Genomic DNA, 140,125 nt, shown 5'->3' on the forward strand with positions numbered 1-140,125 from the left:
TGGGTCCCTCGGCTTCCTGCCTCGGAAGCGCAGCAGCAGGCATCGTGGGAAGGTGAAGAGCTTCCCTAAGGATGACCCGTCCAAGCCGGTCCACCTCACAGCCTTCCTGGGATACAAGGCTGGCATGACTACACACTTCTAAACAACCAGAACTCACAATAACTCACCCACTCACTATCACAAGGACAGCATGGAGGGGATGGTTATAACCCATCATGAGAACTCTGCTCCCATGATCCAATCACCTCCTACCAGGCCCCACCTCCAACATCGGGGATTACAATTCAACATGAGATTTGGACAGGGACAAAGATCCAAATCATATCAGATATATAAGCAAAAATTTAAAATAGTGGTCATTTCTGGACAGTATGATTTTTGTACAGATATTTTCTTCTTTTTGCAAATCTGTATTTTCTTAATTTTCTATCATTCACATGGCTATTTCTGTAATAGAAAAAATAATTTTGAACATTAAACAAAATACCTGTTTTTATTACGAGAAAGCATAGGAATGGAATTTGCAACACGCTCGACACATGCAAAATATCCAATGTGAGATTATGCAAGGGAGAGAATGCATGGAATCTGGAATGGTGCATCGATTTGAAATTAGAGTTGGAAAGGAAGTCATTAATCCATTTGCACAGCTGAGAGACTGAGGCCTAGAAAGGAGAGTGGTTCAGATGAGCCAGCCAGGCCTTGACCTTGAGACAACCAGACTCTGAAGATTTTTCCATGACCCAGGCTTTGATTGTTTTTGGTTTTTGTGGCCCTTCCCTCTAAGTTCTATCACCTTACGAAATCAGTTGGGCTTAAGTGTCAGTACCAGGATTGTTCAAATAAGCAATATGCACCATAGGGGGAAAATATTGATCTGAAAGCATGAAGGTTGTTTGTCTAGTTTCACACAGCCAACCAAATTAACAAGACAGAATGACTCAGAATGTCAACTGAACCAGGGAGGTGTTGCCTTGGAGGACAAGGAAAAGGTGATCTGTGAAACCAGCCACAGGTACCATAAGCCAAGAGGACAGAAATCTCTCACAATTTCTGCAAATCTAGTTCCTTCTACACAGCATGAAAGATAGACATGACTTTGATGCTACATGGAAACCTAAAACTTTGTCACTGAGGCACAAAAGATATTCATTTTCTGGTGGCAAAAAATTTATCACCACAAAAAAATTTGTCTCAGTGAGGAGATAGTTAAGAAAAAAAATACTCTTCTCCTCCCCTGGCCATGTCAATCTTATTAGTGACAAATTACCCTCTCCCACACACTGTCCTTTTGTTTTCTAATTATGACTCCTGCTGTCAGAATGGAGAATCAGCCACACTGGCTCCTGCCTCAGTGGATGCTCAGACACATGCAGATTCCTCTATGCCCTTGTAAAATATTCTGCACAAAAGAAATAATTCTAAATCCTACCATTTTTTTTGCACAATCCTCTTAGAGCCTTGAGGGGCAGTAAAAAAGAAAAAGGGAATTGTTGGTAGATTTGTTGAGACTTTGAGACTGTCCTTCAGTGAGTAGAGGCAAAATAAAGCCTTTTTTCAGACGTATAAAAGCTAAAAGAATTCATCACCAGCAGACCTGTGCTACAAGAAATGTTAAAGAAAATCCTTCATGCAGAAGGAAAATGATAGCAGATGAAAACCTGGATCTACACAAAGGAATGGAGAGCACCAGACGTGATAACCATGTGGGTAAATATACAGGCACTTTTCTTATTATCTGAAACTCTTTAAAAGACAATTGACTGCTTAAAGAAAAATAACAACAATGTATTATGGCGTTTATAATGTATGTAGAAGTAAAATGTATGGCCACAATAGTGCAAAGGCCAGGAAAGGAAAAATAGAAATATAGTGTTATAAGCAACTTATACCATATGTGAAGTGATATAATAACACTTGAAGGTTGACCATGATAAACTAAAGTGCATATTAACCCTAAAGCAACTATTAAAATAACTGAACAAAAAGTTTCACTACTAAGCTAATAAAGCAAATGAGACAACATGGATCATTAAAAAAATACTCAATCCAGGCTGGGCGCGGTGGCTCATGCCTGTAATCCCAGGACTTTGGGAGGCCGACGCAGGTGGATCACGAGGTCAGGAGATCAAGACCATCCTGGCTAACGCGGTGAAACCGCATCTCTATTAACAATACAAAAAATTAGCCAGGCGTAGTAGCGGGTGCCTGTAGTCCCAGCTACTCAGGAGGCTGAAGCAGGAGAATGGCGTGAACCCGGCAGACAGAGGTTGCAGTGAGCTGAGATTGCACCACTGCACTCCAGCCTGGGCGACAGAGCGAGACTCTGTCTCAAAAAAAAAAAGAATATTCAATCCAAAAGAAAGGTAGAAAAGAAGAAAAAAAAAACAAACAACAGATGAGAATAATAAAAGACTAATAGCAAGATGGTAGATTTAAACCTAACCATATCTATAATGGTATCAAAAATTAGTCATCCAAACATCACAATTAAAAGACAGAGATTGACTGTCAGATTGGATAAAAACAAAACAAATAGACCCAACTCTATACTACCTATAAGAAACTCACTTTAAATATAAACACACTAAAAGGTTAAAAGTAAAAGGATGAGAAAAAATATACCACACTAACACTAATTAAAACAAAGTAGGAGTGGTTATATTAAAAATCAGACAAAGTAGATTTCAGAGCAAAGAATAACAAAGAGATAGCAAAGGTCATTTTTAATGGAAAGGTATTAATTCATCAAGAGAACATAATGATCCTAAATGTTTACGCATCCACTAACAAAACCTCAAAATATAGAGGGAAAAATTGTCAGAACTGCATAAAGAAACAGACAGTTTCACAATTCTAGTTGTAGATTTTAATGTCCCCTTTTCAGTAATTGACAGAACAAGTAGATGTGAAATCATTAATAATACTTGAAGAACACTATCAGCCAACCTAATCGACCCATATAGAGCACTTCACCCAACAACAGCAGAATATTCTTTTTCAAGTGCACTTGAAACAATCACCAAAATAGAACATATTCTGGGCCATAAAACAAGTCTTACTAATCCGTGTCATACACAGCATTTTCACTGACCACAATAGAATTAAGTTGAACATCAATAACACAAAGATATCTGGAAAATCGTCAAGTACAGTCATTCCTTGGTATCTGTGGGGGATTGATTCCAGGACCTCCCACAGATACCAAAACCTGCAGATGTTTAAGTCTCTGATATAAAATGGCATAGTATTTTCATATAACTTATGCACATTCTCCTGTACACTTTAAATCATCTCTAGATTACATGTCATACCTAATAAATACAGTGTAAATTCTATGTAAATTATTGTTATTCTGTATTGTTTAGGAAATAATGACAAGAAAAACTAAGTCAATACATGTTCAGTACAGATGCGATTTTTTTAAAAATATTTTCAAGCCAATCTATGATTCAACCAATCTATAATTGGTTGAATCCATGGGTGTAAACCCACAGATACACAGGCTAACTGTATTTGGAAACTAAACACTCTTCTAATGCTCCACGGGGCAAAGGAGCAATCAAAATAAAAATGAGAAAATATTTTAAACTGAGTAAAAATGAAAACACATCAAAATTTATAGAATGCTGCTAGAGCAGCACTTAGGGAGAAATTTATGGCATTACGGAATAAGAAATGTCTCAAGTCAATTATTTCAGCTTTCAGCTTTAGAAACTAGCTAAAGAAGAATAAATGAATCCAAATTTAAGCAGAAAATAGTGAAAATAAAAACAATCATAGCAGAAATTAAAGAAATAGAAATCAGTAGAAAAAACTAATAAAACCAAAAACTGTTTTTTTGACAAGATTAGCTGATGAAATTTTAGCCAGTCTGACCAGGAACAAAAAAGAGAAGAAAAAATTACTAATGTCAGGAATAAGAGAGGTGATATCACTACAAATTCTATAGATATTAAAGGGATAACTAGTGGACATTATTACATTTTATGCCAACAAAATCAACAACTTGGATGAAATTCGACAAATTACCAAAGCTTACTTAAAAAGAAGTAAATAACCCAAATAGCACTTTGACTATTGAATAAATTCAAATTTTTGTTTAAAACTTTCCCAGTAGAAAACACCAGGCCCAGATGGCTTCACTGGTAAATCCTACCCAAATATTTCAGAAAGAAATAATACCAAATTTTTCCAGAAAATAGAAGAGGTGGGAGTGTTTCTCCACATATTCAATAAACCAGCACAATCTTGATAATAAAACTAGATTACTACAAGACAGGAAAACTATAGAACAACATGATCATAAATGCTTACATAATCATAAATGCAAAATTTCTTTAAAATTTTTTAGCAAATCAAATCTAATAACAAATATAAAGGATTTTCTCCTTGGAATAACAGATTGGTTTAATTTTTGAAAATCACTACAGTTCATTATATTAACAGACAAAAAAATTTTAAAAAACATATGATCATCTTAATAGACACATAAAAACCATTTGGCCAAATGAAGCATCCATTTCTGAAGATGTGTAGTGAATGAATAAATAAAAGAGCCGATCATGTAAAAGAAAAAAAGAAAAACAAAGACACTCAGCAAACTAGGAATACAAGGAAACTTGCTCAATATAATAAGGATCATTGTCCAAAAACTTTTGCTAATAGCATATTTAATGGTAAAATACTAAATTTTTCCATCCTTAGTTCAGAAGCAAGTCAGAGAAGCTCACTCTCACCACTTCAATTCACCATTGAACTGGAAGTTCTAGGCAGTGCAATAAGGCAAGAAAAAGAAATAAAAGGAACTATTGAAAGAGAAAGCATAAAACTGTTTTTATTCATGGACATATTGCCCATATAGAAAATTCTATGTAATCTGCAAAAAAAAAATTGATTAAAACTAAATAAGTGAGTATGGCAAGGTTGCAGAATATAAGATCAATATAAAAATCAGTTATATTTCTATAGACTGGAAACAAACAACCAGAAATTGAAATAAAAATTGTTTATGTAGCATTAAAAAATAAGAAACATTTAGGGGAATAAATCTAACTAAAGATGTGGAAGACCTGAGTACAGAAAACTACAAAATGTTGCTGAGAAAAACTAAGAAAGATCTAAGTTAATGAAGGTTTTCATAATCATAAAACAGAAGATTCACAATTTTAAGATACCACATCTCTTCTAATTGATCTATAGCTGCAACATAATCTCAATCAAAATCCAAGCAAGCCTTTTTGTAGAAAGCCAACGTTAAATTTTGTATGGAAATGCAAATAACCCAGAATAGCCAAAACAACTTTTAAAAAGAAGGACATAGTAGGGTGACTAACACTGACTGACTTCAAGACTTATTACAAAACTACTGTAATCAAAAAAGTATGGTATTGGTGCTAAAATAGACAACTAGATCAAAGTTCAGAAATCAACTCACATAGATATGGTCAATTGATTTTCAACACAAATATTAAGACAATTTAGTGAAGGAAAGACAGTCTTTTCAATAAATAGTGCTAGAACAACTAAACAATTTTATGCCAAAAAAGAACTTCAATCCATACCTCACACTATATACAAAAATTAACTCAAAATGAATGATAAAACTAAATGTAAAAAATTAAACTATAAAACTTCTAGAAGAAAACATAGAAGAAAATCTTTGTAACCTAGGGTTAAGCAAATATTTCCTAGCTACAACACTAGAAGCACAATTCTTAAAGGAAAAAAACTATAATTGACCTCATCAAAACTATGAACTTCTGTTCTTCAAAAGACACTTTGGAAACTTAAAAGGCAAACCACAAAATGAGAGAATGTATTAGCAAATTGCATATCTAATAAAGAACCATAACCAGAATACATAAAGAAATCTCAAAAGAGTAATTTTTAAAACAAAGTTAAAAAGAAATGTTGTTAAGGATGTGGAGAAATTGAAACACTTATGTACTGTTGGTGGGAGTGTAAAATGGTGTAGTCGCTGCAAAAATAGTATGTCACTCCTTCAAAAAATAAAAAATTAGAATTACCCTGTGATATGGTTTGGATTTGTGTCCCCGCCCAAATCTCATGTCAAATTGTAATCCTCAGTGTTGGAGGAGGGGTCTGGTGGGAGGTGACTGGATCATAGGGGCAAACTTCTCCCTTGCTGTTCTCATGATAGTGAGTGAGTTCGCATGCTATCCGGTTGTTTAAAGGTGTGTAGCACCTCCCCCCTCACTTTCTTCCTCCTGCTTCGGCCATGTAAGATATGCCTCCTTCCAGCCAGGTGAGGTGGCTCACGCCTGTAATTCCAGCACTTTGGGAGGCCAAGGAGGGTGGATCACGAAGTCAGGAGATCAAGACCATCCTGGCTAACACGGTGAAACCCCATCTCTACTAAGAATACAAAAACTTAGCTGGGCATGGTGGCACACGCCTGTAGTCCCAACTACTCGGGAGGCTGAGGCAGGAGAATCACTTGAACCCAGGAGGCAGAGGTTGCAGTGAGCCGAGATTGGCACCACTACACTCCAGCCTGGGTGACAGAGTGAGACTGTCTAAAAAAAAAAAAAAAAGATATGCCATCCTTGCCTCCTTCCTCTTCACCTTCCACCATGATTGTTAAGTTTCCTGAGGCCTCCCCAGCCACGCTTCCTGTACAGCCTGTGGAACTGTGAGCCAATTAAACCTCTTTTCTTTATAAATTACTCAGTCTCAGGTAGTTCTTTATGATAATGCCAGAACAGACCAATACACCATGTGATTCAGCAGTTCCACTTCTGGCTATACTACTGTCTGAGTGTGTGTGTCCCCTCAAAATGTATACGCTGAAACCTAATCTCCAATGTGATGGTACTAAGAGGTGGGGCTTTTGGGAGGTGATTAGGTCAAGAGGGCTCCACTCTAATGAATGGGATTAGTGCCCTCATAAAAGAGACTAAAGGAGCTTTTTTATCCCTTCCACCCTGTGAAGATACAGCTAGAAAATGCCATCTATCAGGAAGAGGCCCTCACCAGAAACTGAATCTGCTGGTACCTTGATATTGGACTTCCCAGCCTCCAGAATTGTGAAAAATAAATTCCTATGGCTTATAAATTACCCACTCCAAAGCAGCCCAAATGAACTAAGACAGGGTATAGATCCAAAAGAATTAAAAACACTTTCTTGAAGAGATATTTGTACAGCTATGTTCAGTATTTTTGTACAGCAGCATTATTCATGATAGCTAAAGCATGGAAGCAGCACAAGTGTCCACTAATAGACGAATGGATAAACAAAATGAGGTCTATCCATACAATGTGATATTATTCGCATTACAGAGGAGAGAAATTCTGACATATGTTACAACATGGATGAACCGTGAGGACATTATGCTGAGTGAAATAATCCAGTCACAAAAGGACAAATGCTGTCCAGACTTGGTGGCTTACATCTGTAATCCCAGCACTTTGGGAGGCCAAGGTAGACAGATCACCTGAGGTCAGGAGTTCAAGACCAGCCTGGCCAACATGATGAAACCCCATCTCTACTAAAAATACAAAAATTAGCCAGGCTTGGTGGTGTATGCCTATAATCCCAGTTACTTGGGAGGCTGAGGCACGAGAATTGCTTGAACCTGGGAGCCAGAGATTGCAGTGAGCTGAGATTGTGCCACTGCACTCAAGCCTGGAGGACAGAGCAAGACTCTGTCTCAAAAAGAAAAAAAAAAGGACAAATGCCGTATGATTTCACTTACGTGAGGTATCGGCAGTAGTCAAATTTATAGAACCAGAAAGTAGAATGGAGGTTGCCAGGGTTGGGGGAAGGGGAATGGGGAGTTAGTGTTTACTGGGGACAGAGTTTCCAATGAAGAGTCCTGGGGGCAGATGGTGGAGATGCTTGCACAGGATTATGGATGTATTTAATGCCATTAACAGCATGCTGAGAAATGGTTAAGATGATAAATTATATGTTAGGTATATGTTAACACAATGAAAAAAACAAAACACATGCATGGGCCAGGCACAGCGTCTCATGCCTATAATCACAGCACTCTGGGAGGCCAAGGCAGGCAGATCACTTGAGGTTAGGAGTTCAAGACCAGCCTGGTCAATATGATGAAACCCCGTCTCTACTAAAAATACAAAAATTAGACGGGTGTGGTGGCAGGCGCCTGTAATCCCAGCTACTTAGGAGGCTGAGGCACGAGAATCTCTTGAACTCAGGAGGTGGAGGCTGCAGTGAGTCCAGATCTCACCACTGCACTCCAGCCTGGGTGACAGAGTGGGGCTCTGTTTCAAAAAAAAAAGAAAAAAAAAGTATAAATGAACCTTCATGTACTTGTCCCAGGGAAAGGCCCTCCAATTCTCTCTTAAATCTTACTTTGGCTCTTTTGTAATAATCTTGCTTATTTACTTTTTTTTTTCCATGCATAAAGACCTAAGGCAACTTCTTGTATATGTTTCTTCTTTCCAATCCACAATAGATTTCAGGGAGGGGGAGGGAGGAGGGATGCTGAAAGATATACTGGCCAACATCTTTCAGTGTGACGGCATCACTGGGCTAGAAGGGACCAGAGGTGATGACCTGGACCAATCCACTCATTTACAAACCAGGAACCCAGAACTCGGGGAAGAGAAGGGATCTTCCCAAGCTTACCTGGTAAGCTAGTGGCCAACCTGAACCCAGAATCCCAAATCCTCCAAAATTCCTCTTAGGCTCTTACCTTTATGGAGTAGCGTGAGAAAGAGATAGAACGACTACAAAAAGCAGACAGGAAACCTGAAAAGGAACTGAAGTCTGGGGCCATTTAGTGTCACTGAAAAATAGTAGCCCCATGTAAAAGTCACACAGTATTTTAGAGTGGTACAAGCTGATATTCCCAACCGGAGCTCGGAATTTCACAGACAATGCTACATCATATTCCACTGTCTCTGCCTAAGCGGAAATTATTTCCACTTAGAGTGGTTAAAACAAAAGGTGGTAGACGCCTAAATTGCTGAGCTTCTGTCATCTAGATATAGTTTGTGAGCTATTTCAAAGCAGAGACGGAATGTTCGAGCATGGACTTCCTACGTATACCCTTCTTTATAAATTAAACACATGTATTGTTAAGCATGTGTTTTTATTTATACTGAGCTGAGTTAACCATAAATAAAAGTTCTAGTGTTTTTTCCTTGTCTTCAGTGTTAACTCCCTGCATGTACATCTACCCCGTTTGGAAGCCACCAGTGTAGAACATTCAATTGTGGGGAACAGAGTGTTGGCATGGGGTCAGGAAACCTGGATTCTACTATATCCTGTGCCACTCTATCTCACCCAGTTCTTACCTCCATTATGCAGACTAGGAATCTGAAATGCAGAGAGGTGGAATGGCTTGCCCAAGGTCACATTGAGAGTAGCCAGAGAGCAAAACGAGGACTTGGGTCCAGATGTAATACCAGAATTGTTTCTTCTGGGATCGGGCTACAGTGCTACAAGGCAGCATTCAGAAAGAACAGGAGATCTCAAAGGTGCCAAGGTAGAGGAAACACCCAACTCCTAGAATGTCTTGGCAAAAACACTGTAGTCTACAGCTTAGCTGGAGTGACAGACATCACACCAAATAAATAAACACGTAAGTTTTTACAGGAAGTGCTACAGAAGGGGAAATCACATGTATGCCCTGAGAGAGGAAGATGAGAGGAACATTGGAATCCAGAAGTCAGGGACTTAGACCTGTCTTCTTAGCTTGCTTTTTCAGACTTTACCAAATAATATATCAGCTATCGGGGGATGGAGGATGGTTTTTAGCACCCCACATTCCCTAATCGGTTAAAATTCTCCACTTAGTACAAACCAAGATGCCAGCTTCCCTCAGCTGTCTGTAAAGAGGCTAACAGCCAATTTGTGTTAGCAGGAAATCTGTTGCGAACGTATCCAATTCGCTGCCACTGTATGTATGTTTAATGTTTCCCGTTAGGAATCATCTTCTTACTGTTTTGTCGCCATCATTTCAAGCTCTCCTCCCCCCTCTTCATTTTATGAACATGGCACATCAATTAATATTCCCGCATTTTTTGTTATTGTTCTCAACCCATGTGAATAACGACCCCTCATTGTATTGCGCGTTAATTTCTACAGCCTGTCAGCCTGTATTGGAATGTTCTTTCTAGCAGGGTCCTGGGCCGGTCCTGGAGCTGCTCCTTAGTAGATGAGTAAAAATTGATTCCCTGGCCCCCTTGAATAATTCCTTGGCCCCCAAAATGGGCCCTTTCCTCAAGCTGTGGCCCCTCCCACAGAAGAGGGAAGAGACAGAAACAGAAAGAGAAGCTTCCTTTGACATTTGAGGTGTCTGGACTCCTCCAGGTAGCAAACTGGTTTTCATGGTGCACACAGAGGAGGGATGATATCGGAGCTCAAGTACAGTGCCCCAGCAACACGTACAGATCGTGTACTCACAGGGACACAGTTTCACATTGTGAAGCCGCATCAATAGGAAGGGAGGGAGGAAGGGAAGAAAGGGAAGGAGGAAAGGAGAAAGGGAACGAAAGAAGAAAGAAAAGAAGGAATGAAGGAAAGAAGGAGGGAGGGAGGGAGGAAGAGCAAAAAGCCTGCAGCATTTTGACAAACCAAAAAGGAAAGGGATGACTTCTGACGTTTACCTATTTTGAGGACTGAACCCAAAGGACTGAGGTGACACCAAATAGGACAAATGTTGGTTCCTAGAGCATGGTGACCTCATTGCATAGCTATCAAAGAGCACAACGTCTTCAGAGTCAGGCAGATCCAGATTGGAGTCACACCCCCTGCCCTGCTGCTTACCAGGCTGAAGGCTCCTGGTGGAACATCTCTGGCTGGTCTGGGTGAGACCCCATAGGCCACTTCCCCACCCACAGACTTTACTTCCACAGAGCTCACCCTACTCGTGACATATGGGGTTGATCAACTGTTAAGCCCAGTCTCTTCTCCTGGCCTGGAAGCTCCAGGCAGGGCACTGTATATAAGACTGATTATAGCTGAAATCCCAGAGCTTGGTGCAAGGCTACAGAGCTCAAGAAAGATTCTCCAGAGAGCAGAAGCCAAAATCAGACCAGGATAATGAGTGATGGGACAATCATGATGAATAGGGCGATGACACAAAGTGTAGCCACCTTTGATTGAGCATCTATTCTACACCCGGTGCCCTCGTAGGAACTTCGGGTTCACTGACTGCTGAACGCCACCAATAGTCCTTTGAAGTTGGGACTGATAACTCCATTTTATAGATGGGGGAAGGATGCTCAGAGTAGCAAGGTGGCTTTGCTACAACCGCATAGCTAACTAATAACATAGGCAAGACTGAAACCAGCTCTAAGGATCCCCTAAAACACTGTTCTCTCTTTTGCCCCCGCGTGTCTCAAAGGGGTCCTCCATGGACGAGGTGACCCAGAGATGCAGCCATGGAGGGTAGAGCAAGAAGTGCAGCCTCAGCACTTCACTGACCCAGTCAGCGGCCTCTGCAGGGCTGGCCCAGCCGCAGCTTCAGATCCACCCCGCCAGCCAATCAGCCCACGACAGGAAGCTCTTTCTGCAACTCATCTGCCCTTATCTCCTGGCAGAGCGGCTCTGTGAGGTCACGATCACCACACCTTATCAGAACATCTGCACCTACTGGGGACACAGCCCAACAGGCTCAAAACAGCAATTTCCTTTAGGTCTTCTCCTCAGAACTCCGCATCACAGGCACCACAAATTAAAATAAGAACCCCAAACTGAAACTTTAGGGAGGTCCTCCCTTGTAGGGCCTAGCCTGGAGCAGAGGCCATGGGAAACTATAGGTAGCAAGTACCTTGTCTTCCACCATCTGGTGAGCTCTTGGCTGTCCTGCAGAAGCCCAGCTCAAATGTCCTTCCCCCTAGATTTCCCAGTGTCTCCTCTGTCAGGCCTCTGAGCCCAAGCCAAGCCATCGCATCGCCTGTGACCTGCACGTATACGCCCAGATGGCCTGAAGTAACTAAAGAATCACAAAACAAGTGAATATGCCCTGCCCCACCTTAACTGATGACATTCCACCACAAAAGAAGTGTAAATGGCCGGTCCTTGCCTTAACTGATGACATTACCTTGTGAAAGTCCTTTTCCTGGCTCATCCTGGCTCAAAAAGCACCCCCACTGAGCACCTTGCAACCCCCACTCCTGCCCACTGAGCACCTTGCGACCCCCACTCCTACCCGCCAGAGAACAAACCCCCTTTGACTGTAATTTTCCTTTACCTACCCAAGTCCTATAAAACAGCCCCACCCTTATCTCCCTTCGCTGACTCTCTTTTCGGACTCAGCCCGCCTGCACCCAGGTGATTAAAAGCTTTATTGCTCACACAAAGCCTGTTTGGTGGTCTCTTCACAGGGACGTGCATGAAATTTGGTGCCGTGACTCGGATCGGGGGACCTCCCTTGGGAGATCAATCCCCTGTCCTCCTGCTCTTTGCTCCATGAGAAAGATCCACCTATGACCTCAGGTCCTCAGACCGACCAGCCCAAGAAACATCTCACCAATTTCAAATCCGGTAAGTGGCCTCTTTTTACTCTCTTCTCCAACCTCCCTCACTATCCCTCAACCTCTTTCTCCTTTCAATCTTGGCGCCACACTTCAATCTCTCCCTTCTCTTAATTTCAATTCCTTTCATTTTCTGGTAGAGACAAAAGAGACATATTTTATCCATGAACCCAAAACTCCGGCGCCGGTCACGGACTGGGAAGGCAGCCTTCCCTTGGTGTTTAATCATTGCAGGGATGCCTCTCTGATTATACACTCACGTTTCAAGGGTGTCAGACCACGCAGGGACGCCTGCCTTGGTCCTTCACCCTTAGCGGCAAGTCCCGCTTTCCTGGGGCAGGGGCAAGTACCCCTCAACCCCTTCTCCTTCACCCTTAGCGGCAAGTCCCGCTTTCCTAGGGGGCAAGAACCACCCAATCGCTTATTTCCACGCCCCAACCTCTTATCTCTGTGCCCCAATCCCTTATTTCCGTGCCCTGACCTCTTATTTCTGTGCCCCATCCCTTATTTCCACGCCCCAACCTCTTATCTCTGTGCCCCAACCCCTTTTCCCACTTTTCTGGAAGGTAAGAACCCCCGAACCCCTTCCCTCCATTTCTCTACTCTCTCTTTTCTCTAGGCTTGCTTCCTTCACTATGGGAACCTTCCACCCTCCATTCCTCCTTCTACTCCCTTGGCCTGTGTTCTCAAAAACTTAAAACCTCTTCAACTCACACCTGACCTAAAACCTAAATGCCTTATTTTCTTCTGCAATGCCGCTTGACCCCAATACAACTCGACAGTAGTTCCAAATAGCCAAAAAATGGCACTTTGAATTTTTCCATACTGCAAGATCTAAATAATTCTTCTAAAATAGGCAAACGGTCTGAGGTGCCTGATGTCCAGGCATTCTTTTACACATCAGTCCCTTCCTAGTCTCTGTGCCCAGTGCAATTCATCCCAAATCTTCCTTCTTTCCCTCCCGCCTGTCCCCTCAGTACCAACCCCAAGTGTCGCTGAGTCTTTCTAACCTTCCTTTTCTACAGACCCATCTGACCTCTCCCTTCCTCCCCAGGCTGCTCCTCGCCAGGCCGAGCTAGGTCCCAATTCTTCCTCAGCCTCTGCTCCTCCACCCTATAATCTTTTTATCACCTACCCTCCTCACACCTGGTCCGGCTTACAGTTTCGTTCCATGACTAGCCCTCCCCCTCCTGCCCAGCAATTTACTCTTAAAAAGGTGGCTGGAGCCAAAGGCATAGTCAAGGTTAATGCTCCTTTTTCTTTACCCCAAATCAGAAGCGTTTAGGCTCTTTTTCATCAAATATAAAAATCCAGCCCAGCTCATGGCTCGTTTGGCAGCAACCCTGAGACGCTTTACAGCCCTAGACCCTAAAAGGTCAAAAGGCCATCTTATTCTCAAAATACATTTTATTACCCAATCTGCTCTCAACATTAACTAAAACTCCAAAAATTAAATTCCAGCCCTCAAACCCCACAACAGGATTTAATTAACCTCGCCTTCAAGGTGTACAATAATAGAAAAAAGTTGCAATTCCTTGCCTCCACTATGAGACAAACCCCAGCCACATCTCCAGCACACAAGAACTTCCAAACACCTGAACCGCAGCGGCCAGGCGTTCCTCCAGAACCTCCTCCCACAGGAGCTTGCTACACGTGCCGGAAATCTGGCCACTGGGCCAAGGAATGCCCGCAGCCCAGGATTCCTCCTAAGCCGCGTCCCATCTGTGTGGGACCCCACTGAAAATCGGACTGTTCAACTCACCTGGCAGCCACTCCCAGAGCCCCTGGGACTCTGGCCCAAGGCTCTCTGACTCCTTCCCAGATCTTCTCGGCTTAGCGGCTGAAGACTGACGCTGCCCGATCGCCTCGGAAGCCCCCTAGACCATCACGGATGCCGAGCTTCGGGTAACTCTCACAGTGGAAGGTAAGCCCGTCCCCTTCTTAATCAATACGGAGGCTTCTCACTCCACATTACCTTCTTTTCAAGGGCCTGTTTCCCTTGCCTCCATAACTGTTGTGGGTATTGACGGCCAGGCTTCTAAACCTCTTAAAACTCCCCAACTCTGGTGCCAACTTAGACAATACTCTTTTAAGCACTCCTTTTTAGTTATCCCCACCTGCCCAGTTCCCTTATTAGGCTGAGACACTTTAACTAAATTATCTGCTTCCCTGACTATTCCCAGACTACAGCTATATCTCATTGCCACCCTTCTTCCTAATCCAAAGCCTCATTTGCTTCCTCCTCTTGTATCCCCCCACCTTAACCCACAAGTATAAGATACCTCTACTCCCTCCTTGGCGACCGATCATGCACCCCTTACCATCTCATTAAAACCTAATCACTCTTACCCCACTCAATGCCAATATCCCATCCCGCAGCATGCTTTAAAAAGATTAAAGCCTGTTATCACTTGCCTGCTACAGCATGGCCTTTTAAAGCCTATAAACTCTCCTTACAATTCCCCCATTTTACCTGTCCTAAAACCAGACAAGCCTTACAATTTAGTTCAGGATCTGCGGCTTATCAACCAAATTGTTTTGCCTATCCACCCCGTGGTGCCAAACCCATATACTCTCGTATCCTCAATACCTGCCTCTACAACCCATTATTCTGTTCTGGATCTGAAACATGCTTTCTTTACTATTCCTTTGCACCCTTAATCCCAGCCTCTCTTCACTTTCACTTGGACTGACCCTGACACCCATCAAGCTCAGCAAATTACCTAGGCTGTACTGCCACAAAGCTTCACAGACAGCCCCCATTACTTCAATCAAGCCCAAATTTCTTCCTCATCTGTTACCTATCTCGGCATAATTCTCATAAAAACACACGTGCTCTCCCTGCCAATTGTGTCCAACTGATCTCTCAAACCCAAGCACCTTCTACAAAACAACTCCTTTCCTTCCTAGGCATGGTTAGCGCGGTCAGAATTCTTACACAAAAGCCAGGACCACACCCTGTAGCCTTTCTGTCCAAACAACTTGACCTTACTGTTTTAGCCTAGCCCTCATGTCTGCGTGCAGCAGCTGCCGCTGCTTTAATACTTTTAGAGGCCCTCAAAAATCACAAACTGTGCTCAACTCACTCTCTACAGTTCTCATAACTTCCAAAATCTATTTTCTTCCTCATACCTGAAGCATATACTTTCTGCTTCCCGGCTCCTTCAGCTGTACTCACTCCTTGTTGAGTCTCCCACAACTACCATTGTTCCTGGCCCAGACTTCAATCTGGCCTCCCACATTATTCCTGATACCACACCTGACCCCCATGACTGTATCTCTCTGATCCACCTAACATTCACATTTCCCCAAATTTCCTTCTTTCCTGTTCCTCACCCTGATCACACTTGATTTATTGATGGCGGTTCCACCAGGCCTAATCGCCACACACCAGCAAAGGCAGGTTATGCTATAGTACAAGCCACTAGCCCTCCTCTTAGAACCTCTCATTTCCTTTCCATCGTGGAAATCTATCCTCAAGGAAATAACTTCTCAGTGTTCCATCTGCTATTCTACTACTCCTCAGGGATTATTCAGGCCCCCTCCCTTCCCTACACATCAAGCTCGAGGATTTGCCCCACCCAGGACTGGCAAATTAGCTTTACTCAACATGCCCTGAGTCAGATAACTAAAATACCTCTTAGTCTAGGTAGATACTTTCACTGGATAGGTAGAGGCCTTTCCTACAGGGTCTGAGAAGGCCACCGCAGTCATTTCTTCCGTTCTGTTAGACATAATTCCTCAGTTTAGCCTTCCCACCTCAATACAGTCTGATAACAGATGAGCCTTTACTAGCCAAATCACCCAAGCAGTTCCTCAGGCTCTTGGTATTCAGTGGAACCTTCATACCCCTTACCGTCCTCAATCTTCAGGAAAGGTAGAACGGACTAATGGTCTTTTAAAGGTACACCTCACCAAGATCAGCCTCCAACTTAAAAAGGATTGGACAGTACTTTTACCTCTTGCTCTTCTCAGAATCAGAGCCTGTCCTCGAGATGCTACAGGGTACAGTCCATTTGAACTTTTATATGGATGCACTTTCTTGCTTGGCCCCAACCTCATCCCAGACACCAGCCCTCTAGGCGACTATCTTCCAGTACTCCAGCAGGCTAGACAGGAAATTCGCCAGGCTGCTAATCTTCTCTTGCCTACTCCAGATCCCCAGCCATATGAAGACAACCTAGCTGGACGATCAGTTCTTGTTAAGAATCTGACCCCTCAAACTCTACAACCTCGATGGACCGGACCCTACTTAGTCATCTATAGTACCCTGACTGCCGTCCGCCTGCAGGATCCTCCCCACTGGGTTCACCGTTCCAGAATAAAGCTGTGTCCATCGGACAGCCAGCCTAATCCCTCCTCTTCCTCCTGGAAGTCGCAAGTACTCTCCCCAACTTCCCTTAAACACACTCGTATTTCTGAAGAACAGTAATAACCCTTATGAGCCTAATACATCCCTTCATTCTATTAGGTCTGTTCATCCTTACCCTACTTTTTGCAACAGGGCTTTACGAAGTCACCCCACCACTTAGGCCGAGCCCCAAAAAACTAGTCATCCCTACTATCTTCTGTCCGGTCATACTCCTATTCTCCATTCTCAACTACTTATAAATGCCCTACTCTTGTTTACACCGCCGGTTTACACTGTTTCTCCAAGCCATCACAGCTGATATCTCTTGGTGCTATCCCCAAACTGCCACTCTTAACTCCCTCTTAGAGTGGATAGATGATCTTTGCTGGCAAGGCACCCTCCAATACTTCCACCCTGATGAAGTTCTATTCTTTACTTTTATACTCACTCTTATTCTCATTCCCATTCTTATGTCACCCTCTACCTCTCCCCAGCTATCTCCACCACACTATCAACCTTACCCATTCTCTCCTAGCTGCTTCTAATCCCTCCTTAGCGAACAACTGCTGGCTTTGCATTTCCCTTTCTTCCAGTGCCTACACAGCTGTCCCCGCCTTACAGACAGACTGGGCAACATCTCCCATCTCCCTACACCTCCGAACTTCCTTTAACAGCCCTCACCTTTACCCTCCTGAAGAACTCATTTACTTTCTAGACAGGTCCAGCAAGACTTCCCCAGACATTTCACATCAGCAAGCTGCCGCCCTCCTTCGCACTTATTTAAAAAACCTTTCTCCTTATATTAACTCTACTCCCCCCATATTTGGACCTCTCACACACAAACTACTATTCCTGTGGCCACTCCTTTATGTATCTCTTGACAAAGACCCACTGGAATTCCCCTAGGTAATCTTTCACCTTCTCGACGTTCCTTTACTCTTCATCTCTGAAGTCCAACTACACACATCACTGAAACAATTGGAGCCTTCCAGCTCCATATTACAGACAAGCCCTCTATCAATACTGACAAACTTAAAAACATTAGCAGTAATTATTGCTTAGGAAGACACTTGCCTCGTATTTCCCTCCATCCTTGGCTACCTTCCCCTTGCTCATCAGATTCTCCTCCCAGGCCCTCTTCTTGTTTACTTATACCCAGCCCTGAAAATAACAGTGAAAGGTTGCTCGTAGATAGTCGACATTTTCTCATACACCATGAAAATCAAACCTCCCCCTCTACACAATTACCCCATCAGTCCCCATTACAACCTCTGACAGCTGCCGCCCTAGCTGGATCCCTAGGAGTCTGGGTACAAGACACCCCTTTCAGCACTCCTTCTCACCTTTTTACTTTACATCTCCAGTTTTGCCTCGCACAAGGTCTCTTCTTCCTCTGTGGATCCTCTACCTACATGTGTCTACCTGCCAATTGGACAGGCACATGTACACTAGTCTTCCTTACCCCCAAAATTCAATTTGCAAATGGGACCGAAGAGCTCCCTGTTCCCCTCATGACACCGACATGACAAAAAAGAGTTATTCCACTAATTCCCTTGATGGTCGGTTTAGGACTTTCTGCCTCCACTATTGCTCTCAGTACTGGAATAGCAGGCATTTCAATGTCTGTCATGACCTTCCATAGCCTGTCTAATGACTTCTCTGCTAGCATCACAGACATATCACAAACTTTATCAGTCCTCCAGGCCCAAGTTGACTCTTTAGCTGCAGTTGTCCTCCAAAACCGCCGAGGCCTTGACTTACTCACTGCTGAAAAAGGAGGACTCTGCATATTCTTAAATGAGGAGTGTTGTTCTTACCTAAATCAATCTGGCCTGGTGTATGACAACATAAAAAAACTCAAGGATAGAGCCCAAAAACTTACCAACCAAGCAAGTAATTATGCTGAACCCCCTTGGGCACTCTCTAATTGGATGTCCTGGGTCCTCCCAATTCTTAGTCCTTTAATACCCACTTTTCTCCTTCTTTTATTCGGACCTTGTATCTTCCGTTTAGTTTCTCAATTCTTCCAAAACCATATCCAGGCCATCACCAATCATTCTATACGACAAATGTTTCTTCTAATATCCCCACAATATCACCCCTTACCACAAGACCTCCCTTCAGCTTAATCTCTCCCACTCTAGGTTCCCACGCCGCCCCTAATTCCACTTGAAGCAGCCCTGAGAAACATCATCCATTCTCTCTCCATACCACCCCCCAAAAATTTTCACCACCGCAACACTTCAACACTATTTTGTTTTATTTTTCTTATTAAGAAGGCAGGAATGTCAGGCCTCTGAGCCCAAGCCAAGCCATGGCATCCCCTATGACCTGCACATATACGCCCAGATGGCCTGAAGTAACTAAAGAATCAGAAAACAAGTGAATATGCCCTGCCCCACCTTAACTGATGACATTCCACCACAAAAGAAGTGTAAATGGCCAGTCCTTGCCTTAACTGATGACATTACCTTGTGAAAGTCCTTTTCCTGGCTCATCCTGGCTCAAAAAGCACCCCCACTGAGCATCTTGCGACCCCCACTCCTGCCCACTGAGCACTTTGCGACCCCCACTCCCACCCGCCAGAGAACAAACCCCCTTTGACTGTAATTTTCCTTTACCTACCCAAATCCTATAAAACAGCCCCACCCTTATCTCCCTTCGCTGACTCTCTTTTCGGACTCAGCCCGCCTGCACCCAGGTGATTAAAAGCTTTATTGCTCACAGAAAGCCTGTTTGGTGGTCTCTTCACAGGGACGCGCATGAAATCCTCCACCCCCAGTTACAGTGGCCAGTACTCTGACAATACCATGTCCACTTGTCTCACTGGATTTTGATGTCTGTGTCCCGCACCAGACTATAATTAGAGGATATAAACCTCCTCGTGGTACAAACATAGGTTAGTCATGTAGAATGAATGTAAGATGTAATTGTGGTTCATCAGGTTATTAGCTCTGTGACCTTGGGCACAATCACCTTTCAGAACCAGTTCACTCATCTGTCCAAGGGGGATAAAACAGGTATCTCTATCACTGTGGGGATTAAATAATCACTTCAGGCCAGGTGTGATGGCTCACGCCTGTAATTTCAACATTTTGGGAGGCTGAAGCAGGCAGATCACCTGAGGTCAGGAGTTCGAGACTAGCCTGGCCAACAAGTTAAACCCTGTCTCTACTAAAAATACAAAAATTAGCTGGGCGTGGTGGCAGGTACCTGTAGTCCCAGCTACTCAGGAGGCTGAGGCAGGAGAATCACTTGAACCCGGGAGGCAGAGGTTGCAGTGAGCCGAGATCACGCCACTACACTTCAGCCTGGGCAACAGAGCAAGACGCCATCTCAAAAATAAATAAATAAATAATCATTTCAAGTGCTAGAAACATAGAAGCTACTTACTACATGTTAGGACCACCCCCTTCCCCTCCCACCTCTCCCTTCCAAACACTATGCCTGGCAGGTTAAAATGCTCACCAATAAATCACTGAATGGATGGATTTTAAGAAGGTGCTGAGGTTTTACTCAATACAGAATCCTTAAAAGAGCCAGGAGAGATCTAACTCAGGGGAGAACCCCCATGTCTTTGCCACAGAAAAAGTTCTAGGATGGATCCAGCGAGATTCTCACCACTCCTGTCTTCTTGGACACACAGGAAGACTACACTTTCCAATGTTGCTCACAGTGATGTTAGGGCCATGTGCCTCGGTTCTGACCAATGGAATGGGAGTGGACACACAGGCACCTGTCAAGTCCAGCTCCAATTCACTCTATAGGCTACTTCATGCTCCCTCTGCTTCCTCTGTCCTTGTGGCTGAAGGTAAAAGGCTGTGGACATAGGGGAGCTGCACTGTGGAAGAAGCCCAGTCAGTACTCAGAGGAAACTCAATGGACTCTAACACAAGTCAAAAGTAAGCTTTTGTTATGTTAAGGCACTGAAATGCTGGATTGTTTGTTATAGCAACTACTGTTTCTTATCCTGATTAACAAAACAAGGAGACAAAAGAGGGGTGCAGATTTCTTTATATTCTAAAATAGATGTCATCAGATTATCAGTCAAGTATCAGGAGGTGAGGAAACAGATTTTGCAGGATAGATGGCTAGACATTTAAGTTATCCAGGGAAAGGCACTTTCTAAGACTGTTTCCTGTGATTATGTGGCAGGCAGAACTTGTGGCTACTGAACTTACAGCTCTAGAGAAGCGGTTGGAAAACACAGCATTCATAATCTGCATGTTTCAGCTACATTTGAGTGCATCTGGAAAACTATTAAAGAAAGATAAGCTGAGGAAAGATTTGACCAGTTTGCAAGCAGAATGGAAGGAGAATTAGAGCATCCAGAAATCTGGGATTTTGCCAGGTTAGAAAAGCCAAATGCTTCAAGTCCCCAGGAGTCAGAAATGGGATTTTAAAAGGTTTGAAGGGCAAAGGCCTAGGAAATCTTCTGAGTTGGGTAAAGGAACTTGAAGCAAAGATTCAGATTAAGGGTGTGGCATTTCTATTCAAGCCTTTTAACTCCAAAGAAACACCAGTAAATCGAAAGAGAGTGAGAGAGAGAAAGGCAGGGGAGAGAAAGCAAAGAAATGAAACCCATCTGAGAACCACACCTCAAAAGGGACTTTGGGTGTGGCTACCAGTACACAGAATGGAGCCAGGCAAATGGATCAGAAGCTTACTAAATTCTTAAGGGTTATGCGTCTAAGGAAAGCAAAAGTCTGAGTTCTAAAGGCCTTTCACTATTCAAGACTTAAAACACATTTCGTTCTAGAAGAAAACAGGAGAAACACTTTGTGACCTTGGCTTAGGTAAAGATTTCTTAGATACAGCATCACAAATCACAACCTTTAAGAAAGAAATTGATAAATTAGACTTCATCAAAATGAAAGCTCTGCTCTTAAAAGTCACTGTTAAGAAACAGTAAAAGACAGACCAGGTGCAGAGGCTCACGCATGTAATCACACTTTGGGAGGCCAAGGCAGGCAGATCACCTGAGGTTAGGAGCTCGAGATGAGCCTGGCCAGCATGATGAAACCCCATCTCTACTAAAAATACAAAGATTAGTCAGGAGTAATGGCGGACGCCTGTAATCCCAGCTACTTGGGAGGCTGAGGCAGGAGAGTCGCTTGCCACTGCACTCCAGCTTGGGTGACAAAGCAAGGCTCTGTCTCAAAAAAAAAAAAAGAAAGAAAGAAAGAAAAACAGTAAAACACAAGCCAAAAGACTAGGAAGAAGTATTTGCAAATCACATAACAGAGAAAGGACTTGTGTTCAAAGTAGACAAAGAACTCTCACAACTCAAAATAAGAAAATAATTCAATAACAAAATGGGCAAAAGATTTGAAGAGATCGATCCTGGAATAAGATTGATAAAGGTCAAATAAACACATGCTCAGTTATTAGGGAAATGCAAATTAAAGCTACAATGAGATACAACGACACACTTATTAGAATGGCTAAAATGAAAAAGACATACACCAGGTGCTGACAGGACAGAAAGCAACTGGTACTCCCGTGTACTGATGGTGGGCGTGCAAAATGGTACTGCTGCTTTGGAAAACACTGGCAGTTTCTCATAAAATTAAACATACACTTACAATATGACCCAGTAATTCCATTCTCCATGTACCCAAAAGAAAAGAAAACTTAAAACCTATATGTGAAAGTTCTATTTATTCACAGCAGCTTTATTCTATTTCCAGCCAAAAAAAAAAAAAACAGAAACAACAAAAATGTCCTTCAAGAGGTGACATCTATATACTTAGAATATTACTTGGCAATAAAAATAAACTGTTTCATTGATATGGGAAACAACTTGGATGAATTCCAAATGCATTATGCATGGTGCAAGAAGTTAGACCCAAAGGCTACATACTATATGATTCCAAAACAGATCAGAGGTTGCCAGGGCCTAGAGTTGGGGGAGGGGTTGATGACAGACAAGATGTGGAAATTTGGGGAGGTGATGGAACTATCCTAATTCTCAATTGTGGCAATGGTTACATGATTATGAGTCTTTGTCAAAAGTCAGAAGTATGCACAAAAGGTGAATTTTACCATACTTAAATTATACCTCAATTTTTAAAAATATGAATAAAAGCTTATCATAGGCAATCAATAATTGATTTGGATTAAAAACATTTAAGCCCCCAACCTCCCCTCAAGGAGAATGCAGCCTTCAAAGGCTGCTCAGCCCCCAAGAAGAGTATGCCCCCAACAACAACTTTAGAGGTGGCTAAGGAGAGAGATGAACAAGGGGACTCCCCTAAAGGATGGAGGCAGGAGCGGCAGAGAAACATGTACCCAGGGGTTTCTCTCAGAGACCAAGACCAGAACTTCATCAGTGACAGTCCCCAGAACTCAGGTGCAGAGAGCCTTCATAATGCACACCCAGGCTGAGGATCTCAGACCTGCTATGAATCAGGGGCTGCTAATGTCTTCCACTCATCTGTTTTCCTAAAGGAAGTATTTATTGCAATGACCTAGCCTTTGTTCTACCACCTCATGTTGGGTGTATGGGGACAAGTAGCTTGTCATTGTGGTGCATAAGTCACTGGCTCATGAGAAGCCACATTTAGACCAGATGTAGAGAATAACGTAGCACTCAGAAATCCTGGACTTTCAGCTGGATGTAGAGACTGAATGGAAACTGGATGGCTTTTGAGGTTTTTCCCCGTGGGAAGGGGGTGAGTGTCTTCTATGTGTAGGAGGAAAAGTCAAACAGTGATTTGACAACCAGAAAGATGGACTGTGGCCATCATTATCTTGAGGCTCCTCAATCCCATTCCCTCTTCCAGGATGCATGGGGAGATTATAATTCCCAGCCCAACTGTAGTCAGGTTGGGTCATGTGACTAAATTCTGGCCAACTGAATGTGGGTGTAAGAGTCATATACATCAGTTCTCTGCCTGGTCCCCAAAAAGTCCCATATTACCTTCATTGTCTCTTTCCCTCCAATCCACATGGCTGGAAGCAAAGGAATCCAAGGCAGTGTAGCCACACAGTAGAAAACACCAGGATCCCCGAGTCCCCACTTGAAGATAATCTGCCCAGGAGAGGCTTGTGAAGGTCATCAGATGATGATATGAGCAATAAGTCAACTTTTATTTTGTAGCTCCTGAGAGCTGGTTTAAGGATTGGTTATTTCAGCAACCAGTATTACTTATAATAACCGATACACCTGGTCATATTTAAGGAAGTATATGTGAGCTTGGCATGCGTGTATCTAACATCTGAGCCAAGGCAAAAGGCTGGTTGACATCCAAGGAGCTTGTGTAACTTCTGCAGGGCACAGGTGGCATGGAAATGGCCAGACACCAGAGTGAATGCAGGACACTATAGCAAGGACTGTGGCCAATCAAAGGTCCTTCAAGCAGAAGTCACTGTGTTCCAGCAATAACAGTTTGAATTGACCTCTACATCCCAGAATGGCCTATTCCATAAAATGCCCTGCCTCACAGAGGATCAGGGTCACAGGTACCCAAGGACAGGGTCGGGGAACAGGCAGGCAACATCTAAATGGTCTGCCATTCACTGGTTGCTAAGAGCCAGGATCCAATATCTGCAGGGAGAGCCTATACCAGCACAAGGAAGGGCAAAGTGTAAAGGGATTGGAACAACCTGAGTCACCAGGAAGTACCACAGCAAAGAAGCCCAGTTTCCAAACCTGGGACTCAGGAGACCAGGACCTGGGACAAGACCAAAGCCCACAGGCCACAAACAGTCCACAAGTGTGGAGGTGGATTAAATCCATGAAGACGCGAAGCTGAGCTAACAGAGTAGAGAGCTCCTTGCTCCAGGGCCCCCACTACATAGGCAATGCTGTTCCTGAAATCTAGCTTTGGGGTTAAGCCTGCAAGTAGGGGTGAAGTGGTTCCAGCTGGAATGAGAGGAGCTCAGAGGAGGCAGGAGCCAGGCAGGACCTGCTATTTACGGTTCTTTATTAGTGCTTTCTCCTGCATATCAAAGTTCTCTAATTAGCAACAAGGGGTGTGTGTGCGTGGGCTGGGGTTCTTCGGAAAGTGGGAAGTCTAAAGGTTAAAACAAGTCAAAGGAAATATTGCTTTCAAGAACATCTAAATTATAGATCAAGTTATAAATGGTTACCTCTAGCAGGAGAGTAACTAGGCTACAAGTTCCCTGAAAGGGGAGACCATGAATCCCTCTCCACGTGTCTTGCACACTGCCTAGCACCCATGGTATATACGCAGGTGTTTATCATGAAGACCAGGGTTACAAAGAACACACTTTATTCTTTTTTGTGGTGGTTTTATGTTTTTTTGAGACAAGATCTTGCTCTGTCACCCAGGCTGGAGTGTAATGGTGCAATCACGGCTCACTGCAGCCTCGACCTCCCGAGCTCAGGTGATCCCCCAACCTCAGACCCCCAAATAGTTGGGACCACAGGCGTGTGCCACCACGCCCAGCTAATTTTTTTGTATTTTTTTCCAGAGACAGATTTTGCCATGTTGCTCTAACTCCTGGGCTCAAGCAATCCACCCGCCTTGGCCTCCCAAAGTGCTAGAATTACAGTCATGAGCCACCAGCTCCAGCCGACACTTTATTTTTTGAATGAGTAAACTGTCTTTCATTTTTCTATTGAGCGGTAAAGTTCAGAAGGCACAGTCACGTCTACTGTCTCATACGGTTTCCCCAGAACTCTTGGAGGCAGTTGTTCATGCCCTCCAATTGGCAGATGAAGGAAGAGGAGCTCAGAGTGGTGAAATAAGAATAAAGCTAGAATGTGTACTATTCTATGGATTAGGGTTTCCCACCCTCAGCATGATGGGCATTTGGGACTGGAGTATTCTTTGTCTGTCCTATGGTATTGTAGGATGTTTGGCAGCATCCCTGGACTCTGCCTAGTAGACGCCAGTGGGAACCCTACACACACATTACAATCATAAAAAATGTCTCCAGGTATTGGTACATGTTCCCTGGGGAATAAAATCACCCTGGAGAGAATCACTGCTCTAGGTTGATTAACTGACATCCCAGAGGAAGGCTCTGGTCCAAAATCCCTATTCTTAAATTCCTGGGGCCCAGTGTGGTTTAGAATCCAGGATATTTTGGATTTTACAAAAGTAAACATATAATATCCCAATGGAGTCTAGGGCAGCCTTCGACTGTCCCAGACAGGACTATTTCCACAGCAGAATGAATGAGTACCTGCATTAAGCAGCATAAATAAAGATTACAAATAGTCTCACGTCAGCTCAGGTCAGGCTTTGCCACCACATGAGTCTGCTATGAAATTATCAAAGCGTTGACTTTTGGCACTTTCATGTTTCAGAATTGCAGAAGAATCCATGAGCAAACTGCCTCACAGAGAGGTGGAGTCACGTGCCCGAGGTCACATGACGGCTGTCGTGAACCTGGTTGCTTGGTGAAAGCCAGTGCTGTTCCCATTACTCACACCTGCCTCTCCTAACTGCCTCTTAAACCTGCCAATCCCCATGCTGGTGAGAGGAAGATGAGGATGCAGGTCCTTGGCCCTTGGCCACGGCCCACTTGCTCCCTCTGCCTCAGCCGGCTTCCCTCTGGGCCCCCCGATGTCATTGGTCATGGGCTTTTTCCTTCTCAGGCTGACCCAGTGTGTAAATCAGTCTTCCCATGTGGTCAATTCTCAAGACGATGATCAGCAAAGTTAGAGACCCAAGGATTTAACAAAAGAAAGAGAGGAAAAAGCCTCAGCTGGAAAAATGGTTTAGTGAGCTTTCCACACTGGTCTAGGGGCCCATGACATTTTTGCTCTGTCCTGATGGTGAGATTCCACTCTAAAACAAACCCAACAGGGTCAGGGCTGTTTACTCAAATATTTCCCCCCCAAAACCGAGTTGTGAAAACTGTCAACCTCACCAACGTTGGGGACACGGATTTGCCTCCAGCGTGAGAAGCGAGTCCCCTGCCTTTGCACTGGGGACCAATCAGAAGACAAGACAAGCCATGGGGTGCGGGCGCCCATGGTATCTGGCCATCTGGGGGCCCCCGCTTCTCTCGGCCGGCTGTGGAGGCAAGGGAGATTTTTTTTCCAGAGCTTGGTGGGGCTCCATATGGTCGAGATCAAAGGTGTTGCTGGGTGCATGGTTCTGCTTTATTTCCAAGCACTGCTGTTAATTAGAAAACAAGATCAGAGGCAGTATTAAAATCCAATTAAATTGATATGAACAGATTGCCAAGTGATGTTCACTAATGTATAATTGAGCACCATGCAAATTTCGGTGGCTGGCTTTTGTTTTTTTCCCCCACACTCTGGAATGAATGATGAGGCTATGAAGTTTTTCTTCATTGTAAAAAACAAACAAGTTAATGCATTGATCTAGGGGGTATTGCCCTGGTGATTGATGAAAATGAGAGAGAAATAGTAAAGTGTGACTTTTTGAAGGGAGGGAGTAAAGATTCTTCTACTCTTCCTCTTTTTTCTCTCCTTGGTTCCACACCCATTTCTTATGCACAGTGGCAGGCCTCGCTTTCTGTTGACATTCCATTGTTAATGATCCAGAGAAAGTTCCTCTGGATTTCAAGGATGGATTGAAAACAAATTTTGGAAGTTTGAAGACAAACATCACAGATAAAAAAGGATCTGTGTGCAGGTAGGTTTTGTTTTAGTATTAATGTTTTGTATATGCCTCCGTGTATTAAAAAGAGGGAATTTGCCTGATTTGAGCTTATGAGCAAACCCCCCAAAGGATGTAGACTCTGGGAGAAGATACCGGGAAGATGAGGAGAGGCCAATTTCACCAACAGAAGGGAGATGGCTGCCTGCCGAAAAGAAAGCGGTTAGCATGAACGTGCGTCAGGAGTTGCCTGTTATTGTTGCAAAATGAAATTGTTTGCTCACTGCAGATATAGCAGGTTTGTAAGCATGCTGTCAGTGCTAAGGTTTTTTTTTTTTTTAAGTACCACCAAAGACAACAGCGGATGGCAGTGTCTACATATTCGTTATGCGCTCATAGCATTTGGGTTTTTGTTTTAATTCCCTTTAAAAAGAAAGCAATCTAATCAGCTCACTCCCAGGATTACAGCCTGGGTGTCAGGCAGTGAGGAAGACTCAGAGATAAGAAAGACCCTGGCCTTGGCCTTCAGGCATCCAGAAAAGGGGCACAAAGTATAGATAGGCAAGCAGGATGAAGCCCAGGGAGAACGTACGGCTGCTTCCCAGCATGCATTCGCCTGCTGTCTCTTCCTATCAGAAGCCCTGATGGTGCTCGGGGAAACTGCCAGCTCACCATGGAATTCAGGAACTGGCAAGCCCCGTTCTGGGGGAGACCCTGATTGGTCTATGCCAGATGGCGTAACTCCATGTCTTGAGCCAGCAATGAGTTCTGGTGTGAACATGTGACTCACTTCTGGCCAATGAGATGTGGCATGAGGGGCCTCTCCCTGGTGCTTCTGGGAAAAGTCGTCCCAGATGATAAGAAGAGGCTCATGGGAAGCAAGAGTTGCTGCTGCCACCATTTTGCTACCAGCCCAAGGGTGAAGCTCACACATCAAGCAGGACCCAGAGAATCACAAAAAATCAGAACCAAGCACCCACCCAACCCCTGATATTCAGCACCTGAAACTCACATACCTCTGGACTTCTCTTTACATATGAGGGCCATTATGTATGCCTCACTGGGCCAGATTTTCTGTTCAATGTCACCAAAAACAACCCAACAGAGCCAGGATGAAACATCAGGGAAGACGGCACGTTTCATCCCCCTCGTGAGCGTAGGGGAAACTTCCTAAAGAAAGTGGCCTTGTGTGTCCTTGTTCACAGCAGCTGTGGAATACAAGCTTAGGTTTGGCTGTTTGGTTATTTAGCTGACTGGTTTTAGAGAAGCCCTTCCGCAGATGGCTGGAGGACAGAATATAGTTATTAGCAGCCCCTCTGCTCATTTTAACAAAAAGGGGAGAAGAGTGACATTCGGTTTTTGGAGAGGTTTTTTCAGTCTTTTTAAAAACCGCTTTATTGAGATATAATTCACATACCAATATACTGTACAATTCCTCCGTTTAATTCATTGGTTTTCAGTGTATTCACGGAATTTTACAACCATCGTCTTTATTCAAGAATTTTTAATATTAACTTGTATGTTACAACAGGAACTAGAAGAAATGTTTCTTTGGAACCCTTTTTAAGTGATCATTTAGAAATGGTTATACTTTAACATTTTATGGGTTTTTTTTGGTATATTTTATTTTCACGTAAGTTTCATATGATGCTGTTTTTATTCCCCAGGTAATCACTGAGTTTTCCTAGTCATTTTCCCAACTTCTATCATGATACAAAATACAGTTCCTGGTGAGAATAAATATTTAAGCATATAGTCCTTAGAAGAAAAATATTACTATAAACAAGAGATTAAATATTCATAAGAAAACTATGTGTTAGTACTTTATATTATTTAATTGAATATATTTATTATAGACCATTGTATTAGCATCGGCCAAAAAAATTATATACAAAGCAAGGGCCCTGTCTCGAGGCTTGAATAAGACAAAATGTAGGTGAGGTTACTCACAGTGGGATCTTTCCTGTAGGTGTCTAGATGATGTTATTAAATAGAAGGAACATTTAATTGATGAATGATCCAAGTAAACACCATCATATAGTGCTTGGGAGAAATTTAAATTTTTACCCCAAATGTTTTGTGAACTGTTAGGGTTTTTCCAGATTCTTTTAAACTACAACTCTGTCTATAATAAATATAGCTAACAGTAATTATTAATAGTTGAAAGGCAACTTCGTTTATTGAGAATAAATATAATAGTTGACTTTCTTTCAAAGATAAAGTATGGACATCGTATGTTAAAGGAAGGCAAAAGAGTTCAGTGGTCCAAATTTGGGCCAAATTTGTGCTTCCCAAATAGTTCCCTTTAAAAGCAGCTAGTACACACATAAGGTACCGATCTCTCTTTTTTTTTTTTTTTTTTTTTTTGAGACAGGTTCTCACTCTGCTGCCCAAGCTGGAGTGCAGTGGCATGATCTCGACTCACTGCAGCCTCCACCTCCCAGCTCAAGTGATCCTCCCACCTCAGCCCTCCATGTAGCTGAGGCCACAGGCGCTCACCACCACACCTGGCTGATTTTTGTATTTTTTAGTAGAGATGGGGTTTCGCCACGTGGCCCAGTCTGGTCTCAAATTCATGAGCTCAAGTGATCTGCCTGCCCCAGCCTGCCAAAGTGCTGAGATTACAGGCATGAGCCACCACACCTGGCCTGAAGTATCTCTCTTAATTCTCCCCATGAACCTCTGAGATAGGTTTTATTATTCCCATTTTGCAGGTGGGAAAATGAGACTTTAAAAATTTGGTAACTTTCTCTGTTACAATCTCCCTTTGAATCCTGCACATTTCCTTCATAGCCTTTACCACAGAGTAAATAAATATTTTTGTAGTAGCTTTGTTGATGTCTATCTCCCTAGCTCTAGCCTCCAGGAGGGAAGTGCACCCATCTGCTCACTGCCATACTAATGGCCCCAGGCAGGGCAGGAACTCTTCAAATGCTCTATGGATATGGCCAGCATCACTTAGCTAATGAGGGGGAGGGCTGCCCTCTGAACCCAATTCTGTCCATCTCCAGAAACCAAGCTCATAACCAATAGCCCACACTCCTTGCTAGCACAGCTATCTCCCCAGCACCAGGCCTGTGACCCAACACAAGGTAGAACTCACTGAATGTTTGAAGAATGAGTGCACATTACACAATCAAAGAGGCACAGATGAGGAAACATGCCCACCTGGCTTCCAAGTGTGGAGTAGAAAAGATAGGCTGAGGACTCTGGCCATCAGGATGTAAGATGCCTGAGTTCAGGTCTACCCTGCAGCTGATGAACTGTGTGACTTTGAGTGGAACACTGCACTTCTCTGGGCCTTAGTCCACCACAAGAATAATCACACCACATATATACAATTCCAAGGAAAATCCAACTTCCAAAAGGAAGAGATTCCTTCTCACCAATTCCCACCACCTGGTTATTCCTATGAAGCCTTGGTAGAGTAGGTTCAACTCTAATTCTGGACACTTTGTTATATGAGCTTCTGCAAACCCTCATCCTGCTAGAATATGGTGTAATACATCTGTGTCTCAATCCCAACAAAAGACTTGGTCAGCAGTGGCTGCATAATCTGTGGGGCACAGTGTAAAATGTAGAAGCAGAGGCACTTGCTCCAAAAGCAGGAAAAACGTGCCCTGCAAGGTACTGAAATGTACCCTCACTGTTCCTTCCTCTCTCTCCCTACTTGTCACGGTGTCTTTGTTTGCTATGTATTTGTCATTCTAAGTAAAGAAAAATTAAACTTAAATTATTAGCATGAAGTGTATCATACATCTTTATATCGTGCAATTCCAGTTTAAACACAAATATAAGAGCATTTAACTCATGCATAGAATAAACAAAATTATACAATTTGTACTTTGCAGCTTGTATATGCATGTTTATTTCATTCTTACCAGAAATATGGAAACGCTGCAGAAAATTAACTCCACTTTTTTATTTCACTTCTTCATACGTGCATATTCTGCCAACATTCTATGGAAGCTGAAAGTTTTCCAGGACATGCTCACCTTGTATTGGCTTTTAATCTTGCTGAACTTCTACACACCGGGGGGTCCACTAACATTCTGTCAAGAAGACATTGAGAAGGCCACATGTGAATGGGACAGCAGGGAGCAGGGACATGCACGTTGCACTCAAGGCACATGCTCCATTGTCCCATTGAACTTCACTTACAAAACCTAAGTTTGGGAATAAAATTAATACCATTTGACCCAGCAATCCCATTACTGGGTATATCCCCAAAGGAATATAAATCATTCTACTATAAAGATACATGCACGCGTGTGTTCACTGCAGCACTATTCACAATAGCAAAGACTTAATCAACCAAAATGCCCATCAATGATAGACTGGATAAAGAAAATGTAGCACATATACACCATGGAATGCTATATAGCTAGGAAAAGGAGCGAGATCATGTCCTTTGCAGGGACATGGATGAAGCTGGAAGCCATTATCCTCAGCAAACTAACACAGGAACAGAAAACCAAACACTGCATGTTCTCACTTATAAGTGGGAGCTGAACAATGACAACACATGGACACACGGAGAAGAACAACACACAATGGGGCCTGTTGTGGGAGGGTGGCGGGGGAGAACATTAGTGAAAAGAGCTAATGCATGCTGGGCTTAATACCTAGGTGATGGGTTGGTAGGTGCAGCAAACCACCATGGCACGTGTTTATCTATATAACAAACCTGCACATCCTGCACATGTACACCAGAACTTAATTTTTTTAGAAAAATTTTTTTAAAAAAAGAATTTCAAGACACAAAGATCAGAGCATTAAAGCAAGCATGGGGCCCTTTTGAGCACAAGACCTCGTGTGATTGCCCAGGTCGCATGCCTGTGAAGGGAGCCCTGGACTCTATGCCGTTGGCTCAGCCGTTTTTAATGGTCAGGCTGTCCAGCCTGAGACCTAGAACTCTCTAGAGCACCCAGAAGCCCAACACTCCAATGCCAAGAATGCCCATGGCTCGCGGCATAAAACTGGACCTTAACAATCATATTTCTTCCAGATGTTTGATTATTTCAAACACTAGAGCTAAATTATTTTGTCCCCAGCCTTATTCCAAATATATTCTAATTTGATTTAGTAAATACATTTAGTAAAATAAAAATAAAGAAATAGCCTAGGGTGAAGGGACCTTGCCATTATCAATACCACGTCCTCTTTCTCTTACCAGACAGTAAGATGGTATCTAAAGCCATTTTATTTTCAACAGAATACATCGCACGTCATTGAAAACAGATGGTGCCTAATAATTGCAGAATGACTAAATGAAACATGCAGGAGTCACTTTTTTTGACTAAACAACATGCCTTGTGATGGCCAGCTCATTTTTTAACTATTTAACTAGCAATACTTGAGAAAATGTATACAGTGTAGTTTGAGTTTTTATTAAACCTGCAAAGCCTTTTTATTTGCTGTCTCATCTGATGCAAAAAAATACGTTTCCAGTGTAAGCTATTTTAGCCCCATTTGGCATATGAAACCCTGGAAAGGAAAATGACTTGCCAATCATAACACAGAAGATACACGACACATTTCAAATTCGGTTCTTTCTGACTCCAGGACTTTCCAGGACATAAGCCTCAGAGTAATCACTTTTGGCTAGAGGAGTTCTTAAAAAGGGAGTAAAATTATCTGGAGAAAGCAAAAAAAGTGGGATTTTTCATAGAATGCAAATCAACAATTGCCTTTGGCTGGAGCCCCACGGATGAGTCGAAACTCCAGCGAAGTGTCTGGTGGGCCCCCAGTGAGTCTTGGCCAGCAGTCCAGCCCAACTCCTGAGTCAGGATGACTGACAGTTCCACCCCATAAAGTAGACCCATATTCGAATTACATCACAGTGCATTTTTCACATGCAGGAAAGAAACAATTGAAACCGACCACAGAAAATGGTTAGTGAGGCTTCCAAACCAGCCATCTAATAAATGCAGGTTTCCCTTGTTTATCAACTCTAATTACAAATTGGAAGCAAATCCAACATGGGTTGCTGTATTGTAATTGGTATATATGGAGGCTTTCGGACACAGGTTGGAGACCTTTCACAGTTCAATATCATGTATGTTGAGTGACTAAGGCCTGGGCCATCCAGACTGCAGGGAGGGTCCATGGTGAGGTTCTTCCAGACGCTTCCCGGCAGGCCATGGGCTGCAGACCTCACAAGGAGGCCGAGTGCCCCCTGCTCTCCTCTCTTCTCAAAGGCTTCCTTTGCTCAAGAACACTCATTCTTTAATCACTGCAAAACATCCAGCCATGTTCTGCGGGCACAAAGCTGTCTCCCTGAGTTCAGAGTCAAGGAGGAGATGCATGGGAGTGGGGCAGCAGACAGAGGGCAGGACAGGACGCCGAGGGAGCTCGGGGCCCAGAGGGTTCCCGGGGAGTGTGGGACTCCTGGGCCTTTATCCTCAGCCCCTCCAAGCCCTGTGTCCTGCAGTCCTTGCCTGTCAGGGAGGCCCAGCTCTTGGCCCACACTGGGAGGAACACACAAGAAGGAGCCGGGTTGGAAACAGGCCGGACACTGGCCTCAAGGGACTCGTGCCCAATCTCTGTTCCTGGACTCCTTGCTCAACCCAGAGAATATCCACCTGGAACCCAGAATTCCAATATCTGGTTTGTGATCCCCAAACAGGCCCCTGGCTCCAGGGTGTGGCCAGCCAAGATCAACAGAGAAAATGGCCTTAGCTCATCAGCTCGGCCCCTCCTTCTGAGGCATTAGAGAGCAGGCCGCCTGCTCATCCTGACGCTGTCTCCACTGCCCACGCCAGGAGCCAGTGATGGTCCTGCTCTGGAAGCCACCCACAGAGAGGCAGCTCGAGGGTACGGGAGGCTGACAGGTGCCCAGGTGTCGGACGTGACGGCCCAGACACCTGCCTGGCTATTACTGAGCCTCGGTTTCCATGAACTAGGGACACCAGCTTGGTGTTTTCCGGACATGATGACCACCGGGAGAGGAATCCCACTCAATCTGCTCAAACAGGGGACAGAGGGTGAGGGGATGAGGCAGGGGAGGGGCAACTGAAATCTCGGGGCAGGAGGACAACAAAATGGGGCTGACACTTGGGGCCAACCGTGGAGAACAGAAGTTTGTGTTTTTCTCTGGCTTTATCCCCCATATCTGACACACACATACACGCACACACACATCAACAGGCACACATGCACACACACATTCATATCCACGCATTTATGCACACATACACACATTCACACCATTGCATGTGCGTGCACACACACATTCACACCCACACAAATTCACCCACGCACACACACATTCACACATGCATACACATTCACACACATGCACATGCACACACACATTCACACCCACACAAATTCACACATGCACGCACACACATTCACACACGCACACACATTCACACATGCACATTCATACACACACACACATTCACACACACACAACCCGTTTCTCTGGGGTCTCCTGCCCTCCTGCCTCTGCCTCTCCCCTCTCTCTTCTCCACAGATTGGCTTCACCTGCTGGGGCACAGGCCACCAGAGGCAGTCGCCATGGCTGTCAACCCCTCACAGGTCAAGCCCACAGAGCCACCCAATTCAGCCTCCCTGGGTTCTAATTCCAAGAGAAGTTTCCAAGGAGGAAAAACAAAATTTACCATTAGGTGAGGTGTCCACCCTAAGCTGGTCCCGCCAGCTGCAGCCACAGCCACGTGGCCATATGTCCAAAGGGCTGCCCCTTGGGCTCTGTGGGCTGGTCAGCAGGTCCCTAAGGTGGAGCATGGGTGGGCTGCCGTGTCTGACACATCCCAAGCTTCCTCAAAGGGCTAGTTGGGGCGACAGTGTTTGCTCGTAACCCTGGGAACTGAGCTATAGGCCCCCCTGAGCTGCCGAGGACAAGAGCATGGGGTCTTTTCACTGCAGAGCACTGCTGCCCACTCTCCTGCCTTTGCTCTTCCGTCTCATTCCATTTTATGGTCAAGAAAAACTGAAGCCAGCTGACCTGCCCAAGGTCATCCAGCCAATAAGAAAGTGACCTCAGATTTAAACTAAGACCATCTTATGCTGAACTTAGTTCCTTTCCCACCCCATCACAATTTCCTCTGGGCTTGTTTCTACAGCCCCGTCCTATCACCAGGACACTTTTCAGGACCTCACTGGAGCGCCCTGCAGCCTTGTGAGTCAGGACGTGGTCTTCCCACCTTCCAGATAAGCAAACTATGCCAGGGAGAGATAACCTGGCTTGCCCGAGGTCACATAGCTGTGAAGTGGTAGCACCAGGCTTCAAACTCATGTCTGTCTGGCTCCAAAGGATTTTTTTTTTCCAACATCACATCAGGTCCATAGAGATATCTTAGAACCACTAAATTGTAAAATTTTGTGGGCTGAGAAATCAATGACCTATTTTTCCACAGATCCATTTAATACCGCATCACTGGGTGTCATGAGACCTGGTGGCATTGAGGTGAGGATAATTGCAATGATGTGTCCGGTGCTTTACAGGTGGCAACTTGCTTTCTCATGGAATATCTTGGAAGTCATCTAATCATTCCCTCTACCTGATTTACAAATACCCTACCAATGTGTGGTGTAAGGTACCAATATGGTTTGGCTCTGTGTCCCCACCCAAATCTCATCTCAGATTATAATCCCTGTAATCCCTACATGTCAAGGGAGAGATCAGGTGGGAGGTGGCTGGATCATGGGAGCAGTTTCCCCCATGCTGTTCTCCTGATAATGAGGGAGTTCTCATGAGATCTGATGGTTTTATAAGCATCTAGCATTTTCCCAGCCTCACTCTTCTCTCTCCCGCCACCATGTGAAAAAGGTCTTTGCTTCCCCCTTGCCTTCCACCATGATTGCAAGTTTCCTGAGGCCTCCCCAGCCATGTGGAACTGCGAGTCAATTAAACCTCTTTCCTTTATAAATTATCCATTCTCGGGTATTTCTTTATAGCAGTGTGAGGATAGGCTAGTACAGGTACTCACATCACAGTTGAGGGAGAAAGAGAGCATTCGTTCCACCCTAGCTCTGGCAGGCATTGTGAGAGCAGAAGCCTGTTTCATTCTCCCAACAGCCCAGTGAGGTCTATGATCTTAGCTCTATTTTATGGATGAAGAACTGGGGCTCAAAGAAGCAAAGACGCCTGAGCTGGAGAAGGTTTATGCAAAAGGCCATGAGGAGTGAAAGGATGCTGTGTTCGTCTGTCCTTGTGCAGTTTCACTTTGTTCAATCCAGGGTTTACCTCCCTTGACTGACTACAGGGCATCAGCCTAGTAGCATCTGAGGAACGCGCTTGCTGAAGCCTCATTCTGTGGCATACACCCTGGAGCCGACTGTGTATTTTTATATGTAACCACAGTCATGGTTCCTGCTTTGAAGTGGAGATCTATGCATGCCTCTCCTCGCCCTCCCCAGACAGGGGCAAGCCTTGCTGCAGGCTGTACAGGAAGCATAACAGCTTCTGCTTCTGGGGAGGCCTCAGGGAGCTCCCAATCATGGCAGAAGGCAAAGGGGTAGCAAGCACTTCACATGGCCAGAGCAGGAGGAGGGCGGGGGAGGTGTTACACACTTTTTTAAACAACTACATCTCATGAGAACTCTATCATAAGAATAGCACCAAAGGGACAGTGCTAAGCTATTCATGAGAAATCATTCCCGTGATCCAGTCCCCTCCCACCAGGCCCCATCTCCAACACTGGGGATTACAACTGAACGTGAGATTTGGGCAGGGACACAGATCCAAACCATATCAGGTGCCTAGGGCACCTCCACACCCTTCAATTACTTTCTTCTGCCATTGCTAAAATATATTTGCCTGTCCTCTCCTTTGGCAGAAAAGAGGGGCCTGTCAAGCTTACAGTGTCACTGAGTACCAAGGCAAAAATGTCCCCAGCACCAAAGAAAGCACACCTTCCCACATTGAAAAGGCTGTGTTTGCCATCAGGATGGAGGTTTTGCCCCTTTATGTATTCCAGAACTTAGGAAAAATTGAAGGGTCGAGGTTAGAGGGGCCTGGGAAGTAAGATAAAAGCAGGGAAGATCACCCCAAATGGGATCCAAAGAAAATGGACCATTGGCTGCAATGAATCCTGAGAAGGCTCAGCTCTGGAACAGTAGTTGAGGCTTAAGAGAAAAATAGAAACAGAAAAGAGAGGCATTGTGGCCAGCTGAGCTTGAACAACCGCAGCAATCACAGAGACTGCCTGTCATCAGGGCACTCTCCCACACTAGCATTGCAGGCCCATTTCAGCCCCTTTCTCTGCCTGGCATCCAGCACCTTGCTGCTGAGCTCGGCTTTAAGAAGCTGCCAATGTGTTGGTTCTGTCCTTAGAAATCCTTTTGATCTTGATCTTGAGAACTTTCATCATTCACTAAAATGAGAGGGAAGTGGAGGACACATGGGGGCCACCCAAGTAGACCTGGGGGAGAGGGGTCTCTGCATTGGTGGGGAGAGAGCTGCCAGGGTGAGTCTTCATGCAGGAAGCACTGGGTCCCCTCCAGGAGCTCCAGCAAGTTGGAATAATAACAGCATGGCTGGGCCCCAGCCAGAAGGCAGAGGAGCAGGGAGAGCGCCCCTCTGCACATGGGTGAGGCAGCCCTGGCTTCAGAAGAGGCCATCTACCCCAGAGGGCTCCAGGAAGTCCAGCTGGCAGCAAGGCGCCACATGCACTTCGTCTGGGAGGGCAAGGAGAGGCATGAATTGATCTTCACCTCGAAGCAGTGACCGTGACTGTGGTTACATATAAGGATACACAGTCGGCTCCAGGGTGTACGCCACAGAATGAGGCTTCGGCAAGCGTGTTCCTCAGATGCTGCTAGGCTGATGCCCCATAGTCAGTCAAGGGAGGTAAACCCTGGAGTCAACAAAGTGAAACACATTTCTTGGCTGCAGGACTTCTCAGAGCCTTTACTATGTGAATTTCCACTGTGACTCTCCAAGAGGGGATACAAAATACAAGGTTTCCCAGACTTACTTGGTCATAGAATTTTCTCTCCAGATATTCATGTTCCACTTTGGGAAATGCCATGGGTCAATGATGTGGAGGCCTGAGACCCAACATTGGACAGCACAGTGCCTAGGCAGGGAGCCCACAAAGACTTCTCAGGTGTAGCCAGGACACCTCTACTCTGGGGATCTCGAGCCAACATAGGTGGTGGTCAGGAGAAAGAATGGATGGAAGGTCCCATTGTTGTGCCTGATGCAGGTACTCACTCTGCAGTCTCAGCCCCTCACATGCCCCTCTCACCCCCGAGGGTGGTCCTGCAAGTGAAGCACACACAGACCCCCTTCCTTCAGCCCTGTGATTTGAGTGCGGCTCTGGTGGTCGCCTCCATGCGCTTTGTCAATACCCCACCACCAGTACCCACAGTGGGGTCTCACTGCTCCTCTGAAGCCACAGAAGACTGCGTTGCCCAAGAGCAGGTGCAACCCGGAGCATGGGATGTGGCATTCCCCAAAACAGTAATCACCCAAGAGATCGGGAGCCCCTGCCTCCCATCCTTCAAGGGAACACCCAAAGGCCTGCCCTGCACACTTCATCGGAATCCCCAGAGACCTGGAGCCCCGGCTGCCTGCAGTGGTGACCAGCGGGGCAACTCCTTTTTATCAGCTTCTCCCCTTCCCTACCTCACTTGCCCAACTCCCTCCCAAACAAGCTGTCTGCACCTGAGTCCTTGCCCTGGTCTCTGCTTTCAGGAGAACCCAAACAAAGACCATAAGTGGGTGCTATGTTACAGCCTCAAAGCGTCAGCTAAGCAGACTGGCCTGAAATGGAACAGCCACCCTGGGAGGCAGTGAGCTCCAGTCCCTAAAAACACAGAGGAAGACGCAGGTCCAATACCAGGCCTGTCAACAAACAGCCTGTTGTTGTAAGTGGGAACCCAGCCATGGGTTAGGAATTTGGAACTAGTGACATCAAAATGTCTGTCCATGTCGGTGGCTGTGCCCTCCCTAAGGACAAAATTATTGTATTTTCTTTCTCCTGTGTGTTCATGGTCAGTGTCCAGGTTCTAGATCCTGCCCAAGAGGCTGGAGCCAGCCCATCAGGAGCAGGGAGGGCACAGACCAGGAGCCTGGGATCAGCCCCAAGGATCCGGTGGCGGTCTCCATGATGACTGACCTAGAGGTATGCTCAGCCAGAGTGGGACTAGCAATGGAGCCGGGGAGGCAGCAATGGCCCTGACTGGGAGGCAGAGCCGAGCACAGGGCACATGGTCACTGCCAAGACAGCGGGCATGGCCGAGGTGAGGGCTCAGAGCCATGGCTGGGCCAGGCAGAGCGGGCTGGAAGCTGGAGTAGGTGGCCAGCGCCGGGTGGCAAGTGCAGCCTGCAGGCTTCTGGGAGCAGCACAGGGCGAGGACACCTGCCGGAGCCAGTGGGTGCTATCTGGGGATGAAAAACAGACGCAGGCCACAAATAAGCAACTCCCCAAACAGAAAAAATACACAAGTTCCAAGCTTGTAAAAAACTCTCCAACTTCCCCATCAATCAAATAAATGCAAACTAAAGCGATCCTGCTCTCTTTGTTTTCCTTGTGAACTTAGCAAAGTTATTTTAAAAAGGTAAAATTTTTAAAAACGTTATTTATTGCACTGGCCAAGGAGCAAAAAAAAATGGGGGTGTCCAAAATGTTGATGAAAGCGTAACTTGGTCCTCCCTTTCTGGAATCAATTCAGCAATATGTGTCAACAGACCAAGAGGGTACATGCCCCTCTCAAGAAATATATCTGAAGTAATTGGCAAAATAGAAAAAGGTTTATCTACATGAATGCTCACTGCAGTATTACTAATTATAGCAAAAATGAAAAATATAAAAAAATACTGGCCGGGTGTGGTGGCTCACGCCTGTAATCCCAGCACTTTCAGAGGCCAAAGCGGGCGGATCACAAGGGTCAGGAGATCGAGACCATCCTGGCTAACACAGTGAAACCCCATCTCTACTAAAAATACAAAAAATTAGCCAGGCGTGGTGGTGGGCACCTGTAGTCGCAGCTACTCAGGAGGCTGAGGCAGGAGAATGGCGTAAACCCAGGAGGCGGAGCTTGCAGTGAGCTGAGATCGCACCACTGCACTTCAGCCTGGCGGACAGAGCGAGACTCCATCTCAAAAAAAAAAAAAAAACTGAAATAAACAAAAGGTCAAATAACTGGAAATCAGATATAAGAAATACATGGTATTCTTATACAAAAGAACATTTCAGAAAACAATGTAGAAGACATGTGATTTGGAAATACGTTTATGATGTAGGGTCCAGTGGAGAAGGCAGGAAATAAACTTGTTATATGATTCATTTCATAAACAAGACACAAACATGAAATGTGTCACTTCACTTAAAAAGCTGTGTTCCCTGTGGTCTAGTGTCAGAGCTATGTCCTATTTAGAGGGGCCAGCTCAGGTCCCCCCATCCCCTCACTCGAGATCTGAGAATGACCTTCACCATCCATGACACCCACTAATCCTGAATGTGCGTGTTTGGTTTCACTTCTTACTCACGTGCTAGCTTGAGGGTAAGCCTCAGTTTCCTCATCTATAAAATGGGGGCGACACTATCTGTTTCATGGGAGACTTCCTGAAAGCTGTGGCACATGGCCTGGATCATGGTCATCACTGAAGTTGTATTAGTGCCTCCTGTCCCCTCTTGGTCAGTGCCTATGCCTGGAGAGCCAAACCAAACCACATAGAAAGCAAAAGCAATGGGCGGAGTGCTGGCTAAACTCAGATGCTCCCAGGGCCTAGGGAAGGCCCCACATCACAGCAGGTGCTCCACACCAGTGAGTCACATTTGTAGCTTGTCGGGCCTGGGGGACCTCAGAGGGGATGGGGTCCACCTGACAGCTGGCCTTCCATTCATCACTCCACCGCCATGCAAGTGACTGAGAGACTTGTACACACATTTGTAACACCAAAAAGAAAAAAATATAAAGGCAATCTGAATTCATCAATATGAGAATACAAAGAGTATAATTCATACAATGGATATAATTCATGTAATGGGATACGACACAGCGACTACAGACTCATCCAGCCGCGGAGATGAATCCCAGAGGCACATGCTGAGGGCAAACAGTGGTGCAAAAGAAAGCACATAACATGGCTCCCTCTACATGAGTCTCGACGGGGAAAAGATATTTTGGGTGGCACAAAACAGTAGTCACCTCTTAGCTGGGGCTGGGAGGGAGGGGATAGACCAATAAGGGACACAAAGGAACTGTATGGGCATAGTAATGCTCCATAGCTTAGAGTGATGTTTGAAGAAACGTATACATTTGTCAAAATTCATCTATCTGGACCCTTAAGAGCTTGAGGCTCTGACATATGTCACAAGTAGACCTCAATTTAAAAATAGCATCTGCACGGACACGCAGTGAGCACCTCACATACTTGGTCACCATTACGATGAGTGTGCCAACCGCATGGACTCCCAGGATGTCGGAGTTCGCAGGACCCTTGGAAATCCCTCCCCCAGGCACTCTTGGTCATTTTCCTGCCATGGAATCTTCCGACCAATGAGTGAAGCCTGGGACCTTTTCTCAGAATAAAGTTTTGCCTGCATAAAATAAAATACCATAAACTATATATGACGACAAAGAAAACCAATTATTTTGAAAGTTATCACATATTAAAAACAGATTTGTGACCTAGAAATGCATGTGCTTCTTTATTAACGCATTAAATAACAAGCCCACCAGAGGGTCTAATAACTATCAATCATTTCAAAGTATTGGGGAGTGGAAATGGCATTTTGAATTTTCTACAGCCACGGCCATGGAAAAGGAAAATATCTGAGATTCCAATTAGTACCCGAATCACAGACACTGTGCATACGATGCCTACCTAGTCCTGCACACTCTACAAACTGAGGGTAGAGAAAACAAAGCTGCAGTTTCATTTCCCCAGCCAGGTTCACAGACCTGTCCACAGACCCTTTGTCTCCTTGTAAGACCTCCGCCTTAGTCCAGCTATCTCTAGCTGCAGAGGAGGAAATGGAAACCAAGAGGAGAGTTGTTATTCCAAAGCTGTAGGAAGCCTGAACTCAGACCCTGGGTCCTGCCCCCTCAGGGCAGCCTCTGTCCTACAGAGATAAAACACATAAAGCATTTAGCACAGAGCCTAGCATGGGGGAGCCTCAGCACTAAGACATGGCTGACTATGATCCCAAGCGCTCGGGCAGGCAAAGGCAGGGATTTGTGTTCACACACACACACACACACACGTGAGTACACATGTACACACACACAGGTCCTGCCTGGGGGAGTGCCCCTGGATCCCACAACCCCGGTTGGACCCCAGCCCAGAATGTGGGCAACCCCCGCCCAGCCATGGTGAGCAGGCCCGCGTCCACCCCAGGCTGGCAGGCTGGCAGTCAGCGGACGCCCACCGCGCACCGGGCCTCTGCCCACATTAACTCCCTGCTGGGATAATTCTTCTCCAGCCCTTTTTTTCCAGCCACCAAGTGGGCCTGCCACCACACTGCTGTTTTTCATCTTGTTAATTGAGTCATTTATTTCGTTAAAAGGTGAAACTTTATCAGGGCTTACGTGCCAAGTGTGAGAAGGTGTATTTAATGATACATCAAATGGCCGCTGCTTCAGGTGCCTCAGTGTTTAGAGATGGTGCAGCTGGGGGGTGGAGGGGCATAGGACAGAGCCCAGGCTGTGCAATTTCAATTATTCTGATTGAAAGAAATAGGCCCAAGTTCATTTCCAGGCAATGTCTGCATCAAGGTGCACACTGCAACCTGTGCCCCCATCCAGAAAAACTCCCGATGTGATGAGCATCGGAGCTCAGGGGTGGGAACTGCATCCTATCCATTCCTGTCCCCAGGACTTCCTTGTGGCTCTGCCCACACTGTCTTATGAAACAAGGGCATCTCTTCTTTTTTTTTTTTTTTTTTTTTTGAGATGGAGTCTCACTCTTGTTGCCCAGGCTGGAGTGCAGTGCTACAATCTTGGCTCACTGCAACTTCATCCTCCCGGGTTCAAGCAATTCTCCTGCCTCAGCCTCCCCAGTAGCTGGGACTGCAGGCACCCGCCACCACGCCCAGCTAATTTTTTGTATTTTTAGTAGAGACAGGGTTTCACCATGTTGGCCAGGCTGGTCTCGAACTCCTGATCTCGTGATCCACCCACCTTGGCCTCCCAAAGTGCTGGGATTACAGGCGTGAGCCACCGTGCAGGGCATCTCCTTTTGTTCTGGGCTCCCTGGGGCCCCACCTCCAAATGTTCCAGGCCTCTCAGAGGAGGGTACAGAAGATCAGCTGGCCCCACCCACTCCCGCTGGGCCCACCCCCTGCCCTCCCCACAACACACCACCCCATCTCACCCCTTCACTTGCTCATTCACCACCACCACTCCATTCTGATGCCACCAGAGGACCTCCCAAAGTCCAGAGTTCAGCAGGCCCTTCCCCTGCCAAGACCTTCAGTGCTCTGGCCTGCCCTGGTCCTTTCAGATAAGGTCCAAGTGCCCTGAACAAGGGTCCAAGGCCTTCGTGGCCTGGCCCCAGTGGCCCTCCGGACCTCCCCCTCCGCCCAAACTCCATGCTGTCCTAGAAGTCGGTGCGTTGAAATAAGCCTCTACTCAAGATCATCTTCTTTCCCCTTCTCCTAATTTGGTGTATCTGAGCCCACTAGAATCGCTCATGAAGCTTTTTAAGAATGCCAGCGCCCAGATCCCACCCAAGACCAACTGAATCAGAACCTCAAGGCCCAGCACAGAATACCAGGTGATTCCATGCACAGCCAGAGCTGAGAACCAGGGTTTCACATCCGACTTGCCCTTCGAGGCCAAGCAGGCTCATCACCTCCTCCAGGAAGCCTTCCTGGTCTCTGTCTCCAAGTCTCTCACCACCCAAGGGTAAATGGGGACCCTTCCTCTGGGTTCCCTCTCTGAAAGCAGGTGTTGTAATAATCAGGTTCTCCCTGTATGGGGTGCTCCTGAGGGTCTAGTGGCTGGACCAGTAGGACGAAGCCCAGAGCCTGCCACAGAAGGTCTTCAGGGGTGTCCAGTGGGGTCTGTGTGGTGTGGATAAGCCCCCTACACACCACGATGTGCCATCAAGGGGAGCTGCGATCACAGATGCCCAAACAGTGGATCGGGGGCACAGGGTCTGCTCTGGTCCTACTCAAGCATCTGGAGCAAGTGTCCGGGACAGGAGCAAGGGACTGCAGGAATCTGGAGACTCCTAGCCAGCAAGGGCAACAGGGAATCTTCCAGTCCAATGACAGGAAGCAGCAAAAAGTAGTTGGAAGAGCCAGGACCCCGGAGTTCCACCCAGCCGTGCCACTTACCAGCTGGGTTACCCTGGCTGACTAACTCCGCCTTGCTGAGCCTGTTTCCTCATCTGGGAGGTGGGGTGGTTGTCCTCCACCTCCAGGGATTTGGGGAAGACTTCACCACAAGACCTATGTGAAGTGCCAGGCACAGTGCCTGCATGTCGTAGCTTCAGCGATGATGATGTCCCCGTGAATCCTGTCTTCTTTCACTGGGCTAGCTTTTCCTCTCTTCTTTAGAGTGCCCTTATAGAAGCTCAGACCGCTGGTGGTCTGCAGGCGGGTGCCATGCATCTGCTGCTCTTTCCTTTGCACGTTCAGGAGACTCCCATGGGGAGTGAGGTCAGCCTGTTCCCCTTTCGTTCACTTCGACTTGATGGTTTTCTCAAAAACACAATGGAACTGCTGGGCTGGAGATGTTCAGTTGGTCAGAAGGCTGTAGGCTGCTCAGGACCCACAGTATAATGGTGGCCTTGAAGGTTTATATTTTCTTAGATCATTAAGATGTTAGATGGCCTCATTTCTCAGGTGTGTTTCTAGCTCAGGTGTGTTTTACTCTGGGCAAACACACTTCCATTCCAGCCTGCATTTATTAACCACCAGTTGTATGCAAGGGCCATTGCTAGGGGACCAGGAGGCCAAAGGAGCACATATATTTTGGTGGTTGTGCATTGGCAGTCTGTCTCCTCATTGGGAACATTGGTACGCCATGGGGGTGGGGTCACCAGATGTGTTTGCACCCTGTCCCCAGGACACGGGGAACATGCAGTCACCAGGGCTCAAGATGCTGCTATGGAGCAGATGAGGCTAAACAGAAAACAGTACACATTTCCTGGGTTTCAGTGAGAAACTAAAATGCTCATTCACAAAATCTCCTTCCACAATAAAAAGCCAAAGCTCAAAGACACATGTGTTTTTAAGGAGCGCTCAGCCTTCTCCCAAACATCAGTCATAAGGACAGCCACACCCCTGTTTCTTACCACTGTGTCTTGGTGATTTCTGAAATGTTTGTGGACAGTGAGGGCTTTCCTTTCCAAGGGACACCTGGACCTGATCCCAGGAAAGACTGCGAGCAGGACTGACCACAGGAAAAAAATTAACCTGAATCCATACCTCACACCATATACACAAATCAACTCAAAACGGATCATGGACTTACATGTAAAACCTAAAATTACAAATTTTCTAGGAGAAAATGTAGGAAACAAAGTCACTATGGCCTCATTTTTCTGCCTCTGGGCATTTTCTCCGGCCATTCTCTCTACCTGGATTAATCTCTCCTTAAACTTTATGCATCAAGGTGTTACATGAATAATTTTTCTTTCAAATCTCTAATTTTTCAAGATCCATGTCAAATATGATCTTTTCCACCGTCTCTGAACATTTCAGGTAGAATTTCTCTCTCCTGCTTCAAAATTTCTGAATCTGTTCTAGTTTTTCTGTATTTCTCATTCACTTTCTAGAATTTGTGGTATGGTATGAATATGTATGTCCTAATTTTCCTGTAAGACAGGGAGCTCCTGGAAGGCAGAGAGCAGATCTAATTCATACTGCAATTTCTCGCAGTGCCTAACAAGGCATTGGACACAGAGGAGCATTTCCTGTGCTAACCTTTAGGAAGACTTACCATATGCCAGGGGAGTGATGGAAGTGGAAGCATGGAACCCACCCATGTGTACTGCTGCTGAGATTTAAAGAGCTAGAAGCACACCTGAGAAATGAGGCCATCTAACACCTTAACGATCTAAGAAAATATAAATCTTTAAGACCACCGTTATATTGTGGGTCCTGAGCAGCATACATTTGGGTAGTTCAACATATTTAGCCACACATCCAGTTTAGTGGGCCAATCAGTGCACACATGTAATGGGATTGTTTGATCACTCAAAAATTGCATTGGTCATTTTTATAATTATTCCTTATTTTTTTAATTCTGCCTCTATTTATTGCCATTATATCACTGAAACAGGAGCTTGGCATCAGTTCTAACACTGCTTGACAAAAAAGTAATGTTTTAACATAAATCTACATCCAGGGAGGTAAGAAAACTGGCTTGCAGGACCTGGAAGAATTTTCTGGTGTAGAGTAGCCCCCAGGGAGGTGAATTCAACCATTCCCAACAAGATCTAGGGAATCAGAGGGGAGGAAGGGCCTAGAACTGGTATCCACTGATTTCCCCATTCAATAAATATTTGAATGTGCCAGGCTCTGAGGTGGGTGCTGGAAATGCTGCCAGCAGCACCACCCATCCTCTCCCTCGAGGAAATTTCAGTGCAACAAATATTTGAAAACCACAGTAAGCCCAGGATGCCCTGACCACACAAAGGAAGGCACTTGTATTAGTTCATTCTCATACTTCTATAAAGAGCTATCTGAAACTGGGAAATTTATAAAGAAAAGAGGTTTAATTGGCTCACAGTTCCTCAGACTGTGCAGGAAGCATGGCTAGGAGGCCTCAGGAAATTTACGATCATGGCAGAAGGTGAAGGGGAAGCAGGCATGTCCTACATGGCTGGAGCAGGAAGAAGAGAGCCAAGAGGGAGGGGCCACACAATTTTAAACAACCAGATCTCATGAGAACTCACACACTATCACAAGAATAGCAAAGGGGAAGTCCACCCCCATGATCCAGTCACCTCCAACCAGGCCCCTTCTCCAACAATGGGGATTACAGTTCCACATGAGATTTGAGCAGGGACACAAATCCAAACCATACCAGCACCTAACTTAGGCATATAAAGAGGGAAGACTTCCTGAAAGAGGAGGCAACAAGTCTATAATCCAAGGAAGCCTATGATCCAATCAGACACAGGGAGAAATGTGCAGATCTTTCTGGGCAAAAGGCCACCTGCAGGAAAGCAGAAAGCCACTTTGGGCTCTTGAGAGAAGGACAGGGTCACAGCAACCAAGGATTGAATGAGCTACAAGTGGGAGCCGTCTGGAGCCAGAGGGCAATCAAATCAGTTCACAAAGGGCAAAGTGCAAAGGGCAAAGGGCCTAGGGTGTGGGGCTCAGCATTTGGGCTTTACTTCAAAGGCAGCAGGGACTCTGAGAAGTCAGAATACACAAGAGAGTACCTCTGATGGGCTGCCCTGAGTGGGAGGAGCTAAGATCCCGTTTTCAGGATAGGGGAGGCTTATAAATGGATGGTGTGTGCAGGAGAGGTTCCCAGACAATAGTCAAATCCTCAGAAAACCAAATGTGAAATGCAAACTCAGATCAATGCCAGAAATACTAGTCAGGGGTTCTATGAGGACCTCAGGGGGTCAGGGAAATCTTCCCAGCTGCCCAAAGCAGTGGCATTTGGGCAGGGACCAAAGAGATGAGTGAAATACCTGAGAAATAAGCCTCCAGCCACAGGGAACAACATGTGCTAAGGTACTGGGTCGGGGGGCGGGGCCGCAGCTCTGGCCTCTGCTGGCCTCTCTGGGGTCGCCTTCTGCAAGCCCCATGACACCGCATGCCCATCTCCTTGCTGGTATTTCTCATTCCTGAAAAAATGTATATATTTGGTTTTCCCACTATATCACAAGCTGTTTGAGTGCAGGGTCTAAGGGTGCTTTGGGTTTTTTATTTTGCGTGTTTGTTTGTCTGTTTTTATCTCTGGTTTCCTTCCACTACCTGGCATGTGGTAGGTACTCAGTGAGTGGGGATTCTCATATTAATAAATTAATCTGGGGTTCCTCAGCCTTGACACTGTTGACGTTTGGGGCCGGATGCTCCCTTGTTGTGGGGACTGTCCTGTACATGGTAGAATGTTTAGCAAAATCCCCTGTTTTACCCACTAGATGTTAGCAGTGCACCCATGCACACACACACTCACACACACCAGCGTGACAGCCAAAAATGTCTCTGGATATTACCAGGTGTCCCCTGAGAAGGAAAAATGCTTGCAGTTGTGAACCACTGGATCAGTCCAACCCAAGCTTTGGCTTTTCCAGGCAAGGAAACTTAGGAACAGAGATGCTCTGATGGCCAGGCGTTTTCTCCTTTCTCCCTAGAGGACTTGAAGAGACAAGTAAACGGTTGGGAGAGAAGTGAAAGTAAAGCAAGAAGGAGAGGAAATGGGCCTCTAAGAACATGGAGACATTCTTGTCTTAACTCTTTTGCCAACATCAACTATTTAACCACCGGAGTTGATTCTCATCTTGTAAATAAAAGGGAAGTGTTCACCCAATAACGTTCTCACTCTCAGGCATTAAAAAAGGCCTGGTCTCTCTCCAGACCCTGGGACAGGGTGGCAATTCTTGAGAGTCACCTGGTGCTTCTATGGGAGAGGAGGTCCCATCATGCCGCCCTGGTGGAAGCAGGGCAGTCATGACCCTGTCTCGGAAGCCTCAGCTAGTGCACTGAGCAAATGGAGGCAAGCTTGCTGAGAGGCTTTCTCACACTCGAGTTTTCCAAACTAGAGGAGAAAAACCGTAATTGAATGGATAAGAGTATAGACATGGGGCCATATTACATAGGTTTGGATTCTGGCTCTGCCACCCACTAGCAGTGCAACATTGGCTAAATTAAACAGCCTCTCTGAGCCTCAGTTTCCTTACCAGTAAAAAGGGCATAATTATGGTACCTCCCATGAGTTAATCGTGTACAGTCCTTAGCACAGTGAGGGCCAAGCACAGAGTAAGCACATGTATGTCACCTGCTGTTACTGTTGCCTATACACACCAGCTCAAGAAAGTGGCTCTTCCCTGAAAGATCTAAAATGTTTTAAGAATGGTAAGAAGGCTGCATGACATGCTGGACTTGGGGAGACAGGAGGGGAGGAGAAGCCCAGGTCTGCCACATAATCTGCCTTCTAATTTCAGTTTCCTCATTGATGGAAAGGAGGTAATGAAACCTTCTGCAATGGACTGAATGTTTATGTCCCCCCAAAATTCATATGTTGAAATCCCATTCCCCTAAGGTGATAGTATTAGTAAGTGGAGAGTTTCAGAGATGATTAGGTCATGAGGGCAGAGTTCTTATGAATGGGATTAATGCTTTTATAAAACACACCCGAGAGAGCTCTCTCACCACTTCCACCATGTGAGGACACAATGAGAAGGTGACTTCTATGAACCAGGAAGCAGACTCTCTCCAGACACTGAATCTGCTGCCACCTTGATCTTGGATTTCCCAGTCCCCAGAACCATGAGAAATAAAATTCTATTGTTTATAAGCCACCCAGTCTGTGGAATTCTTTCATAGCAGCCCAAATGGACTAAGACACCACCCCTGCTTGCTTATCAAAGCTGTAGGAAGGGCCAAATGAGATCAGCATTTTCTTAACATTTTTTTCTATAATCCACAATAAAAAATAGATACCAAATCCAGTACACACACACATAATTGAACCAAAAATTTCACAAAACAATTATTACCTTTATTATGTATAATGTACTCTGATGCATTTAATTCTCTTTGATTTAACTTTTGGCACTTAACAAAATTGGTCTTATGAGCTACTAATGAGTCATGACCTTCTATTAGGAAAACACTGAATCTTAGAATAAATGGGAGATTAGTTGGTAAAAGTGCAGAGTGATTATCAAGCATGAGTTTTCATGTTAGTATTGAGTAATGTTCCAGTTAAATGTTACTGCATATCAAGTAACCCTAAAACTTAGTGGCTTAATAAACCAACAATTTTTTTTATTAACTCTCACAGCTGAGAGGATTGATTGAGCACAGCTGGGTGATTCTCTCCTGAATCAGCTGAGGTCATCTGAAAGCTCAATAGGCTGGCCTCTAAGATGGTGCACTCAGATGGTGAAAGTCAATGCTGACTGTTAACGGGACTGTCTATGCATGGCTTCCCCATGTGGCTTGGATTTCTCGCAATATGGTGGCTGGATTTGGAGGGAAAGCAAACCAAGAAGTCAGAAGCAAAACTGCCAGGCCATGAAGAGCCATGCCTGGACCTGGCACTGTGTCACTTCAGCCATAGTCTATTGGTCAAAGCAGCCACAGCATCATCCCAGATTCAAGGAGGTGGAGAAATAGATCCACCTCTTGATGGAAGGGTGGCAAGGTCACATTGCAGAGGAGTTCATGGAATGGGAGACATGGCTGCCTCCATCACTGGAAAATGCAATCGGCCGAAATTGTTGATGGGGCAGGACCTTCTCAATCCCACCTCAACTCCATGACAGTGGGTAGGTCACTTCACCTGTCAGAGTCTCAGTTTTCTCAGCAGTGGAACAAGGGAATTGACTAAATATGTCAAAAGACCTTCCACCTTTACAGCACTGCATTCAGAGTAAAGTTTGGGAATACATATCCACCATCTAACATTTTGTGCATTTGACATAGGCTAAAATCAATGCCTCTAACTCATTTTGATTCTCACTTTGTATTTTTGACAAGTCCTGAACATTTGCCATTGGCTTTAGGGTCAGAAAATTTGCCTCTTTTTCCTCCTATCAGCCTGGCAAAGTCGTATTGACAAGATCCTTATGTGTTCTCCTTGCTTTTCACTCCTCAGAACCACCAAAACATGCACAAGATTCTGATTTGAGGTACCCATTTGGCCCAAACCAGACAGGCACACAATAAATATTTGCAGCCGGCAGGGTAACTTGTTCTCCATCGGTCTTGCACAAGCTACACAGGAAAGAAGCAAAACCCACTAGGATTTTATGAAGCATCATTTTGTCAGGCTTAGGAAAGGTGGAAAAGAAATGCCGCAGCAACAACCACAAAAAGAACATATCTGTCAGACTTCAAGATAATTCCAAATATAAACCAAAACGACTGCTTTTCAGAGTGAATCATATTTCTCGGCCACTGAATCAAGAAGCTATAGGCACTTAAAGTATTTGAATCTGTTCTCCTTCTCCTTGGATACAATCGCTAATCTTTCTTCCTTGCCTTCTTTCTTTTTTTCCTGGGGATGCAACCTGCTTACCTGGCACATAAAATACTCATATGATGACACCCAGGCTTTAGAGATTTCCATGAGAATCAGCAAACCTTATTTTAGCCCAATATAGAGAATGTGCAATGCATGGAGGGAACTCTGGACTGATTCCCCAGATAAGTCATTTATTTCTTTCCTCAAAGAAAAATCCAATATTCTGAGATCAGATGCATATTGAAGCTTTGGTGGAAAGGAACCAGACAGGGGCTGGATTAACATGTTCCCATCAACGTCTCCCCCACACAGTGATCTGTGAAGTGAAGGGAACCTCCGTGGTCGAATGTTCCATATTGGGCAGGAGCAGTGCCTCCCACACAGTCATTCCCACGGAAGGCACACACCATCCTGGGATGGGAAGCTTCCCTTCTTATCAGCACATTTGGTCTCTTAACTCAATGTCACTAAATAATGTGTCAGAGAGCTGAAGCCACCTGCACCCCAGGGCCCCTCCAGGTCTGTGCTCGCCTGCTGGACAGGGATGGGACAGGGGCTTCCATAGCTGTCCAGGGGAGGACAATGGCCAACAGACAGCAAAACATCTGTGCCGATGTTTTGTCGTTACACAAACAAACACCCTGAATAAAACATTTCCACATTGTTAGGAAGATAACTCAATGGGTGCACTGGAGGAAACTTCTCCCCTCTTTTTAGGAATTAATTGAGTAAATCTTCGGATCGAGCAGATGTCTTTTGCCAAGGCAAGGACCCTAACGAGGCTGTGCCCACTGGATGAGGAGTCCCCGTGGCCTCGCCTTTCCCATTTGAGAATCAGCGTCTTGGCGCTCCCCCGAAGTGTGCCTTCATGGCCCAAGCCTAGCAGCGGGAGGACAGGTGCCCCCACAAGAGTCCGGCCCCCCAGAAAAAACCCATCACAGGGCCCTCTCTCTGCTGGGGCAGTTTCCTTTCCCTTCACTTTGCAGTGTATCCATTTCATTCTAGACAAAGTGGTGGGTTTGATGAGACAAGAACAAAGCGAAGAACAAAGCGGCAGAAAAAATCAGCTCAGGCCTGAGTCTGATCACTTACCTCTCTGGTCTTCTATCTACTCACCTTGAAAATAGTGATCCTATTCCAGGCTGTGCCTACCACACAGGCTTACTGAAGGGATCAACCCTCACCCACACCAGAAAAAACATGCAAATCATAGGCAGCCCCCACCCAGGCCTACTGAATCAGACCCCCATGGAGAGAGCCTGGACATCTGTGCATTAGCAATTTTCCCCAGATGATTCTAATATGCAGCCCTGGTTAAGAACCATAGTTTAATCCAACTCTCTTTTGAGAAGGCCAAACAGCTTTTAAAACCGCAAAGTTCCTGATAGCCTTCCCATCTCTGCTGTTATGAGAGTGCGGATTGGCCCCAGTTGCTAACGCTTTTAAACTCTCTGAGGAAAGAGTGGACCCCTGTGGATCCCTGGGTGTCCTCAAATGCTGATCAATTCACAAAACCAGGTCCCTGAGGGAACCTCCAAGAGCAGCTCATCCCCTCTCACCCTCTGGGCACTGTGGTCTGGTGTTGGCCTTAATCACCTACAAAGAGGCATCATCTGTATCTGCCATCTACAGAGGAAGTGCTGTGCTGAGAGGTACTTACAGCCATGTGACTGTTCTAAATGGGAAAGTATGAGGTCTTAAACACTCTGAAGGGAATAAGACAGTTTGGGGGAGACATGCATGGATGATTACCATATGCTGATCACCACACCAGACATCAGTGGTTAAGCAGTGGTGTCCACATGGTCCTGCTTCCAGGGGGACCACTAAGCAGATCGCACAGGAAATGCCCTAGTACTACACACTGGGGGATTTGTTTTCATGTTGCACAGGAAGTGTCCCAGCACTGCACAATGGGGGATTTGTTTCCAGGTTGCACTCTGAGCAGGAAATATATCGTCATGACAAGATGGGTTCAATGGCTCTTACATCACTTACTATCTAAGAACAGCAGTGATCCTGTAGAAACCATAGCACAGTCCTTATGTCAGAGGCCAGGGGATGACACATGGGTCAGAGGGAGAGAGAGAGAGCTGCAGGGTCACACGATCACCTCCAGCCCAGAAGCCATCAAGGGAAGCAGGGTCTCCTCTGGGGCCCTTAAAAAGGCAACTTTGTGAGGACATGTTAACAAAGCAAAGCCTTCCCAAGACAAGCCTTGGAGTGAGAGGGTGATACCTGAGGGTGTAGGAGACAGAGCAGGAGACACATGGCAACAGATCCAGACAGGCCAGGGCTGTTCCCCCAGGCATACAATAGAAGGCTCCTTCCTGTCCTCCACAAGGGAGATAAGAGACCAAGAACAGAGGCCCCTGTTCTCCCTCCAGTGCTTCAAGTATATGAAAAGATGTGTGATGGTGACTGCAGACTCTGTCCCAGGGTGTGAGTCCACCTATGCTCAGCAAGTCTTTCCACCATCTTCCTCCAAGCCCTGGGCCAAGGAGCCCCCTTCCGATCTTCAGCAAGACCACCTGGCCCTTAGAGTCAGGATTCTGGTGTTTAAGATGGGTCATACAAGACACTTTGTCTCCTTAAGAATGTGGTCTCAACCAGACCCAGATCTGTCCCAAGTGTCCAATACAGTCCACAGGTTGTTCTGGCCAGAAATGTATGGTTGGCACCTTGTTCTGGAAATTCCTACATTGTCATAATTAGTCTTCCCTCCTGGTTGACTTTGGAGCAAATTTCAAGTCCATTTGAGAGGGTAATGGATTGGGAAGGCTGCTCGGCTTCGGGTCAACACGTCTACAGGCCACAGAAGTGAAGGAAGAGCAACACTCTCTCCTGCAGGGACCACACCTGGGCATTTACTAAACCCTCTCTCATCAACTGTCTCCCAGGAGCCTCAAGGTAGAATGAGTGCTACTATTGCATTTGCTGCTTTAGGGATGAAACACTGGGGCTCAGGGAGACTGTGAGTTGTTCAACATCACAGGACTGGTGAGGGAGAAAGGAAGGACCTTGACCCAAGCCTTCCTCAAGGTCTTGCAGCCCTGCAGGAGCATGTGTGACCAAGAAGGACAGCAGCCACCTATTGGGAACTTACTCTCAGGAACTACAGTAAACATCCTAGAAACACCAAATTCAACTCTCATAAGACATCAAAGAAATAAAATGCAGAGAGGCTAATTATCTTCTCAAGGCCACACAGCCTGACCATAGCAGAACCAGTATCTGAAGACATCTGACTCCAGATGTGTTCATCTGTACCTATGCAACCTGTCTTAGCCTATCTGACTCCAGAGCTCGGGAGATTCCCCCAACCTCTGCCCCCAAGCAATTTCCAAACTGCACTCTAGGAAGCGCTAAGTTTCCTCTGCAGAACCTCCAACCAAGCACCTGATGGAATGTGGCGGCAGGCGGTTCACTATGACACTGTCCAAGGAAGGACTTGGCCCAGCTGCCAGCTCCTGGGAGATACTGAGAAAGGCACTAAAAGGCTCAAGGAGCCAGGTGCAGTGGCTCATGCATGTAAACCCAACACTTTGGGAGGCTTGAGGTGGACCGATCACTTGAGGTCAGGAGTTCGAGACAAGCCTGGCCAATATGATAAAGTCTCATCTCTACTAAAAATACAAATACTAGCCAGGTGTGGTGGCAAGCGCCTGTAATCCCAGCTACTCCGGAGGCTGAGGCAAGATAATCACTTGAACCTGGGAGGGGGAGACTGCAGTGAGTCGAGATCAAGATCTCGCCACTGCACTCCAGCCTGGGCAACAGAGCAAAATTCTGTCTCAAAAAAAAAAAAACAAAAAGAAGGCTGGGGGAACTGGGCACACTGGAATGGACACATTATGTCACACCAGAAGGTCACCAGATAATTACACTCCAGGGAAGGACCCAGAGGACACGTCATTTACTAAGATCTCAGGAATGGGCTGGCGAGAGGCACACCTGCATCCTGAAATGTACAGCAGCAGTGTCCCTCCTCTGGCTGACGATGGAAAAGGTCCCTGCAGAACTGGACTCCCCAACAGCAAGAGGGATAATAGGTTTCCCAGAAGCAGAGGCCAGGTGGTGACTCCCTCACCACCAGAAGCCAGGTAGACACAATTATCATAAGTAGCCAGCGGGGAGTGGGCAACAGTCTACATTCACAGTTTGGCCCCAGAGCTATTGTAACTCTATTGCCTCTGTCATAATGCTACCCGAAGAGACCTGGGTGGTTGGGGCATTGCACAGAATGTCGTATTTATCTCTTACAGCGATGATATATTGCTTATTGGGTCAGATGAATAAGAAGCAGCCAGCAAAAGGGAGGCCTTGGTAAAACACATGCACCCCAATATCCCAAAAAATGTTAGGGACCCAGTGGCCAGGGGCATCAGAGAACAAAGTAAAATCCAAAGTATTGCATAGGGTATCCCACCACCAAGAAGGAAGCACTGTGCCTGACAGGCCTGTTTGTGTTCTAAGGGCAGATATTCCAGACCCAGGAATATATCAGATGACACAAGCTGCTGCCGACCTCCGCAGGAACCAGGCTGTAGTACAATCAACCCTGCCAGTAGGGCCGTATTACCCAGAAGATGCTATGCTATTAGAAATATTGGTGGTGGGGAAAGGAGCTGTGTGGAGCTTGCAGGAAGCCCCAGAGAAAAAAATCACAGTGCGGGAGGCCCCGGGGGTTCTAAAGCAGGCATGTGCCATCGCAATAGATAACTGGGCATCTTTTGAAAAATAACTCCTACCATGCCACTGGACTTTGATAGAGACATGTTAATACACACACGCTAATAAGTGACCATGTATCCAGAAGTGCCCATCACAAGCCGGCTTCTGTGGGACCCACCATGACCTGAGTCATGCAGGCCTGCAGCAGGCATCACGAAGCAGACCTGGTGCCTCTAGGATGGATTATGAGTAGGATCAGATGCCACAAGCAAGCTGCACCGCAGGTAGCCTGGCCCCTCTTTCAGGCATCACAGCTGTGCCGACCTCTGTCCTCAGCTCACACCAGTGGCTGTGTGTGTGTGGCCTCCCTTACCAATCCTCCTATCGGGCAGAGCTTCGGGTGGTACCACTGTGTGTGGAAGGAGAAGGGGCTCGAGGTTAGAATATGTATGGACTCAGGAACAGTGGTGGACAGGGCTTATAAAGAGACATTGGGGACAAGAAGGTTTGGGGTCACGGCACGCAGGTGGGCATGTGGGAGAGGCACAAAGTGGGATGGTCCCTGTGGCATGTGTTAATTCCCCCCAGAGAGCACCCCGCCCCAGCCACCCCCCATGGTGCATCTGCAGCAGGAGAGACAGAGGCTGTGCATGGGGTCCACCGGCTCCTCCAGGGCTCTCTTTCCCAGTCATATGGTAAATGGATAAGTGCAACAACCCCAGCCCAAGAAAGTCACACTGACCAGGGACTCAGGCCACCAGGTAACCCACTGAGACCAGCAGCGGTTCCAGCTGAGAGGGGAGGGTCTTCAGCAGGTGGTGAGGAGCTCAGCCATGAGCACCAGCTGCAGCACTAAGAGCAGCAACCACACCAGAGCTGTAGCTCGTACAGTTAACTTGCTCTTCTAAGTTCCCTCCAGGAACACAGTGACCAGAATCCTGAAGGAACCACTCCCCAGGTGTAGATACAGTGGCCTGGGGCAGCACAAGAGTGGACACTGAGCTGAAAACAGAGATGCTCCACCTGGATCTCCCTTAACCAAAGGATTTGTTGGCCCAGCTACCAACAGCCAGCCTCCAGCTGTCATCCCCATGGGAGACTGCCTCAGCTGCAAAGACCTGCGCCACCCAAGAGCACACTCTTCCCAGAGCACCCCCACCTGGCCACCCACTGAGACAGGAGCACATGGGACTGGCCATTCAGGCCTGATACAGACAGCACTACTGGGTCCCATACATTCCCCACAGGGCTGGCTAAAGTGTCAGCCTCCATCCAATCCTCCTTCCTCCCCTGCCCACCCATAGGTATTGATCACTAATAAATACTCTGCCTGTCAAACTCCATTGCAGCATCTGCTTCCAACGAGGCTGACTTGCAATTGCCGGGGGTCTGGAGGGGAGGCAGGACTCCACTGAGCTGCTGCACTTTTCCCAGTTTTAGATATTGGGGTATGTCTTAAATTGCATTTTTGAAAGGTCTCCACCGCAGGACTAGAAAGTTGCAAAGACTATTGCGTGGCATAGGACTTCCTCCTAATTGCAATATTCCTAAAGATAGGACATAGGAAGCAAGAGGAAAACAAAAGACGGGGAATGAAAAAGAGGGGAAAGAAGAAAGGTATCGGGGTCCTCATCATAGTACAAGGCTCTTTGGAATGCTCTGACCCCATACTGCCCTTTCTCCCACGGTTACACGCAGGTGCACATGCACAGACACACACACACACATGCACACATGCAGGCATACCGATACACAAACACACACACTTTCTGCATTCAGCTTGTCTCTCCCCTAAGGGCAGGGAGAGTGTTGTATTCCTTTGAGTAGCACAGGTACAAGGCCCAAGCAAGGGACATAGCACTTGCTCAGTAAACGTTTGTTGAATGACCTGTAGTGAGCCGTTAAGAGGTTTGTGCACAAGCATCTTTGAGCTCATAGATCTACATTGCTTTTGATTACAGTAGCTCCAAAAGGAGTCTTGAAGTCAGGTAAAATGATTCCTCTTACTTTATTCTTTTTTTCAAAATTATTTTAGTTATTCTAGTTCCTTTGTTTTTCCATGTAAACTTTAGAATATAAAATCTTGATGTAATGTTGATAATGGTTGTATGAAACCTCTTTATCAATATGGGGAAAATGTATATCTTTATATTTTTATTGAGTCTCCCAACATATGACCACAGCATGTCCCTCCATTTATTTAGACCTCCTGTGATTTTTTTTAATCCACATTTTGTAGCTTTCAGTATAAACATTTTGTTCCAGTTTTGCTAGATTTACACCCAAGTATTTTTGAACATTTCTAAATGGTATTGTATTTATAATAAATGGTATAATAAATGGTATTGTATTTTCCATTTATAATAATAGTATAATGTCTCTATCTTAAACAAATGTATGTAGGAAAGTATGAATTGATTTAAATAAAATTATTAAGTAAGACCAAGTGCACAGATAGGGCAAAAATTGTCATGTGTGACGCAGCTTGAGAAAGCCTGCACTGTATTACATATGCTCACACTAACCCTGCCAGGTGGGTATTACTGGATGTGTTTTACACAGGAGGAAATTGAGGCTCAGAGAGATAAAGCATCTTGTCTAAGATCACACACAAAATAAGCGTCAGAGCTGGTGTGTTAGTCCATTTTCACGCTGCTGATAAAGACATACCCAAGACTGGGAAGAAAAAGAGGTTTAATTGGACTTACAGTTCCACATGGCTGGGAGGCCTCAGAATCATGGCGGAAGCTGAAAGGCACTTCTTACAAGGTGGTGGCAAGAGAAAATGAGGAAAGATGCAAAAGCGGAAACCCCTGATAAAACCATCAGATCTCGTGAGACTTATTCTCTACCACAAGAACAGTATGGGGGAAACCACCCCCATGATTCAAATTATCTCCCACTGGTCCCTCCCACAACACGTGAGAATTATGGGAGTACAATTCAAGATGAGATTTGGGTGGGGACACAGAGCCAAACATATCAGCTGGGATGCAAACCCAAGCCCTCCCAGCCCCAGGGCCCCCTCAGCTTCAAATGTACCATGACTGTGGAAGGACAATGACAGGCAGACCATGTGAGGGAAGATATCAGAGAGATAGGAGAGGAAAGCTGGGGAAACAGGTAGGAAGAAAGATGTTGTTGTTGTTGTTGTTGTTGTTGTTGTTGTTGTTGTTGTCATCGTCATCTTGATCACACTAGCTCACTGTTCTTTAAAAACTCAGAAATTGGCCAGTTAGGTCAGCTGTAGGTCAAGACTTGGAAAAAAGGCTTCCTGTGGGGCGTTGCCTAACCCAGAGGGTCTTTACAGGTGTGTCTGGGACACCAAAGCTCCTCTCTCCACTCGGCCATCCTAATTAGCTTTTATGCAAACAGCCTCATCAGATTTAATACAAATCTCTCTCTCCCAACAAGAAGTCTCATGACATCACCCGGCTCCAGGGAAGCTGGGAAGATGGCCTTCCATTTGACGGAAGAGGAGGATTAGTTTTTATGACCTGCCCCTGCTAATGTGCGTTTAGACGAAGTGGGATGATCAATACAAGTGGAGGATGCTGATTTGACTCGCCGGAGTTGATTGAGGAAAGGGCATTGCTCCCCCTTCCATTTTTATAAATCACTTTAAAGGCCTATCGATCTTCCACTGGACACAGAGGGGCAATGACCCTGGGGGAAGCTTCTTAACCCCTTCTGCTATCCCTGCTCCTGATGTAAGCTCATCGTCTGTATGCTGTGGATGCCGGTGCAGCACCCGTGACTTAGGCCAGTGGCCGTCCCAGGCCCAAAGTCTGAGTCTGGCTGAACCCATTCATCAAGTGCTGTTTTCAGGGCATTTTGGAAATAAGGAAGCACCCCTAACTTCTACACACACGTACACACCACACACATACACACACACACACATATGCATAGGCGTGCAGGTGCCCACACAAGCACACACTTATGAGCACCATCTTAAACATACATGGAATTCTAGCACTAAGGTCAACCGAAGGCATGAAGCTCACATACAAGCAATCAGTCTGTAAACCACCGCTTCACACCAAGACAAAAGGGCCACTTGGTGTTGCTCCAACATGTGCCTCTCTCTTCCAACTGGTGTTTTCTCAGATGTCTTTTCCAGTCCTGTTTTCATTCTCCTTGGATCCCACCACTTGAGAAGGTAAGAGAATGGTGGGTAATGCAGTTTGTTCTGGGCCACCCAAATGTCAGGGACAACTCTGATCTGGAGGGTCCCCTCCTGCCTCCCAAGACATCACCCACACTCTAGGCGTGCTCATTACCAAGCACAAGCACAAGTGCACAAAGGCAACTCTTGCAGTGGCCTAAGATGTTATTTCAAATGCCGCCTTGAAAGAGGGCTTTGGGATATTTTTATAGCTTAGAGCAGAATTGGTCCCTGGAGCAGCGTCACGATCAGGGATCTGCATCCCCACTTCCCTTCTTTTAGGAAAGAAAGTTGGGAATTGGTCACCCCTGCAGGCTGACACATCTCTGCTACAGCCCTTCTTGGGGACCTTCATCATCTTGGAGGATTGGGACCCCACAGGACCACACACGGAGAGGTGGGGCCCAGCTGGCTGCCAGGAGCCCTGTGGGCTTGGGAGGCAGGTGAGTCATTGGAGGTATGGGTGTCGTGCATTACAGTGAGGGACTCCTAAGGACAGTTTCCACTGTCCTGTGATAAGCCGACCTCGGGGACCTCTGAAAGGTCATCTGCTGGCCCAACCCGGGGTCCAGTGGACACGTTTCAGGGGCTGGGGCACTGGCGCTTCTGGGAAGCAGGAAGAGGAAATGGCAGGAAGGTGAGGAGCTGCTCGGCCCCAGTCCTAACCATGAGGATGCCTCCTCCCTAGTCACAACCAGCGCCATCTCTTTTATGGAAGTGAACCCCAAACTTCCAATAGGGTACTGACTTAGACACTCTGGACTCTATCTTTTAAGGAAAGGGGAAAGAAAGGGGAGGGGGAGGAAAAGGAGGGAGGAAGAGAAGGAAGGGAGAGGGAGAAGGGAAGAGGGGAAGCGGAGGACAAAGGCGCCCCTTGCTGCCTCCTCCTCCCTCCCTCCCTCTGCCCCTCCCCCTCCCTGCTCTTTCTGCGCCCATATTGACCCTCCAGGCCACCGTCTCCAACTTGGCTAACAGGCTGATCTTTCCAAAGCACCAAGAGATCACGTCACCTCCCACTTAAAACCCTCAGTCTCGTGCCACCAAGAGGATAAAATCCTCTTCTGTCCTAAGCTTCCGAGCTCCCCTAGAATCTGGCCTGGGAGACCCCTCCTGAAGCCCCGCCCGCCCAGGGCCATGCACACCTCCCCAGACACCAGACGTCTCAGGGTTTACACGGGGTGCCCTCCGCGGCCCCCTTCCTGTCTTCACATCTATGTATTCTGTGTATCATTACCCCAACCTCTGATGGAGAAACAGGTTCAAAGTGATTGAGTCGCATCCCCAAGGTCGCACACGGATAAGCAACCTAAACCCAAGTCCTCATGCTCTCTTCCCCTGGGAGGGGTCGGACATGGAGGCCCGCAGGCGTTTTCTCCACCTTCCACAGCCTTGATTGTGCGGAGGCAGCAGCGCCACCCACAGGCAGCTCTGGCTTGAATCCCAGCTTCCCCACTTCACCTGGGGGACCTTTGGTGGGTCACTGAACCCTTTGGGCTCTTCATCTGTAAAGCGAACTAAGAACACAGCCTGGGCTGACGGGGAGGATTACTGAGAAGGAGAAATGCCATTTCCTGGGCCTTTTGCAAAATGTGTAACGGACATCCGCTAGCAGAAAGTCTGAAACTAGATTTCACCACTTGGGAGGTGGGAGAGCGGTGGGTAGGGGGGTTTGATCTGAGCCACCCCAGATTTCAGGGCCAACGCTGATCTGGAAGCTCCTGGGGACTTCTGAGACTCTCCATCCCCTGGCATTAGAAAATGTACAGGGAAGCACGCTGGAAACCAGGAAGCTCTAGGCAAGTGTAGATTACCATGACCAAGCCTGGGCTGGGAAGAGGAAGAGAGGACAGAGCCAGGCTGGGAGGGAGCCAGAAAACACTCTTGTGGGCTGGGCTCTAGCAAAAAGTGCTGATTTGGGGAATCCGTGGATTAGAGAAGAATCTCTTTGCCTATATCTTGCTGTGTGACCATGGGTAAAGTCCCAAACTTCTCTGAACCTCAGTTCCCACAGCTATAAAACCAGGATATTGGGCCAGCCTCCTAGATCTTTGCAGGTATCAGCTGTCTATGAAGTGTCACCCACTCGTACCACCTCTGTTCCGTGAGACACGGTCACCTCACCACCTTGGGAGGCGTTGTTGCTTCCATTTCCAATGTGAGCAAACGGAGGCTCTGTGAACCGTGTTCCCAAGGTTGCAGAAGGAGAAGGGGCCGGGCCAGAAGCAGAACCAGCTCCATCTGCCCTCCAGGGCGGTGCTCTGCCGCAGTCCCTGAGATGGCTGCCCTCCCTCCGTGCAGGCGCTGGCCTGAACAGGCTGGCCCAGGGCCCCCCAAGCCTTCCATGCTGGTGGGAGGGCCGCCTGCACAGCCAGTGCGTCCTCCTCGGCGGCCCGTGCCAAGCAGCCCTGCCCAGACCGCACGAGGAGCTGGCCACGACCTGCCAGGCCCGCTAAGCCCCTCCCGCCTGTTTCTCATTTAGAGCAAGCCCCGGCTGCAGCCCAGACATTCCAGAGGGGACAGTCAGACGCCAAGCCCGCCCATGGCTTGGGAAACCGGGCTGCAGGCAGCCCCGTGGTCAGGAAGCTCCACAATGTTTTCCCCTCCCTGTCGACATTTTAAAAGTTGCTTAACCCCTGGAGAAGTCTGGTCCACTCTTTTGGGGCCCGGCTGAACTGAGCCATCCCTGACCCTGGCATTCAAGGGCTCCATGGCCAGGAATAAAAATGACTCTGTAGATGAGCTGGACTCCCCATGGTTCCCAGGCTCTCCTGGCTCAGACCTCCTTCTCCAGCTCTTTGTTCTGGCTGGTCTCCACCTCTGAGACAGCCTCCCTTCCAGCTGGGAGTCCTGAGGCTTCCTGGTGGAGGAGGCATCAGAACAATACAATTGCCACTAATTAGGTGTCAGCTGCTGGCTGAAGTGAACACCCCCACTTACCCCCGCTCCCAGAAGATGCAGGTGGAATCGCTCTAGCTGTCCCTGGAAGAATCCTACCCTTCACACAGCCTTGAGTGCGTTAATTATAGATTGCCGCCTAATGACATAAGTAGCGTTCCTGAATTCCGCCAAAGTGACAATTTGCCATCAACATAAAGCCGCTGCCCGCGCTGCTAGCTGGCCGGGCATCCGGGCGCGAGGCTCTGCGCTCCTCCCGGCCCCTCCCTCCGCCACCCTGCCCAGCACCTGGATGACGCTTGCTTGGCTTGCTAGTCAAAATACATCCTTTTCCCTGTCACCGCTGCCATCTCAGCCCCCAAAAGTAGGGCCTCTTCTTTTTTCCTTCATCTTTTTTTTTTGCCCTGATTTATCAACCCTTGCTGATGGAACCAAGGGCTTTTAAAAACTGTTCCCACAGAATGGCAGTTCCTCAAAAAACTAAAAATAGCATGATCATTGGTCCCAGCACTTCCGCTTCTGGGTATACACCCAGAAAATGAGAGGCAGCATCTCCAACAGATATTTGCACACCCGTGCACACAGCCGCGCTTTTCACAATAGCCGAAAGGCCCAAAGACAGCGGAAGCAGCGCCAGAGTCCCTGGACAGATGAATGAGTAAATAAGACATGGTGTATATGTACAGTGGAATATGGTTCCGCCTTAAAAAGGAAGGAGATTCTGGTGTGTTCTACAACGTGGGTGAACCTTGAAAACACTATGCTAGGTGAAATAAGCCAGACACAAAAGGATAAATACTGTAAGACTCCATTTATACAAGATACCCAAAGTGGTCAAAATCATAGACAGAAACCAGAATGGAGACTTCCAGGGGCTGGGGGAGTGGGGAATGGGGAGGTGTTATTTAATGGGGACAGAGTTTCTGTTTGGGAGGACGAAAGGAGAACTCCTTGTAGCAAATGAAGCCAACACAGAGAAAAGCAGAAGTGTGGGGATATGTCAGGGAGAGAGAGAAAGAGGGAGAGAGAGAGAGGGAGAGGGAGAGTCAGGTGGGGGTGATTGTCACTGTGTCTGAACACCTGGATCCAGCCATGCCTGAAGCTAGACTTATCTCCTTGGACTTTAATGCATTCCATTTTATCCTTAAGCCATTTCAAGTGGGGTTTCTGTCACTTGTACCCAAAATAATCCTGTTTGATAAGAAATGGATTTTCACAATTAATCCATGTCAACTTTCGCCCCCTGGGGTTCCCTCTCCCCGTATTCCTTAGGGTATTCTAGATGGATGTACCATTCATGGGACACAACAATGTGAATGTACTTGATGCTACTGAAAAACTGCTGAGATGGTCAATTCTATGTCTATTTCACCACCATTTTAAGCATTGGTTTAAAAAAAAGAAAGCAGTTCCCCATCTCCCCGACAGGGGACCATCTGAGGCTGGGGAAGGCAGAGTCTCCGACAGGCCCTGAGCCTCTCCCAGGGCCCGGGGCAGCCAGAGCTCAGACCCAGCTTGGTCTTCTCAAGGGCCTGCAAAGGGAGTGAGGCGAAGTGGCCGGGCCAGGGATGCATGTGCTGTAAGAAGCAGGGCAAGGATGGGAATCCAACCCTGACACCACTGATGTGGCCTCTCTGCAGGACAGAAAAACACATTCAATAAAGGAGACTCCTCCGCCCCTCCCAGAGACTGCACCGGATGTGATGCAGCTGGAAGAAAGGAAGTTCCTTCCGTAAGATCTGACAATGAAAGTTTGTCTATCTGTTCCCCAAGCCACACACACACACACGGGACAGGGACAGGACAGGGGACAGGGACAGGACAGGGGACAGGGATGAGGGCCACATTCTCCTTGACCAGGTCCCTTACTTAACCACCCTAATGGCCCCCCACAAATGCAGAGCATGATGGGAAAGCACAATAATGGGCCAGGCATGGTGGGTGATGGATGTGTTTTCGTCTGACCAGCCACCCTCCCCTTAACTATGCCTGGGCCATGTGGGTTGGCCAAGGCTGCCCCATCCCCAGCTCCAAGGTGGGCACATGACCCAGGCCTGGCCAACGAGAGCCTGACCACCAAATGACCGTAGATGGCCTCAGAGACAGACATGAAGCCGAAGTGAGTCAGTCACAGGAAGTATACTCCAGACCCTTAGCTGGAATGACTGAGAAATGTGCTGCCTCCTTCCTCAAGGCTGAATGAGCTGCTAAGTTTGGAGCTGCTTGTGCCATCTCTGCCACCTTGTAGCAAATGAAGCCAACACAGAGAAAAGCAGAAGTGTGGGGATATGTCAGGGAGAGAGAGAAAGAGGGAGAGAGAGAGAGGGAGAAGGAGAGGGAGAGGGAGAGGGAGAGTCAGGTGGGGGTGATTGTCACTGTGTCTGAACATCTGGATCCAGCCATGCCTGAAGCTAGACTTATCTCCTTGGACTTTAATGCATTCCATTTTATCCTTAAGCCATTTCAAGTGGGGTTTCTGTCACTTGTACCCAAAATAATCCTGTTTGATAAGAAATGGATTTTCACAATTAATCCATGTCAACTTTCGCCCCCTGGGGTTCCCTCTCCCCGTATTCCTTAGGGTATTCTAGGTGCTATAACAGACAACCTCAAATCTCAGGGTCTCAATACAGCCAGAATTTACTTCTGACTCACACCTCCGTCCGTGGTAGAGAAGGGGAGGTGAGTGGGGGGCTGGCCTGGCTGCAAGGAACCTACATTCCTTCTATCAAGTGGACCCATCTCCTACCCACCCCCCAGGGTCTTAGGGTGCCCCACTGGGGTCTCTGTATCTGCCCTGAGGAATGAGGGGCCAGAGTACCATGAGATGACACAGTTGCTTCTCACAGCTCACACAGAGGAGATGGTCCCAACAACCAGGGGAAGAGGAGGCCCCTGGGGGGCACAGCGTGTCTGTCCGTCCTACCTCTTCCCTGGTGGGCCTCACAGCTGGACTAGCAGCGTCTGCCTGCCTTCCCCTCACCCTCTACCCTCCTGCCTCAACTACAGTTTCAACTGGGTGGCCTGGGGCCTTTCTCCTCCCTACAGGCTACAGGGCTGGCACGACCTGCCCTTGGGAAAGATTTGGTGGGGGCAGAGGCTGGGTAAGAACCTGGAGAAGGATGGAAGTAAAATCTTGGCCCCAGTGCTGGATGCCTGCTCTCTCCTTGCTGGCCTTTGAGTCTTTCCTCTCCTTCCCATCCTCCGTCCTCTGTGGCTGCCCAGTCGCGACTCTCTAATGAAGACCTGAAAAGGACTCGCTACATGTGTCCTTAACCCAGTTCATTTCACAGATGGGCCACTGAGGGCCAAGGCAGAAAAGCACCTCTCTTAGGGTCCCGAGGTGAGTGGGTCACCGGGCTGGGTCCAAACCAGGGTTCCTGCTCCCCGTCCAGTGCTCATACCCTGGGCCAGCTCCTGAGTCCTGATCCCGGAGAGGACAGACTGGGAGAAAACTGCATTTAAGAATCATCTCCAAGTGCCAGAGCCTGTAGAAGTCAGGCTGCATCACTTCACTTCATAGATTCACAATTATAAGTGGTAGGTAATTCCCCGTTGGAGAGAAGGCAAGTTTCAGCTCAGAGAGGTGAGCAGAGCAGCCTGGCCAGCCATGAGGACCTGTAGCAGAGCCGCAGCCCAATTCCGATGCCCAGCGCCTTCCCGGGAGCCTGGCTGCAGACAGGGATGGACGGGGGATCAGTGCAGCCTGTCACTCACCTCCCTGTCCCCTGCCTCTCTTACCAGAGCTCAGCGCCAATGCTGGGGGACTGCTCCAGAGAGCATGTGAGCTGGGCTCGTGCCGGGAAAAACAAGAGGCAGGGAGAGCACGCAAATGCATGACACAAAGACGCCCGACGCCAAGAGGGAGGAAAGGGAGCAGAGGAGACAGAGACACGGCGAGAACGAAGGCACCGCGAAAGAAAAGCTGGGAACAAAGACCTCTAATATTACTAGCTAAAAACCCATTTCACTATAAACGTTAATTCATCTACTAAATGTCAAGTGCTGTTGGCTGGAGCTGCAGTTTCTATACCTCTCCTTGTTATTAATACGTACTTAGCGGCAGTGGGAATTAGAAGCTCCGTAATAATACCCTTCCCAAAACACTTCAGATGAAAATTTCTGTTTGAAATTTAAGGAGAATTCTATTATGGCTGCAGCACGTTATATAAAAGGCCGATGTCAGGAGCGAAGGCCTTCGTGGGTGCCCTCTGATGGCTGATATGCTTGCGCCAGGACGGAAGCCCATGGATCTGGCCATCAGTGGCCAGAGGCAGAGGAACACTCGGGCCGGCGTGGCCTGCATGTGGAAACTCCTCCATTCGGCCAACTTCCGAGCCCTCCCGCCAGCCTCCTTCGCACTCCTTCTCCCTGCTCGGTCGGGGAGCAACCACAAGGGTGTCTGGGGACCCACTCCCCTCCTGCAGGTGGGCACGGCATGTGCCTAGGCCATTGCCCCACCCCCAAACCACCTCAGTGATAGGAGTGGGAGCTTGGAGTGTGAAAATAAAGTCAGCCTTTAGACAGAACTGTTCGTCTTCCCCGAGGACTGCAGGCCTTCCCCTGTGGTTTTTGTTATTTCCTTCGGAGACTGCAAAGGACAGTGACATAATTAAGTCTATTGTCCTTCATGCATCTGTGGAGGCCGCCACCGTGGCTCCCGGTGAAAACCATACTGACCCCCAACCAGCCCCCCTGCACTGTTCCCCCTCCCATTCAGGGCAGGTCTGCTGCACCAAGGACCTTCCAAAGCCTCCATCTGACCCCTGGACACCCAGCAGCAAACCCCCTTATCCACCCACTCCGGCAAATTCCTTTGCCAGGAGCCCAAGCCCCTGCAGATGCTGGCCCACACTGCCCTTTCCCACCTCACATCTCATTCAGCCAAGGCCTTTCACCCTCTGCACTCTGGCCAGACTGGGCTTCTCAATGTGAGTGCCTCCTTATTCCTTAGGGCCTTTGCACGTGCTGCTGCCTGGAACCTTCTTACCTCCTCCTCTGCCTGTTCGACTCCTGCTCCATCCTTCAAGCAGGCCCTCCTCTGAAAAGCCTCTGCTGGCCTCCCACCTCTCCCCAGCCTGGCTCCGTACCTCCAGCCACCATGGACACAGCTCCACACCATCTCTGTGGTAACATCTGCATGAGTGGTGCCTGGTTCTGAGCCAATCCCTTCCAGCAATCTAGAAGGTCCTTAGGGCAGGGTTTGGGCCTGATTCATCTCTGTGTTGCCAGCACGTGACACAGGGCTGCCACATAGTAAGGGCTCAACAAAAGTTTGTTGAATAAATGAAATGTCCTGAACTAGACCTGATGCCTCTTGCTGAGCAGTTCAAGGCCAATGGAGGAATGTGGCAGGTGGGGATGCACCAGCCTGGTGAGGCTGGACTACATTTCCCAGAATTCTGCTCTCTGGAGGTGTCCAGTCAGGATGAGGCCCAAGATACATCCTCATATGGATTTGAAGGGTGGCGGTGAAGTGGCAGCTGCTTTTATGTCCACGCTCAGCCGTCCGGGACAGGCCTTTCTGCAGGCCACATGTGCTGCCTATCTGCAGGCCGGCTTCCCTGAGGTGGGCAGCACTAAGGCCTGCACCTGCTCCACCTCCCACAGGGTGCTCCTGCAGCTCTTTCATTCCTGGGCCAGGCATGTGTTGAGCTCCAAGCTGAAAGGCGTCTGCTTCTTCTCTGGGCAGGACACCCTGAAGAACATCATCAGGAATGGTGGCAGCACAAGCCAACACAGATTCCTGTCTGTCCTCCTCCGTTTCAGCTCTGTGTGTGCTTCTGGCTGACTCCTGACCCCCCACTTCCCACTCTTCTGCCCAACTACCTGCTTTGCAAACTTGAAGCTCCAGCATCAGACACCAAAGCAACAGATTTACAGGGACTGCTCCAGCAGCCCCGCAGCTATGAGGTTGCGGTCAAAACCCAGGTGTAGATCCCTTTCTGTCTGTACTCACATGTACCTTCTAGTGGTTCTGCTTCTTTGACCCAACCCTGACTGATACAAGAAGACACGCCCCCAGCTGGCTAACCTCCTGGACTCAAACATAACAAGTGCTCTGAGTTGTGGATGCTGACACATCATGGAGCAGGGGAGCAAGGGGAAGCTACCGAGGGGTGACGCTTGAGCCAGCCTGGACGAGCCTGCCAGGCGGAGGGGAGGAGGGTGGCCCAGGGTGAGGGTGCAGACCCAAGTGAGGTTCAGCAGTCCCACCAGGCTCCATCAGGAGCCAGCGCCCCCCCCCCCCCACAGTAAAGGAGCACACCCGAGGATCTGCCGCTCCCGCCACAGGCCCGAGGGGTTGTTCAAACCCAGACCAGGTCTGTTCAGCCTTGACGCCTCCCCATAAGCCCTATCACGGAGGATGAAGACCAACCAAGGGAGCAAATGGTCTGAGCCAAAGAGAAAGTCAGAAGGGCGGGTATGGGCATTTTCTATGGAGAAAAGGGTGGCAGAGGAGGAGTTTGGCCCATCTAAGAATAGAGTGCAGCTCTGCTCCACTCCCCAGGAGAACCCAGGGAAGTGGCAAGCCCAACAGCAACCTGGCTGTGGCTGCAGGAGGGCCTGGGGAGGCCACCAACAGCTCTCAAGTGCTCCCGGGACTCTCTGCTGGCCCGAAAGTGACTGGGAGAGGATTTCTCTTGGAAGGCAAGGAACATGGTCAAACCACATAAGAGAAAAGGAGGTGTCAGCAGTGTCAACGTGGACAGACGATGGCTACAGGTGGACATGCCTAGCCCTGCTACAAGCTCCTTAGCATGCAGGCTCATCTCCAGGGAGGGAGGTGACCCCAAATTGACGGGGTTAAGTTTCTGTCGTTTGGAATTTAGTTCAGTCATAAAACCTCCAAGGAGGTCCCTGGCACACCCCCAGGTAGTGGCCTGGGATTTGCATAAGAGACAGGTCTCCAAGTTCATATATCAAAATGCCCCCCGTGAGTTCCCTGGCATTAGAAATGTGGCCACTTCTGGAGGGGCCGACAGCCACGGGGGAAGGATTTCCAGCAACAGTGGAAAAAGCCAAGGCAAGAATTAAAACTAACCAGCAAATCCAATTGGAAACAGCAGGGGAATTTGCTGTGAAAGTTGGTTTCAAGCACACCCCGTCCGTAATTACTCATTTTGAAAGTGTCACGATTTCTCCTGCCAAAATTATGGCTTCCCATCACTTGTTAAACCCCTTTCACACCACTCTTTCTTCACTCTGCAAAAATGGATTTCACTCAAAAAAGAAATTAGAAAAATAATTGATGTAATAACCATAACCTTGAAAATACTTCTGCCAGAATTTCAGAGCAGAAGGGAAAGAAGGCCCAAAATAAAGGCATCTCTCTGGAAATCAGAAACCCAAATTAGTTCTACACCCTGGCTGCACCCACTTCTCCGCCAACTCCCTGCAGGTGAACAGGAGTGAGCTCTGTTCCCACCCCCAAAGAGACAGGACCTGACACTGCCTCTGCATGCACAGAGCTCAGACCTTGGATGCCACAGCCAGAAAGGAAAGGCCAGCTGGCCCTCCCCCCACCCCCTGTTTTTTCAGAAGGGGAAATTTAGGCTCACAGATATGCCAGCTCTCTTTCCAGGTATATTGTAGGATTGCATGTCCCCACCTCCTTTGAACTAATTGTGACCGTGTAGCTTTCCTGGACCAAGGAAATCTGAGTGGAAGTAAAGTGTGTCACTTCTGGGTGGAAGCTCTCGAAGCCATGTACTCATGTACAATTCTCATATTCCCTTTTTGCTGCCTCAGTGATGGTGAAGGCCCAATTGGGGCGATTCTGCCTAGCCAGGGTTTCTGAGTATCTATGGCAGAGCCCTCCTGCTGACCAGTGTCAGACATGCAGCAAAAGCAAAAATAAAAAAAACGAACAACCACATCAAAGAGTGGGCAAAGAATATGAACAGACACTTCTCAAAAGAAGACATTTATGCGGCCAAGAAACACATGAAAAACAGCTCATCATCAATGGTCATTAGAGAAATGCAAATCAAAACGACAGAGAGATACCATCTCACTCCAGTCAGAATGGCAATTATTAAAAAGTCAAGAAACAATAGATGCTGGCGAGGCTGTGGAGAAATAGGAACGCTTTTACACTGTTGGTGGGAATGTAAATTAGTTCAACCATTGTGGAAGACCGTATGGTGATTCCTCAAAAATCTAGAACAAGAAATATCATTTGACCCAACAATCCCATTACTGGATATATACCCAAAGGATTATAAATCATTCTACTGTAAAGACACATGCACACATATGTTTATTGCAGCACTATTTACAGTAGCAAAGACATGGAACCAACCCAAATGCCCATCAATGATAGACGGGATAAAGAAAATGTGGTACATAAACACCATGGAATACTATGCAGCCATAAAAAGGAGTGAGATCATGTCCTTTGCAGGGACGTGGATGAAGCTGGAAGCCATCATCCTCAGAAAACTAACACAAGAACAGAAAACCAAACACCACATGTTCGCGCTTATAAGTGGGAGTTGAGCAATGAGAACACAGACACACAGAGGGGAACAACACACACCAGGGCCGGTTGAGGGGTAGGGGGTGAGGGGAGGGAACTTAGAGGACAGGTCAATAGTTGCAGCAAACCACCATGGCACACATATACCCATGTAACAAACCTGCACATTCTGCACATGTCCCAGAACTTAAAGTAAAAGAAAAAGAAAAGAAGAAACTAAGCTTATGTAGTGTTTAAGCCATGAACTGTGGGAGATGTTTGTTACAGCAGCATAACCTATGTCAACCAGACAGTTACACATTTTTGTGGTGGTGGCAGCCGTGATTTGCTGCTCTGTTTTTCCTCAGTAAGGTCTATAATGTCGGGATTCGTGTTTTGTCCTGGCTACCAAGTCCACCCAATGCCTAGCACACAGTGGGGCTCAGAAGATGTTTGCTGAATGAATGAATGAATGAACAGGCTCAATGGAGAATGAGTCAAAAATAAGATGGTCTGCTGACAGGCATTTCCTGAACTGGAGAGACGGGCTTGACACGTGCAGATCATGACACCCCATGCTTTAGGGATGGAGGACCACGGTGTGTGGGTTTTTAAGTCTATCCAAAAATCCTATCCAAGTAACTAGTTATTACCTTTTAAAGGTAAGGCAGGGAGGGCGCTGTGGCTCATGCCTTTAATCCCAGCACTTTGGGAAGTCGAAGCAGGCAGATCACCTGAGGTGAAGGGTTTGAGACCAGTCTGGCCAACATGGTGAAATCCCGTCTCCGCTAAAAATACAAAAATGAGTCGGGTGTGATGGTGACACGTGCCTGTAATTCCAGCTACCTGGGAGGCTGAGGCAGGAGAACCGCTTGAACCGGTGAGGCAGAGGTTGCAGGTTGCATTGAGCCAAGATTGTGCCAGTGGGTGACAGAGTGAGACTCTGTCTCAAAAAAAAAAAAGGTAAGGCAAAGAGATCCGTCATGCTTGGGTGAATTGCGTAAGGCCACACAGCTAGCAAATAAGCAGCCAGTCTGACTCCAGAGCCAGAAGTGGTCCTCTGCTTGGCTGGACACTCACAGCCCCAGCACAGGAGCCCCAGGAGGAAGTCCACACTCTCATTGTTCACCGGCTGCTTCTGTTAAACTTACACAGGTGAAAGCTCAACGATGCAGTGAGCAAACACATGTCAAATGTCAATCTACTGTCAGTCTTCAGATGCCTTTTGGAGAATGTGGAACTCACAGAAGTCAGGAAGCCTGCAGAGTCAGAAAGAGTGCTGGGTGGTTATTAGGAGTCCTGCATTCGAGCCCTGGTATCACAGCTGTGTCATCACTTACCTGTGCCTTGGTTTCCCCTATTGCTATAGCAGACAGGCTGGACAAAATCACCCCTAGGATCCATTCCAGCTCTAGAGTTCTACAGTTCCTGTGAACATGCCTCCGGCTGATGCAGGAAAGAAAGTCAAACCCTTTTAAGAAAATCACTAAAGCCCTGAAATTGCATGAACGCCTTTGAGATTGCTGAAAGAAAGGCATTTGCTAAATCCCCTCTATTATTTCCTAAGGATATTTTTTATTATTATTATTTACCAAAGGAATTTCTGGACAGAGTTTAAGTGCCCCAGAGCCTACAAAATAATCATCTCTTCGACACACAACAAAAGGGTCTGAATATTCTTGGCTGATGACTTTTTCTTTGAAACACATTCTCCATGGAACAAAGGGGTTTTTTTTCTTTTTTTTCCCCAATCTCTCAGAGTTTAAGTAAAACACACACAGATACACACAAACCTCTTCATGATCACCAACCCAGAAAACTTTAAAAGTTGGCCAGATGGCCTAAGAACACATTCAAAATACTACCGATTCTCCTCCAGGTCATGCCCAGCACCATTCACTATTGGGGGAGTTGGTTATCAGGAACAAGACAAAAATGATCTCTATTTATTGAGAGCAAGGAGCCAGGCTTTGTGCCAAAACTTTTATGTGCATTATCTCATTTAAACTTCTGCATAACCCAGGGAGGAAGACGGGAAAACACAGACTAAGAGAAGTTTAGTCTAGGATCTCACAGGTGGTAGGAGCTGGTGTTGGGATCCAGTCTTGGGTCTCATCAACTCTGCAGTTCATGCTGTCTCCCACACTCCATCACATTTCATCCTCATGCCCAGCCTAGAATGCAAGATTAGAAGGCCCATTCTACAGACAAGGGAACCGAAGATGGGCCCCAGATAAAGCATTGGCCCACAGCTAATGCTTGTGAGTTGTGAGTTGGTCACTGAAGCCAGGGATCTAGTCCATCAGACCAGAAATCCTTTTGCCTGACTCCACACTATTTCCAGGCAATGCAGGCAATCAAGATGCATCCTCCCCTCATTTGGAGCTAACTTATGGGCCAATGTACTGCTAGTGCCAATTCCCAAAATTCTCAAGTGAATGAGAGAACAAGGAAATTATTTGCGGCACAAGTGAGCATGTGCAGTCAAAGGACAGATGACATATCCAGAGCCAGGGTGGAAATCTCTGCATTCGGTAGGCCCTGCAGTGATCCCTACTCCTGCCCAGGGATCTGGGCCCTGTCAGTAATTCCACTGCAGGCAGCTGTTTGCAAAGGTTAATAACTCGGACCATAAAAATTTGTGGCGAGTTGCAACTTGGCACCAGCTGCCTCAGAGTGCGAGAGAAGCTAGCGTTTGCAAAATATGGTTCAAATAATCCAGCCACCACCTCCCCCCTCGCAACCTTATTTTTCTTTAGTTTTAAGAGTGCAAGAAACATAGAAGTTCTGTGGTTTCACACTGATCTTTTTATGGTTCGAAAGACTCCAAAACAGAGTTGATTAAAAAAATGCCTGTGCATAATGCCGACCATTGTGTGGGCATTTTCAAGGAAGCATGTCATCCGGTGCGGGACGTCGGAGACTTGAATGTTCTTCTCGTTGGCTTAAAGAAAAGGTTTTGTTCTCAAACAAAAGAGACATCCTGACTCAACAACTGTTTGTGTCTTGACCTCTGCACCCAAACCCCAAATCTGTTCAGAAGAGGCAATTTGATACGAGAGAATGAGCAGGGACATTGGATCTAGCCAGGAAAACCTGAGGCCTGGCTCTGCCTCTTCCTGGCTCTAGGACCTTGGGGATCATGCTTCTCTGATTCTCACTTTCCTCATCTCTATAATGGGCACAGGAATTTCTACTTTGTAGGGTGGTTGAGAGATTTGCAAGAGATAAAGCATAAAATCAATTCACCACTTTGGAGAAAAAAAATTAAGAACTGACAAAGGACCAGGCATGGTTCTCAATGCTGGAAATCAACAATGAACAAGGCAGACCCAGCCCTTGTCCCAGTAGAGCCCACGTTCTTCCTGCTGGGGGAGCAGGCCATGAGTAAGTTAAGAAATAAATGAGATTATGTTAGATAACAATGTCTTGAAGAGCAAAGTAGTGACTGCAGGGAGGAGTTGTGCTACTTCAGCACCAGGAACCAGCAGAGGCCTCCCTGAGGAGCTGGCATTCAAACTGAGGCTGAATGAAATGAAGGAAGTAGACATGTAAAAGTGGCTGGGCGAAAAGTGATCCAGACAGGAGGATTAGCAAGTGCAAAGGCCCTGGAGTGGAACTGGCAAAAGCCCTGGAGTGGAACTGCGAGGGCCAGGACAGGGCATGTGGAAGCACCAGGAGGTGGAAGAGGTGACACTACAGAGAGATGCAGGGGCATATCGGGTGAGGCCTTAAAAAGCATGATGAGGGGCTGCATTGGGCTTTATTCTAGGCCCAACAGGAAGATACTGATGGGTTTGCAGCTATGGAATTCCAGGGTCTAACCTGCGCTCTGATTCTGCTTGCTAGATGGGGAAAGGATAATAGCAAAATAAGTATAATAGAAAAACACAGATCAGTTAAGAGACTTTCTCAGTCCAGGCAAAAGATGATGGGCTGCTGTGGGAACAATGGAGCTGGAGAGAAGCATATTAACTTCAGGATACAGCTTGGAGGTGCGGCCATGGATGGATGGCAGCCAGAGAAGGAAAGAGAACCCAGGAACACGCAAACTTTAGAAGCTGGATAAAGGAGCATGGATACAGCGGCCAGTAAGGGAGTGGGAGAGAATAAGAGAGTGTGATGTCCTGGAAGCATTGAAAAGAAAGAGTTTCGAAAAGGAGCAAACAGGATCACAGAGAAGACTGATGACCATTGGATTGGCCAGTGGAGGTCACTTGGATGACTTAGATACATGAGAAAGCTGAGATGGCAAATACAGGCAGCTCTCTCACTCAGTCCAATAAATAGATGGTATTCCTAAATACCTTCTCTAGGAATGGATATTGAGCACCTCACACCATCTATTGATAGAGAACTTTACAGTTTACAGAGTGGTTTTATAGCAATTGTCTTATTTCTGGTGACTTATGAGGCTTCTATCATGATAATAAAGATATTCATAAAAATAATGTGGATGTTCAGATGCCCGGTCCATATGGTGGACTGAGCTGGCACAGACGGACTGTCCACTCTGCCCATCCCCAGCCCAAACAAATAAAAATATTGGATACAATACAACAAAAAACTCTTCAAATACAAAGCCAAGCTTAAAAGCAAGGAAAGAAAAATCTCCAAGAGCTCAAAGTGAAGATAAAACTCAAACTGGAGTAATTGATGGAAGCTGAAAATGAACACGTCACAGGATATTGGACTTGATTATAGGAACTGGAGACTAAGAGAGGAGATGAGACTTCAGGCTGAACTGAGGCAGAGATATGTCTCTGAGCCTCTGCACAAAACCAGGGACCAGAAAGCATTGCTCACCCATGAAACTATAAGCTAAAACATTACTCCAAATTGGTCCAGAACTGACAAAACACACAAGATCCTAGCAGAGGCAAATGTAAAACTACTCAGAAGTGATACCTCTAAAACTAGAAAACCAAGCTCTAGAGAAAGCTACTACCCCCACTGAAGATGAGCTCACAATAAAATATTATAATCCATCCAAACAAAAAAAAAAAAACAAAAAACAAAAAAACACCCTAAGGTATGGTACCATCAAAAGACGTAGCAAAGGAGAGAAGTTCACCTTAAGAACTAGAAATAAAAGACAATTTTGGGAAAAAAATCTTTAAAATAAGCATATTTAAAATCTTTGAAGAGAGACAGGAAGAAATACAAACCAAGAAATACATACAAGAACAAAATAGTATGTGAAAGAAAAGGCATATCTGAAGAGAACTAAAAGGAGATTCTAGAAATGAACAATGTAATAATTAAAATAGAAAAGTTCAAAAGGCAGGTTAAACAGAAGACTAGACACATAGAAGCAAAAATATTGAACTCTAACACAGACATTGGGAAATCACACAGGATACAGGAAAAAGAGAGATAAATAACTGGAAAATATGAGAGAATAATTTGAGTTCTGCATGACAAAAAGAGAAGCACCAATATATTAAGTGAAACTATCTTTATAGGTCAAAATGGTTGACTTTCAGCAATGTCATACAGCTCTACCTACTATGTCTAATATGAGTTGCAGAGAAGAAAACAAGAAAGAACGTGGGAGAGATAATTGAAGAGCTGAGAACTGACAATTTTTCAGAATTGGTAAAAAAAAAAACAAACCATGATGCCTCATATTGACTTGAGTAATATAAAATATAGTAAAACTATCAAATGTCAAGAACAAAGAGAAAAGCTTTAAAGTCACCAGAGAGAAAAGACAGGAAGGACTGAAAAACAGCAGACCTCTTGTCAGCACCCTTCAAGAATAAAGGCAGTGGTACAATCTGTGAAAGGCTTACAGAAGGTACTAGCAGCCCACTATTCCAGAGTGAGAACTGAAAAAGACATTTTCAGGCATACAATTTATCAGCCACAGATTTGCACTAAATAAAAGTACTATGAAAAGAAGGGAACCAAAGTCAGAAAGAGGTGTTCAACATCACCAGGCATCAGAGAAATTCAGTTCAAAACCACAGTGAGACATCCCCTGACACCTGTTAAAATGGCTATCGTCAAAAAGACAAGTGTTGGTGAGAGTATGGAGAAAAAGGAACACTTGCACACTGTTGGTGGGAATGTAAATGGGTACAGCCACCATGGAAAATAGGATGGAGGTTCTTCAAGAAACTCAGGATAGAACTACCATGAGATCTAGCAATTCTACTTCTGGGTATGTACCCAAAGGAGTATCTCGAAGAGATATCTGCACACCCCCATGTTTATTGTGGCATTATTCACAATAGCAATGATATAGAAACAACCTAAGTTTCTATATCATAACAGATAAACGAGTAAAGAAAATGTGATATACAGTGGAATATTATTCAGCCATTAAAAAGAAGGAAATCCTGCCATTTGCAACAACATGGATAAAACTGAAGGACATTATGCTACATGAAACAGGTCAGACACAGAAAGACAAATACTGTTTGACCTCATGTATGTGCAGGATCTAAAAAAGTCAAACTCATAGAAGCACAGAGTAGAACAGTGTTTACCAGGGCCTGGGAAATGAGGGAAATAGGGAGATGTTGGTCAAAGGGTACAATGTTAAGTTATAAAATGAACAAGTTCTGGGGATCTAATGTGTAGCATGGGTGTTGATGGATATGTTAACTAATTTGACTATGATAATGATTACATAATGTGTATATGTGTATCAAATCATGTATGCGAAGAAGCTTCAATATATTAAGTGAAACTATTTTTACAGGTCAAAAATTGTCGGCTCTCATCAATTTCATACAGTTCTCTCTACTATGTCTAATATGAGTTGCAGAGAGGAAAACAAGAAATAATGTGGGAGAGATATTTGAAGAGCTAAGAACTGACAATTTTTCAGAATTGAAGAAAAAACTGTGAGGCCTCATATTGACTTAAGTAATATAAAATATAGTGAAACTATCAAACATCAAGAGCAAAGAGAAAAACTTTGTACATACTGTACAATCTTTGATGACTAAGTACTTTACGAATTGTTTAAAAACCAGAAAGAAAGATGGGACTACAAGAAGCAATGTGAGACCATAAATTGGTAAATGTGTTATAAGGCTAAATAAGTATTAACTGCAGAAAAAAAAAGGATGACTAATGTAAGGGTTAAAATAAGGTAGAGCTAAAATATTAAACATCAATAATATTTTTTAAATGGAGGGAGAGTTCAGAATTAAAGAGCTGTGAGATAAATTGTTAGGGAAGAGGATAGAGATAGCTGTAGATTTTTGTTAATATTCACCTTAAAATTTGGGGTGGGAGGGCAACTGCTAAAAAAAAATATGTAGAATGTATTACTTCCAAACAAGTAGTTACAAAAAATAAAATCAACGCTGTAGACAGGGATTATCAACCATTTTCTGTAGAGGACCAGATAGTAAATATTTTCATCTTTGGTAGCCATACAGTCTCTGTGAAAAGTACTCAACTTCACCACTGTAGTGAAAATGCAGCCAAAGACAGAATGTAAAGGGCAATGTCTCAATAAAATGTTATTTACAAAAATAGATACGTGTCTGGATTTGGCCTACAGCCCATAGTTTGCTACCCTTTGCAACAGATGGCAAATAAAGGGACTGTAAAAAGTAATAAACAAAAGTATATATTTAGAAAACAAAAAATAAGTCCTAGAATCACAATAAATGTAAATGGATTAAAATCATCTATTAGAATATCCAAGTTGTAGAATGATATGGTATGATGTCATGTATATACAGGTTTAAAACACACGTACAATACCATTTGTTGTTTATAGATATGTTCATGTTTAGTAAAGCTACTGAAAGGGACACATACAATTTGAGAGCATAGTACCTTAGACAAAGCATGAGGAGAATAGATTTGGAGAGGGATACAAATGCCACAACAATCTGTCAAAGATTTTGTTTTCAAAGCAAACAAAAAAACCAAAGCCAATTTAGTGAAACAATAATATTTATTTATTCTACATAGTGTGTACATGGGTATTTGTTACAATACTCTATATTTTTCTTAGGTTTGAAAGCATTTTATTTTTTAATCACTTGCATCTCATTTACACTTTAACAATCATTAGGGGAGTTGTATTATAAACTTCATTTCTCCAGATGAAAAATGTGAGGTTCTAGAAGGGTTAAGAGGCTTGGAAAACTGAGACCATGATCTTAGAACTCAATTAAATGAGGTCTAGATACTGCAAGACACTTTGTGAGAACTTGAAGACATGTGTTTAGCAAACACTTACCCTCCGTAATCCCTGAGGCACCTACCTTTTGCCAGATACTCATTCTCTTCTCATTCTCTTCTAACTATATTCCTGTGTCAACCACTTCCTATCCCTCCTCTGCTCTCTGGAAATCTACGGTATGAAAATATAGCTTGAATCACACCCTACTCCAGCTCTTGAATACCAGCTGTAGGCCCAAGGATATAAAAATAAAAAGGATACTGCTCTCTCCAAGTGGTTTAATTTCCAACTCGACTATCCTCTACCTGGACAGGCATTAACTTCTTCTCTAAGCCTCCATTTCTTCATCTGTAAAATGGGAATTAGCATCCCTAACCTAAATGGTTCCCAGGATTTTTGTAAGAATAAAATGAAATTGCCTAGTAGATTACTATTCTGACAGAAAAAGTCCAAACTCCTGAGCATGCCACTCAGAGCTGCCTTGAATCTCACCCCTTCCCGCCTTTGAGTGTTTTCTCCTGTGACACTCACTCTACACCCACTCCCCAGTCATTCCATTTACTCCACCACTTCCAGGCATTAACTGGATTGATGTAAAAGTAATTGCGGCAGTTTTTGCCATTGAAAGTGATGGCAAAAACCACCGCAATTACTTTTGCTCCAACCTAATACCAGGATATTTCCTCTTTCTGCACTGCCTTCTTGCCCCAGCTCTTCATCATTAGTCAAAATTAAATTTTACCTGAAATAACGTGACTTTCAAGAAGCTTTCTCAACATCTTCAGTGATGAGTAGATGTCTCTTCCATCCAGCTTTCATAGTCTTCGCTTATGGATTACTATAAACATTCTTCCTTATATGCAAACTGTTTCAGTGACTAAATTATGAGTTCCTGGATGAAACAGCCTTCAGAGTGTCCAGCTTTGGTGCTCAATAAATGCCTCTGTGATTGACTGAACAAAGCTGTGGCCAACTGAGCTCCATTAGGTTGAGTAGGGTTGAACTGAGTAAGGTGAGTACCGTTGGGCGGTGTTGAATTGAGCCAAACTGGGCGGTGTTAAAGACAGCATGTTGGGCTAAGCTGAGCTGATGTGAGCTCTGAGCTGAGTTGAGCTGAGCCTGGCCAGCTAAGGTAACATGAGCTGAGGTCCACCGAGCTGAATTTAATTGTGCTAAATTGTGCTAGGCTCCACTGAGCTGAGTCAAGCTGCATTGATCTAACCCTGGAAACTGAAGATCTCACAACAGTTTGGGCTTCTTTAGATAGAAACACTCTGGCACCTACTCCCAATTATACACTGATAGTTCATCCACTAAGAATTAAACCACTTCGAGAGAAATACAAAGGCTGACTTCCACCAAGTACAAGGGCCTAGGGCGAGCTATGTTGCTCAGTGAATTGTGTACATTTTCTAGGCATGGGATCACAGAAACCAACTGGAATGAATTTCAGAATGTTTTGTGTAACTGCTGTCTTCTGCCTGGTTGCTGTATTCCTTAGGCAGAGCCCAATGGGGGAAAAGAATTTGCGGGAATAGCTCCCACCCAGGAGGGCTTGCAATGGCAAACTGCTCCCAAGGAGAGATCAAGGTTGAGTGCTGACGTACCAAAAAATAATAAATATCTGCTACATCTAATATCCCCCACAGTCAACAAAAACATCAAACAATTCCATCAGAAAAGAATTAGGTTTATAAGGCAGCATGTTGGAGTGAAGAAAAGATGGACTTTGAAGTCAGGGAAATCCTTGTGACTTGTTAGCTGTAGAAACTTAGATTATTTCATCTCTCTGGATTTTAGTTCCCCTGTGTATCAAATGAATAAAATAAAATTAAAACAAAAGCCACCTACCCCATAGAGTTGCAAAAAGAATTAAATAAAAGGGTCTTTATGAAGCTCCTCAAGTAGCACTTGACATATGGTAGATATTTAAACAGAACTGTCGCTCCCCTCTATAATGGTTTCATCTGCAACTGCTGTGGACATTCCTTTGAAACTGCTCATTGAGTCATCTGGGCTCTGTAGACTCACCCTGGTCATTCAGGGACTTACATTTGAAGAAAAGCAGTGAGTAGTTTCACACATACCTGGCCCTCCCTAGAACACGTTAGGCCAGTCACAGTCTCTCACCAGGCTCCATTTCCCAGTTGTTAAAGGACGGGTTATACTGGACGGCCTCTAAGAGCCCTTTCAGTTCTAACACTAGGGTCACCTGCTGATTTCCCCAGGCACCCAGGAAAGCAGAAGCCCTCAAGGCCCATCTTATGTACACATGGGCCCTGGCCACAGTAAAGAACGTGCATCATTAATAATGCTCATGCTAAGTGGGACGTTCTGGAAATGAAAAGGCTTATTTATGGGGGCCTGGAATGGGGAACCAACATTCTTGCTGTGGCCGCCCATCACACTGGCCCCTTTCAGCATCTGAAAGGGCCGCACACCTCCCACTCTGTGCATTTGCACCCACACCATCCTCTCTGCTGGAAGGTGCTTGCCTACCTTTCACCTAGTTAACACCTCATCTACTCTTCCACCAGGGCTTAGCTCAGTCTTGATTTTTTTCAGGGACTCCCCACCTGGCCTCCAAGATAAGTCAAATTCTCTGATTATACATTCTCATAACAGCGTGGATCTCTCTGCATCTGCCATGTATTGCCACAATAAGGCTGCGTAACAAAACCACCCTGAAACTTAACACAGCAACCATACATGGTTTCTGTTTGTCTGTAAGATGACTGAGCAGTTCTGTCAATTTGGGCCAGGCTTAGCTGATCTCAGCTGGACTGGCTCTTGCATGAACATTTCGCTGCTGAGTTGGCTTGGGGGTTGGCTGGTCTATGACACTTCAGCTGTTGCGGCTCTGCTGTACTCTCTGTGGTCTCTTTTCTGCAGCAGGCTTGCCTGGCCACATCCTCACGGGGTGGCAGTAGCCTGCAAGGCCTCTGGAGGCCTAGAATCAGAACTGGCACGGCATCACTTTCTCTGCACTCTATTGGACAAAGCAAGTCACAGATCATCCTGTATTCAAACGGTAGGGAAATAGCAGCCACCTCTTAATGGGAGGAACTGCAATGTCACTTTGCAAAGGGCTTGGATACAGGAAAGGGTGGGCAGGTAGAGCTGTTTCTGCAATCGATGTACCTCATTCCCCCTTTAAAGTACCTGTCAAGGTCATTTTCCCCTCTACATATGTGACTATTACATACATACCATTACATGTAAGTCCCAGGAAGGCTTGAACCAAGTCCTGGGGTATTTTTTTTCTCATCAGTCTATGCCAAGCATTCATTCATCAATTTACAGATGAACTACAAGGAAATGAGCATTGTGTTTAGTATTTCTTAAATATATTATCCCAACCTTCACCTTAACCTATTGAATAAACATTATGTTCCCTCCTTTACCTGTCGGTGCTTTGAGACTCAGAGAGAAAAGACAACTCCCCTAAAGTTAGAAACTGAGATCCAGCAAGATGGTTGTATTAGTCTGTTTTCACACTGCTGATAAAGATATATCCGAGACGGGGAAGAAAAAGAGGTTTAATTGGACTTACAGTTCCAATGGCTGGGAAGGCCTCAGAATCATGGCAGGAGGTGAAAGGTACTTCTTACATGGTGGTGGCAAGAGAAAATGAGGAAGATGCAAAGCAGAAACACCTGATAAAACCATCAGATCTCACGGACTTATTTACTAACATGAGAACAGTATGGAGGAAACCGCCCATCATTCAAATTATCTTCCATCAGGTCCCTCCCACAACATGTGGGAATTATGGGAGTACAATTCAAGATGAGATTTGGATGAGGACACAGAGCCAAATCATCAATGGTGTAGTAGTCACGAGTACACAGTATACCAATATTCCGAGCTCTTCTCTGAGAACATAATAGGAGTTTTTCTGGTGCCTTGAAGTTAAGTGGACGATGTAACAGGCTTTGGCAAATGAAATGTAAGCAATAGTAATGTGTGTCACTCTCCAGCGGAACCTTTATGAGCCAGTGTGCAACTTACCCTGTAATGGCAATAGATGACATTCCAGGTGACAGTTGCTCTGTTGACCTGAGTCCCTGAGTGAGGGCAACACAGCCAAGCCCCCAGTTGATTTAATATGCATAAGATGTAAGTCTATGTTGGATTAAGCCATCAAGATATTGGAATTATTTATTACTGCAGCATAACCCAGCCTAACCTGACTGACACAAATGCCAACAGCCATCCATGGACCCCAGATCACCAGCTCTGTTCCCAGCCTATGACATCAACAGAAATGCATATCCCTGAGTCTGCACAGTCCAGCGAGTAAGAGAGACTCTCATGGAAGCCCCTGCCTTATTTCCTGCCCCAGCCCCATGCTGACCAAGGGGATGGACAAGGGACTGGGAGAGTTCAGATGGAGGAAAGAAAAGACCCTGGGACATGGCCACATGTGGGGCCCTTCCCCTGGGGCCTTCACACAGACCACAGCAAGGAACTTCTAATAGCAGGTTGTAGTTGGCATACTCTACTAGCCACTTGGCTTGGAAAATAAATCAACAGCTTCTGTTGCCAGAAAAGCCACAGCTGCCAAACCCTCTTTGAGGTTCGGGGCCCTTACATGCTTGATGCTTCCAGCCATTGGGAACCAATGTGCATTTCCAGAGGGAGGGTCCACAGGAAGCCACTGGTAAAACCCAGGGCTGTGATTGGCTGACACAAGGCCTCAGATTATCCGGCCAAAGTCCAAGTCTCTGGTCAGACCCTCAGACCCATCTTCAGCATGCCGCATTGCCCTCCACTGGTCCCAGCAGCCTTGAACCTGGGCTCAGGTGGGCGAGGCAGAAAGAGGACTCTGGCAGATAAAGCAAACTGCTTTGGCTCCACTCGCCTGTGCACTCCCCTCCCTAAGCCTTATTATGATTTTTTAAGTGGGATGACATAGACCATAGAATTGGAAGCTGGCACGTATTTCCTGACATCAAGACCTTACAACTCTCCCCAAGTTCCTACCATGACCCTAGCGCAGGGCACAGCTGTTTTCATGCATTGTGCCATTCTATCGTTTAATGTCTGGGTGGAGATTTTTATTGTTCCTGTTTCATAAACACTGAAGCTCGGAGAGGCTCACTGTGAGCATGGGGTTAGAAGTAGTAGGATAAGACCCAGAACTCCAGAGTATGGGAGCCTCACTGGCACAGGAGGCTGCAGAGAGAAGCCAATGGGCACATGGTGGGGACAGGCCCCTGACCTCACTCTTGCCCTTGACCTTGATTTTTCTTTTTTTTTTTCCAGCAACAAGGGTCACCCCAACACCCAGGCCTCTCACCAGGCCTGCCAAAGGTGTTTGGGCAGCCTCCAAACACCTTGCATTCACAGGCAAACCAGAAGCGCAGGCTCCAAGATGGTGGGACCCCAAAGCTGACACACCCAGGCCTGTTAGGGAAGAAACATGAAAATGCATCAAGCGGGGTGGGAATGGATGTTCATGATTCCACCAAATGTCTGATAGTGGGAACATCACCCACGACAAGTATGTATCAACACCAACAGAGACAAAGGAAGCATTTTGCGACACTGTGCGCTCAGGCCTGGAGATGTCAGCTTCGGGGGTGGATTATAAAATAGCCCAGCAGCCTTTCCTGGGAGGCTGAGAGGCCCCTGCTGAAAAGCTGCTCTGAGCACGGGTCTCACTCTCAGCCTCTGCTCAAGCGCTTGCTCCATCTTCCTTTTAACCAATCATTCGTACAGCCCTTCACAAGTCAGCTCATATAAATCCCAGTCTACAGATGAAGAAACTGAGGTTCAGGGAGGTGACATGACCTGGCTCACACAATAAGTGGTGAAGCCAGGACTTGGCCCATGTCAGTCTGGCTGCAAACTCACACTCCTAACCCTGACCATCCTTGACTGTTGCCATGAGGCCTAGGCTCAGAAACAGGCAACGTGCTGGTGCGGGAATCAATTCCGGCTGGGACAGGCTTGTTCAACTGGGCTCCATGGAGCTGTGGCCTCTGGGCCACATATGTGCTGTGAGACCTTGAGGTAGACATTCACCTTGGTAACCCTTAGTTCCAACATCAATAAAAGTAGACTTGTGGGCTCCCCTGGGAGAGTCAGGTGGGGCTGTGGTGGTGAGGTTCCCTGCAGCTGGTAGGGAATCCAGGACTTCAGATTGCCCCTCTGAGACAGGGGCAATGTTAAGCCCTCCACCCACATGAGCTCCTGTTTCTTGTCTTGAGGATGGTGATTCTTATTCTCACCCACACGTCAGCAAACCCATTCTGAGGTGTCTCCAGGAGAGTAGAGCTACCTTCTAAGGACAAACCATTTTCCAGAAATTGTTATTTGCTCTAAATCCCAGAAACTAAGGCAGGCACTGCATGACGCGTGCTTATTAAACTCACCACGTGTGATCTCCTCAACTGCCAAAGACAATTCGAAGTGTCACACTCGTACACTCATACCCTAGGATGTCCAGCAAAATTTAGCATGCCAGCCAGAATGCAGACTTCTGGGAAGAGGAGGCCTGTCCTATTCCCCTCCTTATCCCCAGGGTCTGAGAAAGTCCTGGCATAGAGTAGGTGCTCAACAATTCTAAAATGAATGAATGAATGGACTAAGAATACTAATAGACATTTGCTTAAAACATTATCATTTACATGGCACATTTACAGCTATTGTCTTGTTCAATCTTGATTAGAGGTAGTCGACCTCATGCCACTTTGCAGATGAAGAAATGGAAATGGAAGCTGTGGGAGGGAGGAGCAGGAACTGCTTCACTTTAACGGCAAATCAAATCTCTGCTTATTGGATTCCTTTTCATCCATCGAGGCTTAGATTTCACACCAGCTCCTCTGTGAAGCCTTCCCAGTCTTCCCTGTAACTGGTATTTTCCTTCTCTGACCTCCCAGATTTCTTTACCCAACATCTATTATTTTTTTTCACACTCTGGCTGCTATTAGGATTGGTCAAGGACATGCCCATCTCCTCCTTAATGGCTGTGTCTTGTACTTCTCATGTCCCCACACACAATAGGTCCTCAACCAATGCATGCCAACTTAAAGATGTCCTTGACAAGCTGCTTGTGGCTAACATGTCAGGGCTGGAAAGGACTTTAAAGATCAGCTGTCATCCTCTCATTTAATAGAGGCTTACCTGTGTTACCCAGAGAGTTGGCCTGTCTCCTGACTTCTAACTTAAGGCCCTTCCCAATGAGCAGACTCTAACTAACACCAAGACTGACTCTCCCATGCCAACTCCAATGGACTGGTGATGGTTGCTCCTGGCTCAAGTGAAAAGAGAGTGCCATGATCAATTAGTAATATCTGCCACTGATACAGAAGTGGTATGTGATAGAGGGCTGTCAGCTGACCCCGGCCCTAGGTCATGCAATAGCTATCAATTAGAATTAATGTTTATTGATGGATTCTGCAACTAGGATGGAATGCGAAAGTGACCCACTCCATATCCTATTGTTAAATTTCTCTTACCCAGCCTTCTCTCCTTCTCCACCTTTGTCTCTCCAATTAGGTTGGGTGTTCCTCCTTAGCCAAGGATGAGTCTGGTTCATTTCTGGACTCTCACTGCCAGCATACAACACAAGGTCCTCGGTGAGTGTTTATGGGGGGAAGGTTAATGTAATTAAACTTGGTTCAACAATGATGGGTCCATAAGATGAATGGGTGGACGCGCAAATGGACAACAGAATCTCAGCTGACACCCCCCAAATGTCTGCATCAGCCTCGCTGCATCAGCCTCACTGAGAAGTGAAGAGGACAGAGCCTGGCCCCTTAGAGTTCCTGGATATGGGACTCTCACCAGCCACTTTATGCATAAGCTCACATTTCAGGGGTGTAGAAAAAGCGTTCCCATCTTTCCAGCTGCGGGTTGGCACATTAGCAAAATATCCACAAAATATAGGTTTGGGGAAATCATTTTATAAAATGGAATAAACCATTATCCAAAAGAAAATTGCCCAATCATTAAAGGGATTTTTTTTTAACCATTCAAATACCCACGGTCTTTATTCCCAATCGCCCTGTTCCTGCTGTGTTATAGACGGAGGAAAATGTGAATTTATTTGTGTCTTCCAATATGCCTATTCTCTGTATGAGGCATCCATGCCAACTATGTGTGAAGAGATATAAATATTCCAATTCAGTTATAAAAGGATGTAGATTTGGAATTCTGAACCTCTTGATTTAAATTGTTTCCAAAATCTTTCTCCATGTGGTGATTTGTTCTAGGTATTTAATAAGCAGACAAGTCTATAAAAAGACAGAAGGTATATTGTTTTTTATTAAAGATGACCCTGCAGTCTCAATCCCTTTGAAATATATTCTTTTTCTCCCTTTCCTGGAAGATTGGAAACCTTTAGGTTTTTATAAGCAAGAAAGGGAAAAATGAAGTGCATAAATTATAAACAAACAAATCCACACAAAATGAAATATTTTTAATGAAGTCTAAGTTACAGTTCTAGAAGGTACTAAACATGCCTTTCGCAGCTCCATTCATTCATGCATCTGAGAACCACAGAAAGAGCCTAGTGTCTCCTCCTGGAATACAGACCCTCGTGTTAGTTGGAAGGGATGCTTATGAGGATCAGAACTGGATGCTGTGGAGATCCCAGCCCAGGCAATTGGTTCAAGCCTCCTTTGGGGAGGTTCATGCTCCTGTGTTCCCTTCTAGCGTCTTCCATCAGGCATTCATTCCTTATTCCAAATCATATGCAAAGCACCTAGTTGGTGCAAGGCAATGGGCTGGGCTGTGGGGATCCCAAAATAGATGTGATCAATTCTTGCCCTGGAGATACTGACAGCCAACAGCAGATGCCTCCAACTCCACTGAGTAGAATACAAGCACCCAGTGGCATGTTGGAGTCACCTGTGGGAGCTTTGGGGGTCTGGGGCCCTGGGAAACACACACATACAGTCTTCTTACTCAGAGGCCTTCAAAGATTTTTTTATATGCCTGATTGTGATTTTTTTAATTTTTTTTTTCATAGATTCAGTGCCTACCATGTGGTAGGCATGGTGTTGGGTGTGCCTCGGCTGTTTGCTCATAGACTCAGGGGACTAAGGCTCAAAGACATGAGTAAACTCCTCAAGACACAGAACACATACGTGGCTGACCAGGCTCCAGCGCAGCGCTTCAGGCTCCAAACCCAGGGATGGTCTCTTTCCCATACCACAGAATGCATGAGAGGATGAATCTTGAGGATCTTTAAATGCCTGCTGACTTCCAGGCTTCAGATGAATAAACACATGTGCAGAGCGTGTGTCGGAGAGGATGCAGGAACTGGCTAAGCGAGCCGATCACTTTACTTGCAAGATAGGAACCTAGGGTCCAGGGAGGGGAACTGACCTACCCAGGGCACCCAGCACAGAGCTAAGCCTGGAATCCAGGTCTTCTGTCTCCCAGGACACCATGCACAGCTCCACGCCACCTGTATGTCCTCCCTTCCCACGCCTCCCTCATCCTCCGCATGACACGTGGATACCAAGTCAAAAACCATCCTAATGAAGTTGCTGTAAATATTTTCCACTCAGTTTGCAGGTTAGCAAGATTTTTTTTCTGCCTCGCAGTTTTAGACAATTTACGCTTCCATTCTCAAAACAGATTTTTATCCTAATAAAGGCTTTTATTACTATTATTCACCTGTCATTACACAGCATTAGACAATTACAGAGCGCAGACTGACTCTCCCACCACGAACCTTCCCCTCCGCTCTCAGTGGGGGGAGGGGGTGCACACAAACAGAACATTTCACTAAAAAATAGAGAGAAATCTTTAATTTTTAAGCGCTGCCAAGCCTGCTACCTACGCTTTTTAAAACTTTGTTGTGAAAAGTCACTGGCGTGAGCGAGAGGGAGATAATAAAGAAGTGTGGGCTAGAAACCATCTCCAGCCCCATTTTGATTGCCAGACGATTGACAAAATAATTTGTACCCGTCGATGCTCATGAAGGGAATTTTTACAATGGATTTGCCAAGCAGATTTTTAATTTTAATCAGTAATGAAAAAATGACAACATGGATCACAACAAGACATCAGTTGCTGAACGGGCTTTGCAGTCCCTGTCAGGCAGCCTCTGTCAGGAAGCCGCACCTCCGTGAGCATCAATCACTCGTTTCAAACTCCTGTACATCTTCAGGATTTAATTAGACATTTAAGTTCTTTACCCGCAATTTGCAAAACTGTCACTTACCAAAAGTGCAAGACGCTAAAAAATATTCCGCGTGAGTCCTGTGGGACTGTTTATCTCCTTCCTGGGAGAGGATTAGAAGTTAATATTTGGACACACACCCTCCGACCAAAAAATATTATATATATTATATATATATATATATATATATACACACATATATACATCCTCACTCAGCTACTATGCCTGACCCACAGCTACAGATATTTTCAAAGAGCAAAAAAGTAAAAGATCAATGATTGTGGTGAAAACCAACCCCAAACTCTCCGTGGAAGGACAAGAGGAAGAGAGTGGGTGAGACGGAGGTTTATTCTTTTTGTCAAGAACTTATTCTAAGACGGTCTTGATCTTACTGACTTGCTGTGGTCTGGAAAGCAGAACTTTAGAGAAATGTTGACGGACATGACCTTGAGCCAATTGGCTTTGCCTCTCCCAGCCTTCATTTCCTACCAACCTAGAAAATAAGTAAATAAGTAACCATCTCTTATTAATGAATTGCAACAATGCATATAAAGTCCCTGCGGAGTACGTCAATACAGGTTAACACCTTGCTTAAGAGGCACTGCCTCTCCATCAGCAAGCTGCAGAGAATCAGGAAACATCCCACCCATCTGAAGAGGGAGGCGGATGGACACTGGGAATGCCACAGGGACATGAGATCGAGGGACAGGTCAGCATCTCAGCCTACTGTGGCAGGAACCAGGCTGCTGCCAGCCAGCTCTGCTAGCTGGCCCTGTGACCACCTGTCCCAGAATCGCCAGCCAGCAGCTGTGACCAAAGGCAACCACGACATATAGTGTATTTTGCTGTCTGGGGCTTTCACCTTCCACCTTCAAAAGCCCCTGAAGCTGTGTTTGCTTTGAAATCGTTGGGGCTTGGAGCTTTGGGCCTTTTGTTCTGTTTGGTTTTCTGGTCAAGATTGAAGGGACATATTCTTGGTTTAATTTTTCAGGGCTGGGAAAGTGGGTTGGAGGATGAATCTTCCAAGGTTTGCCTGGACTCTTGGCTCAGTTGCGTCACTCCCAAACCAGAGCAGGAAATAAATAAGGCCTTCTCCTTTAAGAGAACCTTGGCTTCCCAAGGCACATTATTGAAATGAGTATAAAAGGTGGATTGTGAAAAAGTCATTACTCACAGATAAGAAATGCACTCCAGGCGAAGCTGAGGAGCACAGACTTATTTTCTAGCTGAAGTTTCTTTCAAGTGATCTTCACTCTCCACCCCTAAAAGTGGTGGGATGGGTATGAAGGGGCTTAGAAAGGTTGTTTTCACCTTTCATGCAAGTCCAGGATGGTGAATGGCCGAACTGCAAGCCTTAAGCCAATTTACTAGTCAACATGGACAAAATGGACTTTGTAAACCCGCCCCTACCAGGATTACCTGTTCCCACAGGGTAAATCCCCACTGCTCTGCTGCAGGAGACAGACAAACGCTGTCTGCTTATCCCATTAGCCTTTCTTCATCTTTGCATCCAAATAACCTCCGGGCCTTTCCCGGAAGGACATAACCTGTCCTGTCTGTACTGCAGACTCACAGAGCCCAAAATCCCATGATGCAAGAGTCAGCAGGAACTGAGGCTTGGCAAGTCTGGGGCTGGGACTCTGAGGCCAGGATTCGGGCGCTAAACCACTGTGTGACACTAGGAAGCCATCGCCCCTCTCCCAGACTCAGCTCCCCAGCCTGAAACCCAAAGGAGCTGGCTGCGACGACCACTAAAACGCCTTCAACCCACTCTATGAAATCATGACCTTGGGTGAAAAAATGTTAATGTAGAGAAAAGCAAAATGAAATAAACACAGGTTTTAGAATCAGCAGACCTAGGTTCAAATCCCAACCCTGCCACAAGTTTCTGCATGCGTTTGCGTGTGTGTGTGTATGTGTGTGTGTATTTGTATAGCAATCGTTCTGCACCCACTGCACCCATAGGGTCACCTCCTCCAAGAAGACCTCCCTGATGCCTCTTTCCCTAGGCTGGGGGATAAAGGAGGTAGGGCCTCTAGGGAGTGCTTGACTCACAAGTCCCCGCCCCCACCTGGTTGTTCTGCCAAGGCTCCATCCTGGGCAAGGCTGGTTCCAGTTTGGGGGCACTTTTCATTTCACATTTCTGGGTGAGCCTTTCCTGGCTCTATGGCCTCTATCACTTTCGCCTCTATCCACCTACGCCTGTGACTCCCTTTAGAGGACAGGCCTGGGCTACCTGAGCTACCCTAGCTGCATTCAGAGAGCCCAAGCGCCCCCAAGTTTAAGAGCCCTGGTGAGGCCCTGGGGCCACCAGCTCCTTGCCTAAACTCGGGACAAGCTCTGAGGCACAATTTACAATTTATACCCCCAGAGCTCCCCCAGGAGATCAGGCTGAGACTGGAAGTGTCCCTGAAATCTCACCCTCTGTGGCTGAGTCCCCTGACCTCTTCTTCACCCCCTACCTCCACCCCTTACTGGTTTCTTCTGGAAGTGCATCCTAATAAACCACCCAACACAGGAGTCCTTGTCTCAGGATTTGTCTGGGACAACCAAAGCTAAGACAACCTGATTGCTAATGAAGGGTGCGGCTCATAGTAGGTGCTGCTCAATAAGCATTTGTTGAATGAATGAATGGATGGATGAGTGGATGAATGAATGAATGAATATCCCTCAGGCTTAATAAGTGTCCAGTGGAAAAGTGAATCATTTCATAGAGCTGGAAAGCCAGAAAAGGCCAGGCGAGGTCTTCTAGAAGTCCTCCCTGGAAGACAGGCTCCGTGAGAGTGGAGATTTGTACCTGTTCTTACTGCATCCACAGTGCCTGGCCCATCGTGAGCTCTCAACAAATAGTTACTGACGGGATGAGTGGATGTGGTTTACCCCTCTGCTGCTCCGGCAAGTTCCACATCCTCCAGCTACACACCTACTCCATTCCAAAAGCCACCCTGGGACCCGGCATTCCCACCTCCCGGTGCTAAACAGAGCCTGGGCATCCTTCCTTCCAGATCAGAGCCTGCCACCTTCAACCAAGACTACACCAAGAGGAAGACAGAGAACAGCTATTCCCATCCCAGCAAAAGAGGGTTCATCCTCCGCAGCCTCAAAAGACGCCCTGGGCGGCCTCACCCCGGGTGACCTCCCTTACCCTGTGGGAACAATGGCTGGGCAGAGCCACTCTAGCCTCTGTGGGCCGGGCGGGCGGGTCGGCAGGTTCACACGCTTCAGACGTGAGTGTGAGCACCCTGCATAATAGGGCTTTGTCCCGGCTCCTGGGAGCCAGCGTCTGCAGAGCCCTGGCGGCGGAGGGCGGTGGAGGGCGGCGGCCCACGTACACAACGGCGCCTTCCAGCTCTGGGAGGCTTGCTCCAGAGCCTGGAAACACGCGGGGCTTCCCAGGAGGAGAGGCGGTCCCAGGGCCACCTGCCAGTGCCCTCCCTAGGCTTGGGGCTAAAGGAGCACAGGGAATGTCAAATAACAGCCTTAGTCCATGACCATTTGCAAAGAGAGATGTGACAAGGACCTTAATGGAGAGGTAGACAATAGCTGTCCACTGAGTGCTTCCTGTATACCAGGTTCTGTGTCTATTCCTTACCTCAGCCTCCACTCTGGGGGCTGTGCTATCACAACTACTCTACCGACGGGCAGGCTGAGGCTCTGAGCAGTAAAGTAACTTGATCACAGTTGCCAAGACCCCAAGTCTCTGCCTTCAAGGCCAGTGTTCATTCCCCTTCCCAAGACCCTTGGAGCCCCACTCCCAGCCCCCACCTCCCTAAACAACCACCCACCTCTCACCTCTGCCAGAGCAGACACAGTTTGGATCCCAGCAGTACCCCAGCCCAGCCCAGCCCACCCCACTCCAGACCAGACCAGGCCAGCCCAGACCAGCCTAGTCCAGACCAGACCAGGCCAGCCCAGACCAGCCTAGTCCAGACCAGACCAGTCCAGCCCAGACCAGCTCAGCCCAGCTCAGCCCAGACCAGACCAGACCAGCTCAGACCCAGCCCAGCTCAGCCCCAGCCCCAGCCCAGACCCAACCCAACCCAGCCCAGCCCAGCCAAGTCCCAGCTTCAGCCTCAGCCCAGACCAGACCAGATCAGCTCAGCCCCAACCCAGCCTCAGCCCCAGACCAGACCAGATCAGACCAGACTTAGCCCAGTCCAGCCCAGCCCAGTCCAGTCTAGCCCAGCCCGAGCTCACCCCAGCCCAGCCCCAACCCAACCCAACCCAACCCAGCCCAGCCCCAACCCAACCCAACCCAGCCCAGCCTAGCCCTAACCCCAGCTCAGCTCAGCTCGGTTCAGATCACCTCAGCCCCAACCCAGCCTCAGCCCCAGACCAGACCAGGCCAGATCAGACCAGACCTAGCCCAGCTCAACCCAGCCCAGCTTGGCCCAGCCCAGGCCAGATGAGACCAGCCCCAGCCCAGCCCAGCCCCAGCCCAACCTCAACCCAACCCAGCCCAGTCCAGCCATAGCCCAGCCCTAGCCCAGCCCAGCCCAGTCCAGTCCAGTCCAGTCCCAGCTCACCCCAGCCCAGCCCCAACCCTACTTAGCCCAGCCCTAACCCCAGCCCAGCTCAGCTCAGTTCAGCCCAGCCCAGCCCAGTCCAGCCCCAGCCCAGCCCCACTGTTTTACCCTCCTTCAGCCAGAGTCTTGCAGAGCATGGGAAACTTTCTACAAAACTCTTTTTTCATTGGCCATTCACCTGCCAGGTGCCCTGTGATACTTTCTCTTCTCCTGAGATGGTGAAGGAAAGGCTCCCAAATCCAGCCTCTCCAAGGCCGAATCCTCTCTCTTCACCAGCCACCAGCAACGACTCCCAGGGGACGGACGCTCACTCAGTGGCTCTCCCTGCAGGTATCGCTGATGTCAGTGACTGCCCCAGGCTGATGGGGGACAATAGAACTGGAGGCTCACCACCAGCCTCTCCTAGAGGCCCAGCCTCTGTGTCCACAGATGCAAGGACAGGCTGAGACTTGCCCAAGGCCATGGACACTGACAGTGGCCCAGCCCAAGGCAGCCCCTTGTTCTCCTGCACCATCTGTGTCAGGCATTTCTTCATACCCATGTGCACTTGGAGGGGCATCCACAATGTAAGTGATATTTTATATAAGTCTGGGGACTAAGAATAGAGATCTTTACCAATAGCAGACTGTAGAAGACATAATGTGATCACTGCAGTACAAGGGTGGTGTGGCAATCTGAGTGTTAGAAGCAGAAAGACCTGGGCTCAAGTTACAGCTTTACCACTCTCTAGCTGTGTGACCTAGGGTGAGTTCCTTAACCTCTCTGAGCCTCTGCTGTGTCATCTTTATTTTGGGCAGAGTATCATGCCCACCTTGTAAGTAATTCTGTTGTGAGAATTATATGAGGGAGTGTCCCTGACACATGACAAACATTCAGTGAAGGTTTTCTATTAATATTACTACTGACCACTTTCCTCCTCCTCATGGTTCAAGGTCCCATCTGCCACTTATTGGCTGGGGACTTACACAAGTTGGTTAAGCTCTCTGAGCCTCAGTTTCTTCATCTACAGAACGAGAGTAAAAGCTCCATGCTATGGAAGTATACGAGAACTGCCCGGGTGCAGTGGCTCATGCCTATAATCCCAGCACTTCGGGAGGCCAAGGCGGACAGATCACCTGAGGTCAGGAGTTTGAGACCAGCCTGGCCAACATGGTGAAACCCCATCTCTACTAAAAATACAAAAATTAGCCAGGCATGGTGGCGGGAGCCTGTAATCCCAGCTACTCAGGAGGCCAAGGCAAGAGAATCACTTGAACCCAGGAGGCAGAGATTGCAGTGAGCTGAGATCGTGCCATTGCACTCCAGCCTGGGCAACAAGAGCAAAACTCCATCTCAAAAAAAAAAAAAAAAAGAATGTGAGGACTAAACAAGATAGTGTATGTGAGTGTTCTTAGCTTGGCTTAGTTTGGAAGCAAACCATACTATCCGCTTCCGATATGTTTGCTTACTTCTTTCATTCAGCAGATCAGCGTGACATTTTCAGTCCTCTAAGATAAAAAATAATGCCAATAATTAATGGCCCCCACTGACTGTGTGCTGTGTCTGCTCCCAGATGCAGCAATGGCACGTCTCAGGAGCTCCTGACTCAGGGTTCAGTGACATCCTTTGGTGGCTTGAAATTGGCCATGGTGGAAGTATTTACACCAAAGAAATTGGCAAACACTACAAACCAGAATTTTTTTCAGATAGCTGGTTGTTACATGCTTGCCAGCCCACCATTGCTCATGGTCATCATTTCCTTTCCCCCACAACAACCTGAGATGCCTGTAAGAATTGGACACCTTCCAGTCAGAAAGCATACAGCAGACACACCAGCCTTGGGTCTATGAGGCCCCATTTCACAGATTAGTCAATTCAGGTTCAGGAGGACTAGGCTCCAAGCAGAGCTGGATCCCACTTCTCAACACATTTCTGAGTCCTCCTGCAGAGCGACAGGAGGCAATTAAAATGACAGGGACCATTGAAAGGCCCCAAGAAAATATACACTGACTGCCCCATGAAGCATGGCAACTCCTAAACCAAGCGAGGCAAGGCTGGTGCCAGCACCCAGAGGACACTATCTCTGAGAGCACCCAAAACCCAATCCATTCCACCAAGAGCAGCCAAGGGAACAGACCAGGCTTCCAGGGACAGCTTATCTGCAGGAACTATCATCTGTGTGTGCACACCAGAAATATAGAAACGGCCCTTCCCTTCAGCCAGTGGCTGTCTGCTGGCCACAGGTAGGGAAGTACCTGCTCAGAGAAAGATGCCAACACCCAATGTGTCACTCAAGCCCCTGGAGGACACTCAGCTCCTCCTGGCCTCACACCAGCTCCCCTTGCAGGCTCCCTGACTCTCTCTCCATGCTCACATCCAGCATGGATAGGTCAGGCCTCCCTGGGTTGGATGGCCTATGCTCAGAGACCCCCTGGTCTTCCTCCCTGTCCTTCCCTCAGTGCACGGTTCTTGGGTTTGTATCTGACCGGCTCTCCCCATCCTCCTTTTCTTCCTTTCTCTTTTCATCTTTTTCCTTCTCCTCCTCTTGTCTCCTCCATCCTAGTAGCTCATATTTGGTGAACACTGAACTCTACAGCAGGTTCTAAGCCAAGTTTTCAAGTCCCTTATGACACCTCCTCATCCCAGAACTTTAGGAGGCAGGCATTGCTATTAAGTCCCAATTCTACAGTCTGAAGAGGTTAAATAACTTAGTTGAGGTCACTTAGCTCATCAACAGAAGAATGACTCCAGGGCCCAAGATCCCTCAATAAAGAACCAACTAATACATATTTGTCAAATGAGTGAATGTGAATGAATTTTTTTAAGCCCAGATCTGATCTTGTTCCTGCCCTGGGCAAAACCGTTCTAGGCTGCATGGCCTTCAGACTTAAGTGGCCTTCAGGCTGGAGCCCAAGCCGCACTGTGGGCCCCAGCCTGCCTGCAGCCTCCTCTCCCCAAGTGTCCACATGGCACCCATGGCCCTGTCAGGGCACTGTGGCAGCCTTCTAGGTCAACCATACTTCCTGAACTCGGCACATGGTCAGCCAGACAGTGTCCTCCCTCCACCCACCTCCCCGCTCTAGCAAACTCCAGCTCAGTCCTTCCCTCCTGCCTGCATGTGGCTTCCCATAAAGGCTTCTCAGATCTTCCTGAGCAGATTCAGCCACTACTTCTCTTCTTCCAAGGTACCTCGCTCCCACTCCTTTGCAGGGGTCCACGGACTTCCTGCCTCCCTCTGGGCCTGGGAGTCTTTATGTCATGTGTTGAATTGCATCCCAAAAAATTCATATGGAAAGTCTTACCCCAGCGCCTCAGAATGTGACCTTCTTTGGAGACAGAGTCTTTACAGAGGTAGTAATTAAAATGAGGGAATTAGGGTGGGCCCTAATCCAGTATGACTTGTGTCCTTATAAGGAGGAGAAACTTGGGGACAGACACACACAGGGAGAAAGCCACATGAGGATGGGGACTGCCATCTACAAGAAGAGAGGCCTGGAACAGATTCTCCCTCACAGCTTCAGAAGGAACCAACCCTGCTGACACTTTCACCTTGGACTTCCAGCCTCCAGACTGTGAGAAATAAATATCTCTTGTTGAAGCCCCAGTTTATGGTACTAGGTCATGGCAGCCCAAGGAACTTACACACCCAGAAACCCAAACTTGCCTGTCACCTTTGTATACATCCTGCTCAGGGCTGCAGCTGGGAAGGGAGACTACTGAGCAAACCAAAGGGTGAATAAACCCAGGAATACCACGTCCTGAGGGCAGACTAATTGCTAATGGATTTTTAAACCAACTCAATCTGACCACTGAGGTGTTTTCCCTCTGCTGGCCAGCAATTTTCACATAATACACCCTGGCAAAGAAAAGTGGGATGTAAAGCAGGGAGCTTCACTCGATCTAATCCAAGAGCAATTATTGAGCACCTGTTGCATACCTGGAACAGGCTGCCCTGGGTCCAACACGCTCCACCACAATAAAAGGCCTTTCAGCATGTGCTCACATGCACACACACACACACACACACACACACACACCATTCGTATAAAGAATTTTTAGTTTCAAATGCTTCGTCTCCTACATGTTTCTTAAACGTTTGAGGTTTTTGTTTGTTTGTTTGTTTGTTTGTTTGAGACAGAGTTTCCCTCTTGTTGCCCAGGCTGGAGTACAATGGCATGATCTTGGCTCACTGCAACCTCCGCCTCCTGGGTTGAAGCGATTCTCCTGCCTCAGCCTCCCGAGTAGCTGAGACTATAGGAGTGCGCCACCACGCCCAGCTAATTTTTTGTATTTTTAGTAGAGACAGGGTTTCACCATGTTGGTCAGGCTGCTCTAGAACTCCTGACCTCAAGTGATCCACCCGCCCGAGCCTCCCAAAGTGCTGGGATTACAGGCATCATCTACCACACCTGGCCAACTTTTGACTTTTATTGTGCTAGTTTCTCACCTAACCTAACCAAGCTTCGAACTCACTGGGCACATTGAGTCGTGTTACGTTTAAAAGGCCAATGATGTTTCATGACATTCCACACAGCACATCTCCATTCTTTCTTTTTTTAACTTGACAACCTCAGGAGTTTCCAAACTGCACTTAAAAACATATTTTTGTTTGTTTTGGGGAGATAAATAGGAGTTGACATTCACTCACCAGCTCAAGTTCATTCACCGTTACTGGGGGCTGAGCATACAGAGCAAAGGAAACCACCAAGAGCAAGAATCACTACACAAGACCAACCTGCCAGGGCCTCCGATGTGCCAGGGCCTGCTCCAGGCACCGAGCGGAGGGCAGTGAGTACAGCCAAGCCCTTGTCCCGTATCTGCCTGGACCCTGCCCATGGCTCCACATAGCCTCTAAGTGCCGGGCAGTGAGGGTGGCACAGGGACGATCAGGGCCAAGCGCATGGGATGAGCGTAGCCACGATGGGCTGCCAGAATCATCAGACCTAACTTCACACGACAGCATCAGTCAGGAAGTGATCAGGAAGGCTCAGTGTCGGGAAGGCCAGGACTTGTTGGATAGGAAGGCAGGAGGTCACAACTTGGGAGAGCAGAGAAGCTGAATTTGTGTATTTCCAAACACCCGCTGTACTGCAGGCTGTGGTGTGCACGTTGTCTGCTTCGACTGTAAACCACTGCATTTGAGAACTCTGCTTGCATCCTGTCCTTACCCAGTGCCTGCACGAGGTAGGCACTCAACAAATGTTGGCCAGACTAAACTAGTTATAACCCATGTCACTACACAGCAGTTAACGTGGGTGCCTGAGTTCACCCAGAGCTCCTGGAGCTCTTCCTTTCTCAACTCAGCACCCCCCGATGAACGTCCCCATGAACGTCCCCTGATATGGAGCAATTGCCCAAGGCCAGGCAGCTGATCAGGGGAGGTGAGTGGAGAACCCAGTTCTGTCTAACCCCTCTGGACTCTGCCACTGCACCAGGCTCCATCACTCATGAGATGTGACAATGACAGCAAGGCCTGAGATAACCACTTCCCACAAGCCAGGCACTCGATGTTCATTATTGTGTTTCATCTCCACCAACCTCTGCCCTTGGAGGGACATGCCATATGACACCCATTTGACAGTTGAGGACACCGAGGCACCGAGAGGATGGAGAGCTTGCCTGGAGGCATGCAGGTAGTAGGTGACCAGGCCAAGACTCCTGCCTGCGACTCTGGCGTGCTCTTCAACCCTCTCAGCAGTACTTCCTCTCTGTGTTGTGAGCTTTGGGGAGCCCACATCCCTATCATTAAAGGAGAGCAGGGACACACGAGGCTAGGGAAGGTGGCTGCCGGCCAGGAGAACATGGCATGGGAGGTTCCCACAGCAGGGAGGCTGGGGGCGGGCAGCTGGGGGTGGATGGTGCCTTGTCAAGAAGCCAGATCCACTTTGCGGAAAAGCCACTCAGATGCAGAGACCAGAACCTGTTTGAAGAAGGCCAAGGACAAAAGCAGCTTTCATCTGACCTCCCCAACAGCTAAGGGCCACAGTTGGAGTTTGAGAAGGAAAAACAAACACCTCCTACTCACACACATCAAAAGGCGAAGGGAACCTCCTGCACCCTGGCCTAGCCCAGAGAGGGCAGGCATTGGAGATGAGTCCAAACCCAACTCCTGTCACCTGTGAGCTGTGTGACCCAAAGAAAGTTATGTAACCTCTCTGAGCGTCTAATGTCCTCTGCAAAGCATGAAGATGAAAATCCTTTCCAAGGGTTATGTGTGTCTTAAAACACTTTCGAGGCCAGGCATGGTGGCTCATGCCTGTAATCCCAGCACTTTGGGAGGCCAAGGCAGGAGGATCACTTGAGGTCAGGAGTTCAAGCCCAGCCTGGCCAGCATGGTGAAACCCTGTCTCTACCAAAAAAATACAAAAATCAGACTGGCGTGGTGGTGGGCGCCTGTAGTCCCAGCTACTTGGGGAGGCTGAGGTGGGAGGATCGCTTGAACCTGGGGGCAGAAGGTGCAATGAGCCGAGATCATGCCACTGCACTCCAGCCTGGGTGACAGAGTGAGACTCTGTCTCAAAAAAATAAAAATAAAATAAAATAAAAACATTTTCTGGACTGAGCACGGTGGCTCACACCTGTAATCCCAGCACTTTGGGAGGCCGAGGTGGGCGGATCACAAGGTCAGGAGATCAAGACCATCCTGGCTAACATGGTGAAACCCCATCTCTACTAAAATTAGCCGGGCGTGGTGGCAGGCGCCTGTAGTCGCAGCTACTTGGGAGGCTGAGGCAGGAGAATGGCGTGGACCCAGGAGGCGGAGCTTGCAGTGAGCTGAGATCGCATCACTGCACTCTAGCCTGGGGGACAGAGCAAGACTCCGTCTCAAAAAAACAAAAAAAAAAAAAAGAAATTCTCCCACAGTGCTTGGCACTAGGAAAAGCAGATCCACTTTTACCACCTTTTCTCAGAAAGAGGGCAAGGCCTTCAACGAAGTTCTTTTCCACCCAGGCTCCCAGCTAACGCGGCTGAGCTGAGTTAATGGGGAGGAGGCTGAAACAGGCAACACTAGTCAGGGTTTCCTCGGTCCCCAGGAAGCCCCACAATGCCCAGCTCGGGGCTTGCCCTTGGTCTGAAGCGGAGGGAAAGAAGCCTCATCTCAATCCCATACTTCATAGGGAACCCTTTACCTCCCTCACCTCTGAGACCCCCCATGACAACTCTCCAAAGACATATTGCTTTCCCCGTTTCACAGATGAGGAAACTGAGGCCTAGATTATGGAAATCACTCCGTCAAAGTCACAACCACGGATGCTTCAGGATTCACATCCAATGCAGCAGAAACCCAACACCCAGCCGTGCACCCCAGGAACCATGTGCGGACCCGTGTCCAACCTGACATGCCAGTGCTGGAAATGAGACACGCTCCTCGGCTGGAAACAGGCAAGAGCCGAATCCAGCCCTGCCAGTCATCCGGTGGAACATATGCATTTCAAGGATGGAACAGTTGTATGCTCTTTTTTACCCAAACTTAATATTTTGCATGTTCCTCTCTCAAACACCACAAGCCTTCCTGTGGCCATGTTGCGCAAGTCCCAGAGATATTTTCTGTCTTATGTTTTACCCCACACAGCGGCTGTCTTCTGAGAAAGGAAATCGACCAAGGGACAAAATCTTGTAAATATTCCAGCCATTCACTTATCCCGCATAATTACCCTGCAAAGAACAACATTTGGGCCTCAATTCACAGGCAGATAGCTGCATTATGCAATTAGCCAACATGCCATTAGCGGAGTTTGCAATGTGCCTGAGCTGATGGGCCCCACAGGCTTCCAGGAGACCCCGTGTATCGGGAAGACGCACGGCGAAGTAGAACCTTCCCCAGGGAAGGTGCCTGGAGGAGGGTCATACAGAAAAGTGGAGGTGAGCTCCTAAAATTTTGTAATCCACCTTCTTCCCTCCAACCAATCCACCTTCACACAGGCTCATCTTCAACATTTCTCCCCTAAGCTATTGTGACAGCCTCCGACCTGGCTTCCCTGCCTCCATCCTTCAGTCAGTGACAGCTTTCTAAAATCCATGTCTCTTCTCTAATTCAGTGTCACCCCACCACCTTCAGGGGACACTCAAGCATGGCCCAGAATTCATGATCTGCAGTCCCTCCAGCCTCTTGTTTTGACACACCCAAGTACTCACTCACCCTTCTACAAACACAGGCATGTGCACACACACGTTCACAAATGCTGGGATACCCACCTCTCCCTTTTCCCACTCTCCCTTCTGTTGGCCAAGGAGCTGCCGACCCTGCAAGTCTCAGATCAAGCATCACATCTTCATGGAGGCTGCTCTTATCTCTCCCTCCACCTCCAGTCTGGAACTCATACCATGCAGGGCTAGAATGCTACGGAAGCTGCCTTCTCTACAGGGAAGATGACTCTGTGTTGCAAAAGAGTATGAGTAACCATTAACAGCCTTGCGATTTCTTCCAATTTGTACAAGAAGTCATTTCTTTACCATGGTGTGCCAAGCAGTGGGATTACCAATCTTTAAACCCATTGCCAAATAGTGCTAATTTCCACTCCCAAAGACAATGTTTAAACAAGTGCGCCTAATTCTTAATGTCATTATCAGTGCTTGAAATTACCATTATTTTCAAGTTTGCTAATTTAGTAGATAGAACATCAGGCATCATTTTATTTTGCATTTTATACCTAGTAAGGTTGACTATTTTTTTATGTGGTTGGGGATTGCATCCCACCTTCTTACAATTATCTATTTAAATTATTTACTATTAGAATCAAGTGGTTTTCTTGATAATCTGCAGCAGTCCACTGTACAAACCAGGGAGGGACACAAGGTTCTCCTCAACATTATTTATAATAGCAAATAAAGGAGGACTTTTAATAAGGGAACAGTTCAAACATTCAGAGAGCAACACTTCTATAGAACATTAGGCACCCTTAGAAATGCTAAGGATAAAGACTGCAGACCATGACAAATGCTTACTGTGTGAAGGGAAGGCAAAAGCAATACAAGATTGCTTCGATATTCTGATTACAGCTATGCAAAATGCACTATATGCTGGGTCCTAGAGAAGCAAGGATGAGCAAGACTGTCCCTTCCACTGAAGAGCTCACAGTCCAGCTCAGGGAGAGAAATATAGCAGCAGACTGTTTTGGTGCAATGTGAAAAATGTTTCCATAGAAGGGGATGCAGCAGGTAGTGGGAGCTCAAGGCATAAAGCCACAGGAAGGCTTCTTGGAGGCAATGATGTCCCAGCTGAACCTTGAAGGACTGAGTGGTTGGTCCTGCTGATGGAGTTGGCATCTGCTGGACTTGGAGCCCCAAGCAACTGTTCAAGTATTGCTGACTGGTCCTCCACCTGAAGGCTGAGCCTCCTACTCTTGGCAAACTGTCAATTCAAAAGTAAAGCAATGTTATGTGCGTGGTCCTATATGTTCCTCAATAACCCTCTGAGGTGGGTATATTACAGCTTATTCCACAGCAGGAGGAAGCAAAGACTAAGGAGGCTAGATCTCTTGTGTTGAGTCATACCAGCTTCAAAACCACAACTGAAAAACTCCAGAGCTCATGCACATAACCCTTGTGCCGATGTTTCTGGAACCTTCTGCACCAGAATCATGTGGAACGACTGATAAACATCAGGATCCCAAGACCCTCTCCAAAGAGACTGAATTTAAACTTCTGGGAATGTGGTGAAGGCATCTGGATTTTTTTAAGCATGCCTTCTAGATTATCTATATAGACACTGAAGTTTGAGAACCAATGAATGGCATGCCACTTACTGACATATTCTCAGGAATGTTTTCACCTGCCTGGATCAAGCACTCACTTTCCATGGCCCAGCCTCCATGCCTGCTGTCATCATTGCTTGCTGCTTAGGACAAGGTGCACGTGAGGCATTGCTAAGAACAAACCAGGCCCTCAGCTGGGGTCCTCCCTCTTCCAAGAATACTTGACCCTCCGGCTGACTGAGCTCATCGTCGTGTTCAGAGCTAGAGTGCAACCTGTCTTCCTTCTCGTTTTTATTTGACACTGGCAGCAATGAGGCATCTCCTCTGCTAAATTAATTATGTCCATCATCACTAAAAGAAATCCACTGAGCTTCATCAAGCCTGGCAAGTTAGGGAGATGCCTGCATCTCAGACACCGACATCAGCAACAGAAACGGATGCTGGAGGCAGACAGAGGAAGGGAGGCAGAGGCTGTCGGAGGTCAAAGGCTCCAGGACTTGACGTCATCAGCCAGGGCTGAGGGAACAACCTGGAGTCAGGAAAACCCAGGCCTAAGTCCTGTCTGCCTTTTGCAAGCCGTGTGACCTTGTCCTTGCCCTTCACCTCTCTGCCTTTCAGTTTCCTTATCTGTTAAATGGGCATAGTAACACTGGCTCACAGGGTTGTTGTGAGGGTCATTTGAGCAGACGTGTAAAGCATGAACTAGAAATAGTCACTGATTCTAAGTGAGCCACTTAGTGGCAAGGATGGGACTTATTTTACACTGAAGAGTAGGTTATTTTATGGGAATGGGAAAACTGCAAAGTTCTTTTTTTAAGGTTATTTACAAATATAAATGTACTTTCTTTAAAGGTGTATTAAAAAGTGGTAAAATACTAAGAGAAAGGAGGCGACAGGGCATTTCCTGACCAAGCTGAGCTACTTGGGGTGTCCTGCAGGTGGGGGCTGTCTGGCTCCTTCCCCTCCCTGCACTCGTCCTTGCAGGCCTCACCCCTGCCCACACCTCTTGGCACTTCATCTGATCCTTAAACATCCGCCACATGAGGCCTCCCCTCGACCACCTGCACACTCTTCCTACTGCCTGTTGGTCTTCCCACGAAGAGCCATGTCCTCACTCCGGACCCCCTCCAGGCCCTGCTCAAATCCCTCTTTCATTGGCCTGGCCCTCCCAGATGACCCACAGAAAAGCAGCCCTGCGCCTGCAATCTTCACCTTGCACGGATCACCATCCCTCACCATCTGACAAGCACCATCCCTCACCATCTGACCAGTTTACTCAGCTATGCTCAGCTGCTGCCCCCAAGTACACAGACTGCCTACAAGTTCCCATCTCAGCACCTGGAAAGCTTCCTGGGCACTCAATAAATAATCAATACTGTCAAATTAATGACTCCGTTACGTGGGCTGTATGCCATTTAATTCATACATCCAGCCGGAGAGATAGTAATGGGCTATTGTTCCCATTTTATAGATAAAGGAAATGAGGCTCAGAAGAAATGAGCAACTGGCCAAGATCCCACAGCCAGTAAGTAAGGGTGTAAGTAATAGGAATTCAAATTCAGGTCCATCTGAATCCCATCCACAAACCCAGCACTTTGTCTCAAGTCTCCAAAGGGCAAGTACATAACGAAGGGGCTGAGTGGCTGAGAACATACTGGACTAATCAAAAAACCAGTGTGACACACTGCACAGCCGTACAACAGGCCCATCCAGATCTAAACCACGGCGAATGAACCCCTGACTTCCTGGCCTCACCACCTACAGCAGGAGCCCCTTTCCCAGGGCCGCAGGCTGTGAGAAACCTAGAGTACTTCGCAGTCCCCAAGGAAGAGCTCAGTGAAACCATCTGGTCCCACTTGTCATGGGAGCAGAAGAAAAGAACTCTCTGCAAGGGTTCTAGGAAATTCACTGCTCCCCACCCAGGGTTCAGGGAAGGCAGGAGGGGAGCAAACCTTTGCTGAGAGTATTCTTGGTCCAGGCTCACACTGGCCCTTCCCCACCATCCCTTTTCTCACCCTCAGGACAGCAGTGCATGGCAGAGGCCATCAGGGCCATGCAGAGTGGGCCCGTCACACCTCTGGGGACACGGTTCACATAGACCATGCGATGAGAGGCTTTACTTACAATTGTGTGACCTGGTAACCCAGGGCATCATCCCATTTTAGAGAAATGAAAGCAGAGGCTCAGAGACAGGACCTGACTTATGTAAGATTCCCCAGTTAATGAAATGCCAAGCTGGGATCCAAACTCGTTATCTGATCCCAAAATCCACACTCAGCCCATCCACCACAACACCTACACTCTCGAGCTCACACATGTTAATTCATTTCGTCTTTGCCATGATCTAGGAAGAGAGGTATTAGAAATTAGCAAACTCCTCAATCGGCCCCAATCAAAGGGCTGTGATAAGGGATCACCTCCTGTGTGATTTCAATCCAAAAAATCCACAGCGTTTCATTATAAACATAATCATCTTAAATAAGAGGTAAGTCTTGCTGCAGGAAAGTCACTGTTAAACACTACACAAACCAGCAACAGCCCACCAGACACACCAGGAAAGGAAAAAGAAGAAATATCTGAAGTGTCCCCCTACTTTTACCCCCACACCTTCTTCAATCAGTCCTGATGGACAGAACCCACCAGAACATGGTCAGCTTCTCTCACAGCTGGGAAGTAGTAGAATCAGAATCGAAATCCAAGCTACTCTAACTCCAAAATTCAAACATTTTCCCCTATACTTCACTGCCTGTTAACATTATTTCATTTATTCTTACAGTGACCCAAACACCCATTATTATTATCCTTATGGTGGCAGACTATATTTTCCAGAAACAGCTGCACCCCATCCCAGAGCCTTACCATGTCCCCAGCAAGAGCTGCAGCCTGTGTCTCCTCTCCTTGAACCTGGATGGGCCTCAGTGAGTGTGTTTAACAATAGATGACCCAGAGATTATGCTGTGAAGAAGCCAAGGGCACACGAGGAGGCTGCAAGTAGATGTCCCTGCTGACAGTCCCTTCTGAAATCCCAGCCAACAGCCAGCAGCAAGCACCAGTTACATGAGTGTGGAAGCTCCGGGTGACTCCAGCCCAGCCACCAACTAACTGCAACTCCATGAGAGGTCCTGCCTAAGAACCGCCCAGCTGAGCCCAGAACCAGATGAGATTATAATAATAAATGAGTGTTGATGGTTTATACTACCAAGTATGACATGGCTTGCTATACAGCAATACAAAACCAGAGGCTCACCTTAAAAATAAGTAACTGTGGCTCAAGGTTATGAAATGACCTGTCCAAAGGTGAAAGGCAAAAAGCTAAATATCCAGGCTAACCATATCTGATATTGGGATGCTCTCCAGGAGCAGGAGGAAGGATGGGGAGGCCATTACTTTGCCACTTCATTCATTGCATGTGTTCCCTTTGGCTTATTAAACCATGAGGCCTTCTTTTACCCAGGGAAATAAAGGAAGGATGTTTGCTGGTGTCGTTTCTGCATGGGAAGATGAATATAATATAATCCTGGTCTGTAATGACTATTCACATAAAAATCATGTTTTCTTTACAAAGAGCCTCTCTCCCTTTTTCTCTCCCCCAAATCAATCCAAACTGCAAGAACTATGAAAAGTACAGCCTCCAAGATGATCTTCAGTCTGTCAGATTTGCAGTCCTTCATTATAAGCATAATCATCATAAATGAAAGATAAGGCTTGGTGCAGCACAGTTCATCATGGAAAGATGCTAACTCACCAGCCCGTCTGCCTGTGAGAACTGCTGTTCCATGTGGGTGAAGTGGGGGAAACAAAACCTGGAGGAGGTGGTTAAATGCCCCCATCAGCCAGGGGACGCTCGGAGGTGGAACCCACCAGAACCGGCATGGCAGCCCAGGCTGAGCGAATTCCTTCCCACACACTTTCTGGTTCCTTCTCAAACTTCTCCAAGGCAACAGATTTTCACTTTCTTTTAAGATTTCTTTTTTGCTCAGAGAAAGGGAAAGAAAGAAGTTACTGCACACTGAGTTCTTACACTCCAGGCATTTTGGGGCCACGCTGCAGACGGTGTCTCAAAAGCTTTATAGCTACCCTGGGAGGTGGGCATTATTTCGGGTAGCAGGAGCGGGGCTGCAGAGTCTAGACAGACATGGGTTTGAATCCCCTGATACTCAATAGCTGTGCAAACTGATGCTCAACAAATGAATGCTTGATAGAGAGAAAATAAAATATAAGGCTTGCTCTCATTCTCATCCCATCCTCTTCCCTCTCACCATCACACATCCCCATCTACAAATGCATAGAAAAGGTTTAATCCTGCATAAAGACCAGGCTCACCATTCCTAAGGTGCAGCCCAGGCAGGTTGCTGCCCTCTAAGCTTATGAATCTCACCCCAGTGGCAGACTTACTATCATCTGTAAGCAGAACATAACCAAGCCTATTCCCCAGACCTGGGGGAGCTGAAGGAAGAGTCCGACCCCCAGGGGAGAGTGAGATGCACAGATTGCACCATCCTGAGAAAACTGCGGGACCCAGGGACAGTGCAGGGGGTGGGGGTATTGTCACAGCAGACTGAAGGCCTCTAGAAGAGTTGGGTGTGATGAGAAGTAATAGAAAATTCCAGTAGGTGCCCAGTAGGAGCCAGAATGCACTGCACTTCCTGTCATCCAGACAACTCTGGAGAGAACAAGGGGACCCAATGGTGCTAACCCTGCTCTCACCAAGAGCACCAGCTATTTATAGGAGAGGCTGTGAATACCCATGAGCTCATCAGTCCCTTCTAATGGCATTACTAATTGCAGGCGTACCTTGGAGATACTGCACTCATAGTTCCAGACCACCACAATAAAGTGAATATCAGAATAAAGTGAGTCACCATATTTTTTGGTTTCCCAGTGTGTATAAAAGTTATGTTTACACCATACTGTATTTTTAGTCCATTTTCACACTGCTGATAAAGACATACCCGAGACTGGGTAATTTATTTTTTTAAAACAAAAACAGGTTTAATGGACTCACAGTTCCATGTGGCTGGGGAGGCCTCACAATTATGGCAGAAGGCGAAAGTCATGGCTTACACGGTGGCAGACAAGAGAGAATGAGAACCAAGCAAAAGGGGTTTCCCCTTATAAAACTATCAGATCTCCTGAGATTTATTTACTACCATGAGAACGTATGGGGGAAATCACCCCCATGATTCAATTATCTCCCACCAGGTCCCTCCCCCAATACATGGGAATTATCGGAATTATAATTCAAGATGAGATTTGGGTGGGGACACAGCCAAACCATATCAACTCTAGTCTATTAAGTGTGCAGTAGTAGTCTGTCTGAAAAACAATGTACATACCTTAATTTAAAAATACTTTATTGCTAAAAAATGCTACCAATCATCTGAGCCTTCAACAAGTCCTAATCTTTCTGCTGTTGGAGGGTCTTTCCTCGGTGCTGATGGCAGCTAACTCATCAAGGTAGTGGTTGTTGAAGATTGGGGGTGGCTGTGGCAATTTCTTAAAATAAGACAATGATGAGGTTTTCCCCATCAATGGACTCTTCCTTTCCAGAAAGATTTCTCTCCAGCATGCAAGCTGTTTGATAGCATTTTACCTACCACAGAACTTCTTTCAAAATTGGAGTCAACTCTGCCACTTTATCAACTACACTTATGGAATATTCTAAATCCTTTGTTGTCATTTCAACAATGTTCACAACATCTTCACCAGGAGTAGATTCCTTCTCAAGAAATTTTCTTTGCTCATCCATAAGAAGCAACTCCTCATCCGTTCAAGTTTGATCATGAGATTGCAGCAATTCAGGCTCCACTTCTAATTCTAGTTCTCTGCTACTTTCACCACATCTGCAGTTATTTCCTCCACCAAAGTCTTGAAACGCTCAAAGTAATCCATAAGGGTTGGAGTCAACTTTTGTTCCAAATTCCAGTTAATGTCGATGACCTCCTCCCATGAGTCATGCGTGTTCTGCATGGTGAATCCTTTCCAGAAGGTTTTCAATTGCTTTGCCCAGATCCATCAAAGGAATCACTATCTATGGTAGTGGTAGCTTTATGGTAGCTTTAGCCCTATGGTAGCTTTAGCCCTATGAAATGTACTTCTTAAATAATAAGACCTGAAAGTTGAAATTACTCCTTGATCCATGGGCTGCAGGACGGATGCTGTGTTAGCAGGCATGAAAGCAACATTCATCTCCATGTACATCTCCATCAGAGCTCTTGGGTGACCAGGTGCATTGTCAATGAGCAGTCACTTTTGAAAGGAATCTTTTTTTCTGAACAGCAGGTCTCAACAGCAGGCTTAAAATATTTGTTAAACCATGCTGTAAGTGACATGCTATCATCCAGGCTTTGTTGTCCCGTTTATAGAGCACAGGCAGCATAGATTTATCACCATTTTTAAGGCCCTAGGCTTTTCAGAATGGTAAACCAGCATTGGCTTCAACTTAAAGTCACCCAGCTGCATTAGCAGTTAGTAAGGGAGTCAGCCTGTCCTTTAAAGCTTTGAAGCCAGGCATTGACTTCTCCTCTCTAACTATGAAAGTCCAAGATGGCATCTTCTTATCTAATACACAACTGCTTCACCTACATTGAAAATCTGTTGTTAGTGTTCCCACCTTCATCAAGTATCCACCTAAATTATCTTCTGGGTAACTTGCTGCAGCTTTGACATCAACACTTGCTTCTTCACTTTGCACTTTTATGTTATGGAGGCAGCTTCTTTCTTTAAACCTCATGAAATAACCTCCACTAGCTTCAGTTGTTCTTCTATGGCCTCCTCACTTCTCTCAGCCTTCATAGAATTGAAGAAAGTTAGGGCTTTGCTCTGGATCATGCTTTGACTTAGAGGAACGCTGTGGCTGGTTTTATCTATTCAAATCACTAATACTGTCTCCATATCAGGAATAAGGCTGTTTCACTTTCTTCTTATTCATGAGTACATGGGAACAGCGCTTTTAATTTCTTTCAAGAATTTTTCCTTTACATTTACAACTTGGCTAATTAGTGCAAGAGGCCTAGCTTTCAACCTATCTCAGCTTTAGACACCCCTTCCTCACTAAGCTTAATCATTTCTAGCTTTTGATTTAAAACGATAGACATGTGATCCTTCCTCTCACTTGAACACGTAGAGGCCATTGTATGGGGTATTAATTGGCCTAATTTCAATGTTGTTGTGTCTCAGGGAGTATAGAGGCCTGAAAGAGAAAGAGATAGATGGAGGAATGGCTGGTCAATGGAGCAGCCAGAGCGTACATTCATGTATGCTCCAATTAATCAGTTAAGATCACGATCTCATCTGGACACACTTCATGGTGCCCCAAAACAGTTACCAGAGGAACATCAAAAATCACTGATCACAGATCACCATTACAAATATAATAATAATGAAAAAGTGTGAAATATTGTGAGAATTACTAAAACGTGACACAGAAACACAAAGTAAGCACATGCTGTTGGAAAAATGGTGCCAATAGACTTGTTCAATAGGAGTTGCCTTAAACCTTCAGTCTGAAGAAAAACAATGAAAACTGTGAAGGGCAATAAAGCAAAGTGCAAAAGAATGAGGTATGCCTACATTAAATATAAATGACACATTGCAAGTCACACATCACATCTGCACCTTAATTCAAACAACTGTCCTAAAACAAAGTTGCATCGCAGTGCTTATAACTCAGGGCCCTCAAGCTCCCATTAATTTATAGAAGAATGGTTATTACTAGGGACCATTTGCTTGGAGGTTCCAAGTCCCAGGGGAAAGTGAGATGCACAGATCTCACCATTCTGAGAAAACTGTGAGGCCCAGGGACAGTGTAGGGGGTGGGAGAATTGTCAAAGAAGCTTTTTTCCAGGACCTTGATAAGGCAAACATCTATTACATATCACCACAGTCCCAGGGTCAAAGGCACTCAATAAGTACTTTCTGAAAGAATGAATGAATAAATGGATGAGCCAAATGTCCCATTAGACACTACTGTATAGTTCATATCATTTAATAAAGTAATGCTGCTCGGTACACTCACTGAGCCTCAGTTTCCTAATTTGTAAAAGAAAGACAACATGACCAACCTTATAGTGTTGTAAGGTTAAGTGATATCATATATGTCCAAGGTTTATCCACCTATAACCATCAGTATATGTTCAATTAGGTTTAGTAAATATTGAATCATCTTTAGTGTTGTTGTTAGCTACTGTTTATTTAGCGTCTACTAAGTGCTAGCAGCTTTCTAGGCATCCTAACGCTTATAATAGTTCTTCAAAGTAGAAAATACGGTCACCTTTATCATGCAGTATTTATGAGAGCTAAAGAAGTAAAAAGGTTAATACAGAATAATACAATAACTTCCACTGCTGGAGAACAGCAGATCAAGTGTGCAAAGGCACTGTCATAAATCAAAACAAGACTGTCCTCAATAACATGGGCTTTTTGACACATCAATGGGCTTTCAAGGTACGTGGAATTCTTCAAACCTGCCAGTCTTCCTCAAAATGTGAGCTAAATCTAAAGTTGGTGATATAGTTTGGCTGTGTCCCCACCCAAATCTCATCTTGAATTGTAGTTCCCATAATCCCCAAGTGTAGTGGAGGGACCAGTGGGAGATAATTGAATCATGGGGGCAGTTACCCCCATACTGCTGTTCTTGTGGTAGTGAGTGAGTTCTCATGAGATCTGATGGTTTTATAACAAGGGGTTTTCCCCTTTTGCTTGACACTTATCTTGGCCACTGCCATGTAAGATGTGCCTTTCCTCTTCCTTCACCTTCTGCCATGATTGTGAGGCCTTCCCAACCATGTGGAACTGTGAGTTTATTAAACCTCTTTTCTTTATAAATTACCCAGTCTCAGGTATGTCTCTATTAGCAGCATGAGAACAGACTAATACAGTTGGGATAAGCTGGCAGTGTATCAAATGAAGAGGTTTGCTGGCCTTGAGGATGAGCACCAATTACCATTGCAATTAGGCTCCTGAGCCTAGGACAAAGAGCAAGGTGGAGGAGTTGAGCTTGGCAGTCCTTGCAGATATGAGATGCTCAAAGGTGATGGATATGTCTTCAAGTCTTCGGTGCACCTGATTCACAGCAGAACTAGACAGAAATCTCTGGAGGAAAGCATCCCTCATTTGGGCCCTCAGGAGTAAAAAATCTGAAAATAAGATTAAAAAATGAGCAGTAAGCTCACAATGAAAAGTCACAGAAAGAGAAGATGGCAAGTATCTGTAAATGGCAGTCAACAAATGTAACAAATAATAGATTTAAACACCTCAGGGTTGCAGATATTAAATAATCCAATACATATTATATCAATGTATGAAATGTAATAAGAATGTAAGAAATGCATAAAGAAAGTAACATTGGAATCACAAAGATAAAAAGTAAACAAGAGACCATCAGGAATGACCAAATAGGTTTGAAAAATAACCAAATGGAACTTCTAAAACTGAAAATTTTTAATTGATTTTTTAAAAATTCAATGGATGCTTGACAAGTTGATTACACACAACTAATAATAAAATATGTGAACCCCAGGATAAGAGTCTGATCAAATTACCCAAAATACAGTATCAAGAGATAAGGAAATAGAAAATATAAAGGTAATGAAAGAGATACAGAGAATAGAATAAGAAGCTCTAACATATCTCTAGTCAGAGTCCTAGAAGGAGAGTGCAGATATATAAGAATAGAGGTAATATTTCAAGAGATATTAGCTGAAAAATTTCTAGAACAAAGAGAAGACATATATCCAAGATTCAGAAATCACATAATACACTCCAAGTAAGAGTAAATGTTTCAGGTCCTCTCAGATGCCTATAGTGAATCTTTAAAACACCACAGGCAAAAATAAGATTTTTTTTAAAGCAGCCAGACAAAAAGTAGAGACAATCTTGAATGGAATAATCAGAAGACTGAAAATAAGCTTTTCACCTCCATAATGACAGCCAGAAGAAATGTGATGGTGCCTTCAAAGTGTGGAGATGCCAACCCAGAATTGTGTACTTCACAAAACTGTGTACCCAATAAGAGCAAAAGTAAAACAAAAATATTCAGATACATGTGGTTGGGAGTAAACCACCACACCTCCCCTAAGGAAGGAAAGAGAATTATCACAAAAAGGTCCTTGTGAGAAGCAAGAAGAAATGGTGAGCAAATAAGCTGATAAACATGCAGGAACATTAACAAAACAATGTGTGTATAAGATAATAACAAAGTCTAATTTATAAAGCCACAGAAAAATCATAGAATTAAAATATTACACAACAGTAACTTGTAGGTTGGAAGGATGGTAACTTGATTTGGGATATTCTAACGTCCTTTTATAATCAAAGGGGTTTAAAATATTGTTTAGTATGTCATTAAATTAAATATGCATGATAATGTGTCCAGGACAATCAGGAAAACAAAAGGGTAAATTTCAAAGCAGTAGAGGGAGAATAAAAATGGAATAAAAATAAGCAAATGAATAATTTTTAAAAATAACCTTTAATCAATACTTCCACCCAGGCAATAAAGAATAAAAGAGGATATTTAAAAAGCGGAAAAAGAAAAATAACAAACTAAGGTAATAGAAACAATAAGAAATAAATCAATAAGTAAATAAATGTAAGTGAACTAAATTAACCAATCCAAGACAAGATAATCCAGAATATTTTTAAAATTACAAGAAACACACAGTTATATTCACTATCTGGTTTAAGAAGTAAAATATTATCAGCAAAATTGAATCATCTATCTGCCGCTTCCTGATCACAAACCCATCCCCTTCTACCTGGGGGGAAGAAAATAAAACTGTATTCAGTTCAGTGTCTATTATAACTAGGCAGACCCATATTGCTACAAATGTAAATATTACTACACACACACACACACACACACATGCTTTTTTTTGTACACCACATTTTTACTCAAAATTACGTTCAAAAGATTTGTCCATTTTGATACATGTAACTTTAGTTCACCAATTTTCACTGCTGTATTATTTTTATGAGAATAAAAAATAATGCCACATAAATAATAATGCCACAATTGATTTATCCATTCTCCTATTGATTGGCATTGCTATTTTAGAAACTACTGCTATAAATGTTCTTATTTATAACTCCTTGTTTACATTTGCAAAAGTTTCTCTCTAAGGTAAATATTTGGGGTGTGGAATTTCTAGTTTATGGAACACAAATATCTTCAATTTTCCCAGATAAGGCCAAATCAAAAGTAGCTGCACCAGATGGCCACATTTCTTCCAATGCCAGACTAGGTAATTGGGACCAACTTCCCCACTTTAAAACCTAGAAAATCTGAATAATATTTTAATTTAAAAATAAAAATTAAATGCCTGAAGGCATTGGAGAGTTATCAAGACAGTGAAGAATTACAGGGCCAAAATCCAGGAAAAGAAGAAAACTCAGTGAGACAAACCCAGCTTGAGATTTTGAAAAAAATTACAACACTACAAGTGTTATAAATTTAAATATAAAATTAAAGTTCAGGGACCATCAGTTGGTGGACTTACTGAACCACCAACACCAGAAGTGGTGTCCACTTTTTCTATGACCCTTTTTTCTCCTTTTCTTTGTTTCGGCTTTTCACAGGGAGACTGATTGAGTTTTGGTTTTTAAATAACCTAAAGGTATATACTCTAGAAGTAAAGGCAAACTAGAAATACGCTGTACCTCAAAGGGATTAAAGTCCTATTTGAAACATCGCCATCCCTAATTGGCTTAAGGAGATCAAGCATTGCCTGCACACCCTGCCACAACCAAACACTAGACTTCCCTAGAGAGGGATATAATATGATCATCCTAGTTCTAAATTTAAATCTACAATTTTTCCAATATTCAGTCAAAACCACACACACAAGAAGGCAAAATAACATAGCTGACAACAAAGAGAAAATATATGGGAACTTTCCATAAGTCTTCCAGACAAAGGAGGTATCACATCCAGACTTCAGAAATAGCTAGCTTCAAATGTTCAAGGAAATAAAAGATTGACAATTACATAGAGAAGCAGAAACTGTAGAGATGATTCAAATATAAAGTCTAGGACTGAAAACTAGAAGAGCTGAATTTAAAAATTCAGTAAATAGGTTTAATAACAAATAAGATATAGCTGAAGAGATAATCAGTAAGCTAAAAGATGTGCTAGAAGAAAAGGTCTAGAATGATTCATGGAGAGACATGAAGATAGGAAAAACAGAAGAGAAAATGTAAGAAGTATATAAGATACATAAAATTGGAGTCCCAGAAAAACAGGAGAGTAAGGCAGAAGCAATATTTAGACGTGAAAAATGACAGAAAGGTAAATGTATAGGTATATGTAAATGAGCCTTAATATATTTAAAAAAGACGTGGGATATGAATAATACAGGGAAATAAAATGCATAAAAACTATAACATATAATCAGAAAAGGAAGTAAATGAAGTTAAAGTACTCTAAGACTTTTGCATTGTCTAAGAAGTGGGGAAAGTACTGTTAAAAAAAAAATCAAAGATGCCTGTTATCATCTCTGGGGCAGCAGTTTTCAGAATGTGGCTCATAGACCCCTGGGAGTCCCCAAGGGCAAAACTATTTTCATAATGCTAAGGCTTATTTACCTCTTTTAAGTTTGTTCATATTTGCACTGATGGTGCAAAAACCACAGTGGGGCCAGGTGCGGTGGCTCACGCCTGTAATCCCAGCACTTTGGGAGGCCGAGGCAGGTGGATCACAAGGTCAGGAGATCGAGACCATCCTGGCTAACACAGTGAAACCCCATCTCTGCTAAAAATACAAAAAATTAGCCGGGTGTGGTGGCGGGCGCCTGTAGTCCCAGCTACTTGGGACGCTGAGGCAGGAGAATGGCGTGAACCCAGGAGGCAGAGGTTGCAGTAAGCCGAGATCGCACCACTGCACTCTAGCCTGGGCAACAGAGCGAGACTCCGTCTCAAAAAAAAAAAAAAAAAAAAAAACCACAGTGGATAAAACTGCTTGTAGCTTGTAGAAAGCATGACGGTGGTAAGAAATTGTACTACTAGTCATTGTAGTCTTCACTGCCATGTAATTGCAGAAAAAAAAAAAGAAAGGGCAATTTACTACTCTTGCTGGAACAGTGAAAAAGTATTAATTTTTATTAAATTACAAACTTGGACTACATGTTTTAAAATATGCTATGTGATGAAATGGAACATAGGCATGAAGCACAGCTGCTTTATCCTGAAATAAAATGGTGATCTCAAGGAAAGCACTTGTGTAATTAAGTTGCAAGGTGCACTGCCACTTTTTCATCCAAGACCATTTTTACTTACAAGAATAACTGACAGGGAAACTGTGGTTATTCCAAATTGAATATTTGACAGACATCTTCTCAAAATTTAACACAGTAAACATGTCACTTTCAGGAAAATAATGTACAGTGTATGTTATCAATGATATATAATTTAAGCTTTCAAATAATAATTAGAATTTTATAAAACTTGTCTTGGCCATTCTGAGCTTGATAGATTCCCAATACTTCTGTGGTAAAATCAATGACAACATAAACAAATGTAATTTTCAAGTATTATATAATCAAACGTGTCAACATTTGGAAGACCTGAATAACTCAATGAAGCAATATTTTCCAAATGACCAGTGCACAGTGATACAAAATTAAACATGAGTGAAAACCTATTCAAATTGCAAGGGAGACCAAAAGATTTTTATGAGAAGTTCACGGATCTGGCTTTAGATTCCACTTTGCTACTAACCTTTAAGAAATTACCACTTGTGAATGTTTTGTATAGGACCTAAGAAGATACCCACATTACTCCAAAAAAGCCATTGAATAGTCCCCTTTTTTTCATCTACGTATCTGAATGAGGCCACATTTTATTTGTGTATTTCAACCAAAACAGCGTATCACAACAAATTTAATGCAGAAGCAGGTATGAGGATATAGCTGTCTTCTACTAAGCTATTCATTAAAGAAACAGAAAAAAATGGAAAATAATGTCATCTTCTCAGTATTTTTTGTTTTAGAAAAGGTAGTTATTTTTCACAAAAATAAGTAATGTCTAATAACTAGTATTTATTATTACTTTAAATTGAATTAATAAATATTTTAAATTTTTCTTGGTTTTAACTTCTATTACAATAATATATTGATAAGGTAATCCAGAAAAATAAAAATCATTTTATCTTTCTAACAATTTTTCAGAATATAAAGATGTTCAGAGACCAAATAGTTTGAGAACCAGAGTTCTAGGATAATCATTGAAAGAATAACAAAAGAACATATAAATACTAAGTTAAGAGAAGAGAAAAAAAGAATAATTTAAAAAAGAGTGAATCCAAAAGAAGGCAAGAAAGGAGGAAAAAAAAACATAGGTTGGACACAATAGACTATATTGGTCATTACATTAAGTGCAAATGCACAAAGACTGTCAGATAAGATTTAAGAAAAGCAAACCAATTGTATGCTGCTCACGTGATACACATTTCAAATATAAGGATACAGAAAGATTAGAAGTAAAAGGATGAAAAGCTATCTTAATATAAACACTAACCAAGAGAAGCTGGTATAACTACATTAATATAAGACAATGTAGACTTCAAGGAATAAAATGTGACTAGATATAAGGACAGATATTTTCTAAAATACAAAGTCTAATTTTCCAGAAAGAGAAAATAATTCTAAATGTACATGCACCTAATAACATAGCCTCAAAATATATAAAGCAAAAACTAACAGAACTAAAAGCAGAAATAGACAAAACCATCACCACAGTGGCAAATTTTAACACATATTTTTCTAATTGATAGAACAAACAGACCAAAAGCGTTATCAAGGATATGGAAGTTTTGACTAACATAATTAACCAACTTGATCTCAATGACATTTATAGAACACCGCACCGAATAATTGCAGAGTATACCTTCTTTTCAGGTACACTTAAACATTCACCAAAATTGACCATATGCTGAGACATAAAGCAAGTTTCAACATATTTGAAAGGATTAAAATCAGACACAGCATGTTCTCTGATCAGAATGGAATTCAGCTATGTATCAATAACAAAGTAAGAAGAATATTTTTGAAAATTAAGAATTTGGGGGAATTAAGAAATACACTGCTAAGAAATACACTGGGTCAAACAAACAAATACAATGGAAATTAGAAAATATTTTAACTAAATGATAGTGAAACTACATGATTTGATAATTCATGGGATGCACAAAAGCCATGTTTAGTGGGAAATTGATATAGACTTAAATGTATACATTAGAAAAGAAGTAAAGTTGGAAGGCCATGATGCAAACTTCCATCTCAAGAATCTGGAAAAGGAAATAGCAAATTAAACCTAAAGAACGTGGTAGGAGGAGTGGCTGCTGGAGAGTCTGGGGTCTGTCCTCTCTTGGAGTCTGCAGACAGACACTGCCCTGGGGAGGCTGTCATGGGCTGCTTGGGGTGCAGGTAATTCACCAGGGAGGACAGCCCCCACAACAGTCAGGTTCAGCCACTTTCTGTCTCCCATTCATTTTCTTTCTCTGTCACATATTTTTGCTAATCTAGTATTACAGGGTTTCAGTGTACATTCTCCTAATTACTAAAAAGATTGGGAATCTCTTCAACTGTTTGGAACTTCATGTGGTTCCTGGTCTATGAACTGTCCATTCAGATATTTTGTCCATTTTTCCATGCGTTTGCTTTTCTATTCTTACCTTGATTTTGTAGAATTCTTCCTATGCTCTGGATACAAATCTTTTATTTGTTATGTGTATGGTAAATGTATTCTCCTCGTTTGTAGCCTCCCTTTTCATTTCTTTTAGAGTACCTTTTATTGAACAGAAAATTTTAAATTTAATACGGTCAAACGTATCAATATGCTTCTTTGGGGTTTTTGGGGTGGAGCGGGGGAGGAAAATTGAAAGTTCTTCTCTACCCCAAAGTCATGAAGATATTCCGTTTTCTAAATGTGTTGAAGTTTCTCTTCTCACATTTACATACTTAACCTACCTGGAAGTTATGTTGGGGATCGTATGAGGCTGAGTCCATTCTTACAGTAGAGGAAATTAAGGCTCAGACTGGTAAATGCATGTTAAGGGTTGTAAATGGCAGAGCCTAGAATCAAACCCTGATCTATCTGGTCCAAACCACATGGTCTTTCCCCTGCATCTCATTCCAACCTTCCGGAAGCCTCCAATCTGAGCTGCACTCAGCTCTTGGCCCTGTGGTGGGTGCTGGGGATGCAAAGACCAATTGGCCCAGGCCTGCCACGGAGGAGCTCCAAGGATGACAGGGACTCACATAAGCGCCAGGCCAGGGAACTATAAGTCTCTGGAGGGTGAGATTTTAGAAGCAAGCACAGGGACACTGCAGGGCCCGGGGGCGAGGCTGGGAAAACCCAGCCGGAAAAGCCAATGGAGCACAAAGAAAGGGCCTCTTTTCTGGTTACAAAAGAGCAAAACAACACTTGGGAAGTCGGAAAGTCAAAGTAACCAGCCCAAAATGATACGTGGAAGAAAGTAGCAGAAGTAAAATTGGAAGCCAGGCCTGTGAGACTTCAGTCTCGCTTCTCTTGCTCTTCCAGCATTTCTGTACAGAAACAAAGAAGAAAACAGCAGGGGAGCCTGGGCAGCAGCTGTGGGCGGCCCATCCACCCCAGCTGCCTGACCCTGTCTGAGCTTGAGGCCTCCGCGGGCTGCAGCTTCCTGGTTCCACGGTGCCCTGCGGCCATGGAGGGGCTCTCCTGTTTCCAGAACACCCAGCCTTGCCAGCTGCAGTCAGGTGTTTCCAGCAACACACACACTCACATGTGTGCACAGACACAAACACATGCACACACATACACACCTTGTGCAGGAGCCACGCCCTCCAGCAGGATCTTAACCCTGGAGCCCTGCACACCTAACTCAGATCTCTAACTCTTGAGCCACCCTCTGTCCAGCTGTCCAAGCCGCTCTGTGGCCAGTGCTGGGTGACCTGCATGGGATCCCAGGCATGTGCCTAGGGGCCGGAGGACACACACACACACACACACAAAGTTCAGCCTCAGAAGCCTTAAGAGGATTTTGCAATTAGAAAACCTTAGAAAAAGTTGTTGTAAATCTCACGATGCATGTAAGTTTTGTGTCAATATGAAAAATAAATTTTGGATTTGAATTATATGGGACTGTAGGCATCATCATCTCTTCTCAGCTAAGATCTTCCAAAGGGCTGAATGTTGCCCTGAACAGTGGGTCAGCCCAACAGAACGTTTTTCCAGCTTAATTCTGAGTTGCACTCTTGCTCTTCTTCTCTCTGGCCCTTCCTTTCCGTATCTTCTTCCTCTCTCTCCTCTCTCTGTCTCCCCTCTCTCTCTCCTCCCTTTCACTGTCCTACACATAATCATTTCCAACCCTAAAGCACTTCACATTTGGTGAAAAGCACTTCAGTTTCAAAGTGATTAGAAGCTGAAGATCCGTCGTTTAAAATTTAAATTAAACCGATTAAAATCGCAGGAGCACTTTACATGTTTTAAGCAAATAATTATTTTTTTCCAATACATCCGGGAGGCTGGGGCGAGCCAGGTCTCAACAGGCCTCAGAAAGCACCAGGAACTGACCTCGGGTGCAGCTGGCCTCCCAGGCCAAGCGCCCGGCCCTGCCCAGGCGGCCCAGGGCAGCTTCTCCAAATCCTGGGAGAGGACGGGTCCCGGAAATTAGTCATGACCCTGGGCCTTCCTTCCAAGATCACTCAAAGATAAGACTCTGAGTGTCTATTTGGGGCTTCCTGTGCAAATGGAGGTGGACCTCACTCACAGGAGAGAGGAGAGATTCTCTCAGCACCAGTGGTCCCTGCCTAGTAACCCACACGCTACATTCCGTGGGCCCCAGCATCGACGACATAGACCTCAGGTCACCAGAATGCAAAGAGCATCTCACATTTTCCAAGCACTTTTTGTGTCCTGGCCAGAGTAACAAATAGGCAAAGTCTCTGCCCTTGAGATCAGCCCAGCAGAAGAGTAAAAATATAAATACCAGAACAGAGCTGTAAATATGACAACAGAAAACTGTATTAGCTACTGAAATAGAACAGAGATGGAAACGATTCGCTTCTGAGGTTCTCTGGATTGAAGAGGGGCTATGTGAGCTGGGATTTGCAGGATGAATAGGAGTTTTCAGGTGGACAAAGAATGCACATTTTCAAAAGACCACCAAGGGCCCATGACACTGTGTTCCTATTGCAGAATAAATAAATTTGCAACAAGGTACTCAAGTTATCTTCTCTCACCAAGTTGGAAACTGAGTCTCAAAGGTTTGAAGCTCCTATCAGAAGTGACAGCTAGAAAGTTGTAGACTCAAATCCCAGTGTGACACCAACATTTCAAGTGCTTTTGATTCCCCCCTTATTGATATCTGGAACCAGAGATGGATGTTTTGAGTCGTTTCTTCTTCTTTTCAGCTAAACAGTAGCCTAGGATGAAACCCAACAAACCAACCAGCCAGCCTTCCCCTGCCCTCTGCTGCTGACTCTCACCAGCATATGTCCATGCCCAGCTGCCTTCAGGACCCCAGTGGGAGAGGGAGCTGATGGTTGGGCCTCAGAGGCAGTTGGAACAGAGAGGAAAATAAATAGTTCATGGTCTGCATGGCGAAGGGAGACAGGCAGCTCCAGCCGCGTCCAGGAGAGCCAGCAGGCCAAGCCCAGCCCAGACATTTCAAAAACAAACCTCCGTCCAGGTTTCCATCTCCTGGGGCAGGCCCCACCCTCCAGGAAGAAGGTAACTTCAAGCAGCCCAGGTTTCTTTCTTTTGGAATCTTTGTTTTTAGTTTCCCCTTTCCCCTAATTAGGTTTCAGAGCCCAGAATCATCCAGGCAGCTTCCTCGTGTTCAGCAGGGTTGGATGTGCACTCTGGTGTTTATTTAAAAAATGTTCCCAAAGAGGGATAGTGGTTCAGGGGCAAGGAGAGGGGCCTTTCTGTAATAAGAATTCGCCTTTGGGGCACGGCGGGGGGGCAGGAAGGGGGAGTTGTTTTTAATAGACACAGAGCTTCTGGTGGGGATGACGAAAAAATTTTGGGTATAGATAGTGGTGATGATTACACAATGTTGTGAATGTATTTAATGCAACTGAATTGTATCCTTAAGAATGGTCCAAACGGCCGGGCGCGGTGGCTCATGCCTGTAATCCCAGCACTTTGGGAGGCCAAGGTGGGCGGATCACGAGGTCAAGAGATCGAGACCATCCTGGCCAACATGGTGAAACCCCCATCTCTACTAAAAACACAAACATTAGCCCAGCATGGTGGCGCGCACCTGTAGTCCCAGCTACTCGAGAGGCTGAAGCAGGAGAATTGCTTGAATCCAGGAGGCGGAAGTTGCAGTGAGCCGAGATCACGCCACTGCACTCCAGCCTGGGCCACAGAGCAAGACTCCGTCTCAAAAAAAAAAAAAAAAAAAAAGAAAAGAACGGTTCAAATGACAAATAATAGGTTATGGATATTTTATGATAATATAAAACTCATTATTAGCTCCTGTGGTGTCTTGCAAGTGGATGAAAGATAAGTCTTCAGTAACAATGATTTCACCAGTGATGGCAGACAGGGAAACACTTCTTCACTTTTGGAAGGTTATTGATTGATCGGCCCAGCAGGGCATGGAAAAGACCAGCTCTTCACACATCCTGGGCTTGGCTGGGAAGCAGAGCAGACCCCAGACACCTCCGCGCTCTGGGGATGTATGTTTAACTTGGAGGTCAGTGGAGCTGTGTCTTTTCTCTCAAGGAACAAACTGATAGTTGTGTCCACTGTGACGGGCGTCAGCTCCTGGGCCCTTTCTGAGAGCTATGCCCCTGTCTAGAAGGTTGAGGGAGGGTGGTGGGAAGGTCAACTTTGGTAGATAGAAAAGCCTCGCTTCCAATCCCACCACCGTCACAGTATGACCTTGCAGAGGCTACTCTGTCTCCCTAGGGCACAGCGTCCTCATCTCTCCCATGACTAAAATCTTTCCATCAGGTTGCCTGTAGCTCCCTGGGGAGTAACTAAGCTCCACCTCTTTTTACCCTTTGAGTGTTGCTCTTACCTATTTATTCACACATTTGACAAACATTTACTGCTGGACAGACTATCAAGCAATTCTCCTGCCTCGGCCTCCTGAGTAGCTGGGATTACAGGAGCGTGCCCCCAAGCCTGGCTAATTTTGGTATTTTTTAGTAGAGATGGGGTTTCACCATGTTGACCAGGCTGGTCTCAAATTCCTGACTTCGTGATCCACCAGCCTCCGCCTCCCAAAGTGCTGGGATTACAGGTGTGAGCCACCGTGCCCAGCCAAAAATGTACTTTTTTAGGCATCCATTACTTAATATCTTAGCCCGGACATCTATATGGGGAGGCTTATTATGTTTCCGATTCTGCAAATGAAAAGAAGAAGGTTCTGAGAGGGTAAGTGACTTGTCCAAGATCAGAGCTAGTGGACGGTCACTGCAGGAGTCCAGCCCATCCTCCTCCAAAGTGCAAACTTTTCCCAGGACAGTCATTAAAATCACATGGGGCTATTAGATCCAGCCTTCTTCCCCATTCACTGAAGGCCAAGGTTGGTCGGGTTTCACCACATGCCCCCAAATCCATTTAGTCCATTGATCCCACTGTAGGCCCCCATCTCTCACTCCTCACCCCTTCCCACCAGCACTCTTCACCACAGGCAACACAGCCAGGGCAGGCTTTGCTTCCAACCCCAGCCCTTTATCTTCAACGATAATTTCCACTCCAAATATGTGTGGCAAAATACAGGAAGCCTCTTTTCACTGGGGCCGGTGTTTGGGGCAGCTTTCCCAGCATGCGTATATTTGCTAGTTCAATCCCTCCTTGAATACACTGGGCCCCTCAGCTGTGGGCACTCTGCACTGACTCCCACCGACACAAGTTGTTAAATCCTTTGTGTCAGACAAGTGGTTGGCACTTCATGAGCACCTAAGATGCATACCACGTGTGTTTCAGCTCTGACCCTATTCCCTGGGCCCAACGGCACTAAGATAGGGTCCTAGGCAAGATGTCCTCTCCCATGGTGGGCACCAGCCACCCAGACTTGGCCACTGCACAGTGGGTGAGAACACAGACCCTGGGCGGAGTGGGGCTTGAAATTCAGCACTGCCAGTTAGTAGCTGTGTGACCTCAAGCAAATCACCTCACCTCACTAAGCCCATTCCTCTAACTGGCAAGTGGGGACCCTAATAGTAACTTTAGGGTAATGCACTACAGTGTTGCAATGGGCTTAGTGCTTAAACTAGTGCATAGTAAGAACTCAAGAAATAGTATTATTTTCTCCTCTTCCTCCTCCTCCTCTTTCTTCTCCTTCTTTCTTTTTCATTATTAAACACAGAATTCTACAAACAAAAATCACCACCATTTGCCCATCACATTTTTACTCTATGCCCAGCCATTCACACGAGTATCTCCATTCCTCAGAGCACGCCCGCACTCCCCCCGACTCCCCCACGGCACAGGCCTTCTCATTAGAAAGGGGAAACCAATGCTCAGAAGGGACAGTCTATGGCCCAAAGTCTCACACCTCAAGATGAATTGTGGGTCCAGAAACCCAACCGTGTTCACTAATGCCCCTGCCAGCCCTCTTCTTCCACAAACACAATCCTAATAAGTCCAGCTTGTAAGTAGCCATGTGCACAGATGATCTGTCATTCTTGTAGGAGTTTTGTAACATTTTTAGATTGCGATTTGCTGACAAAGGTTGGGGATTCTATACTCAGAACTGTCAGCACATTCCTGGGGTGGGAGAAGTCAGCCCCCGCTAGTGCCACAGCTAACCACGGCCCCACCCTGCACCCCACCCCATCCTCGCCCCACCAAGGTGGCCTGGCTGGGTCAGGTGGACCCAGGCCAGTGTCTCAGAACCCCTGGCAGGAGCATCCAAACTGAAGGATTCTTCAGGCGAGGTGGCCCCGGTCCAAGGGATTGACCAAGTGCCCCTCCCTAGCCTCCACGCCTCCAAGACTGCATTTTTGAGGACTGGTCAGGACAAGGTGAGGAGGAGCACTGCTGGCTCTCCCTTGGGCTCTAGGCACGCAACGGAAAGAAAGCTTTCAGGCCCTGGAGGGCAGGGGTGGGAACTCTCATTTTTTCTAGGAGATTCCCAGCACCAAGCCGGGCGGCGTGCTCTACAGGTGTGCTGTTTAGGAAGCAAGCCAACCCATCCCGCCACCAGGGCCAAGCCCCGAGGACGAGGACTCCAAGGAGGAACAGCAGAACATCCCAGAACAGAGGGGCAGTCTTGCAACTGGGACCCAGACACAGCTTGCTTTGAACTTGACTTCAGGAGATCTGGAGCAACCCGAGCTATTCCTCTAGCAGTGGGAAGGGGTAACCCACCCGCCCACGAGCTCCTTATGGGGAAAGTAAAACCATCCATTCATTCACCATCCTGTCCTGGAGACTTTACCACATGCCCGTGGAGCTTGTCCCGCACCCCCTCAATCACTCGAAATGTATTTTAAGAAGCACCTACTGTGTCCTGCTCACTTTCCCCTCAGTCTGAAATCTACTCCCTCACTCATTCACTCATCTCTCGCTTTCAGCACTCACTGAAATGCCTGTGCTTAGTGTGACTTTCACTGTCACTGGGCGTAGACTCCACTCGGTTATTCACTCAGGCATTTATTCACCTTTCCATTCATTCCACACACATATTAAATACCCAGACGTTCTAGGCAAACTCATCTTTTAGTCTGGAATTTCCTTATGAATGAATGAATTCTAAGCTAAGGGAAAATTAGAACTATAGTGTTTTCTCTGTAGGGTGGGTGAATTTTGAACTCTCATAAATGCAGGTTTTAAGTGGGCTTGCCATAGCCAACCTTCTGCTACAATTATACCATGGGACACAGTGACCCTGGATTGCCACTTTCTCTTCCCAAACAAGGACCCACAAAGGAAATTCTATGGGAACTAGAAATGTGCTTCAGAATTTCCCTTTTACAGGGACATCCTTCACGAAGACATACGGAGGCCCCTCACTCTCAGAAAGATGGAGAAATGTCCCCACAGCAGCTTCATGGTTGTGATAAATGGGAGCAAACAAGATCTCCATGTCTTAAAAAATTAAAAAAACAGAAAACAAAAACAATTCCATGCACCACCTGTACCTGAGTCAGCATGCCCAATTTTAAAGTCAGAGTGCAATGGCCTGCAGGCCCAAGCATCCAATTCTATAAATACAGACAAGCTGAAAGCCAAAGGCCAGACCATCCCAATCTGTCACCCTTTCTACATGGATAAATTATGTACAACCCTCTGGATGGATACGCCCAGAGGCCTGAGGTCCTGTCTGAGCAATTTGGATCCATTCTCTGGAGTTAACCTGGGGTCCCACTCTCCCTGCCAACCGCTCCCCAGCCCGCCCTCCCCACCCACCCCTCCCTACCTGCTGTGTCCTTTGGGCAGACCAGGTGTGCTCCGTGATAGATTGCCCAATGGGCCCCTTGGTCCTGGAGGCGGCTGAGCCCTAGGGGTGGGAAGCATTCACTGGGCCCTTGACAGACAGCGGGCACGTCAAAGCTGGAAATGAGCCTGTCTCTAGGGGTTGCGCATTTCATGTGAGTTGCTGGGGCTCCCTCCCAGCTTCTTTCGTGGGAAGCTGATCAGACCACACCCTGTGCCCCCACCCTCCCATTTCCCCTCACCCCCTTCTGGGCCTCACCATGGGCCCCTGAATGCATTTGGCTCAATGTATGAAAACCAAGTTTTAGCCAAAGAGCAACAGAGAGGAACCAAGTTTTCTCCCATTTTAGACTTTTCTCTGTCATCTTAAGATGAAATCAGAAGGGTGCCGTGTCTCCAGCCAGCTCCTGATAATTCAGAAAGAGGGTTGCCAGTCATTTAAAAGGAGACACAGCATCTTTAATAAATTTAATCCACATCTGATTACAGAGGAAGAAAGTGCTCTCTCTCTCTCCTCTCCTCTCTCTCTCTTTTCATCTTACAGGGCTGGAATATTGCAATAAGTGTTCAATCTGGGTTTTTTTTTAAATAAGATTTGCTAAAGGTCAATGTATCTCCTGGCCACATATGCAGCAACATTCAAATTTCCCCAGCTCAGGAATAAAAAGATTCTATCGTTAAAAATAAAAGAATAAGGACATCTCTCGAGCCCATGGGGGATTTTGGAAAGAGGAGACATTTCGTTATCAACGCGCAATCACGTGATTTTTAAGCAGTATCTCTAATCTGCTTCCCCCCTCCTGCCCCCCGCAACCCGTCCACCCCCCACCTCCCTCATATCCCCCCCTTCTTTTCACATCAAGGTCTTTTTATCTTCCAATTTTGCATCTAAAGATGAGGTGAATACCATTAGCTCAATTCAACCTCAAGTGTAGTCAGATGGGCCTGTGATTTCTGAACAGCGCTGTCTAAGGTCACATTAAAATGTATAAGTGCATTTCGATTCCTGAGAAGGGGGCTTATTATCCACCCGTGGTGGAAAAGAGGAATGTCAGTGGCCACAGACTTGGGTGAAAACAAAAGAGATACCAGAATTCCAGTCTTTTGTCAGCAAGCTTCTCTGGTTTCTTTTCAGGAGTCTCCTGCCAGCCCTGTAGATAGCTCTGCAGACTGCAAACCTAGGCCTCTCGCAAAAAAAAAAAGAGAGAGAGGAAAAAAAAAATCACTTAAAAAAAAAAAACAAGTTTAACTGGCTTCCCCTGCACCTCCTAATCCTCCTTATTTTTTCATTTAACTCTTTCAGTTAGTCGGCTTTGCCGCTTACTTTACATTATAAATGGTTATTTCCTTGAGAGAGAAAATGGGGTTTGCTGTGTTCTTATTGCTTGTTTGTTTGTGATAGGATTTGGATGTGTGTCCCCAACCAAATTTCATGCTGAATTATAATTCCCAGTGCTGGAGGTGAGGCCTGGTGAGAGGTGATTGGATCATGAGGGTGGATTTCTCAGGAATGGTTTGATGCCATCTCCTTGGTGCTGTTCTCATGATATTGAGTGAGTTCTCATGAGATCCGGTTGTTTAAAAGTGTGGCACCTCCCCCCCTCCCTCTTCCTCCTGCTCTGGTCATGGACACTGCTCCTCCCCCTTCTCTTTCCACCATGATTGCAAGTTTCCTGAGGCCTCCCCAGAAGCCAAGCAGATGCCAGTACCATGTTTCCTGTAACGCCTGTGGAACTGTGAGCCAATTAAAACCCTTTTCTTCATAAATTGCCCAGTCTGGAGTATTTCTTTATAGCAATGTGAGAACAGCTAGGGCACAATGGTTCACTACTATAATCCCAGCACTTTGGGAGGCCAAGGCAGGCAGATCATTTGAGGCCAAGAGTTTGAGACCAGCCTGGCCAACATGGTGAAACCCCATCTCTACTGAATATACAAATATTAGCCGGATGTGATGGTGCATGTAATCCCAGCTACTCTGGAGGCTGAGGTGGGAGAATCACCTGAGCCCAGGGAGGTTGAGGCTGCAGTGAGCCAACATAGCGCCACTGTAATCCAGCCTGGGTGACAGAGCAAGACCCTGTATCAAAAAAAAAAAAAAAAGAGAGAGAGAGCAGACTAACACAATTTGGTATTTATTTATTTATTTACCTGTCTGTCCTTCCCATAGACAAGAGTCAGCACGCAGTTCAAAAAGTGTGGAATTTAGGGTCAAACCTACCTGTGTAGCCACATCTTGCCACTATCAAGTGAGGTGAGCTGGGGCACTCACCCATTCACCTAGTTCACAAATATCTGTTAAGCTATCTACTATAAGCCAGTCATGGTTCTGGGTCTTGGGAATACAGAAATGAATGAGACTGACAGAGGTCTTGAGAGTTTATGTGCTCACAAGGGAGGGAGGGGCACTGCTCTACAGAGAGGTACATCAACAAGATAGGGTGACATGAACATTATTTCTGAGGAAATAAACAGAGTGCTGTAGAAGAGGGAACTTGAAGAAGGCTGACTTTAGGCAGGATAATTGAGAAAAGCCTTTCTTTTTTTTGTTTTTTGTTGTTGTTGTTGTTTTTTGAGATGAAGTCTCACTCTGTCACCCAGGCTAGAGCACAGTGGCACAATCTCAGCTCACTGCAACTTCTGTCTCCCAGGTTCAAGCGATTCTTCTGCCTCAGCCTCCCAAGTAGCTGGGATTACAGGCGTGCACCACTATGCCTGGCTAATTTCTTGTATTTTTAGTAGAGACAAGGTTTAACCATGTCAGCCAGGCTGATCTCAAACTCGTGGCCTCAAGTGATCCACCTGGCTCAGCCTCCCGAAGTGCTGGAGCATAGTGGCCCTATCATGGCTCACTGCAGCCTCAACCTTCCAGGTTCAAGCAATCCTCCCATCTCAGCCTCCTGAGCATCTGGGACCAGAGCTGTGCACCACCATACCCAACTAATTTTTATATTTTTTGTATAGATGGATTTCACCATGTTGCCTCAGCTGGTCTTGAACTCCCAGGCTCAAGTGATCCAACCACCTCGACCTCCCAAAGTGCTGGGATTACAGGCATGAGCCACTATTAAATTTTCTTTTATGGTTAGTGCTGTTTGTATCCTAAGCATGCATTGCCTACTCGAAGGTGAGAAATATGTTTCCCTGTGTTTCCTTCAGAAGTTTCACCTTTTAAGTCTTTGGCTGAAGCATATGATCTATTCACTTTGATGAGCGACATGAGGCAGAGTCAAGCTTTATATTTTCCATGTGGATATTCAGTTGTCCCAGAATCATTTGCTGAAAAGATTATTTTTCTTCCACGAAATTGCCTATTCCTCTTTGTTAAAATCCACTAATCATATATGTGTGGTTGTGTTTCAGTCATCTATATGCCTATTCTTGCACTGTCTTGAGTATTGTAGTTTTGTTGAATTGTAGACAACATTAGATAGTACGGGTCCTCCAAATTTGCTTGACTCTTCAAAAAATGTCTTGACCAAACTAGGTCCTTTCCATTTTCATATGAATTTTATAAACAGTTTATCAATTTCTCTCAAAATCCAACTGATGTATTGATTGGAGTTACATTAAATGTATAAATTAATTTGGTAGAGATAAAATTGTAGTAGAATAAGCTTATTTTGTCTCTGTCCTTAGTTACTGGCATAGGGTTCCTAAAACCCTTGGAATTTCCTGAGTGATGGGAGTTGATGGGAGTTGATGGGAGTGTCTTTTGTTATTCTTTTTTTTTTTTTTTTTTTTTTTTGAGATTGAGTCTTGCTTTGTCATCCAGGCTGGAGTGTAGTGGCACAATCTCAGCTCACTGAGAACTCCGCCTCCTGGGTTCAAGTGATTCTCCTGCCTCAGCCTCTTGAGTAGCTGGGATTAGAGGCACCCACCACCAAGCCCAGTTAATTTTTGTATTTTTAGTAGAGACAGGGTTTCACCATGTTGGCCAGGCTGGTCTCGAACTCCTGAACTCAAGTGATCCACCCACCTCAGCCTCCCAAAGTGCTGGGATTACAGGCATGAGCCACTGCACCCAGCAGGCCGTTCTTTTGTTATTCTTAACAACTCCTTGTCAATTACACCTGAGTTTATGCTAATGAGGTGATTTAGGGTAAGGCCTCTCCGATGCGATGGGTCACCAGAAAGACCAAGTGACTAGAGTGTTGAAAATTCCAGCCCCACTCACCGACCACCTAGGAGCCCTAGGAAAACGTTTGAACAAGGAAACTGCAGGAGTGTATGGGTTGGAAAACACATCAAGGTTCTGGGAGGGCAGAGTCCCCGGAGAGAAGAGGGGAATCACTGCGGCTCTGCCCCATTCATTGCATCTCTTCCCTTTGGCTGTTCCTGAGTATTATCCTTTATCATTAACCAGTAGAGTATTGTTTTGAGTCATGTGAGCCATTCTACCAAATCATTGAACATGAAGAGATTTGTGGGAACACCCAAATTTGTACTCTGTTGGGCAGAAATGTGAGTAGCCTGGGTAACCCTTTTGCATCTGGCATCTAAAGTAGGTCAGTCTTTGGGTGGGGGGGGGGGGGCTGCACTGTTCCTCTATGAAGTCTGCACTAATTCCAGGGGTTTGTGTCAGAACTGCATTGAATTGTCAGATATCCAGTGTGTGTTGGAGAATTGGAAAATTGGTACAGAAAACCCACACAAGTTTGATGTTAGAGTATTGTCAGGGGAGGGAAAAAAAACCTCTCAGATATCTTAACAGCTTTGATTCTTACCATGTATACCTGCCAGTATATTTCTATCTTCTTTAATTTCCTTCAAAAGTATTATGTAGTGTTCAGCATTACTTTTGTTCAATTTATTCCTATTTTGTTTCCAATTATTCTTGCTTGTATATAAAAATACAGTAGTTTTTGTATATTTGTAACAAGAAATCTTCATTACTCACTTTGTAGCATTTTCAGATTTCTTAGAATTTTCTATGAACATAATCATGTTGTCTGCAAATAAAAATGGTTTTCTTTCTTTCTTTCCAATTGCTATGCCTTTTATTCTCTTTTCTTGTTTTATTGCACTGGCTAGGACCTCAAGCCAGTGAAAATAAATGGTGAAAATGATCATCCTTACCTGTCCTTGATCTCAGGGAGAAACAACTGGTCTTTTCAGAATGGTGTTGGCCATGTTTTACATAGACGTCCTTTAATGTGTTCAGAAAGCTTTCTTCTTCCAACTTTTCTGATAGTTTTTATAATCTATGAATGTCACATATTATCAAGTGATTTTTATGCATCTATTGAGATAATCATTTCTCTCTGGTAATATTGTGAATTACATTGCTTGTTTTTTGACTATCAAAACAACCTTCCATATTAACAGTATCCTGTTAATATTTCTTTTTTTTTTTTTTTCTTTTTTGAGATGGCATCTCTGTTGCCCAGGCTGGAGTGCAGTGGCGTGATCTGGGCTCACTGCAACCTCCACCTCCCGGGTTCAAGCGATTCTCCTGCCTCAGCCTCCCAAGCAGCTAGGACTACAGGCGCCCGCCACCATGCCCAGCTAATTTTTGTATTTTTAGTAGAGACAAGGTTTCACCATGTTAGCCAGATGACCTCGATCTCCTGACCTTGTGATCCACCTGCCTCAGCCTCCCAAAGTGCTGGGATTACAGGCGTGAGCCACTGCACCTGGCCTCCTGTTAATATTTCTAAGTGTAATTTGACAAATGTGGTTAAGGAAGTTCCCTCATTATTCATGAAGGAAATCGGTCAGTACTTTTTTAAATATTTTCTTTGTATTAACTTCCTATCATGCTATCACGGCAGTTGAGAAGCATTCCTTTTTCCTCTGCTTCCTGAAAAAGTTTACATAACATTGGTATTATCTTTTCTTCCTTAGATATTTAACAGAATTTTCCAATTAAACCATCTGGGCATGATGTTCCACTGTGGGAAGGTCTTTAATTCTATTTAATTTAATATTAATATATACAGAATTATTGATATTTGTCTTTTCTTGTGTCTCTTCTGATAAATTGTATAGTTCATGGAATTTATTAATTCTAGGTAAGTTGTTGAAATTATTGATATAAAGATTTTCATAATAGTTTCTTAGTATCCTTTTAATGTCTGCAGACTCTAGTGATAGACTCTATTTTATTCCTGATGTTGGTAAAGAGTCATAGATGCCCTTTTTTGATCAGTCAATTCAGAAATTTATCGATTCATCTAACTTTTTGAAGAACAAACTTTGGTTGTCATGGATTTCTCCATTGTTTTTACATTTGCTATTTCACTGACTGCTGCTCTTATATTTTTTATTCCCTTCTTTCTATCTAGTTTGGGTTTTCATTGCTTTTCTTATTCTAGTTTCTTAACATAAAATCTTAGGTTATTTTACATTTTTCCTCTTTTCTAATATAAGTATTTAAAAATAGAATTTTTTCCCTCTAAAAAACGTAAACCTCACAATTTTATCTTTTGTTTTTATTTTGTTTCCATTCAAAATGCTAACTTCCTTTATGATTCTTCTCTGATCAATGGATTATTTTAAAGTGTAAAAAAAAGTATGTTGTTTAATTTCCAAATAGTTGGATATTTTTCAGATTTATTTTAAAAATTGTTTTCTCATTTAGTTTCATTGTGGTAAGAGAATACACTTTGTTGGCCGGGCACACGGTGGCTCAAGCCTGTAATCCCAGCACTTTGAGAGGCCGAGACGGGCAGATCATGAGGTCAGGAGATTGAGACCATCCCGGCCAACACAGTGAAACCCCATCTCTACTAAAAACACAAACAATTAGCAGGGCGTGGTGGCGCGCGCCTGTAGTCCCAGCTACTTGGGAGACTAAAGCAGGAGAATGGCGTGAACCCGGGAGGTGGAGCTTGCAGTGAGCCGAGATCGTGCCACTGCACTCCAGCCAGGGCGACAGAGCGAGACTCCGTCTCAGAAAAAAAGAGAGAGAATATACTTTGTTAATTTCAACCCTTTTAGACTTATTGAGACTTATTTTATGATTCAGCATATAACCTATCTTAATAAATGATGCACTTGAAAAAAATGTATTTTCTTGCTTCATGTTGTGTGTAGTAGTCAATAACTTAAATATATCAAGCAGGTTGATGATGTTGATTGTTTGAGTCAGCTATATTCTCCTTTTTTTTTTTTTTTTTTTTTTTTTTTGAGACGGAGTCTTTCTCTATCGCCAGGCTGGAATGCAGTGGCGTGATCTTGGCTCACTATAACCTCTGCCTCCCGAGTTCAAGTGATTCTCCTGCCTCAGCCTCCTGAGTAGCTGGGACTACAGGCGTGTGCCACCGTGCCCAGCTAATTTTTGTATTTTTAGTAGAGACGGGGTTTCACCGTGTTGGCCAGGATGATCTTGATCTCTTGACCTCGTGATCCACCCACCTCTGCCTCTCAAAGTCCTGGAATTACAGGTGTGAGCCACCGCCCCCGGCCTCGAGTCTGCTATATTCTTACTAATTTATTTTCTGTTCTATCAATTACTGAGAGAATCGTGTTGAAAATCTTCAACTCTAGTTGTACATTTGTCTACTTTTCATTGTAATTCAGTCCAATTTTTTTCAAGTAGTTGGACATTCTATTATTAGGTTCATATGCATCTACAACTATATTCTTTAGGATATCTTCCTAATGAATTTGCCATTTAAAATTTGCAAATGCCCACCCTTATCTTTGGTAATATCCCTTAAGTTGAAGTCTACTTTATCTCATATAAATCCAGCCACTTCAACTTTCTTATTAGTCTTTGCACTGTGACTCTATTTACATCACTTGACTTTTTAAATGTTTCTTTATACTTGAAGTCTTATTTTCTGTACACAGCATAGAGTTGTAGACTAGAAGATATCCTATTAATTGGACTGTTTAGTACTTTTACAATTAACATAATTGATGATGTAGTTGGATTTGAATCTACTCTATTGCCATTTCTTTCATATTTATTCAGTATATTCTTTGTTCCTTTTCCTCTCTTTCATGCCTTCTTTTGGCTTAATTGAATATTTTAGTATTCAGTTTCATCACCTCAATAGGCTTGGTAGCTCCGTCTCTTCAATTTATTTTTATTGATTTCTCTGGAGTTTACAATATGCTTTTTAAGCTATCACAGACTATCTTCTAATGGTACCATATACGTTTAAATGTGATATAAGAAACTTAAAACAGTATATTTTCATTTTCCTTCCCACATCCTTTGCACTACTGTTGCCATATATTTCATTTTCATGTGTATTGTAAATCCCACAGTGTATTGTCATTTTTGTTTAAACAGTCAGTTATCTTTTCTAAAAAATTTAAATGGGAACAAATGTCCTTCTAATGTCTACTTATTTGCAATTTCTGGCCCTCTTCTTTTCTACAGATTTGAGTTTCCACATAGAATGATTTTCCTTCAGCCTGAAAGACTTGGTTTGACATATATTGGATTAGTACAGGCCTGCTGGTGACACATTTTCTTAGCTTTTGTCTGTCTAAAAATGTCTTTATTTCACCTTCTCATTTTGAAGGAATTTTTGCTGGATATAAAATTTCAGGTGGCAAGGTTTGGTTGCTTTTTTGTTTTTTCAACACTTTAAATATGTCTTTATAGTATCTGGCTTGTACTGCTACGGAGAGAAGCCAGAAGACCTTTTGGTCTCTGTTGTCCTGTATGTAATATGTCTTTTTCCTCTGAAAGCTTTCAGAATTTTTCTCTGTTTCATTGGTTTTGAGAGATTCCTTTTATTCATCTTGCTTGGGGTTCATTGAGACTCTTAAATGTGTGGCTTCATATTTTCCACCAAATTTGGAGAAATTTTGGCTATTTCCTCAAATTTGTTTTCTGCCTCATTGTCTCCTTCCTCTCTCTCTGAGTCTTCAGATTTGGAGATACTGTAAGATATTTTGGACTGTATAGTATTGTGCCATGGGTCAATGTGTCTCTGTTCATTTCTTCAGCCTTTTTCTTTCTGTTATTTGAATAGTTTTTATTACTGTGTCTTCAGGTCTTTATCTTTTCTTCTGCAGTTTCTAATATACTGTTAAGTAGATCCAGTGAGTATTTTTAATTCGTACATTGTACTTTTTAGCTCTAGAACTGCCATTGCCTTTTATTATAGTTTCCATTTCTCTTGTCATTGTCTTGTTTTTAATTCTTTAGCATATTTATAAGAGTTTATCAACATATATGTTATGTAGAATATTTTAGTATTCATTCTTATATATGTTGATAAACATATATATGAATATATGTTTGAGTGTATTCATATGTATGAATATATGTATGAATATATGAATACTAAAATATGTAGAATATTTTAGTATTCATTCATATATATGTTGATAAACTCATATATGAATGCTAAAATATTCATATATATACTAAAATACTAAAATATTCATATATTTGTAGTCCTTGCTTGGTAGTTCCATTCATATACTAAAATATACAAATATTTTAGTATATATATGAATGTATATATGTGAATATATGTGAATATATATAAATATAAATATATGGAATGGAATGGAATCTGTCTCTATTGACTGGCCCTTTTCTCCTGGCTATGGGCAGTATTATTCTCTGCTTTTTCACATATCTAGTAATTATTTGCTGGCTGCTGGACATTGTGAGTGTTCCATTGTAGAGTGGCTGGATTTTGCTTGCTTTCTTCAGAGCATTGACTTTGTTCTAGCAAGCAGTTAACTTACTTGCAGTTTACCATTACCCTTTTGAGGCTTGTCAGAAAACCTTGTTAGAGTTAAGTGTAGACTTGATTTACCCTGTGGTTCATTTGGCCCTGCTCTTAAGTCATGGCCTTTCTAGAGTTTCTACTCAATGCTCTCAGTGTTGAACAAGGGCCCTTCACTCTGGTTGGCTGGAACTCCAATAATTCACAACTCTGTGGGTTGTGGTAGTTGTTTGGCTTACCACTCAACAGTAATTGCTTTGTCTCCCACGGTTTTCTTTGCCCAGCCTCATAGAGTCTCACCCTATGCACGTATAGATCAATAGTCAATCAAAGACACGTGGTCTCCCCAGTCCTCCTTGAACTCTAATTTTTGTTGCTTTAGCTCAACAAATCTGCTGTGCTCTGCTTGAATTCCCTTTCCCTGCATCAGGGTTATAAAATTCCTCCAGAAAGAGAGCTGAGGGTAATAATAGGGCTTGTGTTATTTGTTCATGTTTTCTAGAGATCACTGTCCTGCTCTGCCTGTTGTCAAATGTCTGAAAACATTTTATAGGTTTTGTCTAGTGTTCTAGTTGTTTATGGTGAAATAATTAATCCAGTACCAATTATTCCTTCATGGAAAGGCCAAATAAGGGACAATTTGAGAACCAATATAGTGATAACAGATTATAACCATTGAATAAAATAAAATTCAGGAGCCTATTCTGCTGTAAATAAAAATAAATAAATAAATAAGAAGAAAGGAAAGTTTTTCCTCAAAATAGCAAGCCTTAATGTACAAGGAATGGTAGAATCAGAAAATCGCCATTTAGTAGCCATCATAATAATAATTGATTCAGTCAAGAAACATCAATAGATGATAAAATGTGTAATAAATATTTTTTGAGGAGTGGAATATTTACATAGTTTCCAAGTGTCCCCCAACAAAACAGTTACTAATTACAAAAGGAAAATGAGGAACTTTACATTGGAGAAACTTGACAGACACCACCTGCAATAAAGGCCAGTAGTGAAACAAACCAAATTATATACCACCTGGTGATATGTGTTATGGACTGACTGTGTTTTGTCAAAATTCAGATTTTGTAACCCTAACCCTCAATGTGACTATATTTGGAGATAGGGCCTGTGAGGAGATGATAAAGGTTAAATGAGGTCATTAGGTAGGCCCTAATTCAACAGGGCTGCTGTCCTTATAAGGAGAGGAAGAGCCACCAGAGCTCTCTTTCCCTCTCTCCAATCTTGCACGGAGAATGGGCCATGTGCAGACACAGTGAGATGGTAACCATCTACAAGTCAATAAGACAGTCCTTGCCAGAAAAGGAGCTGGCTGGTACTTTGACCACGGACTTCTAACCTCTAGAACCGTGAAAAAATAAATTTTTGTTATTTAAGCCACTTGATCTATGACTTTTTGTTATGGCAGCTTGAGCAAGCTAATACAGCATGAAAAGAGACAAACACAACATCACTACTGTGGCATTCCTGACAAAGATGCATATTCCTGAATCTGATCATGAAGAAACAGTAGACAGGGCCAAGTTGATTAGGCATTTTGCAAAATGGTTGGTCTGAAATCTTCTAAAATGTCAAGGATATGAAAGTCAAGGAAACACTGAGAAACAGTTCCAGTCTAAAGAAAACTAAAGAGACATGAAAACTAAATACAGCACATGACTCTGGGTCTTTTTGCTATATAGAACATTGTTGAGATAACCGGTAAGACTGAATGGAGTCTATGAATAGATTCTAGTAATGTATGAATGATAATTTTCTGTTTCAGATACTTGTATTGTGACTATATAAGAGCATAACTTTTTTTCTACCTTTCTTTTTGTAATTTTTTTAAGAAAATACATACTGGAGCATTCAGTAATGTTGGGACATAACGTCACCAGTGTCCTGTCAAATGATTCAGAAGTAGTTCTTTGTACTATCTTGCAACTTCTCTGCAAGTTTGAACTTATTTCCAAATAAAAAGATAAAAATAAATACCACATTTGTGGGAAAATTGCAATCATCAAATATTTGAAAGATACAGAGATGATAATCCTTATCACAACCATGTTCAATTCTACAGGCTCCATCAATGCAAAACTGATGAATGTGGAGAACACAGAAGGTTTAGATGACTTTAATCAGGTGATAAATCCAATTACATTTACTGTTTCCACTTCTAGTCTCCTTACAGAAGACTATTTGGAGGAGGGGTGGTTTCTTCTTTTTGCAGCTTCTTAAATTGTACACCTCATTTATTTTCAGACTTTTTTGTCTCCTAATAAATGTACATGATACTATTAATTTTCCTCTGAGTACAGATTTACCTGTATCGCTCAGGTTTTTATATGTAATGATTTCATTGTAATTTAGTTCCACATATTTTATCATTTTCTCTCATGAATTTTCTCTGTAATTCACAGATTATTTAGAAGTATGATTTATATTTAATTTTTCCAAATACATGGGAAATAACTAAGTTTTTATTGTTAACATTTTATTTTATTTCACTTTGGTCAGAGGATGTGGGTTGTATGTTGGCCATTATTTGGAATGTGCTATAACTTCCTTAATGGTCCAAGACATTATTATTTTCTGTAAACAATGCCTGTTAGAAAATAACGTTATGGTCTCTGATGTGCATGTTTTTATTTATTTTCTACCAGGTCACGCTTGTTTTTCTATATTCTCACTTATTACTTGTTTGTCTGATCAATCCATTCCTGGGAAATGGATATTAGAACCTATCTTGTTACAACTTTTATCAATTACACCCTGTCGTTTTGACAGCTGTTGCTCTTTATATTTTGAGGCTGTATAGTTAGATACATACAAAGTAATGGTTGTTATGTCATCTTGCTGGATTATTCTTTTTAGCAATATGAAATAGGTGTCTTTAAATATTACTTTTTAATGCTATTCACATTAAATTCTATTTTGTCTGTTATTACAAACCCTACA

General features: G+C 45.3%; 1 long non-coding RNA gene across 1 annotated transcript, besides 7 other annotated features; it reads right to left on the reverse strand.

Moving 5' to 3' along the window:
- Positions 11,558 to 12,176: an enhancer, noted in NCBI's record as "OCT4-NANOG-H3K4me1 hESC enhancer chr14:99451240-99451858 (GRCh37/hg19 assembly coordinates)". NCBI's record gives its function as "activates a minimal SCP1, AML or CMV promoter by ChIP-STARR-seq in naive and primed H9 embryonic stem cells {active_cell/tissue: H9 hESC(naive and primed)}" and the evidence as "EXISTENCE:reporter gene assay evidence [ECO:0000049][PMID:30033119]".
- Positions 19,017 to 19,592: an enhancer, noted in NCBI's record as "OCT4-NANOG hESC enhancer chr14:99458699-99459274 (GRCh37/hg19 assembly coordinates)". NCBI's record gives its function as "activates a minimal SCP1, AML or CMV promoter by ChIP-STARR-seq in naive and primed H9 embryonic stem cells {active_cell/tissue: H9 hESC(naive and primed)}" and the evidence as "EXISTENCE:reporter gene assay evidence [ECO:0000049][PMID:30033119]".
- Positions 20,452 to 21,041: an enhancer, noted in NCBI's record as "OCT4-NANOG hESC enhancer chr14:99460134-99460723 (GRCh37/hg19 assembly coordinates)". NCBI's record gives its function as "activates a minimal SCP1, AML or CMV promoter by ChIP-STARR-seq in naive H9 embryonic stem cells {active_cell/tissue: H9 hESC(naive)}" and the evidence as "EXISTENCE:reporter gene assay evidence [ECO:0000049][PMID:30033119]".
- On the reverse strand, positions 26,080 to 102,795 carry LOC107984696 (uncharacterized). Its single transcript, XR_001750878.3, has 3 exons — positions 102,649 to 102,795; positions 31,368 to 31,424; positions 26,080 to 26,925 (listed from the first exon to the last, which is right to left on the reverse strand). It is a non-coding gene; the product is annotated as an uncharacterized LOC107984696 (long non-coding RNA).
- Positions 26,518 to 27,462: an enhancer, noted in NCBI's record as "VISTA enhancer hs622". NCBI's record gives its function as "enhancer in: forebrain[5/9]" and the evidence as "EXISTENCE:transgenic organism evidence [ECO:0001131][PMID:17130149]".
- Positions 56,745 to 57,245: an enhancer, noted in NCBI's record as "H3K4me1 hESC enhancer chr14:99496427-99496927 (GRCh37/hg19 assembly coordinates)". NCBI's record gives its function as "activates a minimal SCP1, AML or CMV promoter by ChIP-STARR-seq in naive H9 embryonic stem cells {active_cell/tissue: H9 hESC(naive)}" and the evidence as "EXISTENCE:reporter gene assay evidence [ECO:0000049][PMID:30033119]".
- Positions 65,075 to 65,575: an enhancer, noted in NCBI's record as "H3K27ac hESC enhancer chr14:99504757-99505257 (GRCh37/hg19 assembly coordinates)". NCBI's record gives its function as "activates a minimal SCP1, AML or CMV promoter by ChIP-STARR-seq in naive H9 embryonic stem cells {active_cell/tissue: H9 hESC(naive)}" and the evidence as "EXISTENCE:reporter gene assay evidence [ECO:0000049][PMID:30033119]".
- Positions 120,191 to 121,190: an enhancer, noted in NCBI's record as "H3K4me1 hESC enhancer chr14:99559873-99560872 (GRCh37/hg19 assembly coordinates)". NCBI's record gives its function as "activates a minimal SCP1, AML or CMV promoter by ChIP-STARR-seq in naive and primed H9 embryonic stem cells {active_cell/tissue: H9 hESC(naive and primed)}" and the evidence as "EXISTENCE:reporter gene assay evidence [ECO:0000049][PMID:30033119]".

Source organism: Homo sapiens, chromosome 14 (assembly GCF_000001405.40).
Source record: "Homo sapiens chromosome 14, GRCh38.p14 Primary Assembly".
NCBI lineage: Eukaryota > Metazoa > Chordata > Mammalia > Primates > Hominidae > Homo > Homo sapiens.